Genomic DNA, 104,867 nt, shown 5'->3' with positions numbered 1-104,867 from the left:
TCATTTGGAGAGTGTTAAATTTGAGATGCCCATCACATGCCCAAGTGAAAACACCAAGGAGACAAACATCATGCCAGGCTTTATAAATATTAACCCATTCAATCCCCATAACAATCCATGAGATAGGGAGCATTCTTGGCCCCATTTTACAGGGGAAGACTGAGACTCAGAAAGAATGAGTGACTTACCCAAGGTCACCAAGCCAGTGGGTAGTGGAACTGGACAACTGGGATTCAAACCCAAGCCATGGGGTGCAGAATGCATGCTCTTCTACACCATACTGCCTCTTAGCTGAGAAAACACACACACACACACACACACACACACACACACACACACACATCTCTCATTCCAATCACTTAAGAAAATCCTTGCCATTAGCTCTGAGCTGATCACTGTGGCCAGGGCCTGGCATGCTCTTATTAGACTAGGTCTGAATCTCCTGCTGCCTGAACTGGGTGGGGGTAGAGCCCCACATGAGGAGAAGTTCTCCACAGGACAATCAGGATATCATCCCCAGAAGAAGGGTGAATAGATGCTGAATTTCAAAGACAACAGGAAAGCACACTCATTGGTGTCAAATTTAGCCCACTCATAGCAACTTGGGCAAAGTTTATACATTTGTCATTCCACATATGCATTTCAAACCACCCAGAACACCCCAAAAGTCATGCCAAAATTTTCTCAACGGATTTTCTTATAAGATGTTTACTTGATTCCCTGGGACACTTGTGCTTTCCATTCTTATATTCCAACACAGAGAGGCTAAAGGTCAAATATCTCAGCTGGGAGGAGGAACACATTCTTGAATATCTAAGAGGCAACTGTGAAATGATGTTTTCTCAACCTAGCACTTTTCAGAGCAGGCTAAAAACAAAATAAACAGAACACTCAAAAGAAAGCACCAAATAGAATTCATTGAAAGTAAGGGTACTGAAAATCATTCACTGGTTTGCTAATTTTGTTTTGTTTTTTTTTAATAAACAAGTCTTTAGAGCCGTTTTAGATTCACAGCAAAACTGAGCAGAAAAGAATGAGTTCCCATATACTCCCTTCTCCCACGCGTCCACTGTGTTGCTGCGTTGCCCACCCTCAACCTCCACCACCAGCGGGGCACATTTGTTACAATCCAGAAACCTACATTGACACATTATAATCACCCAAAGGCCATAGATTACATTAAGATTGATCCTTGGTGTTGCATACTGAACAGGTTTTGACAAATACATGATGACATGTAACCACCATCATAGTATCATACAGAATAATTTCACTGCTCTAAAAATCCTCTGTGCTCTCCCTATTCATCATTCCTTTCCCCCTAACCTCTGGCAACCACTGATCTTTTTCCGGTCTCCGTAGTTTTCTCTTCTCCATAATGCCATATAGTTGGAATCATACAGCATATAGCCTTTTCAGATTGTTTTTTTTTTCCTTCCACTTAATAACCTCCATTTAAGATTCCTCCATGTCTCTTCATGGCTTGATAGCTCATTTGTTTTTGGCCCTGAATAATATTCCATTGTCCGGATGTACCACAGTTTATTTTTCCATTCCACTACTGAAGAACATCTTGGTTGTTTTGTTTTCCGAACCTAAATTTATTTCAACCTAATAAATTGTAAAATTCTGATTATTTTACTTAATAATTAGTAGTCTAAGCAAAGTTCAAATTTATCTTTTAGAAAGATATCCCTTCTTGAAAAATAACAGCTCTACAAATAATTTTTTTTTTTATAATATCAGCTTTGTGCTCATATGTAATTTTCTAAATTAAGAAGACTACAAAGACAAAAATAAAATTACTCATAACTTCATTCAGAAATAAATATCATTAATATTAACAATTTGTTGTTATGTATATGTATACATATATATATATACGATTTTCCTAACATTTATACCCTAGAATTTTAACACAGATACTTTATCCTCTTTAAAAATTCTTCAGGGAATTCCCTGGAGGTCCAGTGGTGAGGACTCTGCACTCTCACTGCCAAGGGCGTGGGTTCGATCCCTTGTCAGGGAACTAAGATCCCCTCAAGCTGCGCAGTGCGGCCACAAAATTAAAAATAATAAAAATAAAACCAAAAATTCTTCATAAGTAGTATTTCTAATAATGCATAGTCTTCCACAGTACTGTGCTACCATAGTTTATTTGATCATTATCTCAATTTCAACTATTTCCAATCTTTCGCTATGCTATGGTAAAAAAAAAAGTCCTCTGGGCACATCCCTTAAGATTTTCTTACAATAACTTCTGGAATTTGAATAAAATATTATTCTTGATGTTAGAAGATAAAGGACAAAAATCTGAAGAACTGGGAATTACAAAATATTTTGTATGTAATCATTATATGTAATCATTAAAAAATTGGAAGAAATTTTCCCATATCAAGGTATGAGGAAGTCATTCTGGCTTATACACGATTTAACTTAAACTTTATGCTAACTAGAACAGCCTGTTTTGCGGCCTGTTAAAACATACATTGTGCATTTGCTTTAACCATTAAAGAAAAGAATGCATTTAAAAATCAAAATGGAATAACTGTGGTCCAGGCATCCAAAATGAAGCCTGGTGGCCACTGTGGTTTCAGACACAGTCCTGCAACACTGAGAACTGAATTTTCTGAACTGAATCAGACTCAAGGACACCACCAACTATTCTCAAAACTACATCTGCTGCCAGCTGCCAATTGCAAATTTATGATCTCAAGTTCTTCCCTTGTAACTATGCAACCATTTCAGACCCCAACCAATCCTTACTTATCAAGCATCCTTACTTCTTGCCAGCTCCAATTATGATTCTTGACAAATGACGTGTAATTTGGGGGGGTTTGCCTTTATAAGACTCCCCCATTTTGTAGTCTAATGGAACACAATTCAACTACTTCTTAAGCCTGAGTCTCCTGGGCTATAGTCCTCAGTTTGGCTCAAATAAAACCCTTCTCTATTCCTATTATAAATCGTTTATTGATTATTTCCATCGACATTGTTTGATATAGTCTGCTGGTTATCAGAAAAACTCACCTGTAGTCTACTTTGGTACCAAGCATGGGCCCCTTGTGAGCACCCCTGCCCTTCCTACCCCCAGCTTCACATCACTCTTCAGGTGCTTCAGTGAGTTTTCCTGATATCTGGATCTCCCTGTATTGGGTAATGTTCCAAAACTTTTATTTGAGCTATTATCTTAAGACTTGGAGTCTTAAGGGGGTACCAGTATATTTCCTAGGTGAAAGGGACCTAAGGGGAATTTCCTAAGCAGAGGAGCTAGAGGGGAGTTCCTAGCAGGGGACCTCGTAGGAAGTTCTTAGGCAGAGGACGTAAGGGGAATTTCTAAGCAAGGAACCTAGAGGGCATTTCTAGGAAGGAAAGACCTAGAGGGAACTTTGGAGTGAACTGAGTTGGCTAATCTTTTTTAATGTGGCTTAAAATTGGAAGGATTTGTACTTTACAGTAAAATGAAACTGAAAGAAAATGGAAAATTGTGCTTCTAAAGCCTACCATCTCTCAGCCACCCACTGGAACTCCAGCTGAATTCATGTACAATTGAGATGGACCCAATACTTGTAAGTACAATAATTCTCTCATCCTGAAATGGCCAAGATGGGGCTCTTTTGACATTCCCAAACTGGTTTTTGTGTGTGCAGTTAGAGAAAGTTAGCATGATAAAACAGTTTTTCAAACTTCTCACCCTGAGAAAACAAAACTATTCCTAGGAGAAAGATTAAAGCTGTAACTCTTTTATCATGTCCTTGAAATGTAGACACATCCCACACTGCCTGAGACTATGGCTTTGACTCAATTAGTAGAACCTAAAACTAAAAGAAAAAAAAGGCGGGGGTGGGGAGGCCTTTGAAAACTCAAGCAAGTAAACTTATTCTTACTATTATTTATGAGCCAATGAGTTTTATATTGAAAAGCATGATTCATGACTAAGTTTTAAAATGAAAACTATGTGATCTCTATGTCTATCTAGATGTCTGTATGTAGGTTACAAATATATGTTTCTACCTCTGGATGGTAAAAGAGGTGTATTTGATTGAATTAAAAACAAGTGCTTACAAATTAAATATTTCTAAACGTAACATGAAGTAGCCTAATTTTTTTAAGGATCACAAGATGAGAAGAAGGCGACAGCAGTAGTAGACAGCTGTAACCCAAGAATCCGGGCCAGGCCTGTATGATCCATCCTACTAGCTCAGTTGAATTGTTTACCAAATGTTTGTCTCCCTATCAAAATTGAAAGCTATTGTTTTACTTCTAGCTAACTCTTGCCCCAATTTACAGGACGGAAAGAAAATTCTTTAGCAACGTTGTCACAAAGTATAGCTACTGAGGGCAGTCTAACCAATTGTTGGATCTGTCATCAAATTCCCAGGTCAATACAAGACTGATATAAGCCTCTCATAATACCTGTCACCAAATTTTCAGGTCTTCCTAATGTTACCATCCACCTAGACTGACCTCCCTAACTTTACAAGTTCAAATTTTTCAACAGATTAACATGTCCAGTCCTTGTCTGATACCATCCTCAATCCTTAGAGATCAAGCACAATAACCCCAGACTGCTTTGTTCTTCCCCTTACTTAAACTGAATAAAGTCTTGAAGAGTAAAAGGTGAGTAAATTATGCCAGCAACTCCCACATGTTAAATACCACACAAATGACTTTCGGAAAGCTTGCAAGAGAAATGACCCATGGTTTGATGTTGTGTTGACAAAACTTCCAGTAAGAGCACTCCGGGAGGGGTCACTGCACTTCCCCAGGTTTTGTCTTCACGTGTGATACTGAAATTGACACGCCTTCCCAAGGATGGGCGCATAAATGTCTTCATAGCTGGAAAATAGAAGGTTTATTTGTATTGGGTTTATATTATGCATTGTCTGTATATAAGGAAACAGATTAACCTCCTTTTTCTCTTCATTACAGAGTCAAGAGATCCATGTTAGCAGGATACCAAGATACCTAAAGCATTGCAGCACAACAGACATGCCTAAACTCCTTAGCCCAAGTAATATTAGATAACGGGGTTGCCTTAGATCCTATGCTGGCTAAACAAGGAGTTGTTTGTGCTATTGCTCATACTACTTGTTGCATTTGTATCAATACCTCTGGAGAAGTTGAAATTCACCTAGAAGAAATTTCCCAAAAGGTAAAATGGTTACAAGACGTAAGACAAACTGACCCTTTAAATGATCTGTTCAGTTATCTCCCCTCAGGAATAGACAATTTTTTCTGCTTTGCTTTATAGATGATTGTCTTTATCATAGTATGTATTACTGTCTTTTTCTAGCTATTAAACTACTTATGACATCACTGCTTGCTTTAAGTCTTCTGCTAAAAGTACAGGTACAATCATAAGTATATTGAGCAGATTGTATATATGCTTTCGTATATATGATGCAGACAAAATATATACAGTTGTATACATACACACACATATATATAAATGCATAGTTTATAATTAAGTCTGAAAACGATTCACAAAAAAGAAAATGGTCATAAACACTAAAGTTAATGTCACAAAAATTTACTTGTTCACTCATGTTCACACTTCAAAACTATACATTGAACCTACTCTATGCACCTGGCTGTGGACTATATTCTAAGAATATAAAGACTTTAAAGCCAAGGTGTCTGCCCTGTACAGGTCTATATTCTATTCTGGAGAAAGAATTCTTATTAACTAAGGATAATTGATTGTTATGCACATCATGATACAAGCTCATTGACAGAAGAGTAGTAGCAGGAGTGAGTGAATAGTGAATAAACTAAAATTAGAATTTCACTAGGTCCTCATTCATAAATTATTTTATCATATTTTACATAGAGTCCTAGAGCTTGGTTTTCCAGCTACCAGCTATGAACAGCCTAAAGGTAAGAGTAAAGAAACTACCTCCTTTTTTTTTTTAGCACTTTAACGTGTGCCTATATTATCCCATACATGCATTATTATATGCAGTATTATCTCATTTAAATTTCACACTAACCGTTTTTCCTTTTAGAATGATAGGGTGGCACACTGGACACCGAAAAAAACGCTGTTGCTCAGAATTACACAGCCAGAGTGGAATTTCAAAATCCCATTTTTTTTTCAGTGTGTTTGTCTTCATTTTTCCCAGTTTTATTGAGATATAATTGACATACATCACTGTATAAATTTAAGGTGTACAGCATAATGGTTTGACTTACATATATTACAGAATGACTGCCACAATAAGTTTAGTTAGCTTCCATCATCTCATATAGATACAAAAAGAAGAGAAAGAAAAAAGAGAAAAAAAAATTTCCTCGTGATGAGAACTCTTAGGAGTTTCATGTATATCATACAGCAGTGCTAACTCTTGTCATCATGCTGTACATTACATCCCTAGTATAGTTGACCCTTGAACAATGTGGAGGTTAGGGATCAACTGCCATGTAGTCAAAAAACCACATACTGCTATCTCTGAAGTAAAACAAATGAACTGATAAAAGACTCACCCAAGGGCAAGAAGCTGAAATAGTTTGGATGGAATCAGCACTCAAACCCTGGTTCTTTCTATTCTCCGTATTGTGGTCTCTGAACACAAATTTTCCCCATACGTAGTTAATTTAAAGATCTGTAAAATGAAAATATAGGTACTATATTTATTGAAAAAATCTTCATATAAGTGGACCCTCACAGTTCAAAACTCATGCTGTTCAAGGGTCAACTGTACTTGTTTACCTTGTAACTGGAATTTTGACCACCTTTCTCCAATTCCCTCTCCCCGCAAACCCTGCCTCTAGTAACCATAAATCTAATCTCTTTTTCTATGAGCTTATTATTTTTGTTTTTAGATTCCACATACAAGTGAAATCATTTTAAATTGGATTATTTGATATTTTTTTGGCTGTCGAGTTGTATGACTTATTTGTACATTTTAGATATTAACCCCTTATCAGATATATGGTTTGCCAATATTTTTCCCATTCCACAGGGCTTTTTTCACTTTGTTGATTGATTCCTTTTCTGTGCAGAAGCTTTTTAGTTTGATGTAGCTGCTTTTGCTCATTTTTGTTGTTGTTGCTTGTGCTTTAGGTACTATATCCAAAATATCGTTGCCAAGACACATGTCAAGGAGCCCTTTTCCTACATTTTCTTCTAGGCGCTTCATGGTTTCAGGTCTTACATTTAAGTTTTTAATCTATTTTGAGTTAATTTTTGTGAGTAGTGTAAGATAGGGGTCTTTTTTTTCAGTAAGAAAGAGAGTGAGACAGAGAGACAGAAAGAGAGGAGGGAAGGAAGGAAGGGAAAGAAGAAAGAAACTGTATACCATATTTAATGTTCAAACAAAGATATTTTATTCATGCTTACTATATAAGGAAAACTTATGTCTTCATCAGACAACTATTAATTCATTTTTTCAATTTGCTTAATTAATACCTGTGTTGAGTTTACCATACGCCAGCACTACTATATCAGCAGTGAACAAACCAGATGAAACTCCCTGCCCGGCCAATGTTCATAGCAGCATTATCATAATAACCAAAAAGTATAAACAACCCAAATGTCCATCAACTAATGAATGTATAAACAAAATGTGATGTACCTGATGCTGAAAACTTGGTCTCTGTGCACTGGTGCCAAATCGAATCTTGGAGACAAAGTTTGGGTGAAGTAGAAAAGAATACCTTTATTGCTTTGTCAGGCAAAGGGAGACACCGAAGACTTGTGCCCCTCAAAATTGTGTGTCCCAACCCGGGAGGATTTGGTGAGGAGTTTTATAGCAGTTGTTCAAGGGTGGGGTTGCGGTAAGGATTAGGGTGTGTGCAGGGTGTGCACTCCTTTAATCTGGCCTCAGGTGGTCTTCTCTGGAATGAAGAATGCTAACATCTTCCATTTGTTGAGGGTTTTAGTTCTGTAAAGAGCTTAAAGATAGTGTTATGTGTATCCCTTGAGGCGGAACCAGGACCCTGCCCCAAGGCTGCACTATTGTTTCTTGACTGCTCCTCCCTTATCTCTGCATCCCCTCCCTTCCCTGGTTAGCAACTGTTTGGACCTGCCCTAAGAACTCAGGGAAGGTCATGGAGGCTGAAGGCTGTTCCCTACAAACAAGAAATGGGAGACACAGAAAGGCTTCCATGCCCAGGAGTCCCACAGTGTCCTGTTCGGTTTCATACCCATGCAATGGTATAATGTTCAGCCATAAAAAGGAATGAAGTACTAACACATGTTGAACCCTGAAAACGTTATGCTAAGTGAAAAAAGCCAGTCACAAAGGACCATATATTGTATAATTCCATTTATATGAAACGTCCAGAACAGGCAAATCTATAGAAACAGAAAGTAGATTAGTGGTTGTGTTTCCAAACGCCAGTTTGTGTGCCCCACGCACAGTGAGGCCAAGCAAACCGAAACATCAGAGTTTGGAACAGAAAAAGGTTCATTGCTGGGCCAAGCAAGGTGAACAGGTGGCTCATGCTCAGATAACCTGAACTCTCTGATGGTTTTCAGGGAGAAGTTTTTAATAGACAAAATTTGGGGTGAGGGCTACAGGGTAGTGACTTTCTTCTGATTGGTTGGTGGGGAGGTAACAGGGTGGTGGTCCAGAAATCTTGTGTTCAGCCTCAAGTCACCATCCTCCACCTGGGTGGGGGCCTCGTTTCCAGCAGAAGAACTCAAAGGTATTGTTAGACACATTCCTTGAGGAGGAACCAGGACCCTGACCCAAGGCTGTACTACTTTTTCTTGACTGTTCCTCCCTTGTTTCTGCATTCCTTCCCTTCCCTGATTAGCAACTATTTGAATCTGCCCTTTGGAACTCAGGGAAGGTCAAGGAGGCTGAATGAAGCCTATTTCCTACAAACAAGAGACAGGGGACATGGAAAGGATTTGTACCAGGGGAGGCCCCGCAGGGTCGTGCTCCATTTCAGTTGCTTAGGGCTGGATTGTAGGGGCAATGGGGAGTGACTGCCAATGGGTATGAGGTTTCTTTTGGGGCTGATAAAAATGTTCTAAACTTAGATTGTGAGGTTGCTGCAAAACTGTGAATATACTTAAAATATACATTGAATTGCATACTTTAAAAGGATTAATTTTATGATATGTGAATTATATCTCAATAAAAATGTTAAAAGAAAGACCCTGCCCCCCATGGCATTTACATTCTCTAGTGCAGCTTCCTCCCATTTCTCCTGGATCTGATATGAAGCCAGCCCATTTCATACCTCATGGTCCAGGTTTCAGTTCCTTTGTGCAGAAATCTGGGCAGTAAGCTCTCTACTGGACCAGTGGTGTAATCTAGGTATTATTCCTGGTTCTTTCTTAATTCCTTCACCCTCCTAGAAATTCTGGAACTTAATTTCTTATAATGCACTATGGGGAGATAGTTCTGTTTTACATATCTAAGAACCCTGACTATGGCAGAGACCAAGTAACTTAAGACCCATCCAGTTCAAGGCATTGACTCCTATAGACAATACTGTACAAAAGGCTTTGAACTGTGAAGACTGTAACTCCACGGTGCCACCCACAGTGAAGACCAGCATACCACTTGTGATGGACAACACATGACTCAGGTGGGAAACACTCTGTTCTGTTTCATTATAGGAATGACACCAAATACCTTATACATATTAAAACCATTAATTGATATTGAATATAATTAATCAAAATGCTTGTGCTATTATATTTTTAAAAATTGAACATTTACTCTCTAATGAATTACCTGTAAATGAAAATGATTCTCTGTAATATTAATATTAACAGGAAGAAGTGTTGAAAAGAGGGTGAGATTGCACAGATGTTTTAACAGGAGGACCACTGTTTACAACAGTCCTGGAGCTGTATGCTTTGTCCTCTGACAGACAGGAGAAGCTCCATCTCCTTAGCTAAGGTTACAAGACAGAGACATAGTGGAACTGGGGTGCATCTTGGGGCCCAGAAAGGCACTGTGAAGACTGACCATCACGGAAAGAGAACTGATCAGCCACTGCACAACTGTATGTCACACAGAAAAACTGTGAAAGTCACTCCAAACCTCATCCTCTGAGGCCACCAACAGGAATAACAACCTGACACACCTGCAGGATGCTATAATAACCCAAGTTCATGGTGATGGCCTGACTCATCTAGAAAGGATTCACATTCTATTCAGGGTACCAGCTTCACAAGGCCAGGAAGTACGTAACACACTCTAAGTCAGAATGGTTTTCAGTCTTTCTTAAACTATCCACCACATTCTCATCACATCTCCACTCAGCTGCAGGAAATGGTTGAGTGTCACTTCCTGGGTGTAGCTTGTACTCAAAATATAACTTCAATATGTTTTTTTCAAATACATCCCAACCCCAGCCCTGCCCTGCAGTTCAAACCTTTAGCCACAAACAAAAATAGCTAAAACCAAAATATTGGAGATTGGTAAGAAAAGTTCTCAGTTAACTGGGTGTTTCATGGGGCTAAACCCATTCTTCTCCTGAGGGTCTTTAATAGTTAAGTTTTACAGCACAGTCTATTTTCACAACCTTTAAAAGTCCAGGACTTCTTGTGTTTTTCTTTTATGAGAACAACTTCCCTCGACTTGTTATGAACAAAACTTGGGTCTGCTCACCTTTGTGCAGCAAAACCAAATTTACTCACTCTGGGTTGTGGTGAAGGAAAGTTCAGCATTTATTGTAAGCACCAAACAAGGAATCTGGATGGCTAGTATTCAAAAGAACCAAACACCCTGATGGTTGTCAGGGAAAGGTTTTTAAGGACAGAGTGAGGGAGGAGGTTGCAGGGTATGTGATCAGCTCATGGACATTCTTCTGATTGGTTTGAGGTGAGGTAATTGGGAGTCAATGTCATCAAACTTCTGGTTCCAACTTGTCTGGGGTCCATGGGCTTGTGGGCAGCATACAGTTAACTTCTTCCACCTGGTGGGGGTTTCAGTCTCTGCAAAACAACTCAAAGGACATGACTCAGAATAATATCTAGAGCCCCTGGGGAGGAACTAAATATGCTCGACTTTGTTTAATGGCTAAACTGTTTTTATTTTGTCTCGCTTGAGTGTTTTCCTATGTTTCTGCATTTTCTCACTTCCCTGATTAAACTCATTCTCTGGAACTTGAGGAAGGCCTAGGAAGCTAAAGGTTTTCTACAAACAAGAGGCAGGCAGAGAGCATGGTGGTGGGTGGGAGTGGGGTGTCTGTCCTGAGAAGGCCCTATGGTCATTTAGAAACCCACCTTGTGGGCTTCCCTGGTGGCGCAGTGGTTGAGAGTCCGCCTGCCGATGCCCTGGTCTGGGAAGATCCCACATGCGATGGAGCGGCTGGGCCTGTGAGCCATGGCCGCTGAGCCTGCGTGTCTGGAGCCTGTGCTCTGCAATGGGAGAGGCCACAACAGTGAGAGGCCCGCGTACCGCAAAAAAGAAAAGAAAAAAAAAAAAAAAAACACCTTGCTGTGTATTAGCAAAAACACTGGAAAGTCATTTTTTTCACATTTGGTTGTTATTGTTAATGGTGTGTTTTGTTTGGATTTCCTTTTTTTTCCAAAGTCCATTGTTACTTGCAAAATAAAGATTTATTTTACTGTGTAATTTTGAAGTGTATGCCTCTGTTTCAAGGAATGAGAGGAGTTTTCAGACCATCTTTGGAACCCTAGAGCATCTATCAATCAACATAATACTTGCCCTGGTGGAGGAATTCCCAGCTCTCAGATTACCTTACCCTTGTCCCCTGAAACCTCTAGACCATTGAAATTAAAAGCTGGAGTCTTTTTTTTTTTTTTTTTTTTTTTTGCGGTACGCGGGCTTCTAGCTGTTGTGGCCTCTCCCGTTGCGGAGCACAGGCTCCAGACGCGCAGGCTCAGCGGCCATGGCTCACGGGCCCAGCCACTCCGCGGCATGTGGGATCCTCCCGGACTGGGGCACGAACCCGTGTCCCTGCATTGGCAGGCGGACTCTCAACCACTGCGCCACCAGGGAAGCCCTGGAGTCTTTTAAATAATTAAGAAATTTGTTTCTTTGGAGGTGGGGTGTAGTGTTTATCTGCAGTAATAACCAAATGTCTAGATTTTCTTCAAATTGGATTCTCGGAGTACACATCAAGTTTGCATTCAGGGATACATAAACACTCCAAGATGTTCATCCTTCTTAAGAAGCAGCACTCTACACTGACTGAAGTTTCTATCTGGACTCAGCATTTAGTTTCATCTTTGGAGCTTTTCATTTGGAAATAATATGTGGTTGTTCAATTCACTGCTACACCATAGCCAGCAAAGAATTAATATACCAATACATCAGTCTTACAAATGCATTTACTCCTTGACCCACTGACTCCATATCTAGGAATTTATCTTGCAAATATCCCTGCCCACAAAAGAAATGATGGGTATACCAAATTACTCATTGAAACACTGTTAATAAGAGAAATGACTGCAAACAAACCAAATGATGTCCCCAACAGGGGATGGGTTAAATAAATTATGAAACATCTCTCCCATGGAATATTATGTAGCTGTAAAAAAAAAATAGTGAGGAATTGCTGTATGTGCTGATACAAAGTAATCTCTAGGATACATTAGTAAGCTGAAAAACACAAGATACAAGGTATTATTTATGGAACACTCCCTTCTGTGTAAGAAAAGGTAGAGAGTAATAATATTCATTCATATGTTCTTGTATTTTCACAAAGTAACAAGTGGTTATCAGAGTGAAAGGAAGGGGACAAAACAGGTGACAAGGGTGGGAGTGAGGCTTTTTACACTGTTTTTACTTTTGAACTATGTGTAAGTATTGCCTTTTCAGGGATAACATAAAAATCACCCAATGTAATCTAAAACAACTTGTAATATATTAGAAAAATGGACCCTTGAGGCAGCATGTGTTTCTCATCAAGCATGCTTATCAAATCACCCTCCAGTGGAGAAATCAACAAAATTGTGTAGGCAGCTGTATCCTTTGTTGTTTCTTCATATGACTCAGAACCACACAGAGTAAATGACAACATCCTTCCTCTAGGCATTGGCCCCTCCACACCCACCCCAGGGACCCTGAGAACAGAGCCAGCAGACCGGAAATGCTCTGAGAGAGCAGCCCTGGTAGATGTGTGCATGACTAAAAGACTATTTGGAAATTCAGAAATCTTTCCAAGCTACACATGACTGTTTCCCTGGGTCTCTTGAGGCCAGAGTTCACAGTGGGGTCACTGTAACCCTAAGAACCTCTATCTCAGTGCCTTTTGAAGCCTCCATGTATTTTGTAGAATATCACCTCCTTTCCAAGAGTCTCCACCTCACTCTCTCTATGGGTCCTCATGGGGAGTATTGCATCTCCGGTCACAATGTCTGCCTATGGCCGGTGGCTTCTGTCAGGATTTTCCTTTCTTGCTCAGCCCCCACTGGTGACATGTACTGAAAAGGCTGAGGGCTGGACACCTCCCACTTGATCCTCCAGTTTCTCCACCCACTTCCATTTGGCTCTCTGCCCCCATCTTACCCCAGCAGGCTCTCCCAGAGGGAGGAAGGAGAAAGCTATGTATTTCCTGTCTTAGTTCATTTGGCTACTATAACAAAACACAAAGACCAAGTAGCTTCTAAACAACAGAAATTTCTTTCTCAGTTCTGGAGGCTGGGAAGTCCAAGATCAAGGCACCCGCATGGCCGTGTTCAGGTGAGGTCCCTCCTCCTGGTTCACAGATGGCACCTTCTCGCTGTGTCCTTACATGGCAGAAGGGGAGAGAGACCTCTGTGGGTTCCTTTTCATAAGGCACTGATCCCATTCATCAGGCTCCACCTTCATGGTTAAGCACCTCCCACCAGCCCCACCTCCTATTACTACCAACTTTGGGGGTTAGGATTTCCACATATGAATTGGGGGCACACAAACATTCAGACCACAGCCATTGCCCTGGCTGGCTCCCTCCTTGCAGGGTGGCCTCCCACCTGCCGGATTCATTGACAGAAGGTCACTGCTGCTCTCAAGGTGACCTCTCCATGGGACTCTTTCCTTCCAGATTCTTGTGGCCACCTCATCTGCTGGTCCCTTTAGGCAGTGTTTCTGCACACTCTCAATATCTTTGTAAATGGTCCTTTGTTAAATCTTCTTCAAATTATCCAAATTTGAGTGTGTCATCTGGGTCCTGCTAGGACCCTGAGGGAGTAAACTGGCCCTGCCTGCAAAGCAGTTTGATTTTGCCCCATCATTGCTTTTGATGACCTCTCTCACTGGGAACCTGCATCTATGCCATAGTTGGGTCACTCTTTGGTAGCTCGGTCCCCCCACAATGCTATTTGTGGCTCTGTGTCCTGTCCCTAAGGCTCTCCCTCCCAGAGAGAGATGCTGTTAAATAATTACACGGGGACAAAGGAAACCAGTTGGCACTATGGGCCAAACAGGATGTATGATGTCCACACACACACACACACAACAAATCTCTACTACAGATATAATGATAACCTTCTAATTCTTCTCCACTTTCCAGAATTCCTTTGTTATCTGATAACCCCTCCCACAATGGATTTCCAAAAGCCCCATGCCATCAGCCCAGACCTTTCTGAACCCCAGGGATAGACACAGCTTTGACAAAAGCTCAAAAACATGTAATCTGACATTTTAGAAGAAGAGTAGAGTGTCTTGTATTTTAGATATGACATTATTTCAAAGACATAGAGGTAGAGAGTAATCCATTGTCAGATGAAACTCTACCAGAATAGTACTTTACCTCCTTAGGGATTGGTATTTGATTGATATCCTCAACCAGTATTTGGGGGCATCAGTATGCTGTGGCCAGAAGGCTCCTTCCAACAGGCCTCCAATGGCTTTCCATCATATTCAGAGAAAAGTCTGCAAAATGGCCTGCAAGATCCAACCCGATTTGTCCTCTTTCCCTCTGTCACACTGATCCCACTATCCTGGTCTCCTTGCATTTCCTCGAATAATTCAGACACACAGCCCCCCAGGGCCTTTGCTCCTGAGGCTCTTGCCTGAAATGTTCTTTCCACAGAGATCAGCTTGGCTTAATCCCTCCACTCCTTCAAATCTTTGTTCAAACATCATCTTCTCAGGGATGTTTTTCCAGACCTCCTTATATAAAACAGTAACCCCCAGCCCAACACTTTCTATCATCCTTCTCTGCTATATTTTTCTTGATAGCATGCATCACCTTCTAAAATACAATTTACTTCTTTATAAAGACTACTTATTGTTCATCTCCCCCACATACTAGAATACGCACTCCAAGAAGGCACGGATTTTTGTCTGCTCACTGAAGTAATCCTAGCAGTTAGTGCTTGGAACCTATAGACACACAATATTTGTTGGATGAGTTAATGATTAGAGCACAGATCTGATCATCCGTCTCCCTTGTCCAAGTTTTTTAGTCTTCAATAGTTCCACATTTCTCTAAGGACAAAACTAAAGCTTTTTAGGGCTTCCTTGGTGGCGCAGTGGTTGAGAGTCCGCCTGCCGATGCAGGGGACACGGGTTCGTGCCCCGGTCCGGGAAGATCCCACATGCCGCGGAGCGGCTGGGCCTGTGAGTCATGGCCACTGAGCCTGCGCGTCTGGAGCCTGTGCTCCGCAACGGGAGAGGCCACAACAGTGAGAGGCCCGCGTACCGCAAAAAAAAAAAAAAAAAAACTACGGCTTTTTAGCATACTTGTAAACTGGCAGCAATTCACCTTCTGGTCTTATACAAGCCTCCCTCCCCTATTGCCATGAGTTGTTGTAAGAGAAGAACTAGGATGATCTGTGAAAAATGAGAAATTCTGGGTTTTCAGTGTTGCGTTGAGAAAAGAGAAGCAAGGATGTAAACATAACGTGACTAAGGAAATGGTGAGTATTATTTATAATACTCACCATTATATACATAATAATACACGGAAATGGTCCATGTATTATTTAGCCTACTCAGCACTCCTCCCTTCCTGGACCAGCACGACCTTTCTTCTAAAGCATTGCTTTTTCTCTTCTGAATAGGAAATATTATATGTGGAATCTAAAAATATTACATGTGGAATCTAAAATAATGGTACAAATTAACTTGTTTGCAAAACAGAAATAGAGTCACAGATGTAGAAAAAATAAACTTATGGTTACCGGGGGGAAAGGGAGGGAGGGATAAATTGGGAGCTAGGGATTGACATATACACACTACCATATATAAAATAGATAACTAATAAGGACCTACTGTATAGCACAGGGAACTCTACTTAATACTCTATAATGACCTATATGGGAAAAGAATCTAAAAAAGAGTGGATATATGTATAACTGATTCACTTTGCTGTATACCTGAAACTAACACAACATTGTAAATCAACTATACTCCAATAAAAATTAAAAAGAAAATATTTGCTGAATGAGTGAGGGGAAACAGCACAGTTGGAAATAGAAAAAGTTAAATGAGTAAATTCAGGAGAAAAAAAGACTGTCAGTGGATCTTGGGGAGAAGGAAAGAGAGTACTTCCAGATGTTACTGGGTTCAAAGAAAACCAGACAGAAGTTAAAACAGCAATGGCAAATTTTATTCAGGAACTATTATAATATGGGAAAAAGAGAGCTTGGTATAGAGCTGGCTCCAATCTGAATAGAACATGGACAAGTAGAGACTTATAGCCAAGGCATAGGGGGAGGTCAGTGGGTGGAAAATTACCAACAAAAGACATCAAGAATAGGGAAGGTTATGGCTAAACTGACTTTAGGGGTTTTGCTAAAGGCAGGTACAGAGGAGGAAAGAATAATTTCGCCTCTACCCCTTTACGTTTTTGGCCAAGGGCCCTGTAATAAAAGACAGAGAAAAACAAACAGATGTATTCACATGTATACCTCATGCATACATGGGAGATACCCAGGGAAAAAAATGAGTAACTCCCTGAGGTGGCTTAGCATTCAGAATTAAATTCCACCTTAATAGGGAAAGGGGAGTGGAGGGAAGACAGTTCTGGGAGGTTATCAGGAAAAACATGGTAAACAAGGGCAACGTTTGTTATGCAGATTTAAGTGAGTGCCTTCTCCACTGATAAGATTCTCTTGTGATTTTGTTTTCAGCTATATTGAGGCATAATTGACAGATTGTAAGATATTTAAAGTGTACAACCTGAAAATTTGATATACTTGGGATTCCCCCCATCAAGTTAAACACACAATTTCCTCACAAATTTAACTTTTTTTTTCCAGTGAGAACATTTAAGATCCATTCTTTTAGCAAATTTTAATTATTCAATACAGTGTTATCAGCTATAGTCACCTCAGATCATAGTCATCCTAAAACTGAAAATTTGTACCCCTTTACAAACCTCTTCCTGTTTTCCCCTCCCCCCAGCCCCTGGCAACCACTTTTCTGCTTTCTGTTTCTTTTTACAGAGGTACGATTTACCAAGTTAATGTAAGTTATAGATAGCTTAAGAGAAAAGAGAAAAATGTTTCCTTAAATCTGTAAAACAAACCATTAAAGAACCAGCAACATCACCTAGAGGTAGAAAAACACCACGCGTCTATAACATTCATGTAAAGGCAGACACAGAGATATTACAGCTTTCGTTCTAAAATTTTGGTCATGAGACAGGTACAATGATACAAAAGTCACCGATTTATAAAAGAACAGTTAGATCCAAACTGTGATTCTGGCAGATGGACTATGTTAAGTTTACCCACTCAGATGGCCAAAACTTTTAACTAATATTTGTGGCGAAGACCTTGTCAAATAACAAAAATAATACACTTTAGTAAGGAGTTTGATGTTTTTTAATCAAGGGAAGACAATCCATGGATTGGGAGACTGCTGTGCCTCACAAGCTGTGGAGCAATCTTCTCCAAAAATCTTGGGCAAGAGGAAGTTTTATACAATATTAGAAGAGGTAACATGGAAACGGGGCATGATTGGCTAGGAGGTCAGGGATTTCCTTAAACAACTCCAGGTCCCATTTTCTCGGACAATGTGACCTAGCTAAGCCAAGCTGGTGGGTTCAGTTTTTAAGATGTTTCATTTGCTTTTTTCCAAATAGCTCAGGTAGTTGCTTTTGGGGTTGCTTGAGTCCCTGGAGAGCCCCCAGTGGAGAAGAGGGGCCAAAGTTCAAGTGACTGTAGGAATTGAGGGGCGGGAGAAGGAAAAGTCTGGGAGGCATGGACAGAAGGATGGAAGAGGCTGTGATTTTTGGTGGCCTTGGCCTGTAGCGGCTTGAAGCAGTATCTCAGTTCCCTGACCCGAGGTTGAAGCCAGTCTGAAGCAGTGAGGGCACCTAATCCTAACCACTAGACAAAAGGGCCGGTGGCCAGCAACAAGGCCCTGGCTCGTCGACTTTGGAGAAAGGAGTTTCAACAAAGAGACGGAAAGTAGTGAAACAAGTAAAATGTTCATTAGGGAGAAAAAAGTATGTGTGGAGAGACACACACGGTCAGTCTCAGAGAGAGAGTTGTTTAAATCACTTATACGGGGGCAGTTCTTCTGGGTTTCCTCTGGCCAATCATCTTGCTTTGTCTGACTCTGAGTCCATTTTTGGTCTGACTCAGGGTCCTCCCCCGTGGGCACGCACATCGCTTAGCCAAGATGGATTCAGTGCAAGGGTTTCTGGGAAGTTGACAGAACATATTATGGTCTGGCACACACACATATCCCTTCTCTGATCTCTGAGGAACCTTTCTGTGCCTGTGTAGTTTGGGAGGTCTCCTTGACCTCAAGAGTGAGAAATATTTGGACTCTTTATCTCTTATCTGGGGAGGACTCAGCTCCTCCTTGCTCCGGCCATTATCTTTATCTTGGAGTATCTGTCCGCAGGGGACAGACTCCAGCTGCTCAGCCAGAGGCCCATCTATCTCCTGCCTCACTTGAACAGACCTGTATCAAAGGACTCAAGGGAGCTGGATGGAAGACAGAAGGTGACATGAGGAGGAAGGATGTTTAGAGGAGCCACTCTGGGGAGCACTTCCGTTTCCCAAAGAGGCCAAGGAAGTTCCAAATTATCCTCAGCAAAATCACGCTAACAATGAGATGGGCAGAGTTGACAGAGCATAGAGTCAGCAGGAGTTTGAGAAGGGGGTTCCGACTGAGAAGTTCCCATGGGAGGAGCAGCATCAAATAAAACAGACAGAACAGAGACCTTTTAAAAATAGCTCCGATCAGCCTCTGAATATCAACTGCCAATGTGGCTAACTTCTGACCATAGAGCTATTTTAAAAAATCCTTTCAAATATCTTATTATCAGATTTCAGCTGGAACAAATAGCAAATATTCCTGGTGGTATTCAACTCTTCTTTTTTTTAATCCTTTTTCTCTTAAACCAAAGATATAGCTTTTCTCTTCCTGGTACAGAGTGGGAGACACCCTTACAAATGGAGATTTCCTTTATAAATGTAAATTTCCCTTACAAAAGGGTAATTAATCCTCAGTTTTTGAGCTTCTCAAGTGTCTGCTGTTTCTTAATCAGCTCAAAGTAATCCTTTGGCCCAAGAGGCACATTTTGGGGTGACATATTCTACTCCCCTTCACAGGGTAGGGTGATAAGATTTTGAGGGTGGGAGGCGATGAACTTGACCATCCATCAAAGGTGGGGGACTTTGGCTAAACTGACCCAGCGGCATTCTGCTTTAGCAAGAGTCTTTGCTGAAACTGGACTGAACAGAGTTCAAGATCAGAGCCCCAGGTCAGGGTCTTGAGAGTTTAGAGGAGCCTGACTAGAGTGAGGTCAAGGAGAATCTTTGTCACTGGTCAGATACTTCTCCCAGAGTCTCTGGGCAGGGTCAGCAGGAGGAAATAAGCCATGTGGTTTCACAGGCAAGTTATTCACCATGTGAACTCAGTCTCACTGCTTGGAAGGAAGCTCCTGAAATCGGGGACCTAAAGCTGAGGACATGGGACTGCTTGGTCTCCTGGAGCCCTGGGAGGGGCTGTGGGGGATGCTGGGACTGTTCTCCCTGGACCTCAGCCCATCCCTGAGAGTCCACACCAAGAGGGAGCAGACCAGGGCTGCAGGGCAGCACTTGAGCTCCAGTACAGGTTTCTGGAATCTTGCAGCCAGAGTTCATACTAACTGGTCAGTAACGAAAGTCTCAGACCTTCGCCCCTGAAATCAACATGTATGTGGGGATTAATGAGTTAATACATGTAAAGCAGTTAGAACTCTGCCTGGCACGAAGCAAGCACTCGAATATAAGCTATGTGTAAATAGGAAAAATTTGGAAAAGTATCCACAACACTCAGATCAGTTATCTCTAGTGAATGAAATGTGGCAAAGGTACTTTCACTTAATACATTTCTTAATTTTTTGGCAATTAAAGAAATACATTAATTAGAGCCTGCAGCTAGAAGTTGATAATGATGAGGATGATTCTGGCAAATAGTAACTACATGGATGATCCAACATAGTTGTTAAGAGTACAAGTTCTAGAATTACTTCGCTGGGTTTGAGTCCTGGCTCTGTAATTTCCTAGATGTGGTATCTCGCTGACTTATTTTCCTGCTCTACGCTCCTGAGTTTTCTCACCTTAAAAAGGGGGAGGGGGGATATTATTAACTATAAATTGCAGTGCGAGGCTCAAAAGAGGTACTGCATGGAAAACACTTAGAACTGCTCCAGACACACAGCAAATACGTCATCGTTGTTAGCTAATATTGTCCAGTCATTTCTGGTCTTCTAGCTTATTCACAAAACCTTTAGGATATAGGGCTGGGATTTTTATAGCAATATAACTGGAGCTCTTAGGATGGTAATTAATACTCTGCTGGGGTTTTATGTTGTTGTTTCATTTTGTTTTAGTGTTTTGTTTTGTTTGTTTGCTTCTTTTTAGATTTTACTTAGCTTTTCAAACACACAAAAGTAGAGAGACCAGAAATGAACCCCGCTACATCTTTCGTCTGACTTAAACAGTTATCAACATGTCACCAATCTTTAATACTGGATTTTGTTCCCTTTCAATTAGGACACAGATTTGGTGAGATTACATGACTTGCCCTAATTGGTGAATCAAATAATTTGCTGTGACAGGTAAATTGGTGAGAAGTGCACAACGGTTTCATTTTTTAATTAATTGTTCCCTCTTCAAGAATTCAGAAATAGCTTAACTGTCCTGAGGGCTCAAATTTGTGGACTTTTGACTCACAGTGTAGTTCATGGCGGGCCATGTGATAATTCTTTCTAGATCAGCACTGTCCAGTAGAAATATAATGTGAGCCATAGATGTAATTTTAATTTTTCCAGTAGCCATATTTTTTTAAAAAAGCAAAAAGAAACAGGCATAATTAATTTTAATAATATATTTTATTTAACCCAACCAATCCAAAACATCATTTCAACATACAGTGAATATAAGAATTATTAATGTGATTGCTTACATTCTTTTTTCTTTGTACTAAGTTTCTGACATATGGTGTTTATTTTATATTTATAAGACATCTCAGTTGGGATGCTCAGTAGACACAAGGGGCTAGTGGCTACCACAGTGGACAGCACAGTTCTGAATAGTAGTTCCTTGAGGTTTAAGATCTGTATCTTCTTCATCCTGCTGTCTTTTACAAATAATTAATGAACCTCTCTCTAGTTTTGAGCAGAGATACATATTAAAATTCTTCCACCTGAAGGGGTAGGAATGGATTGCTAACTATTCCTCACTGTCATTTGCTAGAGAAAGCCACATCTGCTACATTTTGGGTTTGTTATCATTTTAAACAAGGAAGCTCCGTCATTTTAATGAAATAAATACCTTTATTTTCAAAGGTATCCTTTGCTTTGAAAAATAAGAAAGTGACCAGGAAAGTGATAGAGTAGGAAGTCTGCCATGAATTAGGCAGTACTGTAGCAAGAAGGGATTTTGAGGCAGAGGCAAAATTGAAAGGATCCCAGAGAGAATCCCTAAATAAAATCCCTTATCTCAACTGGGAAGTATTTAAATCAAGTGAGAAAGAAACCAACCATAGCAGATAATGCTGGTGTGTGATGCTTACCCACTTGGGCAGTTTCTGGGCACTTGTCCAGCTGCCCAGGGGAGGCACCTGCAACTCTTTGTCTGGGAGCTTTCTCTGACTTCCAATACCTGCTCTATCCACACACAGGGTAGCTTGAAAGTGCCCAGGAATTCACACCCTCCCTGGGAGCAGCCCTCAACCAATGACTGACTGGAATGAAGAATAAAGACCTCAGCTCACATGTGTCTCTGAAGTGTTCTACCCTGTCAGCCCAAAGCTGCCTGCAGGATCAAGTTCCAGTTGCCCTCAGTGACAATTTGCCTGGAAATCCATCCTTTATTGGCTTCTTCCCTCCCTGGTCTCAATGTACCCCTCCCCTGACATGCAGTGGCATTACAATCACTAGGACCATCACAGGAGGGAAGCTCATGGGCTCAGTGAAATGGATGCATCCATTTATATACTATCTGAGCCACTGAGAGATGTAAGGAAAATAGTATTATAAGGAATGTGGAGGTTGCTTTCTGCTACCCCCAAAGTGCTAAGGGAAGAAAATGATAGAATCAGGTCAGCCAGCTATCAACTAAGGTATGGTGGGAGGCTAGAAGACCTCTATGGTGCATTTAAGGAGACACTCACCTCCTGCAGCTGCAGGGCAGACTGTGCTGAACATCATGTGAGCCCAGTATGTTCACCGTGAGCAGAGCAGAGTGACAAGAAATCTGAATTCATAGCCCTGGTAGGTCTACATCCCTTCCAGGCAAGGAGTGAGACCCTGAGACTCAGGATGGGCACATCTTTGTATATGTGATTGAAAACCTTGAACCCCCAGAGTTGGTAGGACTGGCTTTCTCTTCCTTTCTGGAGGACAGCAGCTCCCTTTGCCTGAAGATGTGCACAGGCTTCACATGGCAGGGTGATTCTTGCCCTCTTCAGGACCTGACTCCCTTCGTTGCTTTTAGATCATAACTAGGTTCGGGGCTTCCCTGGTGGCACAGGGGTTAAGAATACACCTGCCAATGCAGGGGACACGGGTTGGAGCCCTGGTCCGGGAAGATCCCACATGCCGCGGAGCAAATAAGCCCGTGCGCCACAACTACTGAGCCTACACTCTGGAGACTGTGAGCCACAACTGCTGAGCCCGTGTGCCACAACTGCTGAAGCCCACGCTCCCTAGAGCCCGTGGTCTGCAACAAGGAAAGCCACTGCAGTGAGATGCCTGTGCACCACAACACAGAGTAGCCCCTGCTCAATGCAACTAGAGAAAGCCCATGCGCAGCAACGAAGACCCAACGCAGCTGAAAACAAATATAATTAATTAATTAATTAATTAAAAAAGAAAAAAAAATGTATTGATAAGGGGACGCTCTCCCATAATTCAAAATTTAACAATCTGACAAGGACACCTAGGACCTAGTCCTAATAACATTGTTGGAATGGTTCATTGAAATCTGGAATAAAAGATGCCCTGAAGTAAATGAGATAAGATTTATTTATTATTTTACTTTGGCAGAGTAGTAAGAAAGGGGTTAAAGGCTCAGAGAGATGGGCATGCTGGAAAGAATATATAACACATCCAGCTGACTATGTTCCCTCAGAGCGCCCAGAGATGCTCTTTGTTAAAACAATAAAGAATGTGCTAGTGATGGGGGTACTGTCCTCACGGAGAAGCTCATAAGTGCCTGTGTTCTGAAGGCCAGGGATGGTGGTAGTGATGTTGCCATGGGATTGTGCTTCCTAGCGCCAAGAGGAAAAACAGGAGTCCAGAATTACAGAGACTGGGAGGCAACACTTAACTGGCATAGGCAAGGCAGATATGACTGCCATATGGCAATGAGTTGACATGGCAAATGGGGGCCTGGCAGGAAGGAATCTGCCACAGAGGCTAATAGATCCTATAGCTCCTTAGAGCAAGATATAGCTGTGGGCAATCAATGAGAATGTTGCTTGACCTTTACAATCAAGAGTGATATAGGGCTTCCCTGGTGGCGCAGTGGTTGAGAGTTCGCCTGCCAATGCAGGGGACATGGGTTCGTGCCCCGGTCTGGGAAGATTCCACATGCTGCGGAGCGGCTGGGCCCGTGGGCCATGGCCACTGAGCCTGCACAACCAGAGCCTGTGCTCCACAACGGGAGAGGCCACAGAAGTGAGAGGCCCGCGTACTGCAAAAAAAAAAAAAAAAAAAAGAGTGATATAGAGCAAATGAGCCAAAGGCTGATGTCCGCTATTACAGTGGGGGATCACAATTATTCACCCAATCCCCGGACCTGTATCTGGAACCTCAGACCCAGATCCAATCGTTTAAGGGGGAGGAAATGTCCTGCAATGCCACAGCAAGTATATAAAATAGTGATTCTCTCAACCTTTCCTTCAAAATGACCTATGGCCATTTATCTGAGTTACTGCACATTAGAAGAATGGAAATATTCTGACCTGCTTATGACCACTGACTATAAAATTTGAACTGTCACAGCTACAAGACCCAAAACACAGTCACGGCCCCCCCTTAGTTAAATAAGGGCTTACTGAGGCCAGGTAACTAATAGACTCCTGGCCAAAGTTTATCACAGTGGGTCCCATTGTCCAGGGACCCATCCAGTGGTCATTTCCCTAGCCCTTCTCACATTGGTTCCTTGACCTGTAATAGCTATTACAGTAGGAAAGACCAAATGGAAGCCTCTGAAACTGACCTCCATTCCAGAAGCAGGACCACATCCCAGGTGCAATGCAAGAGCTTAAGACCACCCTCAAAGTCTCAAAAAAATAAAGTAGGGTGGATTATTCCACCATATTCTCATTTAATTCAGTCTAGACCCTGCAAAAACCAAACACTAGATGGATTATGTCAGAAGGCAGCAGGCTATTATATATTTAATCAAGTGATAATCCCAATTCGTAGTTGCAATGCCAGAAGGTAGTATCTTTTTTTTTTTTTTTTTGCGGTACGCGGGCCTCTCACTGTGGTGGCCTCTCCCATTGCGAAGCACAGGCTCCGGACGCGCAGGCTCAGCGGCCATGGCTCACGGGCCCAGCCGCTCTGCGGCATGTGGGATCTTCCTGGACCAGGGCACGAACCTGTGTCCCCTGCATCGGCAGGCGGACTCTCAGCTACTGCGCCACCAGGGAAGCCCGGTAGTATCTTTATTAGAGTAAATTATCGCAGATTTGGGCACTTGGTATGCTTCGAATGCCTTATTTTCAATCTCCTTTGGTAAGAAGGACCAGAAGCAGTTCACGCTCACCTGGAACATGCAGGGGCTCACCATCTTGCCCAAGGGCTATGGTAGCTCTACTGCTCTAGATCCCTGGACAGTCTAAAAAGACCTTGATTGTCTAAACATTCTGTCTAACAACAGTCTGGCCCCTTATATTGATATCATGCTGGCTAAAACTAGTAGTATGAAGTAGAAAGTCTCCTAGATGCCCTGGTAAAACACTTGCAAGCTAGAATGTGGGAGATAAAACAACCCTATAAAGATTCAGCAGTAAAGTTAGAGTGAGCCAGTGGTCTGGGGCATGTCAAGATGTGCCCTACAAAATAAAGAACATCTTACATCTTGCACCTCCTATGGCTATGAAAGAAGTATGCCCCTTGGAAGACTTCAGTGGATGTTGAAAACAGCACAAACCACCCTTGGGTATATGGCTTGGATCCATTAACTGTATAACTTGGAATGCTTTTGACTTTTAATGTCTCTAATAACAAGAGGGCACTGTAAGGGTGGAAATTTTGCCCTTCCTCCGTTCTAGATTCTTTGGCTGGTCTAATAATTAAATGAACATAAGATAGATTAACAGGAGAAAAACAAATTTAATTTCATACATACAGGAGCCCCATTAAATTATGAGACACAAAGAAGTGACCAAAGCAGAAAGCTTTTATACCTTGTAGACATAGTAATTTGTAAAGAACTAACAAGAAAAAGGGTTTTGGGTTTAGAGTAGTAAATTAGTGAAGAAGTAACAGGCTTTGTTTATACAGCCTCCTTAGTCCAAATTTTCTATTTCTGGTGATAAGGATGCCTTCTAACCTCTTGGGACAGGGAGGGTACCTTTCATGTGGGAGATTTAACTCCTGCTTGCAGGAGGACAGAGGACGGTCAGAGTGTTCCTCTTGTACTGGCTGTTTCTCAAGGAACTTCTGTGTAAGTCTGAATTCGGTTTCAAGTGTTAAGCTATACAATAGCATTTTGATGCTTCCTCTGATGGTTTCTGTAACTTGTGTAACAAACCAGAAGTGGCTTCATGATTTGTACATAATTCTAAGTGCTTCTTTATTCATTCTTTCACTGTACCTTAAATTACAGGGAAAAACCCTCTTTAAAATGGTTTCTCATTAATCATTAGTTCATCTAGAGCTTCATGTGAACATACCGTTTATTTTCTGTCCATTGCATCGATCTTTACATTTAGCTTTATCCCTAAGCCTGTGGATATTTGCTTTGGAATGTTGCAGCAGTTTTCAAAACCAGAGACTCTAGATTCTTAGAAAAATTCCAATAATCCCCTGACGTGCTTTGTTGCGATGCCCATGTGTATACTTTTGTTTTGTAATAATTTACCGATATCCTTTATGACTGGCAATTTCTGTCACAGATCTCAGGCCAGAGAGTTAACATTTGTGCAACTGCCACAGGCACAGGCTCGGGGACAAAAGAGCAAATGGCATCACACTGCCACCATCGGTGTCCCATCTCTGCTCCTGCTGGCGGTTGCCACTATGGTGTAGACCAGAGGTCCTCGTGGGAGCCGTCCTCCATCCATGACTGATGGGTAGAAAAATATCTCAACCTCCTCCCATTCTCAGGTGCAGAAACTCTGAAGTATGTTCTACACTGTCTACAGTTGCTCCCCTGATAACCTGGATTGCCTTGCTGCCCTCCCTGACTCACTTTCCACTCCCTCACCAGCGTTTCTTGGGAGCACTTCCCAAACTGACTTGGAATTTACTTGGACTTATTTTCTGTCACCGGGTCTGCTTTTGAGGAAAGTCAGTATAACTTCTGACTAAGTCGTTAAGTCAGTCAACATCTTAATCTGGCACAATTAATAAAAGAGATTCCTTTATTCTCAACTCTCCAGGGAAAACAGCTCAACAAAAGCCTGGGGAAAAAAGACCTTCTCCTCCTTCTCGCTGAGAAATTGCTTGTCACGGGCTTGTCACAGCTGTGACAACAGAGCTGAGAATGTTAGGAGGAAAGGTAATATTATTGGTTTGCATCACGTGTCTGAAGGAAGGAGAGAGTGGAGCCATGAGGCACCAACCAGACTGTCCATGCTTCTCCCAGTGTAGCAACTGGGCTGGGGGCTACTGACTTCCTCAGACTTTTTTATTTTTTTGCAGTATGCAGGCCTCTCACTCTTGTGGCCTCTCCCATTGTGGAGCACAGGCTCCGGACGCACAGGCTCAGCGGCCATGGCTCACGGGCCCAGCCGCTCCGCGGCATGTGAGATCTTCCCGGACTGGGGCACGAACCCGTGTCCCCTGCATCGTTAGGCGGACTCTCAACCACTGCGCCACCAGGGAAGCCCGCCTCAGACTTTTAGGTCATAGGTCAGTTCGCATTTTCTTTAAAGGGCCCAATAATAAGTACTTTCAACTTTGCTGGTCATACAATCTCTGTTGCAACTACTCAGTTCTGCTACTGTATCTCAGAAGCAGCCACAGACAATATGTAAACAAGTGAACGTGGCTGGGTTCCAATAAAACTTTACTTCCGGACACTGAAATTTGAACTTCATGTCATTTCCACGTCATGAAATATTGTTCTTCTTTTGCTTTTTTCAACTATTTAAAAATGTAAAACCCCCTCGTGGCTTTTGGGTTGTACAAAAGCAAGTGATGGGTCAAATGTGGCCCCTGTGGACCATTGACAAACATACTCTCAATAATGCTGTCAGTTGTACCCCTCCTCAACTACGTTGTGAGCCCCTTTGAAGTCTGAGAGCTTCTGGGCATCTATCACTGTGACCTTTTTTTTTTTTAGTTTTTATTTTATATTAGAGTATAGTTGATTGACAATGTTGTGTTAGTTTCAGGTGTACAGCAAAATGATTCACTTATTCATATACATATATCCATTCTTTTTCAGATTTTTTTCCCATATAGTTTATTACAGAATATTGAGTAAAGTTCCCTGTGCCATACAGTGGGTCCTTGTTGATTATCTATTTTATATATAGTAGTGTGTATATGTTATTCCCAAACTCTCAGTTTATCCCTCCCCCACCTACCTTTCCCTTTTGGTAACCATAAGTTTTTTTTTGAAGACTGAGAGTCTGTTTCTGTTTTGTAAATAAGTTCATTTGTATCATTTTTTTAGATCCCACATATAAGTGATGTCATATGATATTCATCTTTCTCTGTCTGGCTTTCTTCACTTAGTATAATAATCTCCAGGTCCATCCATCTTGCTGCAAAAGGCATAATTTCATTTTTTTCTATGGCTAAGTAATAGTCCATTGTATATATGCACCACATCTTCTTTACACATTCATCTGTCAATGAACATTTAGGTTGCTTCCATGTCTATCACTGTGACTTTTCATGAAGATTATCGAGGGTACAGACAGAACGTTTCAGCACTTCTCCCTACTTAATCTGCCTAGCCTCACCTCCTTCCACACCCCAATGCCCTGTCACCCCCTTTCAGGAAGGAGCAGATCCTGATATGATTTCTGGGAGCAAGGAATTCTTGAGCCACTTTTACTCGTGGGCGAGGTGACCACATCATGAGAGTGATGTGCTCTGGGGCACATTCACTCAGCTTAGCCAGGGTTGTCCCTAATCAGCAGCCTGACAATCGAGTGGTTAAATAATAATTGTCAGTTTCCAATCTGTGCTTGGGCTTGCCTGTAGCATGTTTGGCAACTCCACTGGAGGAGAGGGGAGAAATTCGAACAGTCCTGGGTTCTTGGATATGACACCTCCAACAGTCACTACCTCTCCCAGGACTCCTAATCAAGATAACCAACAACTATTGGCTGAGTAGTATAAAGGTGTTAAATAAACAAAGTGCAAACATTTAAGACAGACTCAATAAGTTGAGGACATAAACCTTTGTACATATTAGTCTCTATGCCTGGAAATACTTTCAACGCACCTCCTCATGCCCCCACCTCTCATCTGGCTGAATAGCCCTTATCTTTCCCATCTCCACTTAGAGGTCACTTCCTCTAGGAAGCCTTCCTTCCCTGATGTTACATCGAGTTAGGTCCCCACTCTGCCATCCCAAAGCACCCTGTGTCTCCATCACACACATAAAAATAGAGAGCAATTCCTAGTTTAATTATCAGGGTCAGGAGAGTCTCTCTCCCTCTCCACCTCTCTCTAACCCTCCTAAATTCTACTAACAGCAGCAGTGGTAAACAAGAACTCCATTCTGATTATAATTCTGTGCAGATCACTGTGTCACACAGAATCCAGTCCAAACAAGCTTAATGTGTTCTTCCAAGAGATTTTAACTATGTGCCAGCTATTCCCAAATAGCAAAATTTTACAAGCCGCATCTTAGAATTATCACGTCACATTTCTATCACAAAATCATGCAGGTGCAGCTGATACAAGTCAAATTAAAGCCTTTCTATTTCCGCACAGGTCAGAAACACACACACTTGGAATGGCTTTTTGACATGCATTTTTCTCAAGTAAATAAATAATTTGAGTGAAGACTTTGGGTAATTTTGACAGCGACCCTTTAACAGTTACATGACAATGGGAATTTGAACGGACGAAAATAACATAACAATGAAAATATGATTTGGGGAATCTGCTTCAATCCACATCTTTTGGGGAAAAAAAAACTATATTCCTGAAATTCTAAGTAAAGCGATTTCATACATACACATTTCTTATTATTGGGACGAATTTGGGGATAGACTCTACCAAGAAAACACAGAAACATAAGGCTATAAGTAATGAATAGTTGTGTTGAAATTAGCATAGTGCAGATCCTGCCACCTGCTTCATTGGTTATTAATGTGGATGTTCAGAACCCTGGCCAGGTCTTAAAAAGACAGCTTCCCAGTCTCAACAATAGTTGAGCCCTGCTGGCCAGTAAAGTGTTTGAGTTTACCCTTTTCTTTGGTGCCACAAGTCTCCTTGTGTAAAGTGTAAAACTGAGCTCTGTATTTCAAAAGCCTATAAATGAAGTTCTAGCAATTGCAAAGTCTTCAGTGAAGTTTCGTTTTCATGAGTTCCACTTTCGGGCACTGAGGAATTTTGGAAAGACTAAATAAATGGAAGAATACTATTCAGGGCTGGTTCAGCTCTGCTTTGGACTGTCCCACATGGAGTGAGGCCATGAATTCTTCTCTAAGTGACACTCTTTATTCACCGTATCTATTTAGCACTCTTGCAAACCTCAATTTTCATTATCTCACAGAAGAAGGAGTTGAGAAAGCTGGTTTTCACTTCAGCACAGTTCTGCCTCTACATCTTACTTTTGAAACATTCATTGTTGTATTAGTTTGCTGGGGCTGCCATAACAAAACATGAACCGGGGAGGAACCCAATTTAGTCCGCAACATTTGTGTTCAAGGGGAATTTCAGACATGTAACTGATCAGCCGGCCAAGATGTGATCACTCCCACTACACGTCTCTGAAGATCACCAGGAGAGGGTCACCTCATTTTTTGATCAAAGTCCTGTGCCTTCCAAAATATTTGTTAAATCAATCAATATTCAGGAATGTTTTAAGGATTTTTTACCATTCTTTTTCTTTTTAATTTACCTCAGATGCCTCAGAATCCAGGTCCTCCCTCTTTAACATCACATTTTCTCATCTTTGTGCACGTCCCTCCACTACATTAATACGTGCACCATACAGAGTGAATATCTTAGCAAGGAAAGGCTCATAAACATTACACTTTATCTCAAAGGTCTGAAATTCCTTTTCAAATTGGGCTTCTATTTTGTCCTGTTGCTTCTGAAGTTTTTGAGGGACGTTGACACGGACCGACCTCAGCCAGGGTGGCTGGAGATTTTGGCTTCCTTTCTGTGGGAGTCAAAGGCATTTGAGACTTGCTGAGCTGTCAGTATCATGTCAAAATTAATAAAGGGAAACCTCACTAAAACGGAGTCAGGAGGGCTGAAGGGGAATTCTCATGCAGGTACCACTCTAAGTCAATACAGATCCCAAAAGGAAGAGATGTATCTTGCATCTCCTACAGGAAATGACACTACTTTACTACTGCCAGCAGAAGGGAGAAAATTTTTCTCCTCGCCTGGCAACAACTCAGCCAATGAGAGACTGTCACAACTCAGCCAATGAAAAGCCACCATACTTCGAACTCCCAGTTTCCTCCAGTGGACTTTTTGTTTATAACAGCCCGTCTTAACTTCCCCTATTCCTCTATAAAATAGTTCCCTCTCTTTTGCTCTACTGGGCTTGCATATGGTTGCCATACTTGCCTGTCCTGAATTGCAATTCTTTGCTGCTCCCAGATAAACCCATTTTGCTGGTAAAGTAACTGCAAATTTTATCATTTTAAGTTAACCATCTTCACCATCATAGTTTCTACCATTCCTCTTCAGGTTCCGAAAGTCACTTGTTATCAAGTATGTCGTGCTAGAGGGAAAATGACCAATTTTTAGGGTGGCTACCAAGGAGACCCAGAACAGAACAGAATAGACTAGTACTCAGTTCCTCAACCTGCCTGCCCAGCTCTCTCTCTTGTGCTCTGGGGCCTTTCGTAAGCATTTCGTTTGTGGTCAAATGCCAATCATTATTCAGTCACTCAGAAGATATGCATTAAGTACCTACTAAGTGCCAGGCTTGGTGCTAGCACTGGATGTCAGTTCATGAAGAAGCAGAGCTGGTATATCACTACTTCTGCTAAGGCTGGCTGCCACCATCCCTGCCCAGGGCAGGAGGAACTCTCAGAGATGCTGGAGTTGTGTGATCTTAGCCATGTAATGAAACTCTCTCCTTCTACAGTTTCTCCTCGTAAAACAGGATATAATAGAACTGATCTCATGGGGCGGTGAGGACTAAAAAGGGCACCTATGAAGGTACTTGGCACAGTGCCTGCTGCACAGTAATCTCTGGACTGCACTAGAAAGTACTGTATTGGTAGATAGTGTTTAGATAAGTATCAAACATCTCTAGTAGTAATAATGAAAGCGCACACCTCAGACTGGCACTTGAAACCAGCCAAAACTCAGATTAGAACTTGAACCCACGGGCCGGGGGTCAAACCCGCTGTCTTTTAATTAAAATCACTCACCTGGTATCAGGACTTACTGAAGCTCATGTTCTTTATGTCTCAACGCAGAAGGAATTCAGCGAGAGGCAGAGGGATAGGCAAGAAGTAGATTTATTAATACAGGACCCTTGTGAGAGATACAAGAGGGCAGGCAGGGGACTCTGCCCCAAGAATTAAGTGGGAAAGCCGGTTTATTTAGGGAGATACACACTCCATAGACAGAGTGTTGGCCATCTTAGAAGGCGAGAAGCCCTGAAATACGGGGTGGTTAGTTTCTATGGGCTGGGCAATTCTATAAGCTAAGTGGGAGGCTTATTCCAACTATTTGAGGAAGGGGCAGAGATTTCCAGGAATTGGGCCACAGCCCCCTTTTTGGCCTTTCATGGTTGGCCTCGAAACTGTCATGGCGCTTGTGGGTGTGTCATATAGCATGCTACCGCATTACAGTGAGCATATAATGAGGCTCACGTTCTACTGGAAGTCGAATCTCCCACCATCGTGGGCATAATTGGTTCTAACCAGTTTATGTCATAGCCTCAATGGCTATGTCATTCTTTTAAAAGGTTGTGCCCTACCCCCTTCCCTCCTGTCTCAATAACAATATTAGCAACTAACACAGTGCTCACTTATCACAGGCCTGGCACTGTCCTGGGTTCTTTATGCACATGGACCAATTTCATTCTGAGTACTTGTAATCCCTATTTACAACAAGGTGATGCAACTTGGAGACATACATGATCTGCCCGGGGCCACACAGCTAGCAAGTGATAGAGGCAGGACTGGCCAGACCTATGTCGACTGAAAAAAATGCACGACGTAAAAGTTGAGAATTATGTTTCATTCGGCAGACAAAACTGAGGACTTAAGCCCAGAATGCAGCATCTCAAATAGCTCTGAGGGACTGCTCCAAAGAGGTAAGGGAGGAGCCAGGATACAGAGGAGTTTCTGCAGCAAAGACCAGGTAGTGGAACATCAAAAGATTACTGTTAATTTAAAAAATCCAGATATCTTGAGTTAAGGAATTTAGCGCTTTTCTATATATGGGAAGATGCAAGAGTCTGGGTTCACTGAAATCATTCTTTTGCTATGCACCTCAGCCGTCTGCGGCCAGTATCTTGTGCTGTCTCGACCTGAGTCTCCTCAAAGCGCATCGTTGGAAGGTGACTGCAGTGGCTGATGGCTTGATGGCTGCAACATCCTTTGTTTACTGATATGGCGGGGCAATATTTTTCATTCACACCTAACAGAATCTGCTCTTAGCCACAATGTTGGGCTGCAACCCCATTTGGTTCCCTGTAATATTGTGATTTATAATAAGAAATACAGGTTTGGTCTTCATCCCTGCTCCTGGCACAGAGCTCCTAAAAACCTTGGAATTTCCTGAGGAGGGCAGTAAATGTGTCTTTGTTATCTTAATGAGTGAAATTTTGGAAAGCCGACAGGTAAAAATGGAGGCTGCTTGTCAGGGGAACCGACCACATGACCAGAGGATTGGAACTTTCAATTTCACCCCCTTGACCTCAGGGGAGGGAAGAAGGGCTGGAGTTTGAGTCCAATCACCAATGGCCAATGATTTAATCAATCATGCCTGTGTAAGGAAGGCTCCATAGGAGAGCTTCCAGGTTTGTGAATCCACAGAGATGTGGCAGAAGTGGGGCTTGCAGAGGGCGTGGAAGCTCCGTGCCCTTTCCCCGTACCTTGTCCTCTGCATCTCTTCCATCTGTCTGTTCCTAAGTTACATACTTTGTATTAAATGGTAATCTAGTGAGTAAACACTAGAGTTATGTGACCTGAGTCATGTGACCCACTTCAGCACATGAATCAAACACAAAGAGGAGGTCATAGGAACCGCTGATCTATAGCTGGTCAGTCAGAAGCACAGGTGACAACCTGTAAAGGAGCAGGACACTATGGGGCTTTCCCAGGACAGACCCCACCCCCATATCCTCTGCCGTAGCTCCTCTCTGAAGTACCTAGTTAACAGTATCTGATGCACATTTCTTGAGTTGTTTTTTCAGATGCTAAAACCCCCAGCAAATGGAAGATGTTGACTACTTGATGACCATGAGCACGTAGCCCCCAGACTTCCTGGAGCCTGAGGATTGATAATGTTAGTTATCATTATGACACTGCCCTGTTACCTCACCTTCAACCAATCAGAGAATTGTGCACGAGCTGACCATATACCCTGCAACTCCCCTCCCTTACCTGGCCTTTAACACTGCTTTGCTGAACCGCATCAGGGAGTTCGGGCTTTTTTGAGCACTAGCTGTTCTGGACTCCTTGTATGGCATCTTACAATACACGCTGCACTTTCCTTTACCACGACCCAGTGTCAGTAGATTGGCTTTACTGTGCATGGACCACCAGACCCAAGTTTGGTTCAGTAACAAACATGGGCTGACAACTGGCTTGGTGGAGGAGGGGAGGGGCAGTCTTGTGGGACTGAGCCCTTAACCTGTGGAATCTAACGCTGTCTCCAGGTAGATAGCATCTGAATCAAGCTGAAATGTAGGACACGCGGCTGGTGTCAGAGAATTCCTTGATGTGGGAAAAACCCCACATATCTGGCAACCAGAAGTGTCAGAAGTGAGGTGTTCTGTGTGGCTAGTAAAGGGGAAACCCAGGAGGAGTAGTGAAATGGAGCAGGACACTGTGGGGCCCTCCTGGGTACAAAATCCTTTCTGTGTCCCCATTTCTTATTTGCAAGAAAAAGTCTTCAGCCCCCTAGACCTTCCCTGAACCAAAGGGCAGATTTCAACAGTTGCTAATCTGGGAAGTGAGAGAATGTGTTATAGAAACAAAGGAAAATCAGTTAAGAAACAATAGTTTGGCAATAAAGCAGAGACCTAGTTCCTCCCCAGGGGACATACATGACAATACATCTTTGAGCTCTTCTACAGGAACCCTCCACTTGGGTGGTAACCACACACTGAGACCGAAGACTGGTTGGAACCAGAAGGCTGATGATTGAGATTCTTGGAACACCATCCTGTTATCTCATCACCAACCAATCAGAGGAAAGTCACACACCCTGCATCCCTCACCCCAAATTTTGCCTATAAAACCTATTCCCCCAAACCCATTGAGGAGTCTGGGGTATTTGAGCATGAGTCACCCATTCTCCTTGCTCGGTCCTGCAATAAACCTTTCCCTGCTCCAAACTCCGATGTTTCCTTTCATTTGGCCTCACTGTGCTTCGGACACGTGAACTTGCGGTCAACAAGAGCAGTGTAGGATTGTTTTTTTTTTAAGATGTTGGGGGTAGGAGTTTATTAATTAATTAATTTATTTTTGCTGTGTTGGGTCTTCGTTTCTGTGCGAGGGCTTTCTCTAGTGGTGGCAAGCGGGGGCCACTCTTCATCGCGGTGCGCGGGCCTCTCACTATCGTGGCCTCTCGTTGCGGAGCACAGGCTCCAGATGCGCAGGCTCAGTAGTTGTGGCTCATGGGCCTAGTTGCTCCGCGGCATGTGGGATCCTTCCAGACCAGGGCTCAAACCCGTGTCCCCTGCATTAGCAGGCAGATTCTCAACCACTGCGCCACCAGGGAAGCTCCATGAGTAGTGTAGGATTTTTCTTCATATTCCCCAAACCTGATCATCTTGCTCAATCTTAAATGCAAATTCAGTATTGATGCCTTCACATATCAAATGCTCACTGGGTCATCATAGTTCAGGGTGAAGCCTTCTGACAGACACAAAGACAATGGATGAAGTCACTGTCCTTCAGAGAGATATTAAAAACAAATGTATCTGAAACTGGAACAAAGTGAGGCTTCAAGGAGGAGGTGAGTGAAGGGACCGGATATGAGGGTTTTGTTGAGAATGGGGAACTGAGAATAAGCGGCTGCAGAGCATGGAGGGTCTCTGGGGACACAAGGTGAGGAAGACAGTTTGGGGGCAAGTGGAAAGACCTTGAATGCTAGATTTAAAACTATGGATTTTATTTTGCACTGGTGAGTTTGTGAGACAGGAGGGAAGGGGGCATGGCACAACCTTTAAAAGAAGGACACAGCCGCTGAGGACATGACATAAACTGGTTAGAACCAACTAGGCCCAAGATGGCAGGAGATTCAACTTCCAGGGGACCTTGAGCCTCATCATATGCTCATTGTAATGCATTAGCATCTAAATGACACACCCACAGGTGCCAAGACAGTTCTGAGGCTGACCATAAAAGGCCAAAAGTGAGCAGTGGCCCAATTCCTTGAAATCCCTGTCCCTTCTCCAAAATAGTTGGAATAATCCTCCCACTGGTTAGGCTATGAAAATATCCAGCCCATAAACACTAACAACCCCATATTTCAGGGCCTCTCATCTTCTGAGATGGCCCACACTCTGTCTGTAGAGGGTGTATTTCTGCTTTAAATCTGCTTTCACTCTACTTCAGCTCGCTCTGCAATGCAATTCTTTCCTGCATGAAGCCAAGGACCCTCATTTGGCGGCCAGTCCCAGGGACTCACTGGAGACCTGGGATGTGACCATCCTCTCGCACCCCATTTTCCTACGACATCTTAAGTAGGGGATCAGATCATTCGGTCAGGACCCTCACTTAGGGTGCTTGCTCTGGGAGCACTGTAGAAGTTAGGCTGGAGAGGAAACAGATCAGGAAATGTTTGAAATCAGCCTGTTAATGTGTAAAAAGCCTAGAACTTGCAGTTGAACGATTCTGCTCTCAGTTGTATTCCTGATATCAAACATAGCTTCATGTGTTCAAAAAACACGAGTATGTGTTTGAATGTATATAGAGAAAAATCTGCTACGTTGCATATAGGATGACAGAGGATATTTATCGCCTTCTTCCTTAATTTTTCTGTATTGTTTAAAGTTTTCCAAGTGATCAGATGTCATTAAAAATGTAAAGTTATTTTTATTTTTAAAAAAATAAAACACTTTATTTTCCGCGGAGCTCAAAATGACAGCATCTAATTAAGTCACAGGCCAGTGTGCTGTGAATGACTGTGTAAATCCACTGGTAACCCAGGCAACCCAAAGGCAGTGGACACTGTGTTCTCCAAGCCTAGCCTGAGAGATGCCCTTGGCTGGGGCTTCCATGGGATTAGCCTGAGGAGCCAGCTGACCCTGAGACAAGCTGAATTGGAAGTCAGTAGGGACCTTTCTCTTCCTTTCTAGGAATCCCAAGTTCTTATGCCACTTGTCATCCTCCCTTCTACTCCCCTCACCCACACTAGAATATATCATATATTTCACGTTTTATTGAAGTATAGCATAAATACAGAAAAGTATGACATGTGATGCTTTTTTTTTTTTTTTTTTTTTTTTGCAGTACACGGGCCTCTCACTGTTGTGGCCTCTCCCGTTGCGGAGCACAGGCTCCGGACGCGCAGGCTCAGCGGCCATGGCTCACGGGCCCAGCCTCTCCGCGGCATGTGGGATCTTCCCGGACCGGGGTACGAACCCGTGTCCCCTGCATTGGCAGGCGGACTCTCAACCACTGCGCCACCAGGGAAGCCTGACATGTGATGCTTTTAATCTTCCCTTGTACCATCCCTGACCTCCTTCAACAAAACTTACATTAAAAGAAAATTAAAGAATCACCCAACCCTATGTTTTCTTCTCTGAAACCCAGTTCATTCACATATCCATTCTCTCGTTAAAGCCACATGTGGAATGTCCACTTTATCCAGGCAAGGTCAGGCCAGGGAGGAAATGATGAGTAAGTCTTCAAAAACCCACAGTCCCAACGATGACAAGACAGTGAAGATGGACCACCTTAGGGGAATGCACAGGGGCTGAGGCAGCAAAGGAGCAAAGAACAGCCAAGGCTCTGGTGGTAGAGGTACCAGAGGACGCAGGAGGCTGTCGGGGAGGAAGAAATTTTCCTCTACCCTTCTAGGTGCTTCTGGCCTAAGAATTGAATTGACATGAGATGGATTAGCAGGAGAAATCAAAAAGGAGTTTAATAACGTATACATGGGAGAGACCCAGATAAACTGAGCAACTCACCAAAATGACTGAAGTATTCACCTTAAATACTATCTTCAGCTAAAGATGAAAGAGGACATTGAGGGTAGTGGTTGGGGACTTCAAAGGGTGAAAATGCAATTCACATGAAGATAGTAAAGCAAATGTCTGGTAAATAAATGTTTGCTGGGTCATGCAGAGACAACGGGTCACAGAGTGGACCCATTGTCTTTTCTCTAAGCCCTGCTGAGTTTCCCCCTCCACACTGAGCCCATATCTTTGCAGGTATCTCTGGTGATAGCTCTATTCTAGGGAACTGGCCCTCTTTCTTAATTCTTTTAGGCAGTTAGGGGGAATTTCAAAGTTTCTTCCTGAGTCTTTTGGGCCTTGGTTATTTTCAGCTCAAGGTAATCCACATGCCAAAGAGATATTCTGGGGTGGAAAATTTTACTCCCTTACAAGGTGATGCTTAAGATGGGCCTCAAAATCTGACAAATGGATGGCAGAGCAGGAAGGGAAATCAGTGCAGAGAGACCATCGCATTCAAGACCCCAAGGAGTGGGAAAGCAGGACACATCTGGGTTATGGCAAGCTACTTGGTTTGACAGTGCCCAGCTGGGTACAGCCTCTCTAAGATGCTGACACCACTCACAGTTCACAGCAGTAGCCACACCAATGAACATTCTACATCATGCCAGCTCTTCTTGGACTTCGTTCCTCTACCGTCTTTCTTCCCATACCCTGTTTACTTAGCCCATTCTGAGCTTGACCTGGTTCCCAGCCCCATCCACTCCCTGTGTAGCCAGTGTCCTACCACACCGTGGTCCCCCGAGTGTCCTGGCTTGGAGGGAGGAATCCACTCTTCTACCAGGTACCTGAGTGTCTGCTCTATATGGAAGCTGGAAAGCATGACCAGTAGCTTCAGGGAGCAGGGCTAACTGGTGTCCACGTCCTGAGTAAGGGCAGGCTAGGCAGTCACAAAAGGTCCAACACATTAGGTCCGAGAATTGCTTTGGAGCAGATCTAGGATCAACAACAGAGAACAATCATTTATTCACAGGGATATTTATTGAACATTTTTTTATGTGCCATGCACTGGGCCAGGGGCTGAAGATACAATGAGGAGAGTTAATCCCATCCCTGCTGTGGCTGCTACTGGTACCCTCACCATGGCTGACCAGTTGTTAAAGCTAGTGGCCTTCCTGATTAGGACATTTAGTGTCTGCTCTGATTGGTCAGGCCTGTGCCACAGTGATGGTTATTTATTTTTTATTTTTTTTAATGATGGTTATTTTTAATGCTACCTCTGGTCCCTGGCCTTGTTGTAAGTGGGCAGGTACAGATGTTAATCAATATTCATATTAACAAACGTACAATTACAAACCGAAATAAGGAAAAGAACTTTGAATCTGACCTAGAGTGGGAATGGTGGTCAGGGAAAGCTTCATGGAGGAAGAGACCCTTGAGCTGAGATCTAAATGATGAGCAGGAGATAACTGGCAGAGATGTAGTGGGTGGAGCAGAAGGTTAGAGCATTCTGAGCACACAGGGAGAGCCAGATGGCTTTGTGGATAGAGTTTGGTTGAACCCTCTAAGGTGAAGGGGTGGAGTGCAAGATGGATGAGCTATGAAGAGTTCTGAGTTGGCCTGGGCATCAGTGCTTGTTATGGTCTAAATGTTTGTGGTCCTCCCAAAACTCATCCCCAAAATGTTGAAATCCTAATGGCTGAAGTGATGGTTTGGGGAGGTGCTTAAGCCTTGAAGGTGGAGCCCTCATGAATGAGATGAGTGCCTTTACAAAGAGGCTCCAGAGAGACCCCTAGTTCATTCTTCCATGTAAGGACACAGCAAGAATGCCCCTGCTTACGTATCAAGAGGAGGGTCCTCACCAGAACATGACCTTGCTGGTAACTTGATCTTGGACTTCTCAGCCTCCAGAACTGTGAGAAATACATTTCTACTGTTTTTAAGCTACCCAGTCTGTAGTATTTTATTATAGCAGCAGCCGAAGTGGACTAAGACAGTATCCTTTTTTGGGGGGGGGCAGCAGGGGAGTTGTTGAGATTCATACAAGAAGAGATGGTGGCTCAGACCTCAGCAGCAGAAGTGTAAAGTGATGGACACTCAGCACTTCTGTCCACCACTGCAAGTTAGAAAGAAAGTATACCACAAGGGCACCAGAAACCACAGGAAACTGGCAAGCCCAGACACGCACACTGGCAACCACTGCCATTTCACATAGGGATGCTCCTCTTCATCAGTGAAAAACCTCATAAGCTCCCAAAATATGGAGACATGGCTGAGCAAGTCATCTCTAACCTTCACCTTGAGCTGGAGAGGGCTTCAGTTAGAGTCAGAAGCTTATCAGTTGCAAACAACAGAATCCACTCCAGCCAGTGTAAGCAGAAAGCACTCATAGAATCTCCAGGAGAGTCAGGGAATGAAACTTCCAGACTATGAAACCTGAAACCACACCCAAATTAACAACGTCCATCCACCCAGCAGAGATTCGGAGCCCAGTGACCGCTGGGCACGGTCGCCTCAGCCTGCACCAGTCAAGGCACCAATAACACCCCACTCTTCATGCTTTTCCCCTCTGATCAGGCCAAATCCTGGAGGCATCTCCATGTTCACCTCTCTTTCCCCTGAAGGGAAGTCTCCTGCATGAGCACCTGACCAGCGAAGTACAGGTCACATGTCTGCACCCTAGCTTCAAAGAAGACTGGGAAAGCATGCTGCTAGCTTCCTTCTTGGGGAAGCGGGACTTAGAAGATAAAAAGTTCCCCAGGTATATGAAATACACTGAAGAGGAGCCAACAGGGGTGTTTTCAGCTCCCATTAAGCGCTGAAAGCCTGTGATCAAGATTGGGCACAGTCAGGGCCTCCATCACCTATTTCTTATATATATAACAGGGCCACCTTCGACAGAATAAGGCTCCCTTTGCTTTGGAATGCTTTACTTCCACTCAGGACCAGCTACATAATTTACAGGTCCCAGTGAAAAACGAAAATGCTGTGCTCCTTGTTCAAAAATTAAAAATTTAAAGACAGAGACAGAAGAACAGTAAACCAAGCATGGGCCCCTCTGAGCATGGGTCCCTGTGTAACTGCACAGATCACAACCCTTGAAGCTGGCTCTACCTCCTTTTTCTTCCGGTTGGCCAGGAGGATTTATGTCGTTTGGACACTTGTCTAATCTACTGTTGCTAGACATGGTGGGAAGAGGTGCTAACTCAAGTGATATCCTCAATAATAAGATACATGGTAAGGTCTGGATCCCTCTGGAAACCTATTAGAGCTCATTGGGTAGGGGGAGAGGTATCATAAAATTCTGGAACCTACACAAAGAAGAAGAAATGATGAATTCCAAGGCTGAATTGAGAACAAAAGTTGCTTTGGCAAGCTTGTTCATCCTGCCTCTCTTTATAATGCTCTACTTCTTGTCATGGCACATGGGTTGTTATGGTGAGTGAACTGGGACAGCGTTGTGAAACATTACAGAGAAGGTTTTCTTTTTTCTTTCTTTCCTTTCTTTCTTTCCTTCTTTCTTCTAGAAACCTTGGTCAAATGTATTCTCTGAAGCTAAGGTAAGACATCCATAACCTGGTATTTCATGACAAAGGATACACGTGTTCAGCATTTATATAAAAAGAAAAAAAAAAATCCCAAGTTTCAACCATCCATACCAGGCTTCTCCAAAACCCATGGGCCTCAGCTACAAAAAAAAAAAAATCTTGACACTGGTAATACCTCATGCTCATCTGCACACCTGGAAGGATTCTAGCTCTAAGTCTAATGCCCACCTACAATGCTCAGGCGGTCTGAATAGGGATCTGACAATGTCAGCTCTGGGAAGGTGAGGTAGAAGGCATGTCACCCTGACAAGTGTCCTTAAATGTGCTGAGGTGAGGAGGAGAGATGCAGGTGTAGAAAAGATGGGAGTTCAGTTTGGGACAAGAGAGACTGGTGTCAAAGTGCAAAAGAAAAGCAAAGACATAAATGGTAGGTGGAGTGTGGGGTTGGAGATCTAAGAAGACTGAGGAAATAGAAAGAGAAAGGGGGAAGTGAGTTCGGAGGGTTCTGGAGCAGAATCCAAGTGTTGTTAACATTCCTGGGGCCTTATTTAGTGCAGCAGATGGAGAAAAGCACCTCAATGATGGAGTCAGTCCACCTGGTTGTAACACTTCTCCTCCATTACTAACTGGGTGACCTTGCAGAAGTGATTTAACCTTGTCAAGCCTCAGTTTTCTCATCTGCAAAATAAGGATAGTAATGAGAATTCAAAGAGTGATTAAAAATTGCAACAGTGACCGGTTCATGGTAAGAACTCAACAAATACTAGGCATGGTGATGATGATGGTGATAATGATGGTGGTGATGATGACTGTTAAGATGATGGAGATGATGAAGGTGACTGATGGTGATGGTCAAGGGACCTGCCCTCTCCCGAACCCTGGAATGAGCACCATGGTGTGGGGCGGCTGAGTGTGTAGACCCCACAAGAGAGGGGTAGTGATGGGAGATAAGAAGGAACCGAGAGAGAGAGATTGGAGGCACAGGGAGCTAGTTGGGAGACCTGTGCAATCATTCCCAGTGAGATTCCCTGCCCAGCGCAGTGTCTGAAGTGATCTCTAAAAACGCACGAGATTGAATTGTAAATGTGTGTTATATAAAACAATCAAGCTGTGAGGACTCCCAGCTTTACAGTGAACACTTGGGCAAGTGGTTACATAAAATGGAGTAGAGGCTCTGTCAGGAGGAAGAAAGAGCTCTGCAGTCAGGGCAGCAGGTTTGAGGAATGGCTCTGCCCGCAATGGGCAATTCTTTTTCTCTCCAGAGGTTTACAGGAAACGACAGAATGTGAGAGCTCTCACTCCCAGTTGCTGGCCGCTGGGGCACGAGAATCTGCGAGTTCTCACATCTAAAGCTCCCATGCTCACTTTAGGTGAAAAAGGGAGTAAGAACAGGAAGTGTCTGTGAGGAGTTTTGGTTTTCTTTTCCTCTTCTGGAAATGTTTTGTGTTGTGTCAAATTACCACACGTAGATGATGTATGTGTTTATTTCTCTTTTTCTGATTAGAAAAGTAATGCATGCTCATTAGAGAAAATTTGGAAAACACAAAAAGTCAAAAGTCAAGAATAGGGATCACTAATAAGAACATTCTCCAGAGATCACTGCTCCGCTCTTGGGCTTATTTCTTTTCCTTTCATTCATTTACAATATGCGTATAATACAAACATACATCCACAATGTTACATTTGTATTATATTTTAGACAATTAGATCGTATAAACACTTTTATGTCCTATGTCTTACACCGATCGCTGGCATTTTTCTATGTCACGAAATGTTCTTTGAAAATTTTTAATTTACAAACAGTGAAATGACTTTATGGCATACAGTTCTGAGTGTTGGCAAATATAGATTCCTGTCGCCACCACCATAGCCAGTGATCCAGAACAGTCTTGTCACTCCCCTCAAATTCCCTCAGGATGCTCCTTTTCAGTTAGCCCCTCCCCCTAGTCTTAACCCTGAAACCAAAAAGTTCTCCATTCCTATAGTTTCACCTTTTCCAGGATGTCCTGTAAACAGAATTATACGGTATGTAGCCTTCTGGTCTGGCTTCTTTCACTTGGCATGTTGCAACTGAGCCTCGCCCACACTGCTGCATTTATCCATAGTTAGTTACTTTTTACTGCTGAGTAGTATTCCACTGTATAGATATACCAAGGTTCGTTTATCCATTCACCAGATGAAGGACATTTGGGCTGGTAAACATAACTTTTCCTATTTGAATAATATTCCATCCTACAGATATACCAAAACATATGCAAAGAGTTCCCTATTAGTAGAATGTTTAGTTCCCCCTCATTATAAATAAGCCTTAAATGGATGTCATTATACATAACTCTTTGCCTACCAAGCATGTATGAATACACTTATATAGTATACATATATTTGAAGCTATCAACAAACATGCAGTGTGCCCTGCTGGTTGTATAAGAAAATATAAATATATATACATACAATTCTACCAAAATTTTCTTAAAATGTTTGCTTATATAACAAACAGTCTGAGCCTCAATATGTTGTATCATTATGAAAATAAGAAAATAATAACTAGCTTTAATTCTAATGCAGTAGTTCTTTTTCTCTGTGCTGTACAATCGGTTCTCATTAGTTATCTATTTTATACATAGTAGTGTATATATGTCAATCAAATTGTTAATGCAGTAGTTTTAACCGGTTAAATAGAACTAGCTTAATTTCTGAAATCCTGACCGTGTATATCATTCAAAACCCATTTCAGGACATTGTTTTCCCAGCAGGAAGCTTCTTTAGACAATGGAGTCACCTGGCGTACACAGAACAAGAAGGATGACTGGGCAAGGGCAGGTTTCAGGACTGCAGGCTGCTTAGTGCAACATAGCTGAGTTTCTAGTTATTACATCTGAGCAACTGAAGCCAAAGCCACTATGAGAGGAAAGACAAAGCTGGCACTTCGTTCTGCATAAAGGGACAGGGCTTCTCTTTGAGTAGAGGTTGCTGCCCTGCAAATTAAAAAGGAAATAGAAAACACGTCAGTATTTGTGGATGACACCTACTTTCAAAAACACATACGCACACTGCAGAAAATTTAAATAGTACATGGGACTTCCCTGGCAGCGCAGTGGTTAAGAATCTGCCTGCCAGTGCAGGGAACACCGGTTTGATCTCTGGTCCTGGAAGATCCCACATGCTGCGGAGCAACTAAGCCCGTGCACCACAACTACTGAGCCTGTGCTCTAGAGCCCGCGAGCCACAACTACTGAGCCCGCATGCCACAACTACTGAAGCCCACGCGCCTAGAGCCCATGCTCTGCAACAAGAGAAGCCACTGCAGTGAGAAGCCCACGCACTGCAACAAAGAGTGACCCCGGCTCGCCACAGCTAGAGAAAAGCCCACGCGCAGCAATGAAGACCCAATGCAGCCAAAAATAAATAAACAAATAGATAAATAAAATACCTAGTACAGAAAGTTACAAAGTGAAAAGTAAAGGCTTCTTAGCTTCCCTATTCCCACTTTCCATAGAGAATCATCCTTGATAGTTTTGATTTGTCCTTCCAGGAATGCGATACACACTCCCCCCCCCCACACGTGTGTGCACACACACTCCCACGCACACACACACACAGACTCACATATCCTTTTATCTAAGTACAAGTGGAATCTACAACTTGTTTTTTCACCCAACAGCACACCTTGCACATACTTCCATATCGGTACACGTGGAGTTTATTCATTCTTCCTCATGGGTGAATTCTGATTGTATGGATGTACCATAAAGTTCCCCAACTTCCCTATTGATGGACATTACATCATCACAGTTTAACTGGTGAGGAAAAACCAGTCATGACATAAAGACACTGAGAGAGGATCTGGCCAAAATAGGGACTCTGGTCATAGCAAATAGGGTCTGACCACCAGATTTTTAAAAACAGAAATTACTGAATTCTTTGAAAACAATTAAAAAACAAACTTTTAAAATTATGAAACAATCTGAGGTTTTTATTCCCTGGATCCTGACTAGTGGCTGGGGTCCTTGAAAGTTGCTTACTCCATATGAGTGCTATTCGCCCCTTTTTTGCTAAAGGAATCTCGAGCAGCCCACAAATTTGTACTAGGGCTCCTCCTGCTGGACATTTTCTATAATTGCACTTCTAATTCAGTTAATGTTCCAGACAGTTCATTCAAAATTGATTAGTGTTTTTGCTGTTAAATAATTAACCAATTAAGACAAAGACAAATTTACTTTTACTTTTTAAGAAAATAAAATAATACAGAACTAAACAGTAATAATGAGTCTCCCTTCGTCTTTTTCCAGTTCTCACTCCCTTCCCTAGTCATTGGGAGTTTATCTTAGATCTATTTCTATCATTTACATCTATTATCATGCACAAACAGAATATAATTTTGTTTTCTTTCACTTTAGATGCATGGGTCCACTTGTCACATTTTAGCTTAAGCTTTTCATGTCACTGTGAGGCTTTGCTTGAGGGTGGTGTTTATGCAGAGAAAAAGCACATTATTTGCAGTTACTTTGGTTTTAAAAATTAATTCTAACTATTAAATTTATAAATTCAAAAGCTTGACTTTCCCATACACTTTTCTAGTTAATTTATGAATAGTATTCTTCTAATTTAAAAGCCTAGTCAACTCTGATAATAACTTTTAAGGGGGCTTCACAATTATTCCAATTTCCTGAATATTTTAAACTCAAGTTATTTTAGGTTAAATTATTTTAAACTTACATTTTAACACATTACATTTTCTTTATAAAATATTTTAAATGACTTTAAGTGAGCAAAACCTTCTCGAATACTTAATTCTAGTAAATCTAATAACTGTATAAAATTTAATCTTAATTCTCTTAAACATTCCAGTACTGATTAAAAACTTAGTAAAATTCTCTTATAACTTTCAACTAAAAATCCTAAGTCTGAAATAAGTTTTTTTGTTTTTTTTAAATCAGTTATTTAATAGTTACACTTATATTGGAATCACAGGGCTATTCCAAGAGCTATTCTTAAATGATAAACTCTCTAAAATGTTGTAAATAAATTAAGATGATGTAAATAAATTAAATATCAAAAGTACAGATTGTTCCTAAACTTACCACAAAAATAATGCGATTTGGATCCTAAACTTTTGCAGGTTCAAAGTCTTTTACCCCATTATTCCTAAGCAAGTGAAATTTGCCATCCCACTTCTGTGGCCTAAGGCCAGGGCACAGCGGGGGAACACATTTTGGAGAGAGAATTCAGGGCAAGATGGGAAATCTGATGTTTTCCCTTGACCCTGACTGACACAGCAAACCCTATGTCAGTAACACGAGTACGTCTGTTTTCTCATATCCTCACCAATCCTGTAGATTATCCATCTACTGAATTTTTGGCCAATATTATAACCTATAAGCATATAAAGTTGTTTTCTACATGTTTTTCACTTTAATTGTTTGTGAGAATTTTTCCATATTGCTGCATGATTATCATGATTACGGTTGTTTCACCTTCACTCCCAGCTTTATGGAGATATAACTGACATAAACCACCTACGATTGTTTTTAATGGCTACATTCTATTCCATGTAGTAAGTATAACCCTTTGATGTAACCATTCTCGTACCCTTGAATATTTAGCTCCAGCTCTCAATGTTTGCACTTCTGATACTGCATAATAAAGAATTGTTTGTGAACATCTGTGAGCATGTAGATTGAATCTATATTTTGAGTCATGTCTTTAGAATAGGGTACCTAAAGTCTGACTTAGGTCAAAGATTATGAATATTTTTATAATTCTTGATACATATTATCAAGTTGTTCTCCCATCAAGCATTGAATAACATCTTTAAAATATTTTTCTGCTGGGCTTCCCTGGTGGCACAGTAGATGAGAGTCCGCCTGATGATGCAGGGGACGCGGGTTCGAGCCCCGGTCCGGGAAGATCCCACGTGCCGCGGAGCGGCTGGGCCCGTGAGCCATGGCCGCTGAGCCTGCGGTCCGGAGCCTGTGCTCCGCAACGGGAGAGGCCACAACAGTGAGAGGCCCGCGTACCGCAAAAAATACATATATATATACTTTTTTCTGCTATTTTTTGTCACGGTATGTTAAAGAAATTGAGGTGGAAATTGCCCCTTATTGAATGTGTAGTTCATTATTATTAGAGCAACAAAATAATGTTTCATATTTGCCACTGATGGTTCCTCTTCTGTAAATTATCTACAAGTATTTTTGCTAAATCATTTTTAAAGGAGATTAGTAAAATTCCTTCCAAAGTAATGAAAGTGGAGAAAACCTCAGCAAAGCATGAAAGAGGGTTTTATTCTTGACGTTCAATGGACTTGGGAAAGAACTGTCATAAATAAATCTGTTCAACAGTCACTGAAAGAATGCCCAAAGAAGGAAAGAACAGGTCAGGAACTATAAACCTCTTACTTCTCTGCTGTGGTGTGAACCCCAGAAACATCTGGAGGCAGTGTGGTTCAGTGGGAAGAGCAAGGACTTTACACACCGACAGACCTGGGTGCCACTTCTGCCTCTAGCCAGTCCTGAGTGACTTTAAGGGGTCACTTAACCTCTCTGAACCTCAGCATCACTAATGGTGATCAAACTGCCCACCTTCCAAGAATGTGGTTGGATGTAATGAGATGATGACTCCAAAGACCAGGTTGACAGGCTGACATGGGCAAAGTGCTCAGAAAGACCTGAAGACTGGTGAGGAGAGCTGCCCTCATTCACCGTACAGAGCCTGCAGCAGGGGAGGGAAAAGCAGGCACCAGTGCCAGGGTGGCCCCACTTGCCTATTTTGGGAATGGCAGTGTAGGGTGCAACAGGTTTTACAGGAAGGAACTTTACACCATCTGTATCTGCATAAAGTTTAAAGTGTGTTTAAGGGGACAGAGTAAAATCAGAAAGACCTAAGTTACACAGTAACAATAAGGACACTTACCTCTCCAGACCTTATGAGGCCCCCTGCTCACTGGAGAGTCTCTTCTATTAAATCCCCCCAACAACTTATTCCCCTTTTTTCCACCTACATGAGCCACAGCTGGATTCTGTTTCTTACAGTCAAAATCTGTTACTTCTACACATGCTGCCCCTGGTCACTTCTTATAGGACAAACTCTCACAGGACCCGTGTCATTCCCTTCAGGTGCCCAGCCCCTTTCAACATCCTTTGTCTCAAATCTATGCCTCCCCAGGGTAGAAAAATCAATCATTTGTTCACTCATTCATTCGTTCCTCAGTGCCTACCAGGCTGCAGGCTCCCTCCTAGGTTCTTGAATCACATTCATCAGCGAACAGAACAAGGAAAAGCCCCTGTCCTCCTGGAGTTGATGTTCTAACAGATGGGAAACAGGTAATAAAAAACAAACTTAACAAGCAAATAAGTCAGAAGATGATAAACAAGTACTATAGAAAAGAAAAGTAGAGCAACATGAGGGGGTTTGCAGAGCCAGAGCTGACGGTGCAGGCTGCAGCTTTAAACACAGAGGTCAAGGTTGCCTCAGGTAGCTGAGATGTGAGCAAACACAGTAAGTGAGTGAGCTGGCCACATGGGGAAGGACTTCCGGGCAGAGAAAACAGCGACCAAGACCCTGTAGTGGGAATGTGCTGTCAAGTCCCAGGAGGTGACTGTGGCTGAGGCCCAGTGAGGGAAGGGGAGGAAGAAAAAAGTTGGAGACAAGTGGGGCTGGGGTTCCTGGGAAGGCTGTTTGGCATTAACTCTGAGTGATGTGGGACTGACTGCAGGGCTGTGAGCAGATGAGTGACATGACTGAATTTTTAAAGGACTATTCCTTATACTATGTGCATGTTTGAGATTTCCCTAATAAACAATAAAAATAAAAGGCTAACTTCTTAGTAGCTGGGTTTCAAAGAGGCCCAGTGGCTCAGACCAGGCTGGTCACAGTAGATGATGGGATTTTCCATTAAATTTGTAAGTTGAATCAACAGGATTTTTTGCCGAAGGGTGAAAGAAGGGAAGGCATCAAGAATGGCGCTAAGATTTTAGGAACAGGCGCTTGGAGATTTTTGGAAAGGTGGGTCGTTACCATCAATTGAGACAGGGATGTATGGGTAGACCAACTGAGGGGTGTATTAGTTTCCCGTTGCTGCTGTAATAAACTCAGTGGCTCAAAACACCACAGTTTTATTTATTCTCTTACAGTTCTGGAGGTCAAGAGTCTGAAACCAGTTTCCAGGGTTAGTCGAGGTGTCAGTGGGGCTGCTTCCTTTTGGAAAATCTCCTGAGGGGAGACTCTGTGTCCTTGACCTTTATCTACCTTTAAAGTATATCATTCTAATCTCTGCTTCCATCACCACACTGCCCTCCCCTCCTCTTGAACCAAATCTCCCTCTGCCTTGTTCTTATGAGGACACTTACATTACATGCAGAGCCCACCAGGATAGTCCAGAATAATCTCCCCACCTCAAGATCGTTAACTTCATCGTATCTGCAAAGCCCCTTGTAATATAAAGTAAAATCCACTCATTCCAGGAATTAGGACCTGCCTATCTTTGGATGCCATGACTCAGCCTACCACCCTGGGTAAATTCAGTCCGGTTTGGGATGTGTTGCATCTGAAATATCTATTAGACATCAGAGTAAACTGCTGAATATACAAGTGTGGCGCTCAGTACAGGGCCTGGACTACAGAAATACTCATTTTGGAGTCACCAGCATACAGATGAGATTTAAAGCCGTGAGACTGGGTTTAAAGCAGAGATTCAATTTCCCAACCTCCCTGGAGTTAGAGCACAAACACATGCCCAAAACTCTGCCAACCAGATGTACCCACATCTGGGTATAGCTGTGGGCAGAGTAGATTAAAACAGCGGATGCCACCGAGGGTTCATTGTCGCCGGGGGTGCCCTGGCACCAGCTCTCCGAGGCAGCCGTGGCAGACATTCTAGAAGGAGCATCCAGGCACGAGCATCAGAGGAACTCCCTGCGGTGTCTGTGCCCAACAGGCTGCAGGGGGATCTCCCCTAGGGCAGTTCTGGGTGGGACTTTGGCATAGCCTCCAGCCCTGCTTCTCTGGCTCTCCCAGAAGACTCTGAGTGACCCAATATCCTTCAACACATCCCATTTCTGCTGAGCTACCTGGATCTGGTGTGCGATGCTTTGCGATTATGAGTTTCCACCAATGTGCTCCTTACTTGAACTTTAGGAACCCGAAGCCTGCGCCTGGGTCCAGGCTCCGGAGAGTCTTTCTAGTATCCTGTCTAGAAGGGAGGTTGGGCGCCGTCTTCACAACAAACCCATGTGGCAGTTCCCATTATTTCAGTTTTGTAGATGAGAAAAATGTCAAATTCAGGTCATCTGACTCCAACTGCATTGCTCTCACCATGGCCAGAAGGGTCAGTGTCCACAGGACTGTGGGCAGGAAAGCACAGGGTGTCTTCAGGGAAGTGGATCCAAGCCTGCAGTGAAAGTTTCCAGTGGGGAGCAGTGGGTGGTGTGTTTAGAAGGAGGTTTTTATAACCAGGAAGGCCAAGCCAGAAGTTCAGACTCGGTAGCAGGGAACGTTGAAGGTTTCTGAGCAGAAGGGACAGGAGAGTGGATTTCATTCTCAGGTGAGGAAACTGAAGACCCAGGTACACAGACTGTTCTTTACTTCCTGTGAGAGGACTCAAAAACATGCATGCCTAATTCACAGACAGTGAACAGCAGAGAGTGGGAGAGGACTCAACCTCACCAGCCACCCTGGGACACATGCTGGTGTTGGTGGATCTCTTATCCCAATTTCTAGTCAAAAGAGCCTAACAGTCACCAGGGTGAATTCTGGAAATCTCATAGACTCGCTTCAGACCCACTCACTGGCTGGGTAGTCTTTTCTTGGGCAAATCCGTCATTATCTTCCCTAAGCCAGAGTTTCTACACCCCTGAAATGAGGGTAACAGAACCTATCCGTATCGGTTCAGATATAGGTTTGGTTGCTGTTGAAAGGACCCCAAATCCCAGGGGCTTAGACAAGACAGATGTTTGTCTCTCTCTCTGTAACTGTGCAGGCTGATACTGTGTTTCCATGGCAGGGGGCACCCAGCCTCCGTCTATGGCTTGCTCTGCCATGCCCAGCGAAGGTGGCTCATCACCACACCTTCTGGGTCCATACACCAGCCAACAAAGGGGGAGGGAATGAATGTTCTTTCCTTTCAAGTCACCCACATCACTCGGCCCCAGAGGAAAGAGAGGCTGGGAAGTACAATTGTTATTCTTGGCCACCATGAGGCCAACTAACATTCAAGGGTTCTATTACTAAATGAAGATGGGAAGAAGAGCTATATGGGGATGATGAGTCTCTCTGCCTGCCTGTCTGTCTGTCTGTCTGTCTTTCTCTCCCCGCTCTGTGTCTATCTAATGAACTAGTTAGAAGGATGAACAGAATGTTCTATGCAATGCACAAAGCACAGCCCCTGGCATACAGTCGATGTCCAGCCCAGATTAGTTCTCTTCTCCTTCTAGATGGAAAAATGGACCCTACAGACATTTATGGAGGACCTACTCTGTGCAATTGTGATGAGACACGCAAAGAGGAAGTTCATGCAATCTCTACGTCGAGTGTTGGAGACAGATGGTGAGGAATGAATTACAACATGACTGGAGAGAGGGAAGTGCTGTAGTTGGGTTGTGCACAAAGTCAATGGAGCACAGAGAAGGGAGTTCTTACATCCACCTACAGAATTAGGAAAGCCTTACAGACAAAGGGACATTTGGAGTTGGGTCCTTAAAGGTACATACAATTTTAGCAGATAGGAAAGGAAGGGAAGAGAACTCAGGTGTTGGCATATGAAATCTTCCTGCCAACACAAATCAAAACAACAATACAGGGCTTCCCTGGTGGCGCAGTGGTTGAGAGTCCGCCTGCTGATGCAGGGGATACGGGTTCGTGACCCAGTCCGGGAAGATCCCACATGCCGCGGAGCGGCTATGCCCGTGAGCCATGGCCGCTGAGCCTGCAAGTCCGGAGCCTGTGCTCTGCAACGGGAGAGGCCACAACAGTGAGAGGCCTGCGTACCGCAAAAAAAAAAAAAAAAAAAAAAACCCAAAAGAACAACAATAAAGCATCATGTTTTATCCAGAAGACTGACTAAAATTAGGTATAGATACAGGTACAAGTACAGATAATACCCAGGGTTAGTGAAGAAGGGGAGAAAGGGGCACCTGCCATGTACTGTTGGTGGGAGCGCACACTGGGGCAGCTTTGTTGAAACATATCAAAATTCAAACTAAAAATACATCCTTTGACCCAGCAACTCTCTTTCTGGTAATCTTTCCTACGCAGACACTTGAACAAGAGCTCAAGGCATGCAATCAAGGATTATATTTCAGCATTGTTTACAATAATAAACAACTACAACCACAACCTACAATGAAGTCAGCCTATGACTGAAAAATGGTTACATAAATGGCGAGTGGCCATCCTACAGAACACTCCGCAGCCACTAAAAGACGGAGTCAGAAAGTACGCACAGACAGAAAAGGATGACGTCCTTATATCGTTAAGTGAAAAGGGGCCACAGCAGAACAGTCTGTCCAGCATGACTGCTCTTTGTACAAAAACAGAGGCAAGTAAATAAATGAAAATAAGACCAAACCAAAAACAAATAGATGAACATCTCTGCCTGGTAACATATGTGTATGTGTGTGTACTGGGATGTATGGGAGAGATGGACCAAAATGTTGAAAGAAATTACTCTGAGGAAATGGAAGTAGAGGGAAAAGGCTTCATCTTATTCACTGTTGATGATAGCTAAATACTGGAAACAATCTAAATGTCCACCTATGGGCAATGGGTTAAATAAATCATGATGTGCGCACACAACAGAACACCACAGATAGGAAAACAACACCAAGACACTATTATGCGAAAAAAGCACATTGCAGAATCCTATGTATACTATTATTTATACTAATAGTATAGGGCTTCCCTGGTGGCACAGTGGTTAAGAATCCGCCTGCCAATGCAGGGGACACGAGTTCGATCCCTGGCCCGGGAAGATCCCACATGCTGCGGAGCAACTAAGCCCATGCGCCACAACTACTGAGCCTGCGCTCTAGAGCCCGTACTCTAGAGCCCGTGCTCTGCAACAAGAGAAGCCACGACAATGAGAAGCCCGTGCACCACAACAAAGAGTAGCCCCCGCTTGCCTCAACGAGAAAAAGCCCATGCACAGCAATGAAGACCCAACACAGCCAAAAATAAAAGCAAATAAATTAATTAATTTTTAAAAATAGATACATTAGGATTGAGAAATGTAAACCTTACCACTTAAATGGAGTCAGGAGGTCAGAAGGGGGAGCTCTCATGCAGTGCCACTCATCAACTATAGGAAGAATTGTTGATTACAGACCCCAACAGAATCATCCACAGGAACAATCATCAATCATCAACAGGCCACAGCAGGAGAGATGTACACTGCATCTTCCGTAAGAAATCGACCACCCCAGCAACTCAGCCAATGAGAAACTGTCATCACCTTGAATTCTCACTTTTCTCTGACGGACTTTCATTCAAAACACCCTCTCCCTACTTCCTCCTTTTTCTCTATAAAATAAAGTTCCTCTCCTTCATTTATTGGACTTGTCTATGGCTTTTGCTCTAGCCTGCTTGTCCCGAACTGCAGTTCCTCTGCTATTCCCAAATAAACCCATTTTGCTGGTAAAATAACTGTCATCTCTAAGGGCAACAGAAATAAGTTTTAATAGGTCCTCCTGCCACCCCATTCCCAGCCTTTGTGCTGAAGCTGAGGCATCAGGGCAGACTCTGCTCTGTGGTACATGGCAGGGGTTCATTCAGCTCAGCTGCACAGATGTTCAGCAAACCTGCACCAACCCAGCAGCTCAGATATGAAGAGAAGTGCAGTGTAGAAGTACCAGTCTTACTCTGCAGCCAGACGTTTTAGGGGGTGGGTGTAAAATGATATTGCAATCCACCAGCATTCTGTAAATAGTACGGACTGATTATTTTGGGGAAGCACGGAAGTTGGGTTAAGACATTCACTTACGAATTTAAGGCACAGTCAGGATGAGTGCTGTGTTGCACACACTGTAAGAGCTTCACTGGTCTATAAAATGAAAAGAAGTAATATTTAAGGGATCATTTTAACGACTTTCATTCATCAAACATTTATGGGGGGGCCTGCAAGGTACTGGAGATACAAAGTCTTTGACCTCGAAGAGCATAGTTTCTTTTTAAAAATATTAGCCAGCATTTATTGAGCACTTACTATGTACCAAGAAATCTGATTACATATTTTACATAGATTATGTCATTTAATCCTCACAACAGCCAAACAAAGCAGGTACTATTATCATCTCCAATCTACAGTTGAGAAAGCTGCCCAGAGGAACTTGCCCAAGTTCTCACAGTAGCAAGCTGTGGAGCTGAACTTGAACCTCCACTCCAGAGCCCGAGCATGGAACCACTTCTGTTAAGGATGTATGATTTTGCTTGGAAAAACCTCTTGATAAGAATTTTGGGCAGGTTGGACTCGAAGCACACAGGTGATGGCTGGTGCCCAGGCTTCAGTGAAGAAAGTTAAATTGCTTGTACAGTAGAGGTAGAAGATGTGGGGTCCAGGCAGCCAGGAGGGAAGGGAAAGCAGCAGTGAAGACAGGATCCAGGTAACAGTGGGAGGAAGGCCAAGGAAGGATCTCTGGGTAGGGGGACCAGAGGGGACTCTGGAAGAACAGGAAACAGGTTCGGTCTATGGCACGCTATGTGACCCCTCCGTAGGACTCCCTACTTCTCAGTCTACACTATTCAGATTTTGTGTGTGTGTGTGTGTGTTACCGGGCCTCTCACTGTTGTGGCCTCTCCCACTGCGGAGCACAGGCTGCGGACGCGCAGGCTCAGCGGCCATGGCTCACGGGCGCAGCCGCTCCGCGGCATGTGGGATCTTCCTGGACCGGGGCACGAACCCGCGTCCCCTGCATCGGCAGGTGGACTCTCAACCACTGCGCCACCAGGGAAGCCCTATTCAGATATTTTTTACAAGAGTAGTTTGTTATTGCTGTGTTACGTCCCCCCAAAAAGATGCATTGAGTTTCACTGAGTCTGGATCAATACAGCACTAAGCAGAAAACAATCAAGAGACAAGAGAGGCTTTGAAGAAAGACATCGCCAAAATTTGCAGGAATTCTGGGGAGAACTTTCAACTGCCACAGGACAGAGGTCAATGTCACCTGAATTTTGAGAGGCATCTAGCTTGAGTCTGATTTTTTAACCTTGTTCGCTCTCCCATGTTAAGCCTGTTGTTATCGCCTCTGGGCTCCCAGGAGCAATAAAAACCCTACCTTAACACAGAAAGAGCCCACGAGCAGTACAAAAATGGGAGTTGGGAGGCTGAGCCAGGCAAGGGAGGAGCCCTGAAACCAGCTTTGGTAGGGTAAACTCAAGCCAGTAAAAGCAGGCTGAGACCCTGAGGCTCACAGCCGTGAGTCAGGAATGAGACCCTGGCTGGGCTCCCACACTTGACCTGATGACTTATAAAAAGACAGCCTCCTTGGGGGAGGTCCTGGACCAAAGCAAAGGGGTCATAACTGTGGAATTTTTAGCCATATTTTTCTCTATCATTGAGCTGTTTTAGAATAAGAATTACCTTTTATTTAATTTACTAAAATCTGATGCCTTGATTAAGAATTAGAGTTCTATAGTAGAAAGAAAAGAGGAATCTTCAGGGCCACACAATGCTGGATTCAAAATTCAGCTCTGTCACTGAGTGGAGACCTTTGGGAACTTGCTCAACCTCTCTTAACACTTAATTTACCCATCCATGAAAAGCGGATATTTATATAAACCTTAAAAATAGACAAAACTAGGGCTTCCCTGGTGGCACAGTGGTTAAGAATCCACCTGCCAATGCAGGGGACATGGGTTCAAGCCCTGGTCTGGGAGGATCCCACATGCTGCGGAGCAACTAAGCCCGTGAGCCACAACTACTGAGCCTGCACTCTAGAGCCTGCGAGCCACAACTACTGAGCCCGCGTGCCACAACTACTGAAGCCCGCACGCCTATGGCCCGTGCTCCACAACAAGAGAAGCCACCGCGGTGAGAAGCCTGCCCACCACAACAAAGAATAGCTCTCGCTTGCCTCAACTAGAGGAAGCCCGCGCATAGCAACGAAGACTCAACACAGCCAAAAGTAAATAAAAATAAAATTTTGAAAAAACAGACAAAACTAACCTATGCTCTTACAAGTCTAGAGAGTGGTTACTATTGTAGGCAGGTGGGGATCCTGAAAGGGAAGCCAAAGGGAGACTAGGGGTGCTGGTTGTGCCCTGTTTCTTGATCTACATGCTGGGTACATGTGTATGTTGAACTGGTAAAAATTCATCCACCTGTATACTTACGGTTTCTGCATTTTTTCTGTACACAGATTATATTTCCAAAAAAGAGTATGTGCTTCACTTTGTTTTCAAAAGAGGGTGATAACAACACCTAACTTGAGAGATTCCTGAGAGCATTAGCAATAATAGATGAGTAAAATGGTACAGCCTTAAGCTGTGGAAGAACAGCTTTGAGGGGCTTGTTCTCCTGGGGAGTCCAGAGTAGGGGGAGACCCATACTTCCAGGGGCTTTGCTCAGGTGGGACAGTTACCAGGTCCATGGAACTTTTGAGACAGCAGAGGGCAACAGGGCCGCCTGGACCGTCACGGACACTGGCAAAGACTGCAGATGTAATGTGCACCCTGCCATACCCACAAACGTTCGGGAAAGCCACTAAGTCCTTGCAGTGTTGGACTCTAGCCCCTAAGGAGACAAACAGGCCTGCAGACTCAGGTGCCGACACAGAGAGAAGAAGGAAGCAGCAAGGTGAGTAATTCCCAGTCCAGGGGAGGGCTTTCAACCGTTGCAGGGTTTGAGCCAAATTTACCTACATTTCCAAGTATCAGGAATGCCCTGAAACGATCTCTGATTATACGTATATAAAGTGCCTGGCCCATAACGTGCTCAATAAATGGTAGCTATGATGCTTTTCCTGTTGGTCCACAGTCACCATGCATCTCTCTGTAAGTATCTCAAACTCCACCTTAGCACATGTCATGCGCAGTGTGGCATCCAGAGATGCAGGGACCATAGTCCCTGTTCTCAGATGACGCACATGCAGTAAGCGAGTGAAGAGAAAACTAGACATACACAAATGACAAAGGGCTGCTGTCTGTCCTTTAGCGTCATTAAAAAGGACTCTGGACAGAAGTGGGCGGGGGCCAGGTGGAACCCTGGCCAGAAGGCCCTCCCAGTCCCCACACCCAGTGACAACCCAGAAGGCACAGTTCCATGGCCTTTGGAGCTGATCTCTGAAAAACCTTTTCGGCAACCCTCTGCTCCTCCTTTGAATATATACACTGACTATAATATGCCACCTACTTGTAGTCATTGATACAGCTATACTGGAAACCCATTTTCTCCAGTCTCTCTTCCAGGATTTTCACACTGCCTTCTCCACAGGATTCCCTGAAACACAAAAATATAAAAACTATCAAAATAGAAGGAGAAGAGGATGGGGGGAGCTGTTTCTGTGTTAATCAAAAAATATTTTGACCGTGTGCTCCCTAGATGTTCTCCTCTCTGGAGAAATACGTGGCAAATTCTCTGGACCCAAAAAGGCTGCCGGCAGTCAAGCCGCGGGTGCCCAGGACGGGGTGCTCTGAGCCTTCAAACCTGCCCGAAGTTTTGCGAGTCACACGCCTTCGGAGGGCTTCTGCCGGCGCATGCGCGGTGCTCCACAGGGCTCATCGTAGCCCCACCCGTCAACGCAGCACTGTGCTTGTGCGCCGAGCCTGACCAAAGGCGAGTGCCAGCCTGTTCAACCCAGAGTGTATTAAGTTAAGCTTCAAATGGAAACAAAAACATACGTGTCAAAAAATACTAGAAAACTCAACTCAACAAAAGGGAAAAAAACCCAAATCTCACATCACTAGAGATAACTGCTGCTAACACTTTGGTGTACATCATTCTAGACTTTTACAGTATATTTATTCCCACAAGACTTTTAAAATATTTCAATGTGATTCTGTTGCCCAGCGCATTTTGTAATATGCATTTGCCCATGTCTGTGTCTATACATATATACCTCTCTGCCATTATTCTTAATTCCTGCCTGGTCTACCTTACATAATCAGAACACAGTTCATAAAAGCAGTCGCCTCTTGTTAAAGACCAAGGTTCATTCCTATATTGCAATGTCATTGACACTACAAAAAAACCTTGTTGAAGTTTCATTTTCATACACATGCTTAATTATTTGTTTCCTTAGCATACATTCCTGAAAGTAGGTTTTCTGTCACCGAGGTTTTGAATGCATTTTCAGGCTCTTGACAGCACTGCCACACTGAACCCCACGTTGACCACCCCAACAGAGTATAAGATGTCTATCTCCCCACGTTCTCATCAACAAGGATTCTTGCCCTCTCGACGGTCAGAGTTAAGCAGGCGGATTGATAAAGGCAAAGAGAGGTGGGTACAACACTGCCAGCTGTGATGAGTAGGTATGTTATCCACGTTGCAGACAGGATCCGGCCTCAGTTTACCTGGAGTGGGAAGGTGAACAGCCTCCCCACTATAAAATTAACAGAGAGGGAGTGTACAGGGAGGAAATGAGCCATTGGAGGAAGTTTTCACAGAAGTGGAACTCTAGGCATTACGGGAATGAAGAGGGTAAGGTGTTGTGTGACATCATGTTTTAGAACCTTGCCAAAATCTGGGACTATGTCCTTCTCTGGGCCAAGTTCACTACTTAGAACTTTTTGGTAAGCAATGACATGGAGGTTTCAGGACACCTAGACACAGAGCTCAGTCAATGGGTTATTTAACCTTTTTTTTTTTTTAATAAAAGAAATCAAAGCAGTGCTAAACACAACTAGCTATCAGCCATGTGATTTTTCACTCTCTATGATTTTTTCTCCTAAAATCTAAGCAGTTTGGGAGCCCCATTTTCTTAGCTCATGACCTGCACCTCCATCCTGTGGCACAGATGTGGACAACCAGGTGTTCTTACCCCTTTATTATCAATGTGCTGAGATGACAATGAATTGCAATTTCCTTATCTCATTAAAAACAGATTCAAAGAAAACCAAAATAAACAAATGTGACCTAATGAAACTTAAAAGCTTTTGCACAGCAAAGGAAACCATACGCAAGACAAAAAGACAACCCTCAGAATGGGAGAAAATATTTGCAAACGAAGCAACTACAAAGGATTAATCTCCAAAATATACAAGCAGCTCATGCAGCTCAATATCAAAAAAACAAAAAACCCAGTCCAAAAATGGGCAGAAGACCTAAATAGACATTTCTCCAAAGAAGATATACAGATTGCCAACAAACACATGAAAGGATGCTCAACATCACTAATCATTAGAGAAATGCAAATCAAAACTACAATGAGATATCATCTCACACTGGTCAGAATGGCCATCATCAAAATATCTAGAAACAATAAAGGCTGGAGTGGGTGTTGAGAAGAGGGAACCCTCTTGCACTTTGGTGGGAACGTAAATCGAGACAGCCACTATGGAGACCAGTATGGAGGTTCCTTAAAAAGCTAAAAATAGGGCTTTCCTGGTGGCGCAGTGGTTGAGAGTCCACCTGCTGATGCAGGGGACACAGGTTTGTACCCTGGTCCGGGAAGATCCCACGTGCCGTGGAGTGGCTAGGCCCGTTAGCCATGGCCGCTGAGCCTGAGCGTCCGGAGCCTGTGCTCCGCAACAGGAGAGGTCACAACAGTGAGAGGCCCGTGTCCGCAAAAAAAAAAAAAAAAAAAAAAGCTAAAAATAGAACTACCACATGACCCAGCAATCCCACCACTGGGCATATACCCTGAGAAAACCATAATTCAAAAAGAGTCATGTACCACAATGTTCATTGCAGCACTATTTACAATAGCCAGGACATAGAAGCAACCTAAGTGTCCATCAACAGATGAATGGATAAAGAAGATGTGGCACATATATACAATGGAATATTACTCAGCCATAAAAAGAAACGAAATTGAGTTATTTGTAGTGAGGTGGATGGACCTAGAGTCTGTCATACAGAGTGAAGTAAGTCAGAAAGAGAAAAACAAGTACCGTATGCAAACATGTATATATAGAACCTAAAAAAAAATAGTTCTGAAGAACCTAGGGGCAGGACAGGAATAAAGACGCAGATGTAGAGAATGGACTTGAGGACATGGGGAGAGGGAAGGATGAGCTGGGAAGAAATGAGAGAGTGGTATTGACATATATACACTACCAAATGTAAAGCAGATAGCTAGTGGGAAGCAGCCGCATAGCACAGGGAGATCAGCTGGGTGCTTTGTGACCACCTAGAGGGGTGGGATACGGAGGGTGGGATAGGGAGGGTGGGAGGGAGACACAAGAGGGAAGGGATATGGGGATATATGTATACCTATAGCTGATTCACTTTGTTATACAGCAGAAACTAACACAATGTAAAGCAATTATACTCCAATAAAGATGTTTTTTAAAAAAAAAGATTCAAAGAACAATCTTTCTCTGATAGATACCTTAAAACAACAAGCAAGCATAATATCTAGAAAAAAAGCGACTTCTCACAGAAACAAGAAAAACAATACACATTGTTTTTCATGCAACAATAGGTATAAGTTGTCTTCTGGGAAGAGAGGAGCAGATTCTGGTATGACTACGTAATAAGTCATTTGCAAATTTAATCTTCTGCCCAAGAGAAAAAAAAATATCACTCATTATATGGTGAGTCTTAGGGGGTCCTGGCGGCCTGAAATGGGGAATTTGCTAAGATTCTTCCAGAACATTCTTTCAATAACACATCCACTCAACGCTTTCCCCAATGTAGATTCAATGCTCTGAAGGACAGGGCCCCAGCTGCTTCTGAAGCACCATCACGGCTGCACAGCTTTTACCAGGCTTGGCCTTATTGGCTTGTCTCTGAGCCAACTGGCTTTACGTTTTTTATCTTTAGTTTTGCCAGCACTGCCCTTTGTTGATGAGAAGGCTGAGTTCAAGTTTGCTTGATATCTGAGTTGATATAACCACTTGAGTTAGCGGCTTCCGAGAAAAATATGGATCATAAATATTTCCTTGGCCAGTTACCTGAGACCCAGCTGCGAAACTGGTCGTTCTCTGAGAAGAACGTCTTCATTACATGATCCATGAGTCCATTCTGTGAACTCCCAGTGAGGCTTTTGAGCTTTAAATGACCAGGGAGAAAAACTGGCTTTGACCTACACAAATGACCTACTCAGAAAGGCTGAGAGGAGTATCTGGATAAAGGAGGTTTTCTCTCTGGGCTCAGGACTGACTCATGGCATTTCCAGAAAGTCAAGCCTTTGCCTTTCTCTGCCCACCACATTAGAAACAGAGAAGACCATTGATTACCCAGAAATGTAAATGTAAATCAGACTGGATCATATTACATCCAAGAAAAGCAGGTTTGCACAAAGATCAGTAGCATCATAACTTACACATTAGTTCCCCCGATTTCATGCATAACCCAGATCTCAATGCGTGTGATTTTATCCTTCTGTAAGTGGGGAATTTCAAAATCTGCAAAAAACCTGAGAAACAGGAAAGACATTTCTTAAAGTCCTAAAGCAATATGATACTGTTCCCATATCAATGTTAGTTGACTTACACATTACTTTTGTTTTAAAGCTTTGCGGGAGGCACTTTTTAGCTTTAATTTTTAGGTTACTTATTTCATTCAGGCATTCATCAGCTGTTAGTTTTATAAATGTATGGACATAGTTCTAATCTCCAGGTCATTCAATTGTTTTTCTCTACCTGATCTTACAGAAGCAAGCATTAGACTGGGGATGTGAATGATTCTCTTAAGCCTCCGTTGAAAACAACTAAAAACACATTTTGGCATCTTTGTCTTACATGTTGGTGCTGCATTCTTACCCTTTTACAGGATAGGCTCCTGTTGGCTCTGAACCATTCAGCATGACATTGATCACCCCAGAACTATCCTTTGCATACTGTGAAAAGAAACAAGCATTTTGAGTAAGCTGTCATTTTTAAGCTATGAAATGGTCAATTGTTTTTTAAATTGACAATTTTCAATACTGGCAAGGATGGGATAAATTTGGTATTTCATAGAGCCAGAGGGATGCAAACTGGCATATCTTGGAAAGCAAATTGCTTTGAAATGTCAAAAACGCAGTAATTCCATGCCCGGGAATCTACCATTATAAAATAATGCAAACCAGTATCAGATTCCAGCATTGTTTCAGCTGGTGTACACTAACTTATGCTGGCATTACAAGCAACCTCAAAATCACAGTGGCTTTAAACAAGAAAGATTTATTTCATGCACACACTACATGTTTATCACAAGTGTTTGGATTTGGGGTTTGGGTTTTGCTCCATATGTCCTTGCTCTGGGACCCAAGCTGATGCAGTTTCCACAAATGCAGAGTCACTGGTTATCAGGAAAGGGAGAAGAAAGTGGCAAATCACAGACCAGTTCTTAAAGGTTTCCACCCAGATGTCACACAGTCATTCCTACTCACATCCTATTGGCCAGTGTAAGTCACACGTAAGTAACTTCAAGAGACAGAATGAGTGCAAACCACATGCTCAGAAGATGAGCCAGAAATACTTGGTAAACAGCACGAAGGATCACCTGGTGCACAGAGATGTGCACAAAGATGTATATTGCAGCATGGTTTGTAACCAGTCTAAAACAGTCAACAACAGGGAAGGGTAAGTCAATTATGGCCCTTTCATGTCTGAAATATTACCCAGCCATTAATAAAAGTCTACAAAAGATATGCAATAACATAGAAAGTGCTTACATTCAAAGCAAAAAGCAAGACTAGGTGGACAGAGCATGTGCTCCACTCTGTTAAAAATAAATAGGCATGGCTTCCCTGGTGGCGCAGTGGTTGAGAGTCTGCCTGCCGATGCGGGGGACGCGGGTTCGTGCCCCGGTCCGGGAAGATCCCACATGCCGCGGAGCGGCTGGGCCCATGAGCCATGGCCGCTGAGCCTGCGCGTCCGGAGCCTGTGCTCCGCAACGGGAGAGGCCACAACAGTGAGAGGCCCGAGTACAGCAAAAATAAATAAATAAATAAATAAATAGGCAGAAGTCTGGGAATACTAGTCAATATTCTCTGGACCTGTCTGTCCCTGAGATTCCCAAGGGACAGACAGGTCCAGAGAAGTTCCCAAATCTCCGGCTGAGAACACTACTGGAGCATATAATTTCCCTGATAAAACGTTTATTCTAGTGTGAAGCTGGGTTGGGGGGACGGCAGGGGGTATCACACAGCTCTGTGACACATGCCCGGCAGAGCCACGCCGAATGCCAGCCGCAACAAAGCAACAATGTACTCCGTGCCACGCCTGTCTCAGATTGCTTCCAAGTAGGCTAACAGTCTCAGTTCAATCTGCAAATGTCAAGGTCTGATGACCACTATTTGCCCTTAGGTAGCATGAATATGGATGATTAGTTTTCTTATTTATACTTTCTATAATTTGTCATTCTCTATCCTGAGCAGTTATTACATTGATGATAAAATTTTTTTTTCATTAAAAACATGCGTGCAGATACAGTGAGGCTCTATGAAGTCATGGTCGAAAATGTGGTTTCTGGCTGCTGCACTTAGTAGCTGGTAATAAGTCTGATCAAGTTTCTTGGCCTCTCTGTGCCTCATTTTTCCTATCTGTAAAACAAGGGTAATAAGAGTCCCTACCCCATAGGATTGTAAAGATCAAATCACTTAAAATAATACTTAACATTTATGGAATACTTATTTGCTATAGTTCAGACCCTCTCCTCATCACTATACTAGACTACCTCTCCTCATGTTCAGACCATCCAGCGTATTCTAAGGGCTCATAAAATGTGAGCATGATTATTAGATTCCCATTCTAGAGTTGAAGGAAGTATAAGATGGTGGCTTACGGCACACTTTGAAGTTGGGCAGATCTGCTGGGGAGAATACGGTTTGTTTTTTTTTAACATATAATGTTGACATCACCCCCAAGTTGTCGTTATGATCCCACGTTCAAGTGATGATGCATCCACCACCTCCCACTCCTCACTGAGGGGCTCGGGCAGCTCACTGCCAGCTGCCTGGAGCCTGCACTCCAAGCAGAACCTGTGGGGAGTGGGCATGGACGGAGGGCTCCGACCGGAGCTGGCAGGGGAGCACAGGAATAAGAATGCTTCTGTCTGGAGCGGGTCCTCTGCTTAGTTCCAAACTGCAGCTGTGGTGGAGGATTTGACCAAAGTCTCGCTCACCCTGATTAACAGTGGACCCAGCGGACACCTGGTGGTCCAGAGCAGGAAGTAGGACAAGAAGAGACACAGAGAGCCCTGAAAGGAGCTTGGTGGCCGTGGGTAGAAGGACCTGACATCCACCAGCCTCCTAGTCAATACAGCTAACAGTTAATAGTTGACTGCTTTGCTCAATACTTGAGCTAAGGACTGCACCCTCTTTATTTGGAATGTTTGGTCTAACACTGGTGACAGAAAATGTAAGCTGTAGTCACTGGCATGTTATAGCTACCAATAGCTATCATCAACTCTGGTGACAATATCCTCTGAGAAACAGACCCACATTTAGGGGACCATTTCTTTGTCTCCAGCTTATCCTGGTCTCCTATTGCCTCCTCTTCAGTTAATATCAACCTTGTGCACATCTCTGACGCCCACATCTAGATCTTAGGGGTCCCAGCCTCTCCTATAAAGCAGGGGTTATCCCACTTCACACCTCAATCAAAATCACATTGATTTGAACTACTAACAACAACCACAACACCAGAGTAATAATGACTGTTTAACACCTTCTTCTGGAGCTAACATTCAGAATTTTTTCTCTATACAAGGCATTGCATTAAGCATTTTAGCTTCCTAAATCCTCACCCCTTTATGGAGCAGAGAGCATGAATCAGAATGTTGCAAAGGTAGAAACCGAGACTCAGAGAAGTTTAGTAATGACCCAATGGCCCAGCCTCTGAACCCTTCTGTCCCCTGTTCACAGATCCCGCACCTGCTCAGTCAACCAGCCAGCCATCCCAGGATTACCTGGATGGAGGCACTTTTCCAGTAAGAATCCACAGGATTGTTTTCACAATCTTCAGATGTAGGGCAGGATTGGTAGTCGAGTCCTACAGGGAAAACAGACAAACACATTTTATTTCAAAGATTATATCAAGGAAGAATTAATTGCAAATATTTGCTGGCTCCGCAAAATATACTGAAACTCATTCTACATAATGTGTATGGGCTTAACATTCATAGCTCTGCCCGCAGACATTTGTCATTGTGCTCGGCACAAATGTGAGGAAAGCAGAGAACTAAACAGCTGGGTTAACTCTCTACTGGAGCTCTAGCAAGTGATATATATATATATATATACACACACACATATATCCAAGAAATATATATAATATTATATTATACATTATGTCCATATTAAAAATTATATATTAAAAAATTATATTTATTACATATATAACTTTTTTTTTGCATTGTTGGGAGAAATGCCTTCTCCAATTAACCCAGGTCTTAGAAGTAAATACAAGAAAAATAGACCAAGAAAGTAACAGTCCTTAATCAGAAAATAGAAATTTTATAACATTTAAAATATAGAAAATGTTAAAATGTATTACATTAAAAAAAATTTTAAAGACAAAATTCAGCAGATATATAATGAGATTTGTTCCCCATTTACTCTATAACAAAAGGAGAAAGTGCTAATTGACAATTCGTTCCAGGGAGAACAAAGCAGGGCAAAATGTGAACTTCTTGAAGGGAAACACACGGAGCGTCCTTGCTCCCTCTGGGAGCACCAGCATCTCGATGTGCTCACCAACTTGGAGGCTCCCCAAACCCCATCAGAGAGGGGTTTTTATGGAGATTTCATTAAGTAGACTGATTAACCATTAGTAGATTGATTAAACCATTGGTGATTAACTCAATCTCCAGTCCCCCGCCCCTTCCCAGAGGACAGAGGATGGGGCTGAAAGTCCCAACTCTCTAATGATGCCTCTATCTTTTTGGTGACCAGCCTGCATCTGAAGCTATCTAGGAGCTCCCAACCACCAGTCATCCCATTACCATACAAAAGACACTCATCACTCCTCAGAGCCCAAGGGTTTCAGGAGCTGTGCGCCAGGAACCAGGGGGTCCAAGACCAGCTATTAATTTGTAGTATACCACCGTCTCCCTCCCTTCATGATCTTTCCATCTCACCCCTCTTCCATGCTCCCTCACCCTCTGTAGGATCATCAAACTGAGGCTTCCTGGTCACAGTCCACTGGAAGAATGGCCATGTCCATTTGATCTGCACCCTGCCATGCTTCCCGTCTCACGCAAAGTGAAAGTCCGCATCCTCACGATGTCCTGTGCTGTCTGGCCCTCCCTTATTCCTCTAGCCTCACAGTCTACTACTTGTCTCTTCACTTACTGCCTGCCTTTCTGTTCCTTAAATATGCCATACACACTCCCACCTCAAGGCCTTTGCACGTGCTGTTCCCTCTGTCAGGAAATGCTCTTCCTCAAGTCCTTTAGGTCTTTGCTCAAACATCAGCTTCTCAGTGAGGCCTTCGCCGGGCCTGTGTAAAACTGCAATGCTTCCCTCTCCCCTCCTTACCAGCCAGCACTCCCTACCCTCTTTTCCCTGTTTTGTTTTTCTCTGGAACCTTTATAATCTTAAGGCGAACTATACGTACATGTTTTTACTTGCCTGTTGATGGTCTTACCTCCACCCCTGCCCCTATAAAGTAAGGATGAGGTATTACTTTCCTGGTTTATTCTCTGCTGTGTTCCCAGTGCCCAGAAGAGCAAGGACTGGCACGGAGGAGGCACTCTACAAACTTTATAGATGGGTGAATGAATGGAGCCGCCAGGAAGCTTCCCGAGGCTCTGGTCTATGCCGGTGTCTCCCTCTGCTACTCCCTAGCTCTGGGTCATTCCCGCCTCAGAGCACACCTCTGCACTCACAAAACTACATGTTTCCTGAGGGCAGAGACCGCTGCATCACCAGCTCCTAGCGTGGGAGTTGATGAATGAAGAGCGTTTTCCTTACCATCAGGCCAGCCCCTGTGACTTTAACTTTCACTGTGATTTTGCCAACTACAAAATTGCCACTTGCCATCTACCTCTACAAGTATTAAATCATGAGCCGCTGCAGCCGCTGACCTTCAACACCCCCTGAAAGGAGTTCAGGGTGATCAGGAATGAGGCACTCTGTGCTGTGGGAAAAGCTGGCATAACAGGTCTTTAGATAGTTAAATAGTTTCAGGAGAAGATTTTATGAGCCCAAGTCTTGCATCTCCTCATATCTAGGAAAGTACTAAAATTATTAACGGTGACATCTGTTCCTTGTGACTAGCAGCAGGTCTCTGCCAAAATGTGTGCCTGACTCCACACACCCACCCCCTTCATTAAAATCGTACATAACAGTGACCCTTCCCCCCTACCTCTTTGGAGCAGTTTCTCAGAGCTATCTGTCTAATGGGCTATAGTCCTCATTTTGCCCTAAATAAAGCTTAACTCTCAGCTTTCACGTTGTGCTTTTTTTTTTTTTTAAGTCAATAATTTGAATCTCAAAATATCTGCTGGTGGCCTGGAGCAGCTTCAGAATCAGTGAGAAGAGGGGAGAATCCTGGCCCTAGTACTTCAAGTCATTTAACCTCCCAAAGCCTCAGTTTCCGCCTCTGGAAAATGGGGATAGTGAGGCAGAGTCATGCAGGACTCTGAGTCAGACTCTGACTTTGCTGTTTACGCACTGTGCAATCCTAAGCAAGTTTCTCAATCTTGCTGTGCCTCACTTTTCTCGTTTGTCAAAATAGGAATCAGGATAGGACCTATCCCATGGGGCTGTTGCAGGGATTAAATGAGTTAATACCCATAAAGTGCTTAGAACAGTACCTAGCAAAAGATAGATTCTCTTCCTCTATTATCATTGTTATTATTTAATTATTATTATGACCACTTTACCTGAGAGGATTTGAGGGGGGCGGAATCCAAAGAGATAAAAATGCATATGAAAGCACTTAGCACAAATGGCATATGCATAGTAAATAGGAACCCTGACTTTTCTTGTGATTTGTGCAGAAGTCTTACCAGAGGCATTTTTCTGTCGACACCAGCTCAAGAAATCTCCAACCATGCCATACAGAACATTGCACAGTGGCATAAAGCGGCGGCCGTTCTCCGCATAGCTGGTGACAAGGAGGTGGTTGTTTTCCCAGAATAGGGACTAAGGAAAAACCAACACAAAATGAAATCAAAACAGATTTCTTCAGGCACAGTATCATCAAGACAAGTCAGGCCAACCATTTCTCATTCACCTGGGACTTGCCTCACAACAACTGAACCTTCTTTGTTTTTGTCTTTAGTTACCCATTCAGAGGGTGCTACCAGCCCTCTTTTCTTTATTCCAAGGGTATCATGCAAATGTTAATGAAATATTTTCCCAGCAGAGAAAAAATATAGATACATACATACATATATATTTTTTCTAGTAGTTAAAAAATTATAGATCGATTTTTTTTTTAAATCAAGGGACCTGTGTTCAAATTTTGGGTCTGTCACATACTAAATGTGTGATCTTGAACAAGCCATGTAATCTCCCTGTGCCTCAGTTTCCACATGTGGAAAATGGGGAGTATGAACACTTCCTCTTCTCCCAGAGCTGTGGTTAGGATGATATGCAATCACAAATTGAATTCCTAAAGGGTAAAGTGCCTCAAAAATACATTACTATGAAGTTACAATGTTTTCACATAATAATAATACAAATAACAATATCCCCTCATCATGCCATCAGATCCTCAGTATTCCAACCAGCAATCTCTGTCTAGACTGGATGCTTCCCGAGGGCAGAGGCTGTTTTGTTCCCTGTTGCATCTGAAACTCTGAGAACAACACCTGGTACATGGAATTAGCTCAGTATTTACTGAGTTTATCAACCAAAGTCCATGAGGAAGGAGAACAAAAATAACAGCTCCCCTTTTTACTGACCAAGAGGCTGCAAGGTTCAAAGCAACATATACTCAAAAATCATGTTTTCAGCCTATTATGTGTTTGAACCTCCCAACTCCATTTACCTGCCTTTACAAATGAAAAAAATCAATGTTAAGATGTTTTCATTTGTAAACATCAATGTTACATGGCTTTACAATGAAAAAAATCAAGTTAAGGATTTGTGTCAACCTATTTACAATAGCCAGGACACGGAAGCAACCTAAGTGTCCATCAACAGATGAATGGATAAAGAAGATGTGACACATATATACAATGGACTATTACTCAGCCATAAAAAGAATTGGAATTGAGTTATTTGTAGTGAGGTGAATCAACCTAGAGTCTGTCATACAGAGTGAAGTCAGAAAGAGAAAAACAAATACCGTACACTAACACATATATATGGAATCTAAAAAAAAAAAAATGGTTCTGAAGAACGTAGGGGCAGGACAGGAATAAAGACGCAGACGTAGTGAATGGACTTGAGGACACAGAGAGGGGGAAGGGTAAGCTGGGATGAAGTGAGAGAGTGGCATGAACATATATACACTACCTAATGTAAAATAGATAGCTAGTGGGAAGCAGCCACATAGCACAGAGAGATCAGCTCAGTGCTTTGTGATCACCTAGAGGGGTGGGATAGGGAGGGTGGGAGGGAGACGCAAGAGGGAGGGGATATGGTGATGTATGTATATGTATAGCTGATTCACTTTGTTATAAAGCAGAAACTAACACACCATTGTAAGGCAATTATACTCCAATAAAGATGTTTAAAAAAAATTTATGTCGAAAATATGTCCTTCATTAAGAAAAAATTTATGTCAGAGAAATAAAAATGATATCTAACTTTCTTTAAACTCAAGATACTGTTCTAAATAAGCAATTTACATAGATGTTCTCATTTACTTTCACTGTATTAGTGCTTAGAGTGCAGACAGAATACAGACATGTAAACCACATGATTATATGTTAACCAGTTTCTTCAAGAAACTGGTCCTGAATGGATATAATCTTAAAACCTGTTAAGAGGAGGGATTGGTCTCCCGGGAGGATACTGACATAGAGGGTTTTCTGAAGTACTCAAGGTTCAGGCCTTTCGAGCCAGTTAGGATGGAGATTGTTCAGAACTAGCCAGGTGCAGAGGCCCCGTGGGAAAGGTGTGGTGACGCCCTGATGTTCTTGTGGTTTTTGCACTGACTTCTTGACTTAGGAAAGTTCCTTCTGCCCAGGACAGGCAGGAGACCCAGGAGCACCGTTGAAGACAGAGCCACTTTCCCACCAGAGAGCCTGGCGCACATTGTGAGTTGGCTGCTTGGCCTGGACACTGTCTCTATAGAGACAGAGCAACGTTTTACCGAGGCGAAGGTAGAGTTACCTTATCTCTGGGAATGGAGTGCCTGGAGAGGTTAATAAAAAGGTCGTAATCTGAGGGAAGCACAGAACAGGGATCCTTATCCAGCACCAGTTTAAAGGCTTCCCAGATGGCTGTGCAGTTCTTGTCCCTGCAGAAAAGTACAAGTTTAAAAAAGAAAAAGAAGAAACAAAACAAAAGACCACATTCCAGTGTGATATATTTCCGTTTCTCTCTCCAAGTTTTTTACTAGTGATTTTGTTAAATATCAACTCTGCAGAACTGGGCATACAAAAAAGACAGGAAATTGTCATAACTCTTGCATTAACCCCAATTCAGAAGAGGAAGAAAAATAACTTTGGTGATGGATTTAGAAATCTGACAGTGGAAGTGTCTTTCAGAGGTGCAACACACATTTCTTAGAACTTAGAACAGGCTCACAGAGACAGCAGAAAATGCACAGAGCCAGAAGGTGACGATTCCAATAAACCACATGGGCTGCCAGCTTCAGGTGCCCCTTCATTTAGACACAGGTCCATCCTGGGGTTGGGGGCCAGGTGAGATCAGGCGGGCATGCGACCTTGTAAAACCAGGAGTGAGCACAGAGTGTGGAAAAAGACTGTTTCACCTCCTGCTGAGGCAGAAAGTATGACTTCCAGTGTCCGCTGCAACTCCTTAAGTCCAACCTAGCTTTCCAAAACCATTTCCCACCCCATTTGTAACTTATTTCTTATGCTGGGTGGTAACATGGTGTTCCGTGGGTGTTCCCATTTTTTTCCATTCTTTTTTATTGGCCTAAAATCTGTCACAATAAAAACAACTGGCACAAGAGAGGGACTTCATGAAAACAGAAAACATGTGTCCAAGGAAGGAGCAAAAATTAGTAAGAACCACAGTGCTGGCAAGAGAGACTCAAACTTTAAAAGTCCTCTAAATTAGAAGACCTGAAATTTGAATTCCCAAAGTACCTGGACTCGGGGAATTCCAGCTGGAGACCATATTCCTGGGTCATGGGTTCTGGTTAACCTTACGCTGGCTGTCGTCCAAACTCACCACTACCTAATCCTCATCCACTCCCCAACACCCGCTTCATTTTTACACACACACACACACACACACACACACACACACACCCTTCACCTCCAGACCACACACACACACACACACACACACACACACCCTTCACCTCCAGACCCCACCCAGTGCACCCTCCCCAGTAGATTCCCCATCCTCCTTCCCTCTCCCCCCTCCTCCTCCCCTTCCTCTCCCCCCTCCTCCTCCCCTTCCTCTTCCCCCTCCTCCTCCCCTTCCTCTCCCCCTCCCTTCCTCTCCCCCTCCCTTCCTCTCCCTCTCTGGCTCCCTCGCCAGCCGCCGCGCTCACCGCAGCTCGGGGCTCAGCACCGCAATGTACTCCGCGCACCGGCCCAGGAAGATACTCTGCAGGTGTGGGGTGGTGCCCTGCCCGCTCCAGCGCGCGTCCGCAGCGCCTGCAGCGCCCGCGGCCGGCGGCAGCAGCAGGATCAGCAGCAGCGCCGGCAGCGGCCGCCGGGACCGCGCGCACCCCCGGGCTTCCATCGCAGTCACTTTGGGGGTGCCTCCCAGACTCGCCTCCTCCCGTCGCGCTGAGGTGGCTCCCCGAGCCCTAACGGAACAGGCGCTCACTTGCTGTCTCTCTTTCTGCTTCAGCTCCGGAACTGAGTTGGGATATTTCCGGGGGCAGGAGTATTGCCCTTGGCTAATCTCGGCCGGAGTCCACGAGGTGGGAGGCCCAAAGAAGAAGCAAGGTTGGAGAAGGGGTGAGGCGAGTTCGGCCTCCCGAAGGAAGATTTTTCTGGCTTCAAACAATGACAACTTTCACAGACACCCTCTTTCTCACTGGCTAATGATGAGTGGACGGTGTTTGTTTCCAGGAAATAATAACCACAAAAGCTAATATTTATTGAGCTGTTACTATGTGCCAACCACTTTGCAAGCATAATTTTCATTGCCTTTTCACAATATCCCTCCAAGCTAGGTTCATCACTCCCATTTACAGGTCAGTGAATTCAGGGAAGTTAAGTAGCTTGTCGGAGGTCACAATCTCCCTTCCAGATAGATGCAAAATTCCAGAGACAATCAGTGTAAAGATTTGAGATTAACAGAACTCACTGGAGGGCCAAGTCCTCAATTCCTACGGTAATGATAGCTATGTGCCTGGCAGACGTGATAAATGTGGGAGGCCCGTGAGAGGTAGGGTGGAGGGTTCTGGAATATTTTATTTTAATCTCTCTTTTCTATTTTTAAAGTTTATTACCCAAACTCTCATTGTCCTGTCCAGCCCCTCCCTAACTCGAGTCCACTTTCCAGATATAAGCATTTTAAATTATTTCAACAGGTATTTTGTTTTTGTTTTCCTGGCATTTACTTCCACATTTCCAAATAATATGCCTGTATGCTGTTTCTTGATGTTTCCATTTTGGATGGTATTCTATGACTTCCCACCACGTCAAAGGAAATTCTATCTTTAACCTCACACATCCTCAAAAGGCATCCTTCTGCACACTTCATTGTCCAAGTCTTTTTATCCAAAGCTTTAACTCAGTAATCAGCATTTATGTTATTATGACTTGTGAATATTATTCATGGCTGAGTTGTAGTATTCTATGATTCTGTTTCCTTTCTTGTGAACTTCGTGCTTACCCTAGAGGTAATAATAGTCTCCCTTCCACCATCCCCAACCACTGGCTTATTTGTTTGTTTGTGATATTATATGTACACTTATGATTATGGTCAAATTCTCTACAAGGCATGTAAATCTTTCAATGCATTTAAAAGCATCAGTCAATATTTCAGGTGGTGTGTGTGATTTCTTTCTCTCTCTCTCTTTTCTTTTTGTTTCTTGGAAACACCCTTTTTTGTCCAGTTTACTGTCCCAGTCTGAGCTTACTGCTCTCAACTTGCTGCATAGTTGTCTTGCAGTGGCCCAGGAAGATGCCTGTTCTTGTCTCTCCTGGATTGATGCCCTGTTTCCTAGATCCCATGTCTAGAGCACACTTTCTAATAGCTTCTTGAGAAGATGCCATAGGGGCTAAATTTTTTGACTTTTGCATAATAATGTAAAATGTCATTATTCTACCCTCATGCTTGATTGAGAGTTTGGTTAGAGAGAATTTTAAGTTGCAAATCATTTTCCCTCAAAATTTTGAAGGCAGTGCTCCACTGTTCTCTGATTTCTATGTTACTATTGAAAAATCTAGAGCCCTTTTCCTAATCCTGTTTATTTGACCTTCTCTCTGGAAGTTTTTAAGATAAATCTCAAGAGTATGAAATTTCAGAGATGAACTTGAGAGCAAGTAATTTCTATTCATTGTGCTGACAGCTCTAGGAAGGATGTTTCCAAGAAACAAAAACAAAAAGAGAGAAAGAGACAGAGGGAAAGAAATCACACACACACCACCTGAAGTATTGACTGATGCTTTTGAATGCATTGTGAGATTTATATGTCTTGCAGAGAATTTAACCATAATCATAAATGTATGTAGAATACCAATCGAACAAATAAGCTGGTGGGGAGGGGGAGGGAGACGATTACTACCTCTAGTTAAGCAAGTTTATAAGAAAAAAATATATAGTCATATAATTCTCTAAGCTCAGCCATGAATAATATTCACAAGTCATAATAAAGTAAATGCTGATTATGAAACAGGAGGGAAGGCGGCAGGGCACAACCTTTGAAACAATGACATAGCCAGAGGACGAGACATAAATTGATTAGAACCAAATGGGTCCAAGATGGCAGATAAGTCAAATTCCACTAGACCCTGAGCCTCAGTATATGCTCACTGTAACACATCAGCAAGCTAAATGACACACCTACAGGTGGCATGACAGTTCCAAGGCCAACCATAAGGATCAAAAAGTGGGCGGTGGCCCAATTCCTGGAAACCACCATCCCTTCCTGAACCAGCTGGAATACTCCTCCCACTCATTAGGCTATGAAATTACCCACCCCTATAAAAACTGACAACCTCATACCTTGGTGCCTTTCTCACCTTCTGAGATGGCCCACACTCTGTCTGTGGAGTGTGTTTCGCTCTAAATAAATCTGCTTCTTAACTATCACTCTGTCTCTCACTGAATTCTTTCCACGCTGAGACACAAAGAACATGAGCCTCAGTAAGTCCAGACACCAGGTGAGTGATTCTAATTAAAACACCGTGAGTTCGAGTCCCAAGCAGGGTTTTGGCCATGTTCAAGTCCTGGCCGCATGGGTTCAAGTCGCAATCTGAGGTGCACGGTTTCAATTAATGCTTTAACATTTATATCCAGAAAATAGAAAGAATTTGACAACTCAAAAATAAGAAAAACAACCCAAATTTTTAAATGGTATCTGCTTTTAAAATAGTTGAGCAGATACCTCACCAAAAAAGACATTCCACTACTAGGTATGTACCAAAGAGAAAATGAAAATATGCCTGCCCAAAGATTTATACATGAAATGTTCACAGCAGCTTAATTCATAGTAACCCCTAAACAATGCAAATACCCAACAAGAGAAGAATAAACAAATTGTGATATAGGCTACAATAAAATACTACTAAGCAGTGCAAAGGAATGAACTACTGATACACTGAAGAATGTAAAAAAAGTGTATATGCTAAATGAAAGAAGCTAGATATAAAATAATACACACTTTTTTATTCTCCTTACATGAAGTTCTAGAAGGGATAGGATGCTGATATACAGAATTGGGGGAAAAGAGATTTCAGATGGAACCAATTGCCTGAGCAAATACAGAATAACGGGAAAGCATGGGGCTTCTCCTGAAAAAGGTAAAGTTTTATTTTGACTGATAAATAGGGTACAGGTTGAGACTTGACAAAATAAGTTAGGGTCATACCTTTTTTTTTTTTCCACGCCTAGCAGCTTGCAGGATCTGAGTCCCCTGACACAGGATTGAACCCATACCATCGGCAGTGAAAGCACGAAGTCCTAACCAGTGGACCTCCAGGGAATTCCTAGGGTCATGTATCATTTTTTCTTTTTCTTTTTTTTACCATCTTTATCGGAGTATAATTGCTTTACAATGGTGCGTTAGTTTCTGCTTTATACCAAAGTGAATCAGCTATATATATACATATATCACCACATCTCCTCCCTCTTCCGTCTCCCTCCCACCTTCTCTATCCCGCCCCCATATATTATATCCTAAAGACCTTGGATACAATAACAGTTTGAACGTTGTGCTCTTTTTCTTTTTTTTTTTGAATTTTATTTTATATATTTTTTTATACAGCAGGTTCTTATTAGTTATCCATTTTATACATATTAGTGTATACATGTCAATCCCAATCTTGCAATTCATCATACCACCACCCCCTCCCCCTGCCACTTTCCCCCCTTGGTGTCCATACACTGGTTCTCTACATCTGTGTCACTATTTCTGCCCTGAAAACCGGTTCATCTGTACCATTTTTCTAGGTTCCACATATATGTGTTAATATTCGATATTTGTTTTTCTCTTTCTGACTTACTTCACTCTCTATGACAGTCTCTGGAAACATCCACATCTCTACAAATGACCCAGTCTCGTTCCTTTTTATGGCTGAGTAATATTCCATTGTATCTGTGTATCACATCTCCTTTATCCATTTGTCTGTCGATGGGCATTTTGGTTGCTTCCATGACCTGGCTACTGTAAATAGTGCTACAATGAATATTGGGGTGCCCATGTCTTTTTGAATTATGGTTTTCTCTGGGTATATGCCCAGTAGTGGGATTGCTGGGTCATATGGTAATTCTATTTTTAGTTCTTTAAGGAATCTCCATACTGCTCCATAGTGGCTGTATCAATTCACATTCCCACTAACAGTGCAAGAGGGTTCCCTTTTCTTCACACCCACTCCAGCATTTGTTGTTTCTAGATTTTCTGATGATGGCCAATCTAACCGGTGTGAGGTGATACCTCATGGTAGTTTTGATTTGCATTTCTCTAATAATTAGTGATGTTGAGCAGCTTTTCATGTGCCTTTTGGCCATCTGTATGTCTTCTTTGGAGAAATGTCTATTTAGGTCTTCTGCACATTTTTTTGATTGGGTTGTTTGTTTAATATTGAGCTGCATGAGCTGTTTATATATTTTGGATATTAATCCTTTGTCCGTTGATTCGTTTGCCAATATTTTCTCCCATTCTGAGGGTTGCGTTTTCGTCTTGTTTGTAGTTTCCTTTGCTTTGCAAAAGCTTTTAAGTTTCATTAGGTCCCATTTGTTTATTTTTGATTTTATTTCCATTACTCTAGGAGGTGGATCAAAAAACCATCTTGCTGTGATTTATGTCAGAGTGTGTTCTTCCTATGTTTTCCTCTAGGAGTTTTATAGTGTACAGTCTTACATTTAGGTAGCTAATCCATTTTGAGTTTATTTTTGTGTACGGTGTTAGAGAGTGTTCTAATTTCATTCTTTTACATGTAGCTGTCCAGTTTTCTCAGCACCACTTATTGAAGAGGCTGGCTTTTGTCCATTGTATATCCTTGCCTCCCTTGTCATAGCTAAGTTGACCATAGATGCATGGGTTTATTTCTGGGCTTTCTATCCTGTTCCATCGATCTATATTTCTGTTTTTGTGCCAGTACCATATTGTCTTTTTTACTGTAGCTTTGTAGTATAGTCTGAAGTCAGGGAGTCTGATTAGTTCAGCTCTGTTTTTTTCCCTCAAGACTACTTTGGTTATTCAGGGTCTTTTGTGTCTCCATAATAATTTTAAGATTTTTTGTTCTAGTCCTATAAAAAATGCCATTGGTAATTTGATGGGGATTGCATTGAATCTGTAGATTGCTTTGGGTATTATAGTCATTTTCACAATATTATTTCTTCCAATCCAAGAACATGGTATATCTCTCCATCTGTTTGTATCATCTTTAATTTCTTTCATCAGTGTCTTACAGTTTTCTGCATACAGGTCATTTGTCTCGTTAGGTAGGTTTATTCCTAGGTATTTTTGTTGTTGTTGTTGCAGTGGTCAATGGAAGTGTTTCCTTAATTTCTCTTTCAGATTTTTCATCATTAGTGTATATGAATGCAAGAGATTTCTGTGCATTAATTTTGTATCCTTCAAATTTACCAAATTCATTGATTAGCTCTAGTAGTTTTCTGGTGGCATCTTTAGGATTCTCTATGTATGGTATCATGTCATCTGCAAACAGTGACAGTTTTACTGCTTCTTTTCCAATTTGGATTCCTTTTACTTCTTTTTTCTTCTCTGATTGCCATGGCTAGGACTTCCAAAATGATGCTGAATAACAGTGGTGAGAGTGGACATCCTTGTCTTGTTCCTGGTCTTAGAGGAAATGCTTTCAGTTTTTCACCATTTTGCTGTGGGCTTGTCATATATGGCCTTTATTATGTTGAGGTAGGTTCCCTCTATGCCAACTTTCTGGAGAGTTTTTATCATAAATGGGTGTTGAATTTTGTCAAAAGCTTTTTCTGCATCTATTGAGATGATCATATGCTTTTTCTTCTTCAATTTGTTAATATGGTGTATCACATGGACTGATTTGTGTATATTGAAGAATCCTTGCATCCCTTGGATAAATTCCACTTGATCATGGTGTATGATCTTTTTAATATGTTGTTGGATTCTGTTCGCTAGTATTTTGTTGAGGATTTTTGCATTAATATTCATCAGTGATATTTTTCTGTAATTTTCTTTTTTTGTTATATCTTTGTGTGGTTTTGATATCAGGGTAATGGTGGCTTCCTAGAATGACTTTGGGAGTGGTCCTTCCTCTGCAACTTTTTGGAAGAGTTTGAGAAGGATGGGTGTTAGCTCTTCTCTAAATGTTTGATAGAATTCACCTGTGAAGCCATCTGGTCCTGGACTTTTGTTTGCTGGAAGATTTTTTTTTAATTAATTAATTTATTTATTTATTTTTGGCTGTGTTGGGTCTTCGTTTCTGTGTGAGGGCTTTCTGTAGTTGTGGCAAGCGGGGGCCACTTTACATCGTGGTGTGCGGGCCTCTCACTATCTCCGCCTCTCTTGTTGCGGAGCACAGGCTCCAGACACACAGGCTCAGTAGTTGTGGCTCACAGGCCTAGTTGCTCCATGGCATGTGGGATCCTCCCAGACCAGGACTCGAACCCGTGTCCCCTGCATTAGCAATTAGCAGGCAGATTCTCAACCACTGTGCCACCAGGGAAGCTCCTCTTGGAAGATTTTTAATCACAGTTTCAATTTCATTACTTGTGATTTGTCTGTTCATATTTTCTATTTCTTCCTGGTTCAGTCTTGGAAGGCTATACCTTCCTAAGAATTTGTCCATTTCTTCCAGATTGTCCATTTTATTGGCATAGATTTGCTTATAGTAGTCTCTTAGAATGCTTTGTATTTCTGCGGTGTCTGTTGTAACTTTTCCTATTTCATTTCTAATTTTATTGATTTGAGTCCTCTCCCTCTTTTTCTTGATGAGTCTGGCTAATGGTTTATCAATTTTGTTTACCTTCTGAAAGAACCAGCTATTAGTTTTATTGATCTTTGCTATTGTTTTCTTTGTTTCTATTTCATTTATTTCTGCTCTGATCTCTATGATTTCTTTCCTTCTACTAACTTTGGGTTTTGTTTGTTCTTCTTTCTCTCGTTCCTTTAGGTGTGAGGTTAGATTGTTTTTGAGATTTTTCTGGTTCCTTGAGGTAGGCTTGTATTGCTATAAAATTCCCTCTTAGAACTGTTTTTACTGCATCCAATAAGTTTTGGATCATCGTGTTTTCATTGTAATTTGTCTCTAGGCATTTTTTGATTTCCTCTTTGATTTCTTCAGTGATCTCTTGGTTACTTAGTAACGTATTGTTTAGCCTCCATGTGTTTGTGTTTTTTACATTTATTTCCCTGTAATTGATTTCTAATCTCATAGCACTGTGGTCAGAAACAATGCTTGATATGATTTCAATTTTCTTAAATTTACTGAGGCCTGATTTGTGACCCAAGATGTGATCTATCCTGGAGAATGTTCCATGTGCACTTGAAAAGAAAGTGTAATCTGCTGTTTTTGACTGGAATGTCATATAAATATCAATTAAATCTATCTGGTCTATTGTGTTATTTAAAGTTTGTGTTTCCTTATTAATTTTCTGTCTGGATGATCTGTCCATTGGTGTAAGTGAGGTGTTAAAGTCCCTCACTATTATTGTGTTACTGTTGATTTCCTCTGTTATAGCTGTTAACATTTGTCTTATGTATTGAGGTGCTCCTATTTTGAGTGCATATATATTTATAATTGTTATATCTTCTTCTTGGATTGATCCCTTGATCATTATGTAGTGTCCTTCCTTGTCTTTTGTAACATTCTTTATTTTAAAGTCTCCTTTATCTGATAAGAAATTGCTACTCCAGCTTTCTTTTGATTTCCATTTGCATGGAAAATCTTTTTGCATCCCCTCACTTTCAGTCGGTATGTGTCCCTAGGTCTGAAGTGGGTCTCTTGTAGACAGCACATATATGGGTCTTGTTTTTGTATCCATTCAGCGAGACTGTGTCTTTTGGTTGTAGCATTTAATCCATTCACGTTTAAGGTAATTATCAATATGTATGTTCCTATTACCATTTTCTTAATAGTTTTTGGTTTGTTTTCTTAGGTCCTTTTCTTCTCTTGTGTTTCCCATGTAGAGAAGTTCCTTTAGCATTTGCTGTAGAGCTGGTTTGGTTATGCTGAATTCTCTTAGCTTTTGCTTGTCTGTAAAGCTTTTGATTTCTCTGTCAAATCTGAATGAGATCCTTGCCAGGCAGAGTAATCTTGGTTGTAGGTTCTTCCCTTTCATCACTTTAAGTATATCATGCCACTCCCTTCAGGCTTGTAGAGTTTCTGCTGAGAAATCAGCTGTTAACCTTATGGGAGTTCCCTTGTATGTTATTTGTAGTTTTTCCCTTGCTGCATTCAGTAATTTTCCTTTGTCTTTAATTTTTCCCAATTTGTTTACTATGTGTCTCGTCATGTTTCTCCTTGGGTTTATCCTGCCTGGGAGTCTCTGCGCTTCCTGGACTTGGGTGGCTAGTTCCTTTCCCATGTTAGGCAAGTTTTTGATTATAATCTCTTCAAATATTTTCTCGGGTCCTTTCTCTCTCCCTTCTCCTTCTGAGACCCCTATAATGTGAATGTTGTTGTGTTTCATGTTGTCCCAGTGGTGTCTTAGGCTGTTTTCATTTCTTTTCATTCTTTTTCTTTATTCTGTTCCATGGCAGTGAATTCCACCATTCTGTCTTCCAGGTCACTTATGTGTTCTTCTGCCTCAGTTATTCTGCTATTGATTCCTTCTAGTGTATTCTTCATTTCAATTATTTTATTGTTCATTTCTGTTTGTTTGTTATTTAATTCTTCTAGGTGTTTGTTCTTAATTCTTCTAATGTCTTTGTTAAACATTCTTGCATCTTCTCGAGCTTTGCCTCCAATCTTTTTCCAAGGTCCTGGATCATCTTCACTATGATTATTCTAATTCTTTTTCTGGAAGTTTGCCTATCTCCACTTCATTTAGTTGTTTTTCTGGGGTTTTATCTTGTTCCTTCATCTGGTACAAAGTCCTCTGCCTTTTCATTTTGTGTATATTTCTGTGAATGTGGTTTCCTTCCACAGCCTGCAGGATTGTAGTTCTTCTTGCTTCTGCTGTCTGCCCTCTGTCTATCTAAGAGGCTTGTGCAAGTTTCCTGATGGGAGGGACTGTTGGTGGGTAGAGCTGGCTGTTGCTGTAGTGAGCAGTGCTCGGTAAAACTTTAATCTGCTTGTCTGCTGTTGGGTGAGGCTGGGTTCCCTCCCTGTTGGCTTTTTGGCCTGAGGCGACCCAACACTGGGGCCTGCCCGGCTCTTTGGTGGGGCTAATGGCGGACTCTGGGAGTGCTCACGCCAAAGAGTACTTCCCAGAACTTCCACTGCCAGTGTCCTTGTCCCCACAGTGAACTACAGCCACCGCCTGCCTCTGCAGGAGACCCTCTAATACTAGCAGGTAGGTCTAGTTCAGTCTCCTACGGGGTCACTGCTCCTTCCCCTGCGTCCTGATGCGCACACTACTTTGTGTGTGCCCTCCAAGAGTGCAGTGTCTCTTTTTCCCAGTCCTGTCAAAGACCTGCAATCAAATCCTGCTAGCCTTCAAAGTCTGATTCTCTAGGAATTCCTCCTCCTGTTACTAGACCCGCAGGTTGGGAAGCCTGACGTGGGGCTCAGAACCTTCATTCCAGTGGGTGGACTTCTGTGGTATAAGTGTTCTCCAATTTATGAGTCACCCATCCAGCAGCTATGGGATTTGATTTTATTGTGATTGCACCCCTCCTACCATCTCTTTGTCGCCTCTCCTTTGTCTTTGGATGTGGGGTATCTTTTTTGGTGAGTTCCAGTGTCTTTCTGTCAATGATTGTTCAGCAGTTAGTTGTGATTTCAGTGCTCTCTGAAATTTGTGCTCTTGAACATCAAGAGCTTTCAATACTTTCTGAACTTCCTTATTTAAAATTTTATCTTGTTTGTTAGTTGGCATTTTTTTTGCTTGAGGATGAAGCAAGAGATATCATGAATTTGAAGTTTTTAGAACAGTGTTTCATAGTGTCCTCTCAAGGAATGTTTCAAATACTTATTAACAGCTTATTTGTTCCTTGTTTATTTTGGGTTGTGGTAAGCTGAGTAATGGCCCCACAAAGATGTCCGTGTCCTAGTCCCCAGAACCTCTGAATACATTACCTTACATAGTAAAAGGGACTTTGCAAATGTGATTAATTTAAGGATCTTGAGATGGAGAGATTACAATAGATTGTCTGGATGGGTCCAATGTAATCATAAGAGAAGGGCAATCACCCAGAGAGGTGATCGTACAGAGAAGGCAATGTGATGATGGAAGCAGAGAGATATTTGAAGGTGATTTGCTGCTGGCTTTGAAGATGTGAGGCAGGGAATGCAGGCAGACTCTAGAAGCTTGAAAAAGTACGGAAACAGATTCTTCCCCAGAGTCTCCAGAAGGAACAAACCCTGCTGACACCTTGACTTTAGTCTAATGAGACTATCATTGTACTTCTGACCTCCAAAAGAGAATAAATTCGTGTTGTTTTAAGCCATTAATATTGTGGTAATTTGTTACAGCAGCCGTAGGAAATGAGTACAGATTTTGGTATCTGAAAGTATCCCTCTTTCTGCCTCCCTTTGTCCTCAGTTCCAAGACTGAGCTTGGGACATCATTAGCACAGGATTATTACTCTTGGCTAGTCTTGGCCAGAGTCTGCAAGGAGGCTGCCCCAAAGAAGAAGAGAGATTGGAGAAGGAGTGAGGTGAGTTCAGTCATCAGAAAAAAGATGTTTTTCTAGCTCCAAACTATGGCAACTCTACTGTAACAAATACTAAAAATATGAAAGTGGTTTGGAAGTGGGTAATGGGTAGAAGTTGGAAGAATTTTGAGGAACATGATGGAAAAGTCCTAGATTGCCTTGAACACACTGTTAGTAGAAATATGGGTGTTAAAGACTGCTGATGAGGTCTCAGAGGAAATGAGGAATGTGATTTGGGAAACTGGAGGGAAGGGGATCTGTTATATAATGGTAGAAAGCTTAGATTGTGTCCTATAATTATACAGAAAACAGAACTTTTAAGCAATGAATTTGGGTATTTGGTTGAGATTTCCAAGGAAAATATTGAAGGTGTGACCTGGTTTCTTCTTGGTTGCTTTTAGTAAAATGTGAGAGAGGAGCGGAGAGAACTGTTACAAAAAGGAAGCAGAATTTGATTTGGGAAATTCTCAGCCTACACAGATTGCAAACAATGCTGAAGTTAAGAGATCCACTGCCAAGAAAGCATGCTCTGCAGAGTAAGCCAATGATGTAGTTGCACAGCTTTTTCTTTTTTGATTAAAAATGTTTTAAATTGTAGTAAAATATGCATAAAAGTTATCATCTTAACCATTTTTAAGTGTGGATAGACTTTTGCTAGTACTTGGAAAGTACAAAAGGTTAGTACATTCAAGTACATAGAGGGCTCTTTGAAGGGGTGTAAGACTCAGAAGCCAAAAACAGATGAAATTATTCAGGAAAGATCTGTGGAGTAGCCTGTTTTTTAGTAAAGTGAATCTCCGTGACCCACAAAGTTTTTGAGAATGCTATACCAACAGAAACATTGTCAAGTTGGACTAAGAGGGACAGAGGGCAAAAATGAAAAGACTCTCAAAATTCTACAGGCAGAAAACATGCTGAGAAAAACCACTCAGTGGCAGACATGTGTTACTCTTCATGAAAAAGGATGATTCCAAGGGTGGAAAGCTCCAAAGAGTGGAGTCAGGGGTCCAGAGGGCAGAGGCATGAGCCGTGTAAGTTTATTTCCAGGCTTTGAAACTTAATGGAGTTTGCCTAGGTGGACTTCAAAAGTAATTAACTGACTCTTTTTCTTCATTTTCTCCCTTCTTGAATGAGAATGGATCTGTTACTCTATGCCTGTCACACCACTGTATTTCTAGAGCACAAACATGCTTTCTAGTTTCACAGCTCCACAGGTAGAGGATTTTGCCCCAGGACACATTATATCAGAACTGCACCCATAATTTAGATGATTAGATATGAGATTTTAGACTTGAGTTGATACTGTAATGGGCTGAGACTCTGGGGGGCCTTGGAATGGGTGAAGGTATTTCTCATGTGGGATGTATGAGTCTTCGCGGACTGGCAGTGGACTGTGATAAGCTGAATAATGGTCCCCCGTAAAGATAGCCAAGTCTTAATCCCTGGAACCTGTGAATATGTTGTACATAGTAAAAGGGATTTTGTAGAAGTGACATATACTGACATAAAGACACAAGACCTTTGGGTCAGAGATACAATTTGTTACTCATAGCAAAAAAAAAAAAAAAAAAAGGAGCCAGATCAGCATCGTGGGTTGGTTTCCCATGCCCCAATTCCCACAGGTGTTAGCTCTGCACACAGTGGGGGCTGCTGGTACATCCTCTCACCCTTCCCTACAGGGAGATCACTCATTACTCCTGGAATGCACGCAAATGTCTCCAGGGAGGTAGGAAAAGGCTTTATATTTACTTCCCTGGGATGTTTCTTGGGAAGATGTCTCTAGTTTCACCATTCTGAAATGTCTCCTTACACAAGTGTTCTTAACTTAAACACAAATACTTTCATTCAGAGGATCCAGACTGTGCAGAAATGTGAGCTATTCATGGAAAACTGTCTTCCAACTGTATTTTAAGCATGAATAAGGGGGAAAAATCTATTACCTTTAATAGAATAGAAAATCTGAAAAATCAAATGTTTCAATAATGCCAAGAGTGGCTGATGGAAAGGAGCTGCTAACCTATATGATTTTAGAGAAAGACCACGCCCAAAGAAACATCACCCAGTGGGGTCAGGAAATATGTAAAGAGAGGCAGAAGTTGAAATTAGTTTGAGGAAGACATATTAAGCAATTAAATTGCTTAATTTCCAGCAATGATGTGAGGAAGCAACATCAATCAATGCCGTTTGGGGATGCTTATAGAGATTATCTGACAAAATCAGATTTTTTAATGTAAAAATGGCAAAGAAATTTGCCATACATTTAATTATTATTCCTGGGACTATGACCTCATGTTACAGGTATTAGATGTTATTGAATTTTTTCTCCAACAAATATAAATGGAATATCCAGTTACTATGTATCATGCAAGATGACACGATCTCTGCTCCTATGGAGCATGCATTTCAAGGTGGCAGGTTGACAGAACTATTAATCACATAAATAAATACAACTATTACAAATTACATACTACCAAGAAAACAAAGAAATAAAAGAATAAAGAAGGATGTACCCAAACTAAAGTGGTTAGGAAAGACCTCTTTAAAGAGGTAACATATAATTCAATCTATTCTCCAAATAGAAGTCAGAGTGAATTTTTTAAAACCTAATGCACATCATGTCTTTCCTCCACAGAACCCAACTGCTCTCCATTTCACTGACAAAAATCCAGAGCCCCTATAATGGTCTAGAGCCCTTCATGATTTGGTCCCCAAATAGTTCCCTGACTTCCTTTCTTATTACTTTCTATAGCACTTATTAAAGTCTAAATATTATAAACGTTATTATGTTTATTGTCTCTCTCTCTCCTTGCCAGAACATAAGCTCCACTAGAGAATGGTCTCTGTTTTCTTCATTTCGTATCCCAAATGTGCCTAGAACGGTACCTGACCTCTAATAGAAGTTCATTAAATGTTTGTTCAATGAACATAAAATTACACTGATTTTATTAGTATTAAAATATAACAAAAATAAAAACAAAGTTATCACATACACTGCTATATTAACATTTAAATACAACAGATAAAAAAAAATCACAAAATGAGAACTGCAGAAACAAAAACCAGGTAAGATTTGTTTACACAACATTGTAAAGTGACTATACTCCAATTAAAAAAAAAAAGATTTATTTAACGTGGTAGGTGTGCTTGCCCATTCATAAGTTCATTCCAGTCTGGAACACAGGAGGATAATTCTACTCGCATATCTGCTGCGCCATTTAATCCGGTCCTTTCCTTTGCTTTTAACTGGGTTAAGACCGAAAATCCTATTTCACACAAACTAGTTGCTGTGAATGGTAATAATAGCAGGATACTCTTTTGACTTATCAAAGGAAAGTCTTCCTTTATCTTAATCCAAAATGCTGATACACTTAGTGTTTCATAATCATTCTTCGATGTATATGAAGAACTGAGCTGCAATAATTCATTTTCTTCTTCAGGCACCAAGTTTAACTCAATTATTGATTCTGGGTTTCGAAAAGCAAACGGATCTTTTACCCAACAATTCTGTCTTAATGTTTCAAATTTCTCTTCTGGGAATAAATGGTTAAAGGTTTGACAGAGAGAAGTGAGGTGCAACAATATCTCTAGTTTTATTTCTTCCAAAATGTTTTCATTGATAACATTCTCTTCAATGTGCTGCAAAAACCTTGGAAACATGTAGTAGCTAGGACGATTGCTTTTAAGCTTCGCTTGCCACAACAGTAATGCCTTCTGGAATCCTTGGATACATTCGGCCTGTTGGAATATGTCACTGTTTTTCCCCTGTAGTTTTAAACGTAGTTCATTAAGGATGCCAAAAATATCAGTTAAATATGCCAGTTTCGTTACCCAAATATCATCCTCAAAAATAGTTGCCAAATGAGACTTCTTTTCAGTAAGAAAAACGTGTATCTCATTCCTGAGTTCGTAAACCCTGCTCAGTATTTTCCCTTGAGACAACCAACGAACTTTGGTGTGAAACAGTAAGTGGGTATAATTAGCTCCAATCTCCGAACAAAACGTTTCAAGAAGTCGGCTGTTTAATGAGCTTCCTTTAATAAAGTTAACAACTTTCACTGCCTTTTTCAATACTTCCATGAGCTTCTGTGGAATCTCTCTGGATGCTAATGCTTCATGATGTATAAAACAATGATTCCACACACCACTAGTAACTTCTAGCAATTTTTTAATTACTCTGCTCTGTTTTCCAGTGATGTTTGCTGTTCCGTCACTTGTAATTCCTTTGCAGTTTTTCCAGTTTAATTTATACTGACCAAAAATGCACTTTTCTAATTCTGTGAAAATATCTAATCCACTTAGGTGTGAGGTTAAGTTTAAACAACACAAAAAATCCTCCATAAAATCGCCTTGCCACGCATATCTTACATAGACTAAAAGTGCTGTGCAGCTTCCAGTATCTGTGCTTTCATCAAGCTGGATTGCAAAATCCATTCCCGACTGTAACTGAGTAATAAGCATTGCCTCTAAATGTTCGGCAATTGTACAAATTCGAAGAGATATTGTGTTATTACTAGGAATCGTTTTTAATTTATCAGCAGATTTATCATCAAAAATTGTACGCACCGTATCCAAACATGCTGGAAGAATAATTTTTTCAGCAGCTGTGTGAGGCATTTTCTCTTTTGCCACACGATATGCAACTAAATATGATGATAATAAGGTTTTCTCACTAACAGTAGTAGAGCAGCTAAGAAATTGTGTTGATGACTTTACAACTATTTTCTTTCTTTGAAAATATTCAAGAGGCTTATCAATAAGTTCAGCATGCTGTGTTTCTAAGCGCCTTTTTAATTTTGCAGGTTTTAAGCTTTCATTTGCAAGAATATTATTACAAATAAGACACTGAGGTCTGTCATTTTCAAAGGGTTTTTCACATTTGATAAAACCATATTTTAAATAATCTTCATTACAACGCCTTGCAGTTACTTTTTTTTTTGAAACATGGCTCAAATGAAGTTGATGTTTGCAGATTAGAGCCAATAGTTTTATCAATATTGTCACTATTCATACTTCCAGATCCAGCAGTAGAACTTGAACATGCTTCTGCATATTTTGCTTCATTATTCCTCTTTCTTTTAAAAAAGAAATGATCCATTTTAAAAGCAATTTTGAATAAAATATTATAATTGCCACTAACTATAATTGCCACTAATATATATATGTGTATATATATATATATATATTTTTTTTTACAGCCTAGATAACATGTTTCCAAAATTGCAGTTTGCAAATGAATCTCAGTGGAACATCTCAGACTTTATATACAGTTGCAAGTCATGGTAATATACAACTAGACTGCAGATCAACCTTGTTATTATGAAAACCAAATAAGACATCATTGGAAAATGATTGAAAAACCATTTCTTACGCAATCAATGTACATTCTATTCATCATATCCCCTCCATCAAATATCTTTCCACATATTGAAACTTATGACCTTAGTATTCCTTGCAAGGTGTGTAATTCTGGCAAAGGATTCATGCAAACCACTCTGATATTTTATATTTTATTTTGTTTTTAAAAATGTTCGTCATGACTCACAAAATTGATTTCATGACCTACTAAATGGGTCACATGCATAATGTGAAAAACACTGACATAGAGACGTTTTCCTCTTTTGTGTTAGTGGCTTGACTATGTCTGCTTGATGACCAAAGAAACTAGCTGATCTGCTAAACTGCTGGCTGATACAGAGACTTTCTTGAAGTGGTAGGTATGTATCATTCCTGATTTTCATTCCTGATACTTTTTGATGGGAAGGGTTTTTAAGAGTGCCAGTATTGTCTGATCTCATGAGGTTCCAATGAGGTTTTCCATGGCTAGGTCAACTATAAGGTTGGAGTTGGTGACATATTTTTAGAACTGTCTTGGAATGCATCCTTGACCTGGGAATAAGACCAGAGATATGACATTAAGCATTACAATACAGAGAAATAGTGTTGCCAGCTATAGGGACCTTTACAGAATCCAGGTCATGGGTGCTGAAGCAAAAAGCTGGTACCTCTCAACACAATGTTATATAGGCTTAGGTCTTTTTCTGTAAGGCAAACCACCTCAACCAAGATTGGAAGATAGAAAAAATGATGTAAGACCTGGGAGTCGCATCAGGAGATGCAAAGTACATTGACAAAGCTAAACACAGGAAACCATGGAGGAGCACAGCTCATTCACTATATATATTTCCTCTTAGCTCAGTTTGGCCATGCCCATCTTGTAAGTACTTCCCGCACTGCTCTCTTTGAACTTAGGATATTTGGGTCTTATCAGCATAATACAGCACTTCCTTACAAAGCTCTCCATCAAGTAATGCCACTTTGCGGGGGGGGGGGGGGGGGGGGGGGGAGGAAGGGTAAAGTCTTACATTTACTGTAGTGTTTATTAGAAATTAAACATTTTAAGTGTTAATAGTTTTATCAGGATTGTTTGCATTAACTAGATTTTCTTATTTTCTGTAATTCTTGATGCTCTGGCATGTGGGGTCTCACTAATCATAGAGGGAACTAATCCTCCCAGGGTTGGGTAATTCCTAGAGATAGCAAACAACTTGACTGATAGCTCAACTCAGGAACACAACTTTCATATGCAAACTAACCAGTCCAGAGCCAGCCCTACCCACACTTTCCCACCCTCCCAAATCAGGTTCTTATTCTCCAGATACTCCCCTGCCCTAACTACCCCAGGGCCAGGTAACCATGAACTACGGACAGCCCCCATGCCCTGAATCCTGGTGAAACTGTTAAGAAAGCCAATCTGAAACCTGCTTACCCTGCTTGACCAATTCCTTCCTGAGAAAACCACAGTACAGGCTTTTCCACATTTCCCCTTCCACCCCCTCTCCCTCCTGCCCAATCCTGGTGCTTCCCATGTGGCCGCCCTGTATGGCATGGCTCGGCATGCCCTACCTCCTGTTTCTAGGGATCTGTATAAAAACTACCTACTTCATGACAGCCATTTCTGTGTCTGTTTGCCTTATCATACCTGATTAAAACAAATCATAGGTAGATCATTTTTACTTCATCTTGGTTCTGGTTATAAAGTTGCATAGTTTGGCCCTAACCTATTTTCCACATAATGTCTGTTATATTTTAGCATAAATTTTGCATTCCACGAGTTCTTCTAAGTCATAGTGTTAAAGCTGAAACACCCGTATCTCGAGATAACTTTTATTACTTGCCTGGTGAATGGATTCCCCCAATCACTTGAGAGGAAGATTGGAATCCTTCAGTTTTGGGGACACACTAAATATTTGTCATTCTAGCTATCACCCATCCTTCACCTGTGAGTGAAACGGTATCATACAGTACACAAGTAAGGTATAGGTTTCAGGAATACCAGGCAGCACGCAAAATGTGCTACAAATTATCTGAATGCCATCGATTTTCATCAGCCTGTCACCACTGTATTTATGTGGTGGCCTAATCTTTTAATAAAGCCAGCTTTGAAAGAGGCATCAGAGTGGATGGTGACCTTGAAACAAGAAAGATGTTGCCAGATGGAGAAGGCCTTAGTGAGGTTCTTCCCTGAGACTTCATTACTTATTTTTAACAGTAAACTTGAAGGGGACTTACAGTATGTCATGTATACAGCACTTTTTAAAATTTTAATAAGCTTTATTTTTTTTAAGAGCAACTTTAGGTTCACAGCAAAACTGAGCAAAAGGTAGGGATTTCCCATATATTTCCTGCCCCCACCTATGCACAGTCTTCGCCATCACCAACATCCCCCACCGGAGTGGTACTTGTTACAGCTGATAGACCTACAGTGTCACATCATAATCACCCGAAGTCCACCCTTTACATAAGGTTCACTCTTCGTGTTGTACACTCTATGAATTTTGACAAATGTATGACATGTATCCATCGTTATGGTTTCATACAGAGTATTTTCACTGCCCTAAAAATCCCGTGCCTCTGCCTCCCTTCTTTCCTATCCCCACTCCCACTGCCACCAATCTCTAATAGTCACCGAATTTTTTTTTTTTTTTTTACCAGCTCAGCTCCACAGTCTTGCCTTTTCCAGAGTGCCATACCGTTGGAATTATATGTATATAGACTTTTCAGATTGGCTTCTTTCACTTAGTAATATGCATTTAAGGTTCCTCCATGTATTTTCATGACTTGATAGCTTATTTCTTTTTAGCACTGAAAAATACTTCATTGTCTGGCTATAACAGTTTATTTATCCATTCACCTACTGAAAAACATCTTAGTTGCTTCCAAATTTTGGCAACTATGAATAAAGCTGCTATAAACATTGGTTGTAGGTTTTTGTGTGGACAAAAGTTTTCAACTCCTTTGGGTAGATACTAAGGAACCTGACTGCTGCATCGTATGTACAAGTACATTTTTAAAGAGGATCCCGGCAAAGGTTGTGTATCCTTTTGTTGCTGGAGCTTGTCAATATTGTGGGCACAGATTATGCTTTATAGATAAAGCATAGATGTTGCTCAACTTTTTTTTTTTTTGCAATGGTGCCAGCTTTTGTTAACGTAATTCACACATGCTGACAGACTTCAAATAATGCCAAAGGGACTGCTCTAGGATTTCCTGAGCTGTGATGGCCTACTCTGGTACTGAGTTATTCTGTTGATGTCTCTGATATGAACTGCCAATAAATAGAACCAAGTCAGAACTGAGGGGTAAAGGTGGCTGGTGAGATGGGTTACACAATTTAGTATAATTCAGTGAGAAAAGTGACGTGGGGAGCTGTCAAGATAAGACTATTTGGTCAGTTTGGCATTGGACAAATACTAAATCTTGAATTTAGGAGCAGATATTTTATATGAGACTAAAAGCTTTAAATGGCATTCTAGAACAACGTTGTTGGAATGCAGCTTCAGGAAGGTGGCAGCAGGAGTCATCTGAGAAAACTTTGCTATAGGGAGTAGGGTTAAGTTGTAATATGCAAGAGATCAAAATGTATAACCTTGTCTCTAGGCTAGCAGTCTCTTGGCATAGTTTTCTGTGTTTAGTAATATAAAGCATTAGTGTCAACAGGAAGACCTACAAATAGGGGCAAAGGTCAGGGTTTATTAGGATGGTGGCATTTTTAGGTGTTGGTTGCCTTAGGAGGGGCTTGGAAATATCAACTTGATTAGTTATTATATTATGAATGCTTTAACTAGGACAAGTTGCTAGAGATCTAATGTATATGGTACCTGATTACACTTTAAAAAGAGTACATATGGGGGAATTCAGGGCCTGGTGTGAGAAACAGGCAAAGCTTTTCTTTGGAGGTCTTATGTCCTGTCTGCCAAGGTAGTTAGTAGGACTAAAGAGTTTATGGCAGACGCCTATTGGATGTCACAGCATGGTGGACAGCATCAATATATTAAATCAGAACTAAACTGCTGAAAAAGCAACTGCATCTAAATCTCTTTGATGAATAAAAAGAGCTGGAGAGCAATTCACAACAGCCTTGAAGCAATCTGACTCAGATATATAACTGCCCTTAACAGCTGAAATAGAACATTTATTGATTCTTCCTGTCATACTGAAGGATGCTCACTTGTTTTTAATGTTCCTTCTCTCCACATGAATTTCAAACCACTACAATTTTATCCTGTATGCCACCTCTCCCCAGATATTTTATAGACATTTACCTTATAAAGAAAAACAGTGTTAAAACGTTCTCCAAAGTCTTTTGTTTGCCCTCTCTTTTCTTTATCTATGTCTCTGAAAGGTGCCTTAATGGCAAGTCACAGGAATTTGGAGGGACAGTTTCAAACCTGAGGGTTTTGGTCTAACCGTAAGTTTTGGAACTTTAAACAGAGAAATTCTCAATTAGAACTCAATGTAAATCAGAGCATATACATACATTAGCATGAATAACTACATGTGTGATTCCATAAGCCAGATGGGTTCTGCTGGGACAGGTCCTTTCTGGCCAAAACTTCAAAAATCTATAGATGTGTGCACTGATGCTTAAGATGTGTGTGTTGAGGCTGACTGTTGTGGATATATAACCACATTTCAGAGCAATAATGCTCTTTAATTGGGTGTGCATCTATCTTAGCCATTCTTTAGGAGAGAATTTCAATTAAGGTGACCAAATACTTGTAGCTGAAAGTTTCTTATATACCAAGGTGCAATAATAATGACCTGTTCCTAGAACAGTGTTTGTTGTAATGGTAGGTACTCAGTAAATGTATTTGAAAGATTAAATGAGAGAATGACACCTGTAGCAAACTGTACCATGTACATTGTTTTTATTAATCAATGAAAAATAAGTTACCAAACTATATTTGAACAATTTGGTAATATGTAAGACAAAGGTTAGTATGACCTATTCTTTAAAATTGGATCAACGATATTCTATTTCAAAATAAGCTGCTTATAATGTTAGATACTAGAAACAATGGTCTTATAAAAACATAAATGTAAACTATATTCAGATTTATCTTATAAAGCCTAACACTTAAATCTACCTGAAAATAAGAAACACATTAAAAAAAACCCTAATATCTCATTTATATTACAATAAGTAATTATTCTTTTAGACAAAAACAATTGTCTTTAAATCATTCTGTTCTTTTATATTTTTACTATTCTCATTTCAATCCAGTTCTCTGTGGGAGTTCATAATCAGCTATGCTTCAGACTGTTATATCCAAAAAGTATTCTTAAAGGGCTTACTCTCTCTCCTCAAGCAGACAATACACCTACAATAATAGCAGACATAATATATTAGGGTATAGACCTGATAGATGCGGGGATGAAAGCATGGGGAAGTCCTTTTCTAACTGAAAGAGGATGCAAGGTAACAGCTAAATGGGAGTCAGAAGCAGAAAATGTTGCAAGTTTGACAGAATAAGGTATGAAATAGTTGTTTACAAAAGTGGTGCTACGAATGGACTAGGAAAATGTGTTAGGATTTTAAGCAGGTCTGCATGATTGCCTTACATGCTTAATGCAATGATCATTATTGCTATGATGCTTGACAGGTGTGGTCTTTAATTCCCTGCCATGAATTTTTACCTCTTAAAGCCTCATCCTATCTCTCTAGGTTTCTCCTTCATCCCATATCTCCATACTATTCTACACTTGAAGCTCTAAGACTATGGGAGTTCTTGAAATACCTCATGCACTTTCATGCTTCTGCTTTCGCTCTGGCTGGTATTCCCCTTGCCTTAAGTCATTTGAAATCCTATTCATTCTTCATGATTTAGCTCAAATGCTACAGCATTCATCCAATCAACTAAGATGTAAGTATTTACGATGTGCCAGGTCCTGGGGATACAAAGCAAGAAAATGGATAGTGATATATGCATATAAGGGAACACCTGTTCAGCTGTTACAAGGAATGAACTAGAGTTACATAACACTGACAAATCTTATATTAAGTTAAAGAAAGCTGCCAAAGGATATACACATTTCTGCTTGTTAAAACTATGCAAAACAGCACTATATGTAATCCAAAATTAAAAGCGTGGTTACCTTGGTCAAGAGGGAACATAACGGGACTGGGTGGAGCAGACAAAGGACTCCAGTTATATAATAACTATTTCTCCAGTTGGGTGTCAAGTACATATGTATTAGTTATAGTTTTATTTCAACTTTTTGTCTGTCTAAAGATATTCTATTTTTAAAAGGGATGTTTAAAGCTTGATTCCTTCCTGAAGGCATTGCAAACCTGTCCCATAACCAGTAACTTAAAATTACCTTCTTTCCGTTTCTGATATTATCCTTTGTTTCCTGTATTGCCATTGTGCACACATCAGTAATACTTAGGCCTCAAGAGTAGGAACTTGCAGGTACGAGCTTTAAGTAGATTAGAATGTAACCCTCTTCCCAGGAGACTCCCGTTTGCTCCAGTTCTCTAGGGACCTAACTAGGCCTAAGAACCTCAGCCTGACCCCTTCATGTGACCCGAGAACATCTTCCCTCGGATCCCGGATCGCTGACTCCTTCCCCCGGTAGATGTCCATTCGCCCCTTGAGCAAAAGCAAAACGTGCCTCCCGCCAACGAACCCCAGAATGTCTCCCTTTAGCGGACTCCGGACCACTCCCACCAGAGGTTGCCTTTCTTCCTTCTCACCTCCAGCCGAGCGCCGCGAGCCTCGCGCCTCGCCTGCCGACTCGCGGTGCGCCTCGCCCCCCGTTCGCTACACAACACCACTTCCCATCTAACCTCAACACTCACAAAAATCACACTTCCAGCCGGAAAAAGGATGGCTCGGCCCTCTGCGCATGCGCGGAGCTAAGAGTCGCCCCTGCCCTCGCGTTCGTCTCGCGGTATTGCCTTTTCCCGCGGGAGTTATTTGAGCTTTCTGGCGGTAACCACGCCCTCGGCTGTCCGCGGCGGGCTGACCGAAGTCTGAATTTTGTCTGCAGAAAATCTGGCCGTGGTCAGTCGAGCCAGATACGGCTGAGAGCCGACAGATTCTTACCGGCCGGGTTCTGGCGCCATGGGGTTCTGCTGCCGGGTTCTGCTGCCGATTAAGGAGGCCTTCCAGCTGGCGCAGGAGCCGCATCAGAACCGGGCGAAGCTGGTGGTGGCGCTGAGCCGCACCTACGGCTCGGCGATCCCCGCCACCCCTTGCCGCCCCGCTGGTACACCAGTTAGCACGTTAATTTGTCAGTCTTTGTAAGGGAATTACAGAGATTTTTTTCAATTCTGCTATCATTTACCTTGTTTACTTATTTAGAGAACCATATTGTTCTTTATAATCATAGTAGACTTGTGTCTCTAAGTTAGAAGTTCACCGATTTTTAACATAAATGTGCATTTCATTTAATAGATATAAAATGTATATTAAATATATATATATTTGTATTTCTGCCCTGTAATGATTTTAACAAAACACGTTTCTTAGGAACAAAGTAAGTCAGTGCAAAGAAGTTCATTTTTGTTCCAAACTATTTTTCAGGTTAATATCCAGGTGTCCCCCACTTTTCAAAAATTCAATTTAGGCCACTTCGCTTTTAGAAAAGACCTGTATTGTATTAGTACGTGTTTTCATAACTGAAGGAAATCTGGAGGGTTTTCACTTTTACAAAAAAACGGCGAAAAGCGATAGTACTTGGTATGCTTAGCCTTCAGCGTTTTTTTTTTGCAGGGAGCCTTTACCGAGGCAGCGCGCAGACGCAGCAGCCTGAGTGGCACAGCCAGGCTCCTTCCCTGGAAATACACTCAGCATCTCAGCATCTAGCCCCCATAGCTTGGAACTGTGCCTGTGAGCATCTGTGCTGCATCTCGGTTTATTTTGTGCATTCGTCAGCAAGTGTCCTAAAGTATCAGAAAAGGTTAACATAAAACCAGATGTAATTTTAAGTGTTTTGATTGGGGTGAACGAACTGGGCATTGTGTGTGAGTTGAACTTGCTTGGGTCCACTACTTCCAGGCAGAGAGAAAGAATCTTGAAAGCTGCCAAAGTTACTATTGCTTCTGTTAGTAGCAAAGTGGTCTCAGTTGGCATCCAGCAGTGGGTAAACTGGAAAGTCTATTGCTTGAGCGGACTGATGGGTGTACAAAGCGAGGTGTTTAAGTTATCTTATACTTAAGGAGAAATCGGTCAGTCTTTCTAATAAGCTGAAACAGAAAGCACTTGGACCACGGTGATGAAAGTGTTGCAACAGTAGAATTTGAAGGTAGTCATGGATGGTTTGATTGGTGAGGGCAGGTTCTTACCTTAAAAGTTACTGGAGAGAGTGCTTCCGCTGTTACTGAAGCTGCCAAAAAGTTCCCGGAACTGAAGAAAATAATTACAGGAGGTGGTTATTCATATAAGTGTTTGACCCTGAAGATGATGTTGAAGAGGTTTTGGCATCCCATGACTAAGAACTGACAGATGAAGAGCTGATGCCATTGCAAGAGGAAAGGATACTATTCGAATACTAATTGAAACGGAACACAGTAGTGAACAGCCTAAAAGTAAAGCCCTCCAGGAACTCAACATGAAGCACTTGCATGAGATTTTCACTGTAATTGACAGTGCTGCAATGATAGCAGAGAAGGTATGACTTTAATTTTGAAAGGGCATGTAGGTTTAGGGCAAGTTTGCAGGATGTTCTGAGTGCCTACAAACAACTGCATGATAGAAAAATGCATGAGGATAAGCAGTCAAGCATACTGTCATGTTTCAAGCCTTCCACATCAGCCACAGCCGACGATGAACCTCAACATTTGACGCTGAGGCAGGCAGTTATAGAAGAAGGTGAAGACATTAGTGACCTGCTTGCCCTGACGGATTCAAACAACGGTGAGATGTTAATGGGTGACCCCCTTCCTCTGTCTCCTACATCCCCATCTCCACACGCCCCCACCACAGCCTCCCACATCTCAGCCTAACACACCATCATCACCACCTCTCAGCCTTCCAGTGTGTTGCTGGCTGTCCTCTCGATTCTGGTAAGTGAAACTATACTGAACAGACATTATTTCTACTTTATCCAGGCAGTGTGTTTATCATATCATACCTGCTTTTACTATATGCTAGTGTTATTTTAGGTTTTATGTGTTATTTGGTATGATTTGGTAGGTTATTTTTTGAGTCTGGAAATGCTCAAACTTTCCCCATATAAATTCATGGTAATTGCTTCTTCACTTTATACCATTTTGGCTTACGAAAGGTTTCATAGAAACATTCTACTTTCAGATATGGGGGAAAACCTGTATTTCTAGCCTTTTATTATAATTTAGTTTCAGAAATAGAAAAAGAGTTAAATACAATAGTTTTAATTTCAACTCTAAGACTTTACATGAATTTGACAAAATCAAAAAGCATTTCTTTGCCTCAAGCTACTACCTTTTTGTTTAAAATTATTTATTTATTTATTTATTTATTTATTTATTTATTTATTTATGGCTGCACTGGGTCTTTTTTGCTGCACACGGGCTTTCTCTAGTTGCGGCAAGCAGGGGCTACTCTTCGTTGCAGTGGACGTGCTTCTCATTGCGGTGGCTTCTCTTGTTTCAGAGCATGGGCTCTAGGCATCTGGGCTTCAGTAGTTGTGGCATGAGGGCTCAGTAGTTGTGGCTCACAGGCTCTAGAGCGCAGGCTCAGTAGTTGTAGTGCACGGGCTTCATTGCTCCGTGGCATGTGGGATCTTCCCAGATCAGAGATTGAACCCGTGTCCCCTGCATTGGCAGACAGATTCTTAACCACTGCGCCACCAGGGAAGTCCCAAGCTACTACCTTTTTTACCTGCAGGATTTCAAAAAGATTCTTCCATATGCTCTGCATTGTTCTGCACTTTTTTTCTTCACTTAACAGTATATTCTGGATATTCCTTCTTATCACTATTTAATTAAACTTAATGCATTCTTTATTTTTTTTCTTTCAGCTGTCATATATTCTGTTTTGTGGATATACTCAGATTTGTAGCCAGTCTCCTATAGATGGACACTTGTGTTGTTTCCAGCCTTTGGATATTAGGAACAATGCTTTAATGAATAAATGTCATTTCTTACATTTGCAGGGGTAACTCTTAGATTCTCTGAAGAGAATTGCCGGTTTAAAGAGGAAATGTTTTTGTAAGTGTGATAAATATTGACAGTTGGCCTTGAAAGAGTGGTCCATTCTGCACTCCCATCAGCAGCGTATGAGAGGTATTGCTTATTTTTAGGTGGATTGGGAGGAACTAGAAAGTGATTGGGGGGATGTTTTTTGATAGACCAGAAAATTTCTAAGTAAAATCCTGAACAGTTTGAGAATAGGAGTTAGAATGATAACATATATGTCAAAAAGAAATTGCTGTGTGATGGGAAGGGTCAATTGTAAAAGGCAGTGTTGAATTCAGACCAGTGCTGTTGTTGTTTTTAACTGAACTGTGCTTTTGATACATGTTTCTCGGTAGATTCAAGGATGTAGAGAAGAATCAAAAGAATCTTATGTGATATTTTAAAATCTATGCTGCCTTGCTCCATGACAGCAGTAACTCAAAAACAGGAGACATGGGTGAATGATTACTCAAGTCTATTCTCAACAATTTATTCTTCTGAATAGATGATTAAGAGTCATTAAAGAGTGAAGATTTTACTTTAATGAACAATTATTCATGTTACTGAGAGTCTTAGGTTAGTGCTAGAAGTAAAGTCTTTTATCAATGTAGCTTGTGAAGGATTTGTTTTGTATTTTTGGTTGTCAATAAACCTTTTTTTCCTGAGGCATTTGTTTATGCCTTAAATATGCTATGATGGTGTATAAATATGAACCTGCAGCGGAGTGAGAAATAGAATTTGCAGCAGTTTATTATTTCTTTAACCAAACAGAAGGAAGATGAAGACAGCGACATTTCACGTTATTTTAATTATTTTACTTTCTTCTTGAAAGTATTCCGGAAGTTTTGCCAGTTTTTATTAACATTCACAGGGAGTGAGTATATCATTTAAAAATTTACCAGATTGAAAACTTTAAGGACTTGTATAATTTAGAGGAAAAACAGCTAGGATTCTAAATATATATATGATATAAATAAATTAATTTATAGTATACACACACACATACATACATACACATATATTTATGTCATATTAAAGTGACCTTATAAATAATACCTTTTTCTGTAGGATAAACTATGATCATGATTAAAAGCTGATTTAATAGATAATGCTAGCTTTAATTTAAAATATTTAAGAACAGTTTCAGGTAAATGTATTTAAATGAGTGCTCTACTTAGCAAGGAAGTTAAAAGACCATTTTTTTTGGTTCAAAAATTATTTCATTCTTATTATTTAGTAAATATTTCAGACAAGGATTATTTTGAGACTATATTAAATGTACATTTTGTACACGTATGTATGAAATTAGCATTATAGCTTCTGTGGGGTTTTTTTGCATGAATTGTACCTTCTTTATGAGTTATTATTAAAGTCTTGAATTCTGAACTTGAGGAAATCAAATGGTTGTCATTATAATGCCACCTGTGAATAAGTTTGATCAGTGTTTTCTTTCAGGACTGAGGCAAATAGCAATGAAGTTCAATTTTGAGGGTGCCAGATTCTAAATAAGTTCTTGGGAAATATGCCAGAAAATGCCCAGATTGATAATGTTTTGTGTATAAAATTAATTAAGCCATTCTTATTAGACTGAAAGATAAATTTCCAAATACAGGCAATTCTGGCTCTTTCAGTACTTAAGACTGTTCCCTATGGTTAAAGGTATATATGACATGCCTATTTTTTTACTTCATATTTTTTTTTCTTTAACTTTAAATACACAGTAGTTGAATTTTTCCTTATTAAATATACAATATACAGTAAGAGAAAAGAGTGTGTATGATGCATGTGCACTTCTGTCTGCGCGCGCACACACACACACACACACACACCATTTAAAGATATGTAATTCCAACAGCAATTCTGTGACAGCAATTGGATGTCCTATAATTTGACACCTAGAGTTAGAGCAGACACATAGGTCAAGGGCTTAGCCCCACAAGACTGCCTCCACAACAGATGCCAGCCAGGAGTTTAAAGTATCCCAAAGCTACCTACACTTCTAGCCCGCTGACTCCAAATTCAGGGATTCCCATGACTGCTCACCACCACCCCCAGGTGTGATAATTCTCTAGCATGACTGACTGGACTCAGGAAAGCACTATGCTACCTACTCAAGCTTTATTATAAAGGGGCAAAGTATGGGACGCAGGGAGTGCAGAGCTTCCATGGCCTGCCTGGGTGTGCCACCCTCTCAGCACATTGATGTGTTCACCAACCTGGAAGCTTCTTGAGCCTGGTTGTTTCAAGATTTTTTATGGGATTTCATTGAGTAGGCATGATTGATTAAATCATTGGCTATTTAATTGAAAATCTTTAGTCCCTCTCCCCTCCCTGGAAATTGGGGGATAGGCCCTGAAAGTTCCAACTCTATAATCACCTTGGCTGGTTTTTCTGGTGACCAGCTTCTATCTTGATGCTACCTAGCGTCTCCCAACCCACCAAGAGTCACCTCATTAGCATAAACTCAAGTGTGGTTGAAAGGGGCTCAGGAATGACAAAAGACATTTCTATCACTCAGCAAACTCAGGAGGTTTCAGGAACTCTACCAGGGACCAGGGACAAAGATCAAATAATTTTTTTATTATACCACAAGAGAATAAAAAAGTGAAAACATAATACCCAACGCCTAATTAAGAAATAGAATACCAAGGTACCTTTTTAAGTCTCTTATGTCTCTTTCTTAATGTATTCCCCCTTCTTCTTTCCCAGAGGAAACCACTATCATGAATTTTATATTATTCGTTACCTTGCTTTTCTTTAGAGTTTAGTTAATTATAAGGCTACCTAGGTGTATCCCCAAAATATGCACTGTGTCTTTGCTTTTTTTTAACCTTATTATGAATGTAGTTATTTTGCATGTATTCTTTTGTAACTAAGTTTTTTTCCATTTAACACTGTTTCTAAGAGTAATCCAAATTTATGCATGTAGCTATAGTTCATTCCTTTTCACTACCATATAATATTTTGTATTAGAAATACAACACACTTGAGTTATCTGCTATATTGCTTACTATTATGAACTAAACTTATCAGCATTCTCAAACATGTGCAAATGTTTCTCTGGCTAATATGCCTAGAGGTGGTGTTATGGACTGAATTGGGTTTCCTCAAAATTCAAATGTTGAAGCCCTTACTCCTAATACCTCCCAATATCTCAGAATGTGACTGCATTTGGAGATAGGGTCTTTATTAATAAAGAGGTAATTAAGTTAAAATGAGACCTTTGATGATGGTGGAGTGGCGAGGGTGCCCTAGTCTGGTCTGATTGTTGTCCTTATAAGAAGAGGAGATTAGGACATACAGAGAAATGCTGGACATGTGCATGCAGGGAAGAAAGGCCAGTGAAGACACTGCAGGAAGACATCTGCAATGCCTGGGAAGAAACCAAACTTTATTCTTGGACTTCTAGCCTCCAAAACTCAGAAAATAAATTGGTGTCTAAGCCACCCAGTCTCTAGTATTTTTGTTATGGCAACCCTAGCAAACAAATACAGTTAGAATTGCTAGATGGTAGGATTATGCACAAGTTCAGTTAGTAATGCCAATATTTTTTTAAAGTACTTGGACTGATTTACAATCCTACTGGCATGTATGAGAATTCTTGTTCTACATCCTCACCCAAACCTGATTATTGTCAGACTTTACTTTCTCCAGTCTGTTGGAAAGGAATGGAATGTTATTGTCATATTAATTGCATTTTCCTGATAATTAAGGAAAGTTGAATATCTTCATGCGTTTCTTGTTTCTATATCAATAAAATGCCTGTTATATCTTCGTCCACTGTTCTGTTATGTTATTTGTTTTTTTATTACTGATGGGTAGGAGTTAATTTTAATGAAAGTTAAGATTTATCCTTTAATAACCTGTCTTCTTTTATGTCTTATTTAAGAAATTCTTCCCAACCTCCAGAGTAAAAGAATATATTCTCTCATTTTTTTTCTGAATGTTTTACATTTGAATCCTTAATGTACCTGGAATTGATTTTTTTTTAAGTTTGGTTTGAGGTAGATATATAGTTTCATTTTTTTCCCATGCTAATAACAGTTGTCCTAGTCCTATTTATTGAATAGTCTTTGGCAGCTCTGTTATACATCACGTCTGCCTATGATGCGGTTCTCTTTCTTGTCTCTAATTATGATTTTTGTCTACCTCTAGACCAGCATCACATTGTCTTAATTCCTATGGTTTTATAATAAATCTTAATATCTGGTAGTAAGTGGATTCTTTTGTTTTAAATTATATATATATATATATATATGTATATTTATTTATTTAACAATTGATATGTGTATGATCTTGAACCTTTCAAATGTGGAGAATAGAGCTAGGTGTGTTTAAGCATAGGAAATGGTCTTTGCTCCAAAGACTAAAAAAATTCTTTTCAAGGCAACTCAAAATCAAACCAGTGAGCCTTCAAAACAGCCATTTCTAATATGAAACCAGGGTTTTTGGGGTATTAGGGATGGGGTTTTAGGTGGAAAAAGGTGGTCCCTGTGTTGATAGTTGTTGAGGCTAGTTGGGTATATTTTATAGGTTTCAGTAGTTTCTTTTCTTAATAAATATATAATGTATCACTTGTTAGGTAATTATATTGGGCCTTTAATGACTACTTCTTTTGTCTTTGTTAAGATTTTCTACTCAGAGAATTCCATTTCTTCAGCAAGGCCTAATGATACATCAGGTAAATGTACATAAAGTTGATAGATTTGAAGATCATACTTTTTGTTACTGTTATGAAATTTTTCAAAGAGAATACAGTAAAATGAGCCCAACAACCCAACACCTGACTTCAACCTTTATGAATATTTGGCCAGTTTTGTTTCTCTTCCTTCCCCCTCCTCATACACAGGCCACATGAACACACTTCACACACCCCATCCCACTCTCAGCCAGAATTATTTTAAAGCAAATCTTAGCTGTCACTTCATCTAATATCCCGTGTTCAGATTTTTCTAATTTTCTCAAAAAAATTATTTTCATGCTTGTTTCTTTGAATTGGGATCTAAACTATATCTATACATTTCATTTGATATTTCTTATGTCTCTTTTAATATTCAACTAGCTCTCTTCCCCTCTCTTTCCTTGACATATATTTGTTATAGAGATTGGGTCATTTGTCTAGTTGAATTTCCCATATTCTGGATTTGGCTAATTTCATCTTTGTACTATCACTCAATCTGTTCTATCATGTGTATTTCCCATAAACTGCTATTTAATGGTAGATGATTGACTAGATTATAGCTTGACTTTTTTTTCCAGAAAGTGGGGCAAAATACTTATGTGGTAGCCTATAAACATTTTATTGCATTCATATCAGGAGGTGAAAGTCTTCAATAATATTTTTCAAAGTGTCCTAATATACATGATTAACGATTATAAATGTGTTCTGTAGTCTTTTCATCTCTAATCTTCCTGTTTTTACAGATGGGAAAACTAAGGCCTAGAGAGTTAAATATTTGCCAAAGACAACCAGCTAACTTAATAGAAGTAGGGCTTTTTTCCACCTAATACTCCTTTCAGAATTTTGCTTCAGTTGTATATGCCTTTGTCTGAAGGTTTTCATGCATCAGAATAATGTCAGAGGTGGTCAGGATGGCATTTCTTCCTGTTCCAACTAGAGATTTTGTGACTGAGAAGGTAAGAAGCAGTACGTGTAACTGTGTAAAGTTTACACACTAGTAAACCACTCCCTTGAGTGGTTCTGTTTTTGCATTGCCAGTGTGATAGCTAAGACTTGAGTTTGAAAGTAATAGTCAGAGGGGCCTTAGACAGGACCTAAGCCTGAAGCTTGGTAAATCCAGGATAGGAAGAATGCAAGAAAATCTTTATAGGCTACAATAGTATTTAGTTATTTGGTCCTAAATAATTTTTTTTGTGTGTGTAGAATTGTTCACCTCATATCTTTTTTTTTAAATAAATTTATTTGTTTTATTTATTTATTTTTGGCTGCGTTGGGTCTCCGTTGCTACGTGCAGGCTTTCTCTAGTTACGGCGAGCGGGGGCTACTCTTCATTGCGGTGCACAGGCTTCTCATTGCAGTGGCTTCTCTTGTTGCGGAGCACGGGCTCTAGGCATGTGGGCTTCAGTAGTTGTGGTGCATGGGCTCAGTAGTTGTGCCTCACTGGCTCTAGAGCACAGGCTCAGTAGTTGTGGCACACAGGCTTAGTTGCTCCGCGGCATCTGGGATCTTCTTGGACCAGGGCTCGAACCCTTGTGCCCTGCATTGACAGGCGGATTCTTAACCACTGCACCACCAGGGAAGCCCTCATTTCTTTTTTTTATTATTATTTTTAAATTTAATTAAATTTACTTATTTATT

General features: G+C 41.6%; 2 protein-coding genes and 1 long non-coding RNA gene across 11 annotated transcripts; 1 reads left to right on the top strand and 2 right to left on the bottom strand.

The window, feature by feature from the left end:
• Positions 1-43,024: 43,024 nt before the first annotated feature.
• Positions 43,025-72,504, bottom strand: BST1 (bone marrow stromal cell antigen 1). 7 transcript variants are annotated; one of them, XM_060299179.1, is made up of 11 exons: positions 72,220-72,504; positions 70,863-70,989; positions 68,585-68,720; positions 65,540-65,622; positions 62,407-62,483; positions 61,968-62,060; positions 57,890-57,976; positions 54,524-54,583; positions 50,863-51,053; positions 48,767-48,854; positions 43,025-44,525 (listed from the first exon to the last, which is right to left on the bottom strand). In XM_060299179.1, exons 1-11 carry the CDS (start codon positions 72,411-72,413, stop codon positions 44,420-44,422), a joined length of 1,242 nt encoding a protein of 413 aa, XP_060155162.1. In that variant the 5' UTR covers positions 72,414-72,504; the 3' UTR covers positions 43,025-44,419. The 7 variants fall into 7 exon arrangements, 3 of the variants coding, with proteins under 3 accessions (XP_060155162.1, XP_060155163.1, XP_030720124.1); XR_004041206.3 differs by lacking the exon at positions 50,863-51,053 and adding an exon at positions 53,785-53,842 and having other exon boundaries at positions 44,506-44,525; XR_004041203.2 differs by lacking the exons at positions 48,767-48,854; positions 50,863-51,053 and adding an exon at positions 53,785-53,842.
• Positions 72,505-81,541: 9,037 nt separating this feature from the next.
• LOC138842699 (uncharacterized) lies at positions 81,542-83,693 on the top strand. The gene is made up of 3 exons (XR_011377474.1): positions 81,542-81,803; positions 82,995-83,109; positions 83,508-83,693. It is a non-coding gene; the product is annotated as an uncharacterized lncRNA (long non-coding RNA).
• Positions 83,694-86,032: 2,339 nt separating this feature from the next.
• FAM200B (family with sequence similarity 200 member B) lies at positions 86,033-95,277 on the bottom strand. 3 transcript variants are annotated; one of them, XM_070045563.1, is made up of 3 exons: positions 95,144-95,269; positions 94,185-94,335; positions 86,033-88,992 (listed from the first exon to the last, which is right to left on the bottom strand). In XM_070045563.1, the coding sequence occupies exon 3, from the start codon at positions 87,718-87,720 to the stop codon at positions 86,233-86,235; it is 1,488 nt and encodes a 495-aa protein (XP_069901664.1). In that variant the 5' UTR covers positions 87,721-88,992; positions 94,185-94,335; positions 95,144-95,269; the 3' UTR covers positions 86,033-86,232. The 3 variants fall into 3 exon arrangements, with proteins under 3 accessions (XP_069901664.1, XP_069901662.1, XP_069901663.1); XM_070045561.1 differs by lacking the exon at positions 94,185-94,335 and having other exon boundaries at positions 95,144-95,277; XM_070045562.1 differs by lacking the exon at positions 94,185-94,335 and having other exon boundaries at positions 94,768-95,270.
• Positions 95,278-104,867: the final 9,590 nt, after the last annotated feature.

The sequence above is a fragment of the Globicephala melas genome, chromosome 5, assembly GCF_963455315.2.
Source record: "Globicephala melas chromosome 5, mGloMel1.2, whole genome shotgun sequence".
In the NCBI taxonomy this organism is placed as follows: domain Eukaryota; kingdom Metazoa; phylum Chordata; class Mammalia; order Artiodactyla; family Delphinidae; genus Globicephala; species Globicephala melas.
This window is presented reverse-complemented; position numbering and strand designations above follow the sequence as displayed.

Bases quoted from the DNA above. Each gene is read 5' to 3' on its own strand.
- BST1 (XM_060299179.1), bottom strand. From the start codon at position 72,413: ATGGAAGCCCGGGGGTGCGCGCGGTCCCGGCGGCCGCTGCCGGCGCTG. The intron at 68,721-70,862 runs GTAACTCTACCT...GTTTTTCCTTAG, and splicing joins ACTCCATTCCCAGAGATAAG to TCCCTATTCTGGGAAAACAA. The intron at 54,584-57,889 runs GTAGGTGGCATA...TTCATTTTATAG, and splicing joins AGCTGTATCAATGACTACAA to ACCAGTGAAGCTCTTACAGT.
- FAM200B (XM_070045561.1), bottom strand. From the start codon at position 87,720: ATGCCTCACACAGCTGCTGAAAAAATTATTCTTCCAGCATGTTTGGAT.